This window comes from Triturus cristatus, chromosome 6, assembly GCF_964204655.1.
Source record: "Triturus cristatus chromosome 6, aTriCri1.1, whole genome shotgun sequence".
Classification (NCBI taxonomy): domain Eukaryota; kingdom Metazoa; phylum Chordata; class Amphibia; order Caudata; family Salamandridae; genus Triturus; species Triturus cristatus.
This window is the reverse complement of record NC_140589.1, coordinates 1,893,485,767-1,893,629,945: the sequence shown is the minus strand read 5'-3', so window position 1 is coordinate 1,893,629,945 and position 144,179 is coordinate 1,893,485,767. Positions and strand designations below refer to the sequence as shown.

At 46.6% G+C, this 144,179-nt stretch overlaps 1 protein-coding gene across 2 annotated transcripts; it reads right to left on the bottom strand.

The window, feature by feature from the left end:
* Window positions 1-26,161: 26,161 nt before the first annotated feature.
* Window positions 26,162-115,911, bottom strand: LOC146822328 (WAP four-disulfide core domain protein 12-like). Of its 2 annotated transcripts, XM_085609461.1 has the most exons (5): window positions 115,794-115,911; window positions 60,866-61,012; window positions 44,086-44,235; window positions 30,105-30,254; window positions 26,162-26,488 (listed from the first exon to the last, which is right to left on the bottom strand). In XM_085609461.1, exons 1-5 carry the CDS (start codon window positions 115,888-115,890, stop codon window positions 26,475-26,477), a joined length of 558 nt encoding a protein of 185 aa, XP_085465587.1. In that variant the 5' UTR covers window positions 115,891-115,911; the 3' UTR covers window positions 26,162-26,474. The 2 variants fall into 2 exon arrangements, with proteins under 2 accessions (XP_085465587.1, XP_085465588.1); XM_085609462.1 differs by lacking the exon at window positions 44,086-44,235 and having other exon boundaries at window positions 115,794-115,897.
* Between the last annotated feature and the right edge of the window lie 28,268 nt (window positions 115,912-144,179).

Below are 144,179 nucleotides of genomic sequence, written 5' to 3'. Positions count from 1 at the left end.
GACAGGTGTTCAGAGGCCAGGCCCCTTTTTACACCTCTCTGGAACGCAGCTCTGTGGCACTTACTGGAGGTACCTAGTGGGCTAGTTTGACCTTAGGGACCCTTAGGATTCAAGGGGACTTAATCTCTCAACTTAGAACGGCCACAGGGCGCGTTTACACAGTGGGGAAGGGAGGGGACGGGACCTGAGGTGACGTGTGCAAATACGCCCTGTGGTGCGTTTTAAGTTGGGGAAATAATTCCCCTTCAATCTTGAGGGACGAAGGGGACCAACTAGCCCACCAGGGGCTTACAGGAAGCGCCACTGCGCTGTGTTGTAGAGAGATGGTGCAGGCCGTGCCCCTTTTTACACCTCTTTGCAATGGTGCTTACTGGACGTACCTAGTGGGCTAATTTGCACCTAGGGACCCTCAGGATTCAACGGAGACTTAATCTCCCAAATTAAAAAGGCCACAGGGCGCGTTTACACAGTGGTGAAGGGAGGGGACGGGGCCCAAGGTGACGTGTGAAAACACGCCCTGTTGTGCGTTTTAAGTTGGGGAAATAATTCCCCTTCAATCCTGAGGGCACCTGGGGGCTAACTAGCCCACCAGGTGCTTCCAGTAAGCGCCAATGTGCTGTGTTTCTGATAGGTGGCCCAGGCCGTGCCCCTTTTTACACCTCTCTGCAACGCAGCTCTGTGGCGCTTACTGGATGTACCTAGTGGGCTACTAGGACCCTAGGGACACTCAGGATTCAAGGGGACTTAATCTCCCAAATTAAAACAGACACAGGGCTCTTTTACACAGTGTTGAAGGGAGGGTATGGTGTAGGAAAGTGGCTCTATATATAGTGGACCAAAGTAAAATCAGCTGAGCTACGAATTCCGATTTACTCACCTGTTATCAGGGGAGACTTTAGTGCTGCATCTTTGAGCCCAGTACTGATCCTGAAAAGTAATTTTAACCGTACTTACCAGTAACTTGAATTTCCTTCCATAGGCTAACATTGACTGGTTTCACTTGGAAATTCTTCTAAGTGTGTAGTTTTGGAACATACAAATATTCCTCTAACATCAGCCGAACTTCGAATTCCGATTTACTCACCTGTTATCAGAAGAGAACTCAGTGCTGCAACTTTGATCCCAGTACTGACCCTGAAAAGTAATTCTAACACTTATAAATTCACCCAGGCGCTCTCCTTGCAGTACTCTAATCATTCAGTCAGTATCCAAGTATTCATGCAGCAAGCCAGGCATTAGCACATGGACTGCCTCAAACGACTATCCACTATGCAAGCAGTCCTCTAACCAACTACACACTTCTCTTTTACACCTTCAATTCCCCAGTCAGTATCCATACACTTCCAGCAAACACCCTGTCACTCCCCTTGCACTCCTCTAGTGACCCATTCAGCACCATGTACTAATCCAGTCACTGCGCCAAAACCCAACCACTTATAAATTCACCCAGGCACTCTCCTCGCAGTACTCTAATCATTCAGTCAGCACCTAAGTACTCATGCATTGAGTCAGTCCTTAGCACATGGACTGCCTCCAACCCCTATCCACTATGCATGCAGTCCCCTAACTAACCAACACACTTATACTTCTGCACTTATACATTCAACAATAAAAACAATATTTCAGTTTCAATATTTTAAAAAACATTTTTATTTCCATTTATATTAAAAATATATAATGTCCCACACTAACCGGTGCCTTCTCCAACGCCCGATCTCAGCGATCCCAGCTGCTAGGAATTTGGAGACAGAGGCGACTCCACTCTGCCTCGCTCCGCTTATAGCTTGAGCCCGTAGAAGTTATCGCCGCCAGAGAACCGCATGTATTCAGCCGCCGCCAGCCGAGCAAAATGGAAAAAAACCGGCCGCTGTGGTCGAATCCAAAGGGCCGATTTAATCAGCAGAAACGCTTAGCGTCCACCGCCGCCGCCATCCGCATCAGCCGCCATCCGCCTCAGTAGAAGTTATCGCCGCCAGAGAACCGCATGTATTCAGCCGCCGCCAGCCGAGCAAAATGGAAAAAAACCGGCCGCCGTGGTCGAATCCAAAGGGCCGATTTAATCAGCAGAAACGCTTAGCGTCCACCGCCGCCGCCATCCGCATCAGCCGCCATCCGCCTCAGTAGAAGTTATCGCCGCCAGAGAACCGCATGTATTCAGCCGCCGCCAGCCGAGCAAAATGGAAAAAAACCGGCCGCCGTGGTCGAATCCAAAGGGCCGATTTAATCAGCAGAAACGCTTAGCGTCCACCGCCGCCGCCATCCGCATCAGCCGCCATCCGCCTCAGCATCGCAACCTTGAGGGGGAGGGGGAGGAGCCAGGAGCCAGAACCTCAGGTGTGTACGGAGGCGTGGAACTCCATACCACATGTGGGGCTCTGCTTTGGCTCCGCATTGGATTTCGGACGCCAGGGGCTGCTGCACATGGTGAACTGCATATGGTGAGTCTCGCCCTTTTTTTTGGATAAGGAGTGCTGCTGGCTGCTGTGGCTCACAGACCCCACGGCGTAGAGAGATTTGCTGATCAAAGTCGTCAATTGCTGGGACGCGTAGATCCAGAGGCATAGAGGCTTCGGGGAGGAAGGAGGAAAGGAGGAAAGGTCGAATTCTAGTTACTCCGGTATCACTTAATTCACGCTGTCTCTCTTTTACCAGAATGGGGAAGTTACTCAACACATGTAAGGCAAAAGCCCTCCGCATACAGGCTAGAGAAACAAAAAACGCTGCCAAATTATTAAATAAAAATGATAACTGCGATAAGGGCGATAAAGGCGACGTAAAGGAAAAAAGTGACAGCACTGGGAGCTCAGAGGAATTGGAGGAGTCCTTTGCGGAATCTCCGACTCCGACCCCGATTCCGGAATTAGAGAACTCTTACAGTGTAGAGGTAGTTCGCTCTCCCTTGACTCAGGATGCTATATCTAAGCAAGATAGATTTAAGGATGTGCTTAAAGGGGCTAAACCATTTCCTCTTTTTGGTAAAAAAAATGCAGCACTTTGTCAGGGCACCTCAGCTCAAATATATTCCTCTTCCTCAACTATTCAACCCCCAGACTTACTGCATAAGCCTAATATTTCGGCATCCTCAACAAGCTTGACATCTCTGCTCAAAGAAAATTCTCTGGCTTCCACTGTGAATAATACGGATGCAGCTAAGAAAGAGGTTCTGATCTCGGAAAACACGGATATGGTTATACCTTTGGCCGATATGCCATCAAATACTCTTGCTGACTTGGTCCCCAATGGTAATCCTCTTAGCCCTCTGTTAGATCTGGACACTGAGACTGTGGGGGGAATTCAGATGTCAGTCAAAGATATGTTGAATTTAATTCTTGATGAGGTCCGCGAATTAAAGAGATTTCAAAAATCCGAGTTGGCTTTAATCAATCAGCGATTGGAAAAAATGGAGGACCTTTTCTCTACATTTCCTGGACGTCTTCAAGAAGCCGAAACTCGTATTTCTAATTTGGAGGACCAAATGAATGAGGTTAAAAAAGAAGAGAGTAAGATTTCTTCTACAACACGCTCATTAGAAACCAAATTGGATGACTTGGAGAACTATAATCGTCGATCGAACCTTCGCATCGTGGGGGTTCCGGAAGGCATTGAAGGATCCAGCACGCTGCAATGGCCCACCTCCTTTCTAAAACAAAAAGTGATCCCCAATCATGAGGGCGACTTGACAATTACGCGTGCACATCGAGTTCCTGCCCAGCCTTTTCTGAATTCTTCTCTTCCTCGAACAATTTTATTAAATTTCTCAGACATACGGATAAAAGAGACTATTCTTTCTATGGCGATTCATCAAAGACAATTCTTTGTTAACGAAACTGTTAAATGTCGTATTTTCTCCGATATGTCTGCCTCTGCTGCATGGAGAAGAAAAGAGTTTGTCCAAATGTTACAGTTGTTTAAAGCCAAAGGGGCCCAAGCTACGATAAGCTCAAAGTCTTAGTGAAAGGCAAATTCTTTATGATATCTGATATAGCAGCAGCACATGATCTGCTTAAGGAGATTTCGGCTTCTCAAACCAGTTAGAATATGAGGGGTTTGTGATGGTCATTTATACAGCCACAGGATATTGTAGGTCATTACGTTGACAGGGGTTAATTAATTGGATGGCTGGGGGGGTGGGTAGAGCATGAGGAGTATGGGGACCCAGGGGGCCGAGGGGCGCTAACTGGTCACCCCAATGAAGTGGGGTAGGTTCCTGTGGTCCGCGTGGGAGGAGGGTGAGGAAGTAGGGCCACTGGAGGGTTAGGTTTGGGGGGATGAGGGTGGTGATGGGTGGGATAAAATAAATAATGAAGTTGATGGTGTCAGGTCATGTTTATTTACTTACGTTTTGATTCACAGTGCCAGAGTGTATACAATGGGTAAGGGGAGGTCTGACGATAACTGTCTTCAATTAGTCAAATTAAGATTTCAATGTCCAATAAGGAGAGTTTGAAATTGTTTTCTCTTAATGTTAATGGTTTAAATAATATTAAGAAAAGGCGAGCTGTACAAATGTGGATTAAGGCAGAAAATCCTTCCGTAATTATGTTACAGGAGACTCATATTCCCTCTCTTAAGTTAGATGAGTTCTCAATGTTCAAATCATGGGCTTCGTTTCAGTGTTTTCCATCATGCGATGAATCTAAGCGAGGGGTGGCGATATTTTTAAATAAGAATATACATGCTGAAATTATTCATTCAGAGGAGGGAGGCTCAGGGCGTTGGTGCTGGGTCTCATGTAGAGTCAAAAGCAGACAGAGACCCTTTATTTTTGTAAGTTGTTATGGACCACTAAATGATGATTCCAATATGTTTGAAGATATGTTCCAATCCTTATTAATGGTGTCAGGGGACATTGTGATCGGTGGCGATTTTAACGTTTTGATGGATCCCAAACTGGACTCAACGTCTCAATCAAAAAAACAACTCAAACCTAAAGTTTTCCAGACTATTTCGAACTATAAAAGATTATTGGATCTCTCTGATCATTGGCGTCTAGATAATCCCTCTAAAAGAGAATATACTTGCTGGTCGGGTAGATTTAAGTCTTCATCTCGCATTGACTTTTTTCTAGCTTCACGTAATCTTAGGCCAGGCTATTATAATACGGTGCACAATGTATTTTCCGACCACGCTATGCTCACTAGGGAATTTATTCTCGGGGATTCTAGAAGGTCTCCTAAAAGATGGGTTTTTAATAAATTATATCTCAATGATGAAAAATGGGTCTCCGAATTAAAAGTCGAGATTAGAGAATTCATAATTCGTAATACTGGCACCGCCCCTCTTAGTATTATCTGGGATGCCTTAAAGGCTTTTATTCGTGGAATCATTATTGGGAAAGATGCCGCCACATCGATCGCTGATAGGGCTATTAAAAACTCTTTTGAACATCGTATACAGGTTCTTAGTGCTCTAAGACAACAAAATCCTTCTAGAAATATTAAAGATCAATTAAATGTAGCCAAACGCAGATTCAGTACATACTTATTTGAGCAAGGAGAGGCGTTTTTTCGTAGTCAATACCAGAAAGTCTACGAAGAAAGCAATTTCACGGGTAGATTTTTGGCCTGGCAGGCTAAAGAACAAGCCCCCTCCAATTTAATTTGGAGTTTAATTTGCCCTGTTACTCATCAATACACAACTGACTCGGGTGGGATAGGTAAGATAATGCACTGTCATTATCAAAAAATATATAGCCATCAACATAAAATAGACCAACAAAAATTAAATGTTTTTTTGAGGAAAGCTGTGATTCCTTCCCTCTCCCAATCCGAGCAATTAAACATGGCAAGTGGATTTTCTCTGGAAGAGGTAGAGTCGGTAGTGAAAGAACTTCCATCAGGGAAAGCTTCCGGCCCAGATGGATTTCCCGCGGAATTTTTTAAAGTTTTTTTCCCTGCCTTTTCCAACATTTTTTTACAACTGCCTAATTCTATGTTGGCAGGAGCTTCTATTCCAGACTCGTTCCGCGAGGGTACCGTGGTCAGCTTTTTGAAGAAGGGGAAGGATGCTAGAGATCCTAACTCATATCGCCCAATCACCCTTTTAAACTCGGACTATAAGATCGTCACTAAACTACTGGCTATTCGATTTAATCGTATTGCCACGGATTTGATTCACGAAGATCAAAATGGGTTTATTGCCGGTAGACAATTGATGACCAATACCCATTATTTGTCGGAAGCCCTGGATTATTTTCAGACACAGGGGATTCCAGCATAAATTCTGTTATTTGATGCGGAAAAAGCTTTTGATTTGGTGTTCTGGGAGACACTTTTTATTATTTTGCAACACTTTCATATTCCGCCTATTATTATTAATCTTATTGGGAATCTTTACACGGGTGCAAAAGCAAATATTATTATTAACTCACTAACAGTAGGATCAGTCTTAGTTAATCGGGGAACACGTCAGGGCTGTCCCTTATCACCGATTCTTTTTGCCTTTTTTATCGAACCCCTTGCAATTGCAATTCGGAGGTGTGCAGAGATCTCGCCTCCAATTCCATTAATGTCAAAGATAAAACTTTACGCTGACGATATTATGCTACTTATTAAATCCGATTTGCAGTCTCAAGTTCGAGCATTTCAGCTTTTTGAGGAATTTGAGACTTTCGGGGGCTATCGTATTAACAAAAAGAAGACAGAAATATTGGTCTGTGGCAATCATAATCCTGAATTATATCCGGACTTAAGGGGGGCTGTATCAATAATAAACCTAAAAGATATCTCGCGTTTTTTTTTACAGCTTCAGTTAAAGTTCTCCATAGTCTCAATTTTGATCCCCTTCTTCGAAAAGTTGGCTCAATGCTCACTCGCTGGCATAAACTACCGTTATCAATTTTGGGCAGAGTTGCTTTGATAAAAATGTCTATTTTACCGTTGTTTAATTTTTTGTTCTCTACGATTCCTTGCTTTCTCTCGGGCACATTTTTTACTAAAATTGAATCTATATTTTCGCGTTTTTTGTGGGCACATAAAACGCCTCGTATTGCGCTGAACACTCTCTATGAGGATTTAGACAATGGAGGCCTCGCACTACCGAATATCAGAGAATATTATAGTGCTTACTTTGCTCAGTATTTGACACGATTTAAAGTCCCAATTCCAAATCCTAACGTATTTATTAGTTTTTTCTTTGATTTAATTTTTTCGGAAAGTCAAGTATCTTCCCCTCTTCAAGTTTCTAAATCTCCCAAACTGGTTAGGTATAAAATAATTGCATGGTTTTTTAGGAAGCGTACGGCCATGCTTAGAAGATATTCTCTTTCTCTGTTTAATTCTTCCTCTTTGTTGATTAATCTACTTTCATTTAGTGAGTGGGGGGCTGGCTCTGATTTAATGGGTTATTGGACTAAAGCTGGATTTAGCAAAGTGTGCGATTTTTTACATCATACAAGGTGGATAACCCCGCCGGAGATGCGATTATTAATTCCAGGAAATATTTTGTTAGCCGGGTCCTATAATAAAATCTATCAATCCCTGCAGCAGTATGCTCCCACATCGTTTACTCAGATTTCTTCATTAAACAATGATCTTTTTTTAATAATACTTTGATAAGGAAACCCAGAGAGTGGAAGTGTTGCTTAGCTCAGTCTAGACAAAGCGATCTAGGCTCTAAAGCTGTCAAAAAATGGCGGGAACAAGAAAATCATGTTTTATCATTGAATACGTGGCGAACTATTAATAAGTTTAATTTCTCCACATTAAGGGGAGCTAACTGGCGCAGAATGTTATTTTTGGGAAAATGGCTTTTGTATCGCACCCCGGCGGCAATAGCCAAAATGTACAGTAACTATATACCGAATTGTTTCCGATGCTTGAACTTCACTCCAGCTAATTGGACTCACTTAATAATTGATTGTTGTATGGTGAAAGCATTCTGGGAAGACATTTTTGCTTTCTTAAGTTCTAATTATCATATTCGGATATTTTCAAATGTAAAACTGATGCTTTATGGTTTCGATCCGCACCTCCATTTATCTGAATCATTTGCTAAATTGGTTTATATTTGCATGGCAGTTGCTAGATCGCTGCTACTTCAAAACTGGCGTACAAATCAGACTCCATCCATGCATGAATGGTTATTCAAAATGCGCAGAGTAAAGATAAGTGAGCGAAGTTATGCTTTGAGGATGGGGGGGAAGAAAATTTGAAAACATTTGGGGGAGATTTTTTGAATAATCTGCAATTTCTTTGTTTTTTGATTATGGAAAACTGTAAGTTAACTATTTGCTAATACCAGTCGTCGAAAGCGAGGTATGCTTTAGGAGATATTTCTGGGTTTCGTTATTCTATATTTTGTATTTCGAATTTTGAATATGTATGACATCAATCAATTTCAATAAAAAAAATAAAAAATAAAACATATATATATATAATGTAATTTAACAAATAAAATGTGTAAAAATAAACAGTTAAAAAACTGTAGAAAATTACAATGAAAAAAATACATATAACTATTATTACATTTAAAAATTATAATTTAAAAAACCTTAGAAATTCACTGAAAAAAACCATAGGTTTCAGACATGTTATAGTTAGGAATTAGCATTTTAAAAACCTTAGAAATTCACTGAAAAAAACATAGGTTTCAGGGCAGTTATAGTTAGCTGGATATTTCACTTGTACAAAACCATTGAAGTTCCTCCATTATAGTTAGTTCTGCTAACTATAACTCGCGTGCCCGCAATCCACTGCTGATGATTTCACATATTACATTATTCATGACATGGTCAGTGACATCACTGATGACATCACTGATGACATCTCAAATGACATCACAGATGACTTCACTGATGACATCATCCACATGACAATCAGATACACCTCATCATACAGTAGTATAACCTTTCATCACTCACTGTAAAATACAGAGTACCATATTTGAATCCATTGACACACCAATACAAGTTTCTAAAAACGCACTCAGTGATTCCTAGATCTACACACACATCTAATCACTTACCTATAGATTCACTCATACATGCTGTCAATGATCAATAGAACACTATCAAATATACTTATATACCTATATCGACATTACACAACAGCACACATCCTATTCACTTATGCAGTCATCCTACTCACTTATGCAAACAATTAATCATACTTACATTTACTCAGCTACACACTTATACAAACACCACTCCATTTATTCATATTGATAGTAACTCATACTAAGTGTGTTACAAAATCACTATTACAAGTATACAGTTATCCCTACAGTCACTCATACAATCACTGAGTCTTATGTATACTTATTTATATACAACAACTATCACATACACTGCTTTTTATTTTTCTAGTTTGTTGGACATGTACCATTGAGAGATATATTTGCTCATCACCACACCCATACAGATATTCACTCACCCAAACAACTGTTATAACAAGTTGTCTTAACCTCATATACCTACTGAATCAACTATTCACACATCTTTGGGCAGTCACACACCCCCACCGAACCACACATACATTCACTCTCCCATACAAATACTCAGTTAACTAATCAATAACTAATATAGACTTTCACCTAGCTAGTAACCAACTGGTGCAGCAGTTTACACAACAACTGACAAAGTGATACAGATATTCACACAGTTTAGTCACTATCCAATATATTTAGGGAGACACTATAAATTAGTCAAGTAAACAGTCAATCACACTGCTACTAAATCCTCCATCCAGATATTTATATATCCACTCATTCTTCAATGCAGATTGCTAAATATATAATACATATTTAAATAACGAACCAAACCACATTCACTGGATGATGTCATCAGTGATGTCATCAGTGATGTCATTTGGGATGTCATCAGTGATGTCACTGACCATGTCATGAATGATGTAATATGTGACATCATCAGCAGTGGATTGCGGGCGCGCAAGTTATAGTTAGCAGAACTAACTATAACGGAGGAATTTCAATGGTTTTGTACGAGTGTAATGTCCAGCTAACTATAACAGCCCTGAAACCTATGTTTTTTTCAGTGAATTCTAAGGTTTTTTAAATGCTAATTCCTAACTATAACATGTCTGAAACCTATGGTTTGTTCAGTGAATATATATATATATATATATATACAGATTAAATGGCAATATTTTTGTATTCAATATTAGTGTACAACAATATTATTTTTCAATATTTTTGCCATTTAAATTATACATTATGGAAAATAATATTCCAGAGTGAATAATGGCTTACAGATAACTTGTCATGGTGGCGGGAGGTCCTGCAAATGATTTGACTGGGATGGAAGACTGTAGAATGGAATACTTGAATGTAAACAAAGTGATTCAACTGACACAGTCTTGCAGACACTGGGATGAAATCGCGAAATACGCCGTGCACTCAGCTTTTCGCCTGCCCCTGTGCATCACAATGATTTCCGGCTTGTATTACAGAACTTGGGGGACACCTATTTGTGGATGCACCCCTTCCGATTAGCTGTTGTTTGTCTATTGTAATGTTTAGACAGTGAGAATTTTTCTAGACTGAGTTATGTGGTGACAAGTGGGACCTGAGATAGCAGTTCGTAAGCTTGTTGATTTCTTGCTTATAAGCAGTAGTGGGTGGCTTTGTTCCTTCATCTGACACTTTAGGGGCTGTTTCCAATAAAGTGCTTAATTTGAAATAGTGGTTTCTGGTGCTCAGCACTGGCACTCAATTGTCAACTCCGGCACTTGTGACAGTCTGCCATAAGGTGGCGCTGTCTGGCTGATTTAGAGATGACCACAACAATAGTTAATTATAAATTCAATATACATTAAAAATTACTATTACCTGCCGCTCAAGTAATTTTTATAGCTTTGAGGGCCTGAAATAGTCTCAATTGTCACACTTGCAGGAGTGTGATGGTTAGCAGTTGTGTTGTTACTATCAATGGCATGATGGCAGGGGCCATATGTGGTGCAAGCTTCAGTGGCCTCCTGACAAGAGCCCCGGCACTTACTTTTTATTCCAAATTGAGCACTGGTCCATTGTGATGACCCAGGTGTCTGAGTCCACAGTGTTAGACTCTCTGGACATGCATAATGCATTCAAGCTTTGCAAAATTATGCTTCAGAAATTGAAAGATTTTCAAAATGAAAGAATGATGGAATTGTCAACTAAGGGACACCTAAGGAGTTCGAGGGCCCTGAATGTTGGGTGGAGACTAGTGGTGGAGTTTGGCAGAATGTAGTTTTAGGAGGTTGGTGTTGGCTACATCACACAGTGAGTGCTGCTTCAAGGACAGAAGATCTAAATGTCCCCAGGATTTTGTGGATTCCTTTGATGGGAAGCGTTTGTGGTTGGAAGAGGAGGTTCACCAGTGGCAGTCCGAGGTGCTCTCAGATGCGGCTTGGACAAAATGGTTTTGGACTCTAAATAAGGTTGAATTGCCCGCAGTAAGATGTCCACCGGCATGGTGCTTGAAGTGACATGGTACTGACTTCTTGGAGTCGTTCCCAGTAGCTGAAGTGCTGACGTTGAGAGGTGATCTGTTGAGTAACAGCAGGGTTATTTTAGGGACTTAAAAACAAACTGGGGTGGCTGTGGTGGACAGATTGTGCGCAAAAGACAAGTGGGTGAGCAGATAGTTGAAACTGAAGATAGAGCACTGAATCTCCACAAACATAGATAGTACTCAGGACACTACAAGTTTTAGAGATTGAAAATGAAGTAGCTAATACACTCTATGAATGACATGGGTAAGCTAATGTGGACTCGCAGTTGAGGGAAGGAAGTGGCTGACAGGGATGCTGGAAGACCTGCCTCTGCTAAGAAACTCGCCCCTTAGGTCTGACTTAAGTAACACTACCCCTAGCTACAATCCCTAGCTACCGTTGGGGTTTTACAGACAGCAATGACAGCAATCTCCAGTGTAGAGTAGAAGGGATGGTTACACATGTTTTGTCATTAATTTTTAGAGGCCTCGGTCCTGATACAACAGTGGGAAAGGTGGCCAGAGTCTTCTAATGAGAAGATGTATTTATGCTGCAGATCAATGGCAGATGTGGTGTGCAGGAGAATGCTGGAGGGGTGTTCTAGTTACAAGGGTAGAAGGTGGAAGGTTGGGCAGTGGGAGACAGTAGGACACTGACCACTCATTTTAAGACAGTTACTTTGGGATTTGGAGATTACGGGCCTTATTTAGATCCAACGGACAGGTTACTCCAGCACAACGGTGACAGGTACCCCATCAGCAGAAAATATAAATCCCATAGGACATAATTGGACTTCTATTATGGCGGACAGGATGTCCATCACCACTGTGATGGAGTAACGTCTTCGCTGGGATCTAAATCAGGCTCTAAATGTTTTCTGAATGAGAAAGTAGGTTGTTTGAGGCTGTGTTCACAACAAGACATTTCCGAGCCTTGAGGATGCCTGAAGTGGATGGTACAAGGATGTGATAAGTCTGAGACACAGGTGCTTGTGTGGTTGGAGGCTTTGCCACTGTCACCCCAGAACACTATGGGGGCCATTATGATGTTGGGCGGATCGCCACGATCCGCCCGACATCTTGCCCCACCCGCACGCCATTTACCCCCTGCCCTATTACAATGGTGGGGGGCACAGCGGCGGACAGAAAGACCGTACGCCGCTTTTCCGCAGGCAGGCAATCGTTACGAGGTACCCCCCACCATATTATGATCTTTGCGGATTTTGGCCTTTCCATGAAAAGGCATGCGGTCTTTGGCTTTGGGGGTCCGTTGCGGGATCCCGTGGTGTTGGAGGTGCACTTGGGGGGTACCTATGGTACCCCCCTACATTGCCATGCAGAAGGTGCATGCCAATGCACAACATGAATATTTGACATTGTGGCGGGTGCTGCACAAAGCACCGCCCGCCACAATGTTAAATATTCGGGACGCGACCACCAGGGTGGCGGTTGCATCCTAATGGGCACACCGGGAACGCCGCACCCGTGGCGGTCGGTCCTGTTTACCGTAACAGACCCCTATGTGTTCGGGGCACAGCATTTTCACATAGAAAACAAATCTGCACCCAACACGGTTGCCTGACAGGAAATACGTGTCACCTGACCTATAAGGGTGGGGAGCTGTGCCGATCTGTAGGCAGTGTGGGGCACAGAGACAGAAGAGGGCTTGTAATAAGGAGGTATTATAAACCAGTCGCAGACGACATGGTTGGCGGGTGGCGGGACCAGGCAAGCATGGGTGTAATGGGCCATGGGGAAAAAAGTAAAAAAAGACAAAGAAAAGAAACACGTTGCCATGCCAGTCCTGCGTCTCTGCTCCTGCTCTCGACACACAGGAAGCATAGAAAAGTATCCCCTGTCCAAACACAATGCTGCAATGCACTGTTGTGATTGGTTAGCACCCAGGCTCCCCTGACCAATCACAACGCTGCAATGCAATATTGTGATTGGCTTTGAGTGTCCTGGTTCGATGATCAAACAGGGAATAGGGCCCTGGGCTTGTTCTCTAAGCAAGCTGTAATGCAGCCTGCATGGAGAACGGGGAAAGTGCGCATGACTGGTTTGGACGGGCCAACCAAAGAGTCATTGCACACTTAGGAGTGGGCAAACCACTCCCCCCGTCCTGCTCCAAGAGCAGAGCAGCCCCGTCCACTTCAAAGCAACAGGAAATATAAAATGATAAAAACTAAAAAGTTATTATCATTTTCTGTTTCCTTTGCAGTGCACTGCTTTAAATCAGTGAGGCGACGCTCCTCCACCATAACGGAGATGATGCCCCTGTTCTTGGCACAAAGATGGTGTTGCAAGGATTCTGTTCTGGAACAGAACTATGCTTGGACCATGGAATATCAGCATCCAGGGACTGAGTCATCATACCACCTCAGTATCCATGAGCACGAATCTGACTAGCTATAGTGCCTCACTTTCCCTCTTAACCTTACCAGAGGAAGAAGTGAATTGACACCCCAGGTGCACAGCGCTCTCGAACTTCTCAGGGATCGCAGTAACAGGATAGTCCCTTTCACTCTCTCCCTTGTACTTCTCCACAATAAGATGAAGATGAGACAAGAAGAAAGTTTAGAATAACAAGGGACATTGTTATTTGACCTTGTCAGTGGTGTACAGAATAAATCCCAGGAAAAGATCAGAATGTGAAGACATATGCAGGTTCCGTGTAAAAGTACAATGTGTTCAAAAGCACTTGTTCATATAGTACCGTTTGCAAAGGGAAATGATGCCTACAACATGCACAGTTAGGCTAACACAAGGGAAAACTACCATGGGAAGGGACTCAGTCCAGGTATGCGGTGGTCCCTTCTGTTACAGGCACTGTCTGTCAACTCTCCCATTATTTAGCTGTCATCAAAAAGATTAAACATGAACTGTCGACATAAAAGGGAGTGGCCTGAGGTAGAGGTCACGAGGGAGTGGCCTGAGGTGGAGGTCATGAGGGTGTGGCCTGAGGTGGAGGTCACGAGGGAGTGGCCTGAGGTAGAGGTCACGAGGGAGTGGCCTGAGGTAGAGGTCACGAGGGAGTGGCCTGAGGTGGGTTACCCACGTGGGGAGACCACCATCCGCACAGGTGGCACACTGGTAAGACTGGGTGTGAAGACTATTAAACTACTTTGCATGGGTCGCCCCAGGTTCCTACATTTAGGGGACCACCATTTTCAAGGTGGGAAAGGTTACGGTGGAGGCTAGCCCGCCGTTTATATACGCTACTCTCAAACGAACCATCACCGCCATTTTGAACCCCTTGTGAAACCTGACTATGAGCACTTACCCCTACGCCAGGACAGGCAACCTCCTGAGGAATCAGTAGACACGTTTTATGCTTGAATAAAAGAACTTGCTAGCACCTGCACGCTGCCTGACGCTGATGATGAGATTTGCTCCCTGTTCACACAGGGTTGCATATCTGTAAAGCTGGTAGAAAATATTCTACAGGTTGTAGAAATGTCTATGGCAGACATGGTCATGATGGGGCGGTCAAAGGAACTTTCTAAGGTGCGCCCTGCACACATGGAGGTGGCTCTCTAACCACAAATAAACACAGAGCCTATCAATACGGTGATGACCATGGGGGCAGAAAAAGAAAAAGACTGTTCCCAAGGTGTGTTATACGTGCGGGAGACACTACCCTCATCAGGGCAAGAGATGTTTCATCTGCAACAAACTAAATGCTTTTGCCAAAGTATGCCCATCCTCTGCCCCTCAAAAGGTACAAAATCCAAAGTCAGTGAATGTCGTGCAGACACCTGTGGTCCCAGATGATGAAAAGAACATGTATGATGATGATGTGGAATGGACGGTACATGTCATACACCTTATGCAGTCAGAAGAATACTCCTAACGACGCTTTCCGCAGTGCACCGTCCTTCTGTCCGGCCATCAAATCCTGGCCCTGATTGACGTGGGAGCTTCAATTAACATTCGTGTGAAGTCTGCATTGAAAACATTCCCGCTGCAGCTTGTCCTGCGCCCCACTGCCCCCAAGTGTTTGCCTATGTCTCCTTAAAGCTTCTCTCACTGGCACGTGTCTTTACAAGAGAGATTTCACATGAGTCCCTTTCAACACATGCCAAGGTGTACGTCATCAAGAGGGGCTCGGGAATGTTGCTGAGCTGCCGGACTTCGTCTTGTTTGCTATCTATGTGCAACTAGGTAGTGTGGGAAGTTGGCCTGATATATGCTGTCCACTAGTTCTAGTGGGCACCCGGTATCAGTCCAAACAACCCCTTATGGTGATAGGTTAAAGGCAACCTTTATTGAAAGCTATCCTAGTGCTAGCTATGGAGAGCAGCCTTCAGGCTAAGTCTTGAAGGAATGTAAAGCAGCTTGTTTTACCAGTCTATAATCTCTTGAATGATCAAATGAAAAGACAACCACATCAGGTACATATTCAAAATATATGTATTTAAGATAGAGCACACCCCTCTAGTCTCTTTATGAGACTGGAGTTCAAAGAACTTAGTTAACAAGTTAGCAATCAACAGTAATAGCACAAATACACGTTTGGGCCCTAGGGGCGTACCAAACCATATACCAAAAAAGTGGTATAAGAACCACGGCTGGGATAGACACAAGGCCTAGAGCCTGTAGAATCGCTGGGACCCCAAGGAACCACCCAAGGTAGTGACACAGGGGACCCATGGGGACTGTATGCAGTGTGTAAACACAGCCGCGGGTTCCTGTTAGCTTCTATGGGCAATGTCGCAGTTAGAAACTTAAGGATTAGGGACACTTAGAATCGAGTCAGGACCAAACCCTTTTGGACTTAAGAAGTTCTAGGGCTAGCACCCATGGGAGAACCGGAGTACTCGAGTTACCTCACCCAGGGAAGCCGGGTGCATAGGTGTCTATTGGTGTCGGGTCGCGTCGTCGATTTCAATGGAAGCCTGCAAAGAACTGCTGCTGCCGTGAAGAGGAGAAGTGTCTGAAGAGATCCAAGCCTGGATCTAGGATGGAAGGAACCTGAAAGCAGAGGGGACAGAGTCTGGGTCACTAGCCAGTGACCGAGGGCAGGATGGACCAATGCCCACAGATGTCGGGTGCTTCAGGTGAGTTGATGGGTGTCTTGACTCTTCAGCCACGATGTTCAGGAGGTGTCGACGAAGTCCACGAGTTGGATTTAAGCTGTCCCACGAAGTCTGTCGAGTGCTGCGGTGTCGGCGACCAGAATGGACCCAACAAGCCTTGGCAATGGCAAGTCACAGGAATTCCAAGAAAGGACTGCGGTGCAGACTAGCAAGGTCTGAGGGACTCACCCAGCAAGGGTAAGTCAGGGCACATCTGGAGCAACTAGGAAAGCCCAAGTAGAAGAGGAGTTGCCTTTAATGGGGACCTACTAGCCAATGGGCTAGCAATCGTGAAGGAGCCTCAAGCGGTCGCACTTGAAACTGGCCCACGGGTCACTCGTGGAGTGGAGGCCAGCAATCTTTGGTGCAGGAGGTGCTCAAGGCTGGAGCTACTAGGAGCCCAAAGCACACCTTCGAGGAGGACCAGGAAGATAGTGTTGCTGCAAAAGTTCACGGTGTCCAGGGGGTCATAGTTTCACATCACCCACTAGTCACGGGCCTCAGCTTTGCTGTGGACTCAGGGTAGCCTCGGGGAAGTCTAGAAATCCACCTCTGGTGATGCAAAGACTTCGGCGTCCGGCGGAAGCTTCAGCAATGCAGACCGGTCAGTTGCTTCTATGGTGCCTGCCAAGCAGGGGATTCACTCCTTGACCCATAGGGAGATTTCTTTAGTCTTCTAGTCAGGATAGAACGTCGAAGGTCCAGGATATATGTTGCAGAGTTTCGTCCAGGGTAATCTAAAGTCGCAAGGACCTGGTTCCCATACTTATACTAAGTTTGGGGATTGGACATACTCTAGGGACCCACCTATGGGAGGGTTTGGAAAGAGGGGTGGTTACACCCATTTCCTTTGTCCAGTTTCACGCCAGAGCAGGGGCAGGTAGCCCCTGCAACCGGTTTGAACTGGACTATGCACAGGGACACCAAGTGTGCCCCCAGTGCAGGACTTCAAAGCACCAGAGAGTGCTCCCGCCCAGCCCCAATACACATCTGCCTGTCTGGGGAGGTGGTTACACCTCCCTTCGACAGGAAACCTATTGTCCAGGCCTCCCCTGCCGGAGTTTTGGTCTGCAGCAGGAGGCCAGACCCGTATCTGTGGCAGAGGCATCCATTTTGTGATGCCAGGGCTAAGGAAAGTCCTACCGGGTTAGACCAGTGTGAACATGTCTCTCCCTCTAGAAGGGTGGAATGCTACCCCCACTGCCAGAACTGGCAGCGGGGTAGTATTCCAAAGCGTTTGACACCAAACACGACATGTTTTGATGCAGCCATCCCAAAGTTAGCATTTACCGCGAGGTTATAATGCACTTAAGAGTATATGGTATGGCTGTATCTCAGAACAGCCATAAGGAAGTATTTCCGAAAGCTGCAGAGGGGCTCAGCTCATGCTTGGGCACCCTCTCACGCAAAACCAAGCACTCTGCCTTCAGGATTGTCAAGGCCTGCCATAGGAGTGACTTATAGATTTATATGTGTCTGCATATATAGGTGGATATAGGTAGCCTATACCACTGTAAGGGGTGCAAGCACACCCTTACCCAGGCTGCAGTAGCAGACCTGTGGTGCCATTTTGGAGTGCTTCCCAGGGGTGCATAGTATACCATATACAAGGGGCTTATAAGGCCCTCCAGAATCCAATTAGATATGTACCTAATGTACGTGGAAACCATTTTAGAGAGGAAGCAGCTCGGCTGTGGTCCTGATTAGCAGGGCCACAGCCAGACTAAGGTCGAAAAACAGTGAAACACCAGCAAAAAGTGGGGGTACCCATGTGAAGCAGATCCTACTCTCCTACAGGTAGTATAGATGATCTGTTGACTGAATTCTCACAGCTATTCCAAGGCATTGGGTATCTAAATGACCGTCTCATACACCTCGACATAGAGGAGTCGATCAAGCTGGACGCACTGAGACATCGCCGGGTGACTTTCATCGGGGCCTGAAGGTGAAGGACGAACTGAGAAAACTGGAGCAGGTGGACATCATTGAGATGGTAAAAGCCCTAGTTTTCGCAATTGTGATAGCCCGCAAGCCTAAACAGCAGGGTGAAGTTAAGATTTGCGTCAACTTGAGCTTACCTAACATCTGTGGATGATATTGTGGTGAAAGAAAGTGGTTGGAGATGGTTCTCAAAGATGGATCTAAGAGCAGGATACCATCAACTGTTGTTGCCTCCGGAGTCAAGAGCCATCAGTACTTTTTCCTCTCATATGGTTCTAAGAAGGTACAAGCGCCTTAGTTTTGGGGTGTCAAGTGCAGCTTAAGTTTTTCAAGATACCTTCAAGGGTGTGTTGGCTGGTTTTGATGGGGTCATCAATGTCAGTGAAGAAATCCTTGTGCTTGCCCCAACCATCTTGACAGGCTGAGGTCAACGTTCAAATGATTGCAGGACAGCGGTCTCACCCTACACTGTGAGAAATATATGTTTTTCCGGAAGGAGATAGCTTTCTTTGGAGTCGGTTCTCTGAAATGCTAGATACCGCAAAAGTCCTGAGCATTCAATCAGCCCTGGCGCCAACCAGTGTTACAGGTGTCAGTAGTTTCTTGGGGATGGCCACATACTCTGTCCGATTTATTCAAAACTTCGCCACTCTCACAGCCCCAATTCGAGAACTGACCAAAGCAAATGTGATGTGTGGATGGCGGTCTGTTCAAGAGGAAGATTTTCAAGTGAAAAACAAGCTCTGTCAGCACACACAACGATGGCTTATTTTGACCCTTGCCCTGAGTCATAGCTGTCAATGCCAGCCCTACTGGCCTGGGGGAGGTACTCCCTCAAAAACAGGATGATGGTAAATGGGCTCCGGTGGCTTCTGCTAGTTGAACTCTGACCGATAGTGAGCAGTGATAGTCTCATACCATTGCAGTCCATTGGGGCTTTCGCCATTTTCACCTTTATCTTTATGACCAGCCATTCATAGTTCACACAGACCACAAACCACTGATAAACTACCAGTCCACATTGAGAAAGCTGCCGCTCGAGTACAAATCTACTCGAGCGGAAGAAAACCACCGCTTGCACTTTGCAAGATGCTGTTTGCAATGATTGCACAGTGCGGACAAGCATCTGGCACTGTGCAATCATCGCGAACAGCATTTCATACCGAACTACGCAGTTCGCGTAGTGCTACACGTAGCTCGCGTAGTGCAAAGTGCACTTCACATAGCTACGCGTAACGCTACTATGCGAACTACGCCCAGGGTTACTGATGATGCACGGTTGGCATTGTCATCATTACATCATGTCCCACATGAACTTGCTATTTCTCCTGAAGGGTGTCTACTAAGATGTCCTCTCCTAGTAAGTTCTACATCACTGAAAAACGGATGGTTGATGTGGCTCACTCGGTCCCAACAAGGAGTAGTGAAGACGAAATCCAGGCTCTGATGTAAGGTCTGGTTCCCTGGTTTGGATGACTGGGTGGAACACACTGTGAGCCAATGTTCAATGTGTCAAGCTGCTGCCCTGACCAAGCTGCCTGCACCCTCATTACTCAATCTATAATCCTGTTCAATGGTACAGAGTGCTGATTTTGGAAGTCTGCCAGATGGCTGACATATTTTGGCGGTAATAGATGATTTTTCAAAGTACCCAGAAGTTGGGATTCTGGAATCGATGACTGCTGGCCAGACTATACCTCGGTTGGAGAAGGTCATGGAAACTCCTGGGTTGTTGAGTAAACACAGTACCGACAATGGTCCTCCATTTTCAGGTCAGGAGTTTCCTGAATACCTTGACTCACAAGGCTTTTTCCAGCAGATGATAACTCCCCGCAGCTAATGGTGAAGCAGAACGCTTCATGCGACCACTAAGTAAAGTCCTGAGAATCGCTCTGGACAATAGTCAGAACATGGAGTGCTTGATGTATGATTTCCTTTGTGAGTACCGACTCACTCTGCATGCCACAATCGGGGTGTCCCCCAGCACTTTATGCATGAATGAGGTGGTGGGAGACACCATTGCTCATGTTGGGGAAACTTCTGCATTCAGAGATAAGGTAACAAAAGCTTAGCAGCACATGACTGTTTGGTCTGCCCTCTCATGGCCACTTCAGCCCAGGCCCCCAATACCTAGCTGAGTGCTGATCCACAGCGCTCAGACCATCACAACCCTGCATTGCAGCATTGTGATTGATTATTGGTAGAACCTGGGAGTCAGGTGCTTCCTGCTGCTTCCTGTATGCTGCTGCAGAGGAGAGGCTGCGGACGGCTGGCTGCCAAAGGTAAGTGTGTTTTTTCGCGACCCCAAACTCTGCCTCCACCCCGCCTCACCACCCGAGTCTGGTAGCTGCCGCTACTGCCGACAGCCAGTGTCTGTATCTGGAAGCACCCGTTGTGCATCTTAGTGCGTCTCCAAAGGATGACCTTGGAGGCGACAATGATGATGTGAGAAGTCCGCAAAGCAGTGTTGCTCTTCCCCTCTGACACAAGGGGGGACTTTATGGTTTTCACCGGCAGACAGATTCCTCGGAGTCCTGTAGGCGAGACACCATTGACGCAGATCTTACTGTGGGGGTCCCTCAACCTCAAGATGTGCTGGAGGAATGTGCGCCTCGTCCTAGTCTCAAGATATGGAGAGATTTGACCGATGTCTATGACCAGTGACCTCCCAGAAGTTGAAGGATTTTGTACTGGCCCAAGGACCGATGTGCATTGTCTACTAGGAACGCTGATGGAAAAGCTTTGCGACCGAATAGATAAACTAGGAGTTGTTCAAAGAACAGATCCATTTTGCCCATAGCTGTGGACTCTGAAAATACCAGCTATGCGGAGGTTGTTGTGGTGCAATATGGCTTTCAGGTCCTCGTTTTTCACATCCATCGTCTTGACCTTGCGTTTTCAGCTTTTCCAGGCACTTCGACATGGCGAGGCACCATCCTCCAGCATACAGACCCGCTCCTCAGCACCCTCCAGCCGCTCGTTCATCTCATTCAGCCAGCCCATGGCCCCGAAGTCCACATGTATCCCCACCATTGAAACCTCTACTATGGCAGCTCTGAGGGGCTCCCAGGCATCTCGGCCATCCTGGCTGCCGTGGTCATCTAGTCACACTCTCCAGAGATGTACAAAAGGCAGCTTGTGCTGTTTGAGGTCTGTTCAACCCATGTTGGGGAAGGAGCAGGTGGGGGTGCAGGAGTTGGGACCTCAGGCACTTCAGGATGTGGTCAGCCCCTATAATGACAGTTTGGAGGGGTCCAGAACGCACGCCCCAACTGAACATGCCACCCTGCACACAGGTTGCGTGTGAGCCGGCAGCGCCCCCATGCAGGAATCCTCTCAGGACAGACCCCATGGAGCAAAAAGACAGTACAGACTGTCAGCAGTAAGCCACGGTGCAGCTCACCAGTGTAGGCCGCGATCTCAGCGCAGGCCGCAGACGCCGTAGGCAGACTATCCTCTAAGGCAGCCCCCAGGGGGCAGGGATCAGCCAGCAGAAGCCGGCGGCTGGAGTTTGGGCTGCTTAAACAGTCAGTGGCTAGACTTGGGGCATATATAACATGCTGGAACAAGATCAGAAAAGCAGAACCCCTCACTCACACTGAACCACAGGCTATGGAAGGAGCTACAAGAACATGAGTCGTCTCCAGTAGGAGCTTATCTACAAGAATCATTCGAACTTACAGGGCTTACACACTCTGGGATACCCCCACGAGCCACCGGGCGTTTAAGCAGATGGCCTGGAATGCCCTACAAATCAGCCCGGTTATTGAAGACAAGGCTTTGCTATCAAATAGATCGTAGAGCTGGATGACGTTAAATAATTACAAAAACTTGGCCCCTCAAAAATATTTACCCACCGGATACCCAGCTACGTTCACGTTACAGTTTTTAAGCTAGGGGTTGGGCCTCGTACCCACAAGAGATCCCCTACGTGTGCAACGGGTTTGTTTTCCCTATACATGTTGCTTCCGCGGGTTTGGGAAGGAAGATCTCCTCATCTAGTTGGCACTTGCAAAACAGTCCAGGGTGAAAGGAGTCAGCTATGGAAAAAAGCCTCCAATCAGAGGTGAATACGCACAGGAAGGCGGGCGGTGCTGGCCTGCTTTGGCCGGGGGAACACCTAGCGGAACTGTCGTTTCGACAAATTCTTGTTAAAGGTGGAGGGTAGCCTGCATCGCGAAATCCCCCCCGCCGCTGCCTGCCGAGGTCAAATCACCCGGAGGATCAGAACTGGGCAACCCTCCTCAGAACCCCGAAGCCCAACAATCCAACACAACACCGGCACTTTCGTATTACTTGGGAAAATCCGATCTTCCTATGCTAGATCCCCGAAAGGGGGCACGCCCTCACCGACCCTAATGGGCCTAGAGGACGCACTCAGATCCTGTAGGGTAGAATCGTTCATTATGATAGCAGGGGACTTTAATTGCACCTATGAACCCCTAGCCGAGGATGACATATTAGGCACTCAAGAAGAAGATGCTAAGAGAGGCATTCCACCCCTGTTAATACCACCTATTAAGAGCTGGACCCAAAGTGTTATCCATTTAAATGCCCTAACCCTAGAATATGGTGTGAGGGCAGTAAATGGACGGTCAAAATCGGATTCCTGTGGGGCCCATACTTTTAATAGGGTAGGCCATTCACCCCGAATTGATTATATCTTGTTGAATTTTAAGCTTTGGGGGCATCTGTTGGATATGACAGTCCTCCCTTCGTCTGACAGCGACCATAATTCGCTGTCCTTATCACTGTCCCCAATGTGGACGGTTGGGGAGAAACTGCAAGCCCCTCAGGTGTGGAAGTCAACTAGCGACGTTCGTCCCTCGAATTGCGGGAGGCGCTTAAAATGGAAGAATGTAGCCTTTGATGAGGGTAAGATCGTGGATATAAGATCAATAATGGCCAATGCCTTGTCCAGATTAGATTCTTTTGTGTCAAATGTCCATGAGATTTCCACTCTGTTTAACCATACTACAAAAGCACTGGGTGACCTCTTCAGGTTATAGGGGCAACAAGATGGGGCGCCCTAAGGGTAACCCTGGTTGGTATTCTCTCCCCTGCAGAAGTGCGAAAAGGGATTTGATTAACGCAGTCAAACTCAAGGATACCGAATTGATTAGTACGGCCAGGAAGTTGTACAGGGGTGCTATTGGTAAGGCGAAGAAAGAGTGGGAGAATCAGTTTTGGTGCGATCTAAAACTGGGAAGTGCTGGGAGGGATTCGAAGGGTTTTTGGGATCTAATTAGAACCAGGGATAAGCCCATAGATTCCCTTATAACATGTAATATCCCTGAGGCATCATGGTTTGACCACTTTTCCAACCTTTATACTGTGACATCGGAGGCTGGGGTAGATTCAGCTGAAAGTTTTTCGGTTTACTTTTTTGGGCTGAGTGAGGATCTCCTGTTTACAGGGAAGGAAGTAGAGGATGCGATTTCGCGTCTCATCCCAAACAAAGCTGCGGGCCCGGATGGGCTACCTGGGGATTTGATCCGCATTAATACACTAGAATGGGGAAAGCTCATTGCATCACTACTTAATGCAAGTTTTTATGATGCTCCTCTTCCAGACTCCTGGATGGGCGCTGAGGTCGTCCCAATTTTTAAAAAAGGGAGTCAGGACGAACCAGCCAATTATCGCCCTATAAGCCTATTGGATTCTTCGCAAAAGGTGGCAGGAAAGGTCGTTTTAGGGAGGTTGCTCCAGTGGGTAGAGGAGAATAGGGTACTTTCTGATTTTCAGGCGGGCTTTAGGTCAGGTACTGGAACCATTGAGCAGTCATTTTGCCTGCTACTGTTATACTGGAAGGTGGTCGTGCTGGGCAAAGGCAGTCTGTATCTTGCTTTATAGATTTGCGGACTGCCTTTGACCTAGTGTCCCGCAGTTGTCTATGGAGGGTGTTGTCAGACCTAGGTATGCCACCGTACCTATTAACTTTGATAATTAAGTTTCATGCTGAAAACTTTGCACAGGTTCGGTGGGGTAATCAGGGCCAAAAGACCACCCGAATAACTGTAAATAGAGGTGTCCGCCAGGGCTGCGTCCTAGCCCCCACTCTGTTTTCATTATATGTCAATGGAGTGGTGGAGCATCTCTTACAAAATCCTTCAGATGCTCCATCCCTGGCGGGCAGGAAAATACCCACCCTATTATTTGCTGACGACACCCGCTTGATTTCCAAGACCCCAGTTGGGTTGCAGAGCCTCCTTGATAGGTTCCAAATTTTCTGTAATTTGAGGGGACTAGAAATTAACACGGGAAAGACCAAATATTTGGTCCTGAACCCCCCGAAGAAAATGGGTAGGCCCCCTTCACTGAACTCAGCGTCCCTAGAAAGGGTCAAGGAGTTTGATTATTTAGGGATCCGCCTCTCTGACACCATGAGGTGGAATTGCCATCTCCATGAAATGCTGCTAAGCCATAAAAGGGTGGTGGGGGCACTTCTTAAACAACAACGGTCCTCCACCCTCAAACCGATTGCCCCAGTATTTGAAATCTACAAGGCAAGAGGGGTGAGTGCGGCGCTTTATGGAGCAGAGCTTTGGGTGGCACAGAATGTGGAGCAGTTGACCCGTTCAGAAAATAAGTTCTTGAAGGATTTAATGTGTCTCCCTTACAGTACCCCCACTCTTCCCCTATTCCTTGACATGTGCTGCTGCCCGATTAAAGACCATGCAAGGTTGCGCCCTTTACTTCTTTGGGGTCGTATATGGAGAGTTCCGGAGATTGCAAGTTATGCCGAGGGGCAAACCGAGGTCTTATCAATGCCTGGCTGGCACAAAATAGGATGGCTGAGGGATGTCAAGCGGCTGCTGGGCGAGTTGGGTCTTGGAGAGGCCTGGCACTCCATGAGTGCACCGTCCAAGCCTGTCTTGAAAAAATTGTACTGGAGATGGGTAATGGATTCTAGAAACTATAATCCCAATATAGGTAGATGTACTGCTGAATTCCTATCAGTAAAGGAGGTGGCATCACTTGAGCCTTATCGATATCATTTCAAAATCTAGAGATAGGGCCTTATATTTTAAATTTAGGATAGGTGTGCTGCCCGTGCGTGAGTTGACTGCTGGATGGAAGATACCAGCGCAGACTACTCCTTTTTGCCCTTTCTGTGAGACCAGGATTGAGTCAGTTCCCCACTTTGTATTTGAATGTCCTGCATACAAAGCTCCTCGCCTCAGATGGCTGAAACCCCTATGCAAAGAGCTTGGCACAAGACAGAGTAGTGAGGCCCTCCGTATTTTAAAATCTGACACATGCCCCTTATTCGTCTGTAGTATGGCGAAGTTTTTAAACTGGGCTTGGCTAATCAGATCAAAAAGGCTTTTGTATGTTGTTTAATCATGGTTTTAAATATGGATTTTTATGTAATTTATTTATGCCACCCGTATTTTGCTCTTGTATAATTGTTTTCTATATGAACTGGCTTTTTATTTTTTTAAACAAATGAATTGTATTGCTTTTAAAGATATGTTTTATATCGAAATAAAGCCAATTTGACTGACTGACTGATCTTCCTTTGAGACGAATGAGACTGATGTGGTCCATGGAACCCGCTACAAGTTTTAAATAATTCTTTAATTGCCAATCTTAACTCACCCGTATTCAGCTTTTTCTACAATTTTACAAGAAGACTTTAAAAAAAATGTGTGATATGGAAGTCTTTAACACGTATATTGCCTTAGATTAATTTAAAAATGCAACACAAATGTAATGTGTAAACTGTCATTTATTGCAAGGGTTTTAAGTAATCTAGCAATTAATCAATAAACTAAACTAAACTCTCAATTGGCAATTTGCTCAGAATCCGGGAATGAGATGCACTTAAAAGGCAGACAAGGCCAGTGCCGCTGGCGAGACTATATTCGTCTTCAGTCATCATTTGTCGCCATCGTGTCGAGCGGCAGGCACTTCAATCCACAACTGTTGCAGCACTTTAGGGTCCCCTCACAGTCCCCATCAGACCTGCACGGGGGTGGTGCCGTCGTTGGACCGCTCACTGGACAGAACGGTGCTCGAGGGCATTAACCTGGCTTCTCTTAAGCAGGAAAGAAAATTGAAAATACATTGGTTCACAAAATGCAACAGTGTTCAACTGATAGAAGGAGAAACACACGCCGAGCAGCAACAGAGGGTAAAGCCAGTCAAAATCAGTGTTAAACCCATTCCACCATGCTCTGGTGACCTTTAGTCAGAGTGCGGCCGGGTCTTATGCAAGAGCCGCACACACAGGCGTGCTCTTCGAGGAGTGGTGATGTTGGTTAGTGAGGTAAGTTCACCCGGAGCTGTGTCGCACACAGAATCTATTACTGAATGATACTTGAACCTCACTAAACAAAGAGAGGAGCCCGACGTCTTCCTTGGGCAGAGGGACCGGAGATGCATGTTACACTCCAGCTTCCCTCACACGTAAACCATATATCTGGAGATACGCCATTAGCGGGCTTAAACTCCAGTTATCAGGAGACACACCTACAGCATGCACATAAGACATCTATACTGCAAATTACCCTCAGTGTGCACACAAGTCACACATCCCTGTAGATAGAATCTGAGGACCCGATTCACAAAGGTAAACTGACACGAAGTCTAACTTTACAACTTTTGGTATTCACAAGGGGCGCTTATGAGTAGGTAAGTTAGAATTTCGTCTCAGTTAAACAGTTATGTTTAACTGAGACCAAAAGTCTAAGGACTTTAGTGGTGTCCAGGAGAGTAAAAAAAGTGGCATTGTTTATAGGGTGAAAGAAGCCGAGATAGATTTAGAGACAGCTGGTGGATCACTGATCCGATCCGTGACCGATGGAGCTTTGAAAAGGGCACAGATATCCACGACGCTTCTAAACAGATAGTCGGCCAGACCATTATAGTTACTCTGTGAGAGACAAGGATGTATGAGTGACTTAGCAATCGAAAAGGACCTTGGAGGAGTTACAGACATAGGCAATTCTATCGACATAACAGGCAGTGTGCACTGTTTGCTATGCCCTAAATGCAGTTTATGATGCCACGCATGGCCCTCAGTGGCTTCATAATTCCAGAGTACTGCAGCGCAGTGCTAATCACTGTGATTCATCACTCTGCCCCGGGAAGCCATTCCATGGGCACTGCATGTGTGCTCCCCCAAGGATTCTGATGCATTCCCAGATTTGCCATTGCTGGTAGACGTGGGAATGTGCCATAAAGATACGCCTTCCCGGGTTAGGCGTAACAAGGAGAAATATCTTTATTTATCCTCTTTACTTCCTCTTTCTATGTGTCCTGCATTCTGCAGCGCACATAGAAAGAGGAAAATGCCTCAGGGGATTGTTTTGAGCAGGAAGGTCCCCCTAACTGCTCAAAACTGGACCAGCTAGCAGAGCATTGGCCTTTTAATTTTTAGGAGATATACCGCTGGGATTAGAAACAACCGCATGAGCCTGCTTGCGGGGCGGGCTTGTCGCACCTACAGACAGCAACAGATCCAGTAGAAATGATAGTGTCTATTGGAGCAGTCCAAACCTTTCTAGAGTTGGTTTTATTGTCTTTAAAATCTGTTTTTACATGTGATTATTGTACCTCGCACCTCAGGGAAGTTGGCGCCTACCAGAGTTGTAAGTTGTGCTTTTTGCTCTTTTTATTCAATGAGCATGATATGCATTACCTCCTCAATGTACTTTTTATATTGTGATGGTTTTTAATAACTTGATTGAAACAATAAAAAATCTATCTATCTATCTATCTATCTATCTATCTATCTATCTATCTATCTATCTATCTATCTATCTATCTATCTATCTACCTGTCACAAGCCTTCCTTACTTCTGGCAGGCTACAGGTACCCCACACATTTGGTTGTTTAAGAGCACACATGAGGTCAGGAGTGGAAGACACGTCTAACATGAAACAACCTTTCTCCATCCTGACGCTGACAAGGGCCCCGTGTGTGCCCGGGCCGTGCCCCTCTGGGTGCCGCTCAGCTGCAGCACAGGCATGAAAAGCAATGTGAAACAGGATCACAGCGGGAAGAGACACTCTTGCAAAATAGTATATTTATTATATTATTGCAAAGGACCTCGAAAAGCTAACTCCAAGTGTTTGTGCCTCAGTGCAGACGCAGCCTGTCGGCAAGCGTGGAGGGACCGCGCCCCCCACCTTTTATCAAACACGGAGTGTCTGTCAGGCTAAGCAGCCAGACAGACACACTTCATACTCGATTCAGGCAGCCAGATGCTGTACACGCGCTTAATACGAAGCTGCCTGAGCGGACTTTTCTGGGCTGAAGTCTTTACTACCCTTTAGGTGTGACCGCCTCATCCCGCAAAGCGCCTGGAGGTCCTCTCTCTCATGGCGAGGGAGCGCCTCACAGAAAGACTCGCACCAGGGAGCTTAAATTTAAAGCCCTGAAGTGCCCAGGACCGACTGCCCGTCAATGACGCGTCGTCACAGAGTGGGGCGGGGTCAGCGAGTTTCACTCACCTCATCCCACTCTATTATGAGTGACGGAAGGCCCTTCTCTAATCTGCTGAAACATGACTAGGTCAGCCAATGAGAGGAGGCAGCCGTCCCTACTCCAATCCTCCGGGAACCCCATCAGCTTCCCTCTCACCCCCCGATATTACTGCCACAGTCCAGTAAGTTTTATTTATATTGAATGTGTGTGTGTGCATGAATGTATGTGTATGTGTGCATGTGTGATATAAAGGGTGGGTGTATGTGCTTGCGAATGGTGGGTTTGTGTATCCACGCTTGTGAGTGGATGGGTGTGAGTGAAGGTTCATGTAGATGAGTGTGCCACACCCACCCCCCTGTTCAGCCAAATTTCATGCAGCCACTGCATCTGTGAATATGTGAGGAGAGACGTGAAATCAGCAGAGGAGAAAGATGTGAGAAGAAAAAAGAGCGTGAAAGACAGAGGGAGAGAAAGAGAGAGGGAAAGTAGAGTGATAGGATAATGGGAGGCAAAAGGAAGATATGAGGATGAGACTGCAGGGAGGGAGATCAGTAACACAGAGACAAAGCAAGCTGTGTGTGAGAGAGATAATAAAGAGACAGCAGAGAGACACAGAGGAGACCACAGAGAGAGCGACAACATGAGAGAGGGAGACTGAGACAGGTGAGAAATAGAAAGAGTAAAAGTGACAGAAAGAGAGGGTGAGAGAGATGTGAGAAGGAACTGATGAGAGCTGAGAAGCAGCGTGGACAGATCAGAAAGAGACCCTTCCTAGAGACAAAGCGGCGATCCGGTGCGAAACTGGAGTGAAAGACAACTCCGAGAAAGAATGGAAGACAGATGAAAGAGAGTGCATACAAAGAGACAAATAAGAAAAAAGGTGAGGCAGAGGAGAAATCAAAGATAAAGAATCAGGTAAAAAAGAGACAGCAACAGCTGAGAGACAGGGTTATAGGGGAGAAGTAAAGAGCTGGTCCAGACCCGGAGAGTGGTGAGAAAGAGATGGGTGGAGGAGTGGGAGAGTGGTGGGAGACAAGTGATAAGAGGCTCTCAAGAGATAGGTGGGAAAGGTCATATGATGTCACTTCATGTTATTGTACTGGGGACAATGGGCGTGTGATGTCACTTCCGCTTCCTCTGGACTTCAATGGCCCAGTACTTTCCCTCCTGCATGTCAGTTCCCCTTCTCATCATTGTCCTGCAGTGTCCAGGTGTGACTTACCTATCTGGGGGTCCACACACTTCAGTCCACACCGGTTGCAGCACTTCTGGGACAGGCTGCAGTCGCCATCATTCGCGCACTCAGGGGCTGGGGTTGTGCCGTTCATATTGGGGCAAAGGAAGATCTGTGGTGGGCATACTCCGGGGTGCACTGCAAGAGCGAGAGCGATTTATTAAAAGGCAGCTAGCTGCTTCCAAAAATCTGAAGAAAGAAACTAGTCTGAAAAAGTACAAACAGTAAAGAATGCGTCAGCTGAGGGGAGAACCAATCAAGTCAGCGGATCACTTCTTTCAATGATGAAAACACCAGCGAGCTTTGTTTTATTTTCGGTGGTGGTTTTATGGGCAGTCGGTGGGCACCTACAGTCACGAGTGGTGTGTAGAAGATGAATCTCAGGACACTTCTAGTTGGTTACATGTAGATTTATTGTAGGACACAGCTGAGTGTACACCTCGCCAGCTGACCAGACTATCAACTGACTAGAGTAGAACACTCCGGTACAAGTTAGAACACACATGGGTATTCTGATAGGCTAAGGAGGTAAGAACACAAAGGAAGGGCTAATGGCCACTGTCAGCCATGTTACATGAAGAACTGATTGACAACATGGTGCTGTGCCTGTACAGTGCTTCTATGACACCAGCGGGAGTACGAGTGACGGTGTCATTGGAGGAGGGGGTAACAAGCCACCCACCAGCAATTGCTAGACGCCCTGAATAAGTCCTCTTGAAGTCTCTCTTTTCTGGCTTAGGAATCCAGTGTGCTGAGGCAATGGCATTAGGATAACTGCCATAGATGGAGAGACAGGAGGTAACTCTGAGGGTGAGGCACAAGAGAGGGTGGGGGCAGTGGGAATCTCCCACCATAAGCGGGGCAGGTGAGGGAATCTGCCAGCACAAGAGGGGGGAGGGAATCTTCCAGCGCAAGAGGGGGCAGGGGAGGGAATCTCCCAGCACAAGGTGGGAGGGGGATAGAATCTCCCAGCACAAGGGGGGGAGGGGGATGGAATCCCCCTGCACAAGAGGGGGTAGGGGAGTGAATCTCCCATCCCTCCAGTCATTGAACCAGGAGCTTTTTGGAAATGTAAGGTCCAGATTTGTGAGGGTCAATTAAACTCGGTTTAAGATTCAAACTTAGCATCTGGAGGGTGCATAAAGCTCTCTGACAGGCGTCTTCTATGCATACCTGCTGCCATTTTATAAAGGAAAGTGGGAGATTTCAAAAAATCCTCAGTGGAATGTATTTCTCCCATTTATTAAGGCCTGAATAGGGTCTGCGGTCATGTATGGGGCTTGCAAGTGGGCTGCTGCAGGGTGGGATATCAGAAATGCAAATGTATGTTTTTAGGTCGGCTACAGCGCCCATGTGCTGCAGCAAGACCTGCTGTAATCAATAATCCGAATTTTTGCCCAGCTGCTACTTACTATTGGTTCACTCCAATGTTTCTCTTCTTTGGAACCTCCTGACTCGTTGGTTTCACTGATAAGCATCACTTCCTGTAGGCTGAGGCGCACCTGTAAAGCACAGTTTCCTTACCCTTTTTGCTGGTGTTTCACTGTTTTTCGACCTTAGTCTGGCTGTGGCCCTGCTAATCAGGACCACAGCCTAGCTGCTTCCTCTCTAAAATGGTTTCCATGTACATTAGTGTTATTAAGATATTTATCGGCTGGACAATGATGTGCCATGAGCTTTTATCACATTCTTATACCTATTTATCAGTGTTTTATACAGCGCTGAATACTGATTCCATTTGTGATTAAGACTGAAATTTACAGGCAACATTTTTGTATATTAGATATTACGGAACTTTGATCATGTATGTAGCATTGTCACTGAGACCCCATTACTGGGGCCCTGTTACATGGTCAAAGGGGCCGGGGAGACGGTGTTGTTGCAAATTGTTTCCCGGACCATAGTCAAAATGCAATACTTTCAGTAGAGCCTTGTTTTTTTTAATTTTTAGGAGATATACAGTTGGGATTAGAAACAACCGCATGAGCCTGCTTGCGGGGCGGGCTTGTCGCACCTAGAAACAGCAACAGATCCAGTAGAAATGATAGTGTCAATTCAATTATCAACTTTATTCGATATGTAAAAACAATATCACAAAAGTACACATATATTAAAAGAAATAAAATTGAGTAATATAATGCCACGGAGGCACATAAAAAACGTTAAAAACATATTCGAAAGAGTACAGTAAACATAATTACAATGATTCAACAGCCATCATGCAGTCATTTAAGTAAGAAATACACAGCATGCGTTGAGTCTTATGTCGTCTAAGGTTGCATTGAAGCCCTCACTCTCACGATCACTTTTAAGTAAGAGGAGACAACGGCAATGGCTAAGGGATTGTCCAATGTTTTTAATTTATAATAGGCCGCTCTACAAGATTGTAGTCCCCATGATTTAAGTAAGGGTTTCAAATAGGTTGCCCTCGGCAGTTGATAGAACCTACAAAACAAAATGCAGTGGATGTTAGATTGTGTTGACAGGCCATCACAAGGGCATTTCTCCAGGTTGCTGGACCAACAATTTTGATTAGGGAATGTTAATAGTCTGAAGAAAGTATCAGTACGAAAACGAGTTACGAGCATACGAATAAAAGGAGATGGTATTAAGAGTAAATACTGCTGGGTCCCTTGTGTTATGGTAGAATGTTGGTAGTCAACTACCGTGCTCTTATGTTTTTCAGATAACCAGCGTTGGCTAGTCAGATGGCTTAAGACTAGTCGTTTTAGTGTAACTCTAGGTATTTTATTCAGAGTTGAAGGATCAGAAAAAAATTCAGGATGCCCTAGGTCAGATGACAGATTTCTTACATATTTCAGCCACTTGATGTTGTCAGCCTCATTCAGACTAAGGCAATCTGTAATGATTTCCCTGTTTAAATTGGTCTCTTGGTTGGTCCAGACTTTATGCCATAGGATAATGGGGGAGGAATTTATGGTGTCCATAATATGTGTAAGGCCGAGTTCATTATGTACCACGTATGTAGATGTACCGCGTGGGACAGCCAGGAGATAGCGTAAAAAAGAGTTCTCAGAGCGTTGAATATGGTCAACGTGCTCAATTCCCCAGATCCCAGATCCGTAAGTGCCGGTCGAAATGCATTTGGCCTTGTAGATCTGTAATAAAGGGTTCATCGGACGTCCCCCTAGCTTTTTTGAGAAGTTAGTCAGCGCACCTATAGCTTTAGAGAACACAATACCCCTAGCTTGGGCAGCAGCCCGCCAGGAGCCCCTCTTATCGAAAATAATGCCCAGATATGGGAGCCTGTCAGTGCTTTCCAACTTTCCACCGTTAAAGAAAAAGGGGCGTTGTTTCTTTCCAATCCCTAAGCCGCAAGACATGGTGAAGGTTTTAGAGGCATTGACATTTAATCCTCTTTGTGACATAAAATCGGTAAATTCTCCTACTGCCCTTTGTAGCCACATGCGAGTCTGTGACATTATTGCTGCGTCGTCCACGTAGAGAAGTATCGGTATTGGTTTCCCGTTTATGGTGGGGTAGTCATGGTAAATTCTATTGAGATGGTGACCAACAGAGTTTATATAGAGTGTAAAAAGTAAGGGGGCTAATATACATCCCTGTCTACCACCTCTCCTAATATAAAACTTATCAGAACATTCTCCGCATCTACCATATCTAACGCGAGCTGATGCTCCCCTGTAAAGCTCTTTAATAAATGAGAGGATAGGGGGCTCTAGGCCAATCTCTACAAGAGATTCCCAGAGCAGCTCATGATCAATGCAGTCGAATGCGGAGCTGAGATCCTCAAAAGTCACAAAGAGATTTCCCTTTTTTGCCTGGGTGTATTTGGCAATTATAAGGGCCAGGTTCAAGCCTTGTTCAATAGTGCCTTTACCCTGTCTAAAGCCATATTGTAAGTTGGAAATTATATTTCGCTCGCTTATCCAATCCTGGATTCTGTTTAAAATGATTCTCCCTGCAACTTTCATCAGGGAGTCAAGCAGCAAAATTGGGCGGTAATTGGAGGGATTATTCCTGTCACCTTTTTTAAAAATCGGCACTACGACCGCCTCAGGCCAGGTAGGAATGAAGCCTGTGACATTCAGGGAATTTAGGACATTGGTGAGCAGGGGAGCCCACAGGTCTGGCTGTGATTTAAATACATCTATTGGTACGCAGTCGGGCCGGGGGACTTCCCAGAGAGGCTTTCCTTCAATGCCACAAGTACCTCTTCACATTCAAAAAAGATGTCCAGAGGAAAAAGACTAGGAGTATTTGACTCTGACTGGGAATTAAGGTGACTTTCCAATACACCCGCCGTTTTTTTGGGGTCTGATGTGTTATATAAGGTGCCAAAGTGTCTAACCCAGGTTTCAGCAGTTATGGCTAGATCAATCTTTGGGGGCTGGGTGCACTGCAGGAAAGGGGCATTTACTGCCTTCCAAAAGGCAGTATTGTCCCTTTTGCTGGAAGCTTCCTGTAAAGCTTGCCAGGCCTCTGATTTCAGCTGGTTTTTCCTAGCCAGTCGTACTGCACGATAGTTTTGTCTAGCTTGCCGTATTTCTAACTGGTTTCTTGGGTTAGATTGTAGAGCCGGTTTTAAGAGTTTCAAAGCTTTAGTACAGGTCCTATTAAACCAACCTTGGCTGCACGGTGAGGCTTTCCTTGGAGCTCGTGCAAGTAATCTTTTGATCTCCGTCGTAATTATAGAGAAAGAAAGACTAATTGCCTGGGGATTTTCTGTTGTTGACAGGCATGTCTGAATACGGTCATAGGTGTTTTTAACCAGTGATTGGAGGAAAACTATGGGGACTACTTTATCCCATTTTAAATGAAACCCATTTGTAGTTCCCAACTTATGTGGCGGGGTATGGGAAGGATTCTTCCTTACGTTAAAAATAAGATGTGGATTTAATTTTAAGGTCACCACAATAGGTAATGATCTCTGAGAGCAATATCGAGAGTCTCCCAGTTAGGTATAGTCCCTGAATACCTAGAGGATAATAAGGTGTAATCAATTATAGAGTGACAGCCTCTTCCGTTATAAGTTGGTTTAAAACACTTCGGTGGGTAACACAACTCGTTCGCATCTGATAAGTTGAAATGAGATATTAGACCATTTAATAAGTCTCCTAATTTAGTATGCGAAAAGTGGGTGAGTGAATCATCCCTGGCAGTGTCCAGACCACAAATGCCCTTGTTGCTGTGTGTGCACAGGGGGCAATTAAAGTCCCCCACCCAGATAAGCAGCATATCTGTTTTAAGCTGGTCCTCTATATTTATTAAATCGGCCTTTAAACTATTGAGGACCGATTCATGAAGGGGGCTTAGAATGTTATTGTAGAAATTAACCAAGATGATATTTTTAAGAGCTTCACCTGTTAGGGCAATAATCTGATAATTTTCAGTCGAAGTAAAATTTACTTGTGTTAACCCACATTCGACAGATATGTATGTCGAAAGCCCCCCCTTATTTCTGCCATGTAGGCTAGGAGAAACCAAAGGAAATGATGAACGGAGTGTTGAACATTGCAAGCACTCACCCCCAGTCAACTGATCTGGGTTTAATCCATCATTGTTCTTTAGCCCACTCTGCCACCCCAGTTCAGACATGGCCATATGCAAATCAGTCTGACCCTGTGCCTCATGGGAACAGTCCAGCACGAACTGCCAAGCCATGTCTTCCCTGGACCGGAAACAAGCTTCCTAGGACCGGTTTCTGGCATTTCAGCCGTCTTCAGCCAGGCTTGCTTGAATCCAGTGGCAAAGTGAGCAAGGGACTCACGTCTGAGCATACCCTGCCAACTTATGGCGAACAAAGCAAAAACCAAAGGAAATGATGAACGGAGTGTTGAACATTGCAAGCACTCACCCCCAGTCAACTGATCTGGGTTTAATCCATCATTGTTCTTTAGCCCACTCTGCCACCCCAGTTCAGACATGGCCATATGCAAATCAGTCTGACCCTGTGCCTCATGGGAACAGTCCAGCACGAACTGCCAAGCCATGTCTTCCCTGGACCGGAAACAAGCTTCCTAGGACCGGTTTCTGGCATTTCAGCCGTCTTCAGCCAGGCTTGCTTGAATCCAGTGGCAAAGTGAGCAAGGGACTCACGTCTGAGCATACCCTGCCAACTTATGGCGAACAAAGCAAAAACCAAAGGAAATGATGAACGGAGTGTTGAACATTGCAAGCACTCACCCCCAGTCAACTGATCTGGGTTTAATCCATCATTGTTCTTTAGCCCACTCTGCCACCCCAGTTCAGACATGGCCATATGCAAATCAGTCTGACCCTGTGCCTCATGGGAACAGTCCAGCACGAACTGCCAAGCAATGTCTTCCCTGGACCGGAAACAAGCTTCCTAGGACCGGTTTCTGGCATTTCAGCCGTCTTCAGCCAGGCTTGCTTGAATCCAGTGGCAAAGTGAGCAAGGGACTCACGTCTGAGCATACCCTGCCAACTTATGGCGAACAAAGCAAAAACCAAAGGAAATGATGAACGGAGTGTTGAACATTGCAAGCACTCACCCCCAGTCAACTGATCTGGGTTTAATCCATCATTGTTCTTTAGCCCACTCTGCCACCCCAGTTCAGACATGGCCATATGCAAATCAGTCTGACCCTGTGCCTCATGGGAACAGTCCAGCACGAACTGCCAAGCCATGTCTTCCCTGGACCGGAAACAAGCTTCCTAGGACCGGTTTCTGGCATTTCAGCCGTCTTCAGCCAGGCTTGCTTGAATCCAGTGGCAAAGTGAGCAAGGGACTCACGTCTGAGCATACCCTGCCAACTTATGGCGAACAAAGCAAAAACCAAAGGAAATGATGAACGGAGTGTTGAACATTGCAAGCACTCACCCCCAGTCAACTGATCTGGGTTTAATCCATCATTGTTCTTTAGCCCACTCTGCCACCCCAGTTCAGACATGGCCATATGCAAATCAGTCTGACCCTGTGCCTCATGGGAACAGTCCAGCACGAACTGCCAAGCCATGTCTTCCCTGGACCGGAAACAAGCTTCCTAGGACCGGTTTCTGGCATTTCAGCCGTCTTCAGCCAGGCTTGCTTGAATCCAGTGGCAAAGTGAGCAAGGGACTCACGTCTGAGCATACCCTGCCAACTTATGGCGAACAAAGCAAAAACCAAAGGAAATGATGAACGGAATGGCATGGTGAGCAAAAAAACGATGGATTTAGGCCCAGATCTCTGTACTGGGGTGAATGTATGACATTGTTCTGCATTCTGTCCATCATTGTTATTTTTGCATTTGTCACCCCGAGTGGGAAGGGTATGCTCAGACGTGAGTCCCTTGCTCTCCATGCCACTGGAATCAGGCTATCCTGGCTGATGAGGGCTGAAAGCCCGAAACCGGTCCTAGGATGCTTGTTTCCAGTCCAGGGAGGACCTGGCTTGGCAGTTCGGGCTGGACTGTTCCCATGGGGCACAGGGTCAAGACTGATTTGCATATGGCTGGGTTCAAACTGGAATGGCATGGTGAGCAAAAAAACGATGGATTTAGGCCCAGATCTCTGTACTGGGGTGAATGTATGACATTGTTCTGCATTCTGTCCATCATTGTTATTTTTGCATTTGTCACCCCGAGTGGGAAGGGTATGCTCAGACGTGAGTCCCTTGCTCTCCATGCCACTGGAATCAGGCTATCCTGGCTGATGAGGGCTGAAAGCCCGAAACCGGTCCTAGGATGCTTGTTTCCAGTCCAGGGAGGACCTGGCTTGGCAGTTCGGGCTGGACTGTTCCCATGGGGCACAGGGTCAAGACTGATTTGCATATGGCTGGGTTCAAACTGGAATGGCATGGTGAGCAAAAAAACGATGGATTTAGGCCCAGATCTCTGTACTGGGGTGAATGTATGACATTGTTCTGCATTCTGTCCATCATTGTTATTTTTGCATTTGTCACCCCGAGTGGGAAGGGTATGCTCAGACGTGAGTCCCTTGCTCTCCATGCCACTGGAATCAGGCTATCCTGGCTGATGAGGGCTGAAAGCCCGAAACCGGTCCTAGGATGCTTGTTTCCAGTCCAGGGAGGACCTGGCTTGGCAGTTCGGGCTGGACTGTTCCCATGGGGCACAGGGTCAAGACTGATTTGCATATGGCTGGGTTCAAACTGGAATGGCATGGTGAGCAAAAAAACGATGGATTTAGGCCCAGATCTCTGTACTGGGGTGAATGTATGACATTGTTCTGCATTCTGTCCATCATTGTTATTTTTGCATTTGTCACCCCGAGTGGGAAGGGTATGCTCAGACGTGAGTCCCTTGCTCTCCATGCCACTGGAATCAGGCTATCCTGGCTGATGAGGGCTGAAAGCCCGAAACCGGTCCTAGGATGCTTGTTTCCAGTCCAGGGATGACCTGGCTTGGCAGTTCGGGCTGGACTGTTCCCATGGGGCACAGGGTCAAGACTGATTTGCATATGGCTGGGTTCAAACTGGAATGGCATGGTGAGCAAAAAAACGATGGATTTAGGCCCAGATCTCTGTACTGGGGTGAATGTATGACATTGTTCTGCATTCTGTCCATCATTGTTATTTTTGCATTTGTCACCCCGAGTGGGAAGGGTATGCTCAGACGTGAGTCCCTTGCTCTCCATGCCACTGGAATCAGGCTATCCTGGCTGATGAGGGCTGAAAGCCCGAAACCGGTCCTAGGATGCTTGTTTCCAGTCCAGGGAGGACCTGGCTTGGCAGTTCGGGCTGGACTGTTCCCATGGGGCACAGGGTCAAGACTGATTTGCATATGGCTGGGTTCAAACTGGAATGGCATGGTGAGCAAAAAAACGATGGATTTAGGCCCAGATCTCTGTACTGGGGTGAATGTATGACATTGTTCTGCATTCTGTCCATCATTGTTATTTTTGCATTTGTCACCCCGAGTGGGAAGGGTATGCTCAGACGTGAGTCCCTTGCTCTCCATGCCACTGGAATCAGGCTATCCTGGCTGATGAGGGCTGAAAGCCCGAAACCGGTCCTAGGATGCTTGTTTCCAGTCCAGGGAGGACCTGGCTTGGCAGTTCAGGCTGGACTGTTCCCATGGGGCACAGGGTCAAGACTGATTTGCATATGGCTGGGTTCAAACTGGAATGGCATGGTGAGCAAAAAAACGATGGATTTAGGCCCAGATCTCTGTACTGGGGTGAATGTATGACATTGTTCTGCATTCTGTCCATCATTGTTATTTTTGCATTTGTCACCCCGAGTGGGAAGGGTATGCTCAGACGTGAGTCCCTTGCTCTCCATGCCACTGGAATCAGGCTATCCTGGCTGATGAGGGCTGAAAGCCCGAAACCGGTCCTAGGATGCTTGTTTCCAGTCCAGGGAGGACCTGGCTTGGCAGTTCGGGCTGGACTGTTCCCATGGGGCACAGGGTCAAGACTGATTTGCATATGGCTGGGTTCAAACTGGAATGGCATGGTGAGCAAAAAAACGATGGATTTAGGCCCAGATCTCTGTACTGGGGTGAATGTATGACATTGTTCTGCATTCTGTCCATCATTGTTATTTTTGCATTTGTCACCCCGAGTGGGAAGGGTATGCTCAGACGTGAGTCCCTTGCTCTCCATGCCACTGGAATCAGGCTATCCTGGCTGATGAGGGCTGAAAGCCCGAAACCGGTCCTAGGATGCTTGTTTCCAGTCCAGGGAGGACCTGGCTTGGCAGTTCGGGCTGGACTGTTCCCATGGGGCACAGGGTCAAGACTGATTTGCATATGGCTGGGTTCAAACTGGAATGGCATGGTGAGCAAAAAAACGATGGATTTAGGCCCAGATCTCTGTACTGGGGTGAATGTATGACATTGTTCTGCATTCTGTCCATCATTGTTATTTTTGCATTTGTCACCCCGAGTGGGAAGGGTATGCTCAGACGTGAGTCCCTTGCTCTCCATGCCACTGGAATCAGGCTATCCTGGCTGATGAGGGCTGAAAGCCCGAAACCGGTCCTAGGATGCTTGTTTCCAGTCCAGGGAGGACCTGGCTTGGCAGTTCGGGCTGGACTGTTCCAATGGGGCACAGGGTCAAGACTGATTTGCATATGGCTGGGTTCAAACTGGAATGGCATGGTGAGCAAAAAAACGATGGATTTAGGCCCAGATCTCTGTACTGGGGTGAATGTATGACATTGTTCTGCATTCTGTCCATCATTGTTATTTTTGCATGTAGGCTAGGAGAAGCTGGGGTATGTAAGGTCTTATACCCTAGGAGATGAAGTTCATTGATGGTCCAAGTTTCCTGCAGGCAGATGATACTATGGCGAGATACAGTTTGGACCCATAAGGGATTGGTCAATTTGTCAGAGAGACCTGCCACATTCCAGGACAATAAACTATCCCCCAGTGTAAGTTTTTTTTTACAGGTGTTACCATTCTTAATATCCTTCAGGGTCTCATTAATTTCCTGAAATGAAGGGGGGGTTAATGGAAGCGAAATGTCGCTAGATGGATGTTGGATCGGAGGAGTGTTGGCTATTAGACGACCAATTAATCTATCGATTTCAGGAGTTAGAGGGAGACAATCAGTGACATAGTTTAACTTCGTCTCTGGCTTGCTATGGTTCGTGGGGTTTATCTTTTGATTAACATAATCAGAGTCTAATATGGTTTGCAGAGGACTCATTTTAGGGGGGTTGCCAGCCTCATTCTCAGGGTTTGAAAGTCAGTCTAAATCATCCAGACCAGAAAGCGTGGCAAATCGGTTTGAAATAGGAAAATTAAGATGGTGGCCCTCCGTATTAACCGTGTATGGTAAATGGGGTTTTGGGGGATTTGACAAAAGGGAGCGGGGATAAAAATAACTTAGGTCGTGCGTCGAGATCCCCGCGCCCCTTCTCAAGGTATACCAATCCACTATGGGAGGTAATACCCTGCGATCCCTGAAGTTAATAATAATAACATCTCCCTGAATATCCTTTGGTCTGGATCCCAGCCATCCTAATCTTCTCACATGGAGTATTTCGCCATCAATATCGGGAGGAAGTGGCCTGTTTTGACTTAGCCAATATACTACCTTGTTTTTGAGTTCCTGATATCTTTCTATTTTACCAGGAGCAAGCTCCGGAACGCCTGTAAGAATCACTACGTAAGGAGCTGCTTCTGGGGGTAAGTCGATATGATGAATCGTTCCCTTCCTGTTATTCGAGGGTGGCTGCGTATTGGCATTATTGCAATGGGGCTCTGCGGACTTATGGGATTGGTTGCCTCTTCTGTCCCTTTCACCAGTAATTCTCTCCTCTGTTGTGAGCATGACAGCGTGTGTATTCTCCGTGCGGGCAGGTGGCATGGCCTGACTGGCTGTTTGGTTAAGTGAAGGTGGCCCTACATCAGTGAGAGGAGTAGACTTTTTCAGCAAGCAAGTATTCAATTCCATATTTGATGCAATGATTAAAGCAGTTGAGGCTTCTAAGGACGTTAACTGTGCTGCAATGTTTTTGACCCTCTCCAGCGAGGGTAAAAGTAGTGATTTTACTAAATACTCTATGTCGCCCAGTAAATTAGAGGGGAGCGATGTTGGTAACTGTATACAGTCTTTTAGGGACTTCGCAGATATTGGAGTCAGCGAAATTTGGGGAGTGACTTTAGAAGTCTCAGGATGGCTGTCTTTCCTCCCTTTTTTCTGGCGCGATCTTTTCTTTACTAAGGGCTTCAAGACAATGGTTTTATTTCTTACGACCTTTCTTTTATTGTTTTTAGCAGTTTTTATTGGAATCGAATCCTCTGAGGAGATGTCTAATGTTGATTGTGTGTTTAGGGTATGTGTGTTAATAGCCCTTGATGTATCAGATGTCTGTTAAATTGTGTAGTTGCGGAGGGGAGCCAATATCATGTACATGATCGGTACCCATGTTAGGCGTTGGGGGTGAAAGTACATGCTGTATGTGGCCTAGAGACGAGCGCTTGTGATACAAGGGGTCCAAAGACAAGCGGCGCTCTGTAATGGCTATCTCTTGCTCCAGCACTGTTGTGGCCCGAGTGATGAAATGGTCTAGTGTCCCCCTAACAGAACCCCCCACCAAGGATTTCCTGGCTTTGCTAAGGCGAATAGGCATGATGCAGCTATATAGTTGATGCACTATCGCCTCACACGCAGTACAAGAATGTGAGCAGCTGTTAAAAGGATGAAAAAAAAAAATAGAATTACCTGCAGTAGGTCCAACCAAATGTCCGCATAAATGGTCCAGATGAAACTCCCCCAGGTGAATCTTATAGGGACCTCAACAACCAAGCTAAGGGGGGAGGCCCAGCCCAGCCTCGGTCGGCCTTGGATGGCCGTAGACGGCCCGCCTTTTGCCCGGGCTTAGCCCGGCGCTACCCGCGCGCGTCCCGCGACACGGAGGGAGCCGTTCGTATTTGGCGCCTCCGGGCGCGTAAGTGGGAGTGTCAGGGGGCGGTGTCTCAGGCAGTAATTGTAGGAAGCGTAGTGCTTCCCTCCGCTCGGCGACCGCAGCGACCACCGGCAGCAGCGGCAGCAGGAGGGAAGGCTTCCAGGGGACAGAGGCGGTCAGCAGCAGTCCGGCGCTTCAAGGAAATGCCCCCAGGTAGGCACACACTGTAATTCTGGCTGCAACAAAGTCTCCCGCTCCACCGAGGGAGCCGTTCGTATTTGGCGCCTCCGGGCGCGTAAGTGGGAGTGTCAGGGGGCGGTGTCTCAGGCAGTAATTGTGGGAAGCGTAGTCCTTCCCTCCGCTCGGCGACCGCAGCGACCACCGGCAGCAGCGGCAGCGGGAGGGAAGGCTTCCAGGGGACAGAGGCAGTCAGCAGCAGTCCGGCGCTTCAAGGAAATGCCCCCAGGTAGGCATACACTGTAATTCTGGCTGCAACAAATGATAGTGTCTATTGGAGCAGTCCAAACCTTTTTAGAGTTGGTTTTATTCTCTTTAAAATCTTTTTTACATGTGATTATTGTACCTCGCACCTCAGCGAAGTTAGCGCCTACCAGAGTTGTAAGTTGTGCTTTTTGCTCTTTTTATTGAATGAACATGATATGCATTACCTCCTCACTGTACTTTTTATATTGTGATGGTTTTTAATAACTTGATTGAAACAATAAAAATTCTATCTATCTATCTATCTATCTATCTATCTATCTATCTATCTATCTATCTATCTATCTATCTATCTATCTATCTATCTATCAGCCAAATTTCATGCTGCCACTGCATCTGTGAATATGTGAGGAGAGACGTGAAAGCAGCAGAGGAGAAGGATGTGAGAAGAAAAAAGAGCGTGAAAGACAGAGGGAGAGAAAGAGAGAGGGAAAGTAGAGTGATAGGATAATGGGAGGCAAAAGGAAGATATGAGGATGAGACTGCAGGGAGTTAGATCAGTAACACAGAGACAAACCAAGCTGTGTGTGAGAGAGATAATAAAGAGACAGCAGAGAGACACAGAGGAGACCACAGAGAGAGCGACAACATGTGAGAGGGAGACTGAGACAGGTGAGAAATAGAAAGAGTAAAAGTGACAGAAAGAGAGGGTGAGAGAGATGTGATAAGGAACTGATGAGAGCTGAGAAGCAGCATGGACAGATCAGAAAGAGACCCTTCCTAGAGACAAAGCGGCGATCGGGTGTCAAACTGGAGTGAAAGACAACTCCGAGAGGGAGGAGAAGAGAGATGAAAGAGAGTGCATACAAAGAGACAAATAAGAAAAAAGGTGAGGCAGAGGAGAAATCAAAGATAAAGAATGAGGTAAAAAAGAGACAGCAACAGCTGAGAGACAGGGTTATAGGGGAGAAGTAAAGAGCTGGTCCAGACCCGGAGAGTGGTGAGAAAGAGATGGGTGGAGGAGTGGGAGAGTGGTGGGAGACAAGTGATAAGAGGCTCTCAAGAGATAGGTGGGAAAGGTCATATGATGTCACTTCATGTTATTGTACTGGGGACAATGGGCGTGTGATGTCACTTCCGCTTCCTCTGGACGTCGCCCAGTACTTTCCCTCCTGCATGTCAGTTCCCCTTCTCATCATTGTCCTGCAGTGTCCAGGTGTGACTTACCTATCTGGGGGTCCACACACTTCAGTCCACACCGGTTGCAACACTTCTGGGACAGGCTGCAGTCGCCATCGTGCGCGCACTCAGGGGCTGGGGTTGTGCCGTTCATATTGACGCAAAAGAACATCTGTGGTGGGCACTTTCCGGGGCGCACTGCAAGAGCGAGAGCGATTTATTAAAAGGCAGCTAGCTGCTTCCAAAAATCTGAAGAAAGAAACTAGTCTGAAAAAGTACAAACAGTAAAGAATGCGTCAGCTGAGGGGAGAACCAATCAAGTCAGCGGATCACTTCTTTCAATGATGAAAACACCAGCGAGCTTTGTTTTATTTTCGGTGGTGGTTTTATGGGCAGTCGGTGGGCACTTACAGTCACGAGTGGTGTGTTGAAGGTGAATCTCAGGACACTTCTAGTTGGTTACATGTAGATTTATTGTAGGACACAGCTGAGTGTACACCTCGCCAGCTGACCAGACTATCAACTGACAAGAGTAGAACACTCCGGTACAAGTTAGAACACACATGGGTATTCTGATAGGCTAAGGAGGTAAGAACACAAAGGAAGGGCTAATGGCCACTGTCAGCCATGTTACATGAAGAACTGATTGACAACATGGTGCTGTGCCTGTACAGTGCTTCTATGACACCAGCGGGAGTACGAGTGACGGTGTCATTGGAGGAGGGGGTAACAAGCCACCCACCAGCAATTGCTAGACGCCCTGAATAAGTCCTCTTGAAGTCTCTCTTTTCTGGCTTAGGAATCCAGTGTGCTGAGGCAATGGCATTAGGATAACTGCCATAGATGGAGAGACAGGAGGTAACTCTGAGGGTGAGGCACAAGAGAGGGTGGGGGCAGTGGGAATCTCCCACCATAAGCGGGGCAGGTGAGGGAATCTGCCAGCACAAGAGGGGGGAGGGAATCTTCCAGCGCAAGAGGGGGCAGGGGAGGGAATCTCCAAGCACAAGGTGGGAGGGGGATGGAATCTCCCAGCACAAGGGGGGGGAGGGGGATGGAATCCCCCTGCACAAGAGGGGGTAGGGGAGTGAATCTCCCATCCCTCCAGTCATTGAACCAGGAGCTTTTTGGAAATGTAAGGTCCAGATTTGTGAGGGTCAATTAAACTCGGTTTAAGATTCAAACTTAGCATCTGGAGGGTGCATAAAGCTCTCTGACAGGCGTCTTCTATGCATACCTGCTGCCATTTTATAAAGGAAAGTGGGAGATTTCAAAAAATCCTCAGCGGAATGTATTTCTCCCATTTATTAAGGCCTGAATAGGGTCTGCGGTCATGTATGGGGTTTGCAAGTGGGCTGCTGCAGGGTGGGATATCAGAAATGCAAATATATGTTTTTAGGTCGGCTACAGCGCACATGTGCTGCAGCAAGACCTGCTGTAATCAATAATCCGACTTTTTGCCCGGCTGCTACTTACTATTGGTTCACTCCAATGTTTCTCTTCTTTGGAACCTCCTGACTCGTTGGTTTCACTGATAAGCATCACTTCCTGTAGGCTGAGGCGCACCTGTAAAGCACAGTTTTCTTACCCATTTTGCTGGTGTTTCACTGTTTTTCGACCTTAGTCTGGCTGTGGCCCTGCTACTCAGGACCACAGCCTAGCCGCTTCCTCTCTATATTGGATTCCATGTACATTAGTGTTATTAAGATATTTATCGGCTGGACAATGAGGTGCCCTGAGCTTTTATCACATTCTTATACCTATTTATCAGTGTTTTATACAGCGCTGAATACTGATTCCATTTGTGATTAAGACTGAAATTTACAGGCAACATTTTTGTATATTAGATATTACGGAACTTTGATCATGTATGTAGCATTGTCACTGAGACCCCATTACTGGGGCCCTGCTACATGGTCAAAGGGGCCGGGGAGACGGTGTTGTTGCAAATTGTTTCCCGGACCATAGTCAAAATGCAATACTTTCAGTAGAGCCTTTTTTTTTTAATTTTTAGGAGATATACAGTTGGGATTAGAAACAGCCGCATGAGCCTGCTTGAGGGGCGGGCTTGTCGCACCTAGAAACAGCAACAGATCCAGTGGAAATGATAGTGTCTATTGGAGCAGTCCAAACCTTTTTCGAGTTGGTTTTATTGTCTTTAAAATCTGTTTTTACATTTGATTATTGTACCTCGCACCTCAGCGAAGTTAGCGCCTACCAGAGTTGTAAGTTGTGCTTTTTGCTGTTTTTATTGAATGAGCATGATATGTATTGCCTCCTTACTCTACTTTTTATATTGTGATGGTTTTTAAAAACTTGATTGAAACAATAAAAATTCTATCTATCTATCTATCTATCTATCTATCTATCTATCTATCTATCTATCTATCTATCTATCTATCTATCTATCTATCTATCTATCTATCTATCTATCTATCTATCTATCTATCTATCTATCTATCTATCTATCTATCTATCTATCTGCCACAAGCCTTCCTTACTTCTGGCAGGCTACAGGTTCCCCACACATTTGGTTGTTTAAGAGCTCACATGAGGTCAGGAGTGGAAGACACGGCTAACATGAAACAACCTTTCTCCATCCTGACGCTGACAAGGGCCCTGTAGTGTCCTGCGAGACACGTTCTAGTGTCCCGCAGGAAGCTGTACTTCCAGCCACTCCCCTGAGGGCTGGACACACTGCACCCCACACCCATCCATCACGGGTGTCACGAGTGACGTGGCCCCGGCGAATAAAAAGGCCCGGGCGCACGTGCTCGGGGCCAGTTACTCTAACATACAATCCGGTGTCGGTGTCACTTATTGCAATCATGGGGGCCTAGGGCCCGACACCACATTGGCGACGAGGCGGGTAGCCAACCCCGTGTGCCTGCCGCTCAACGCTCCCTCGTCCCTCCCTCGTAAGGGGGGGGAGATAGGTGCCACCGCCCGCGGCTACAGTGAGGCTCAAGCTCTACTCGTGACACAGCCCTCTGCCTGTGAGAAAGGAGGCACGGAGGCTGGCTGTCCCCCGACCACCTCCGGTCCGATGTACAACGGAGAGGGCAAGCACCGCCAACAACAGCAGCCGCCTGCGGAACTGTGAGTCTCCCAGCCCTGCAAAGGACATGGCCGCCACTGTTTGTCAAGCACTACTGTAATGTTACTGTGGGCACTCTCAATCAGCACAGGATGCAGGCGGTGTATAACAATGCTATTTATTCATAAACTAAGTTTACACATCAGAGCGCCGGGCCACACAACTTTCTCGCGCTGCAGCGGGCTCTCATCTGCGCGCCTCGCGGCTCGCGCATGCGCAGTACTGCTCCCCGCGTTCTCCTCTCGCGCGCAGCGTCATCACGCAGCGTGCAAGACTAGAACGCACACTACATATCTCCCTCCTTTTCCATGGCCCTGATAACACACTGTCCTTGCAGTCTCTAGGGTATGCTCCCCCTCTCCAGTTCATAGTCTTTGAAGCGGCTGGGCCTCACTATCACTCTGCCCGTACGAGTGCGCCTTACCGGGGTGCCATGATTACCAGACTCATTGCTAGCAGCCGGACTGTGGCCAAGTTGTTCGCTTCGCCCCACTCTGTCCGGGCTGTGGCCTTCCCCCGTCACTAGCTCTTCCATTTCCACCGGCCCCTAGTTTGCTCGTTCCTCGCTACTCTCTTCTTCCAGTCCGCTTCTCCCATCTGGGTGTTGGTTTCCTTCATTGTCTTTTGATAGTGTCCCTTGGCCTGACTGCTCCGTCTCTTCCTCTGGCCATTTCAGGATCTTGTTGCATTTGTCCATGCGGTCATGGGACCACACATTCCCATCAGTGAGTAAGGCGGCTCTCTCGTATGCCTCTTCTACCTGTAGAGGGTGGCTGTACTTGCTATCTCCCTTCTTCTTTCGTACCGCTAGCTTGACTCTCACCCACTCCCCTTTCTCCAGAGTGGCGTTCTTGACCGTCCGTCTCTTGTTGTAATGCTCCGAGTACAGCCTCTGGGCCTTCTCCAGGTTGTGTTGCACTACTGCTGGCGACCAGTTACTCGTTAATGTCTTTTCCCTCCAGATGACATTGTCTTTAGTGAAGGGGTGTCTCCCCCTTAAGATTTGGAAGGGGCTGTACCCCGTCCCTGTGGGGGTGATGCGGTAGGCCCACACTGTTTCCTAAACCTCCTTCTCCCAATCTTTCCCCACCATGATGGCTGCTTGGATGGATCCCATCAGTACTCTGTTAAAGCGCTCCACCTGCCCATTGCTTGCTGGGTGGTAAACCGCCGTGTGCAGCAATTTTATCCCATTGCGTTCTGCGTACTTGTTCCATTTGTCCGATCTAAATTGGGGTCCATTGTCGCTCAACAGCGTTCTGGGGATGCCTTCCATTAGAAAAACGGAAGTGAGGAATTTTATCACTGTTTCTGCTTCCATCTCTTCCTGTATGTGAATCTCCGGCCATTTGGAATACTTGTCGACCAGGACACAGAGGTATTGGGGCGTGCCGTGGATGTTTAGCACTGGTCCCAGGATGTCCACCGCCACGTCTTCCCATGGCCCACTTGGTAATGGGAATTTCCCTATCGCCGGCCGTAGTGGGACTAGCGTCTTGTCGGCTCCCTGGCACTGGCCGCACTCTCTCACTTGCCTCTCCACCTGGGCGTCCATTCCGGGCCACCAGTACATGTGTTTAGCCCTCGCCTTTGATTTTACGATTCCCAAGTGCCCTTCGTGTAGCATCTCGAGTAATCGGGGGACCACTGTTTCTGGAGGAACCACTTTGTCTCTCCTATACAGGAATATTCCCTCGTTTCCTACCGATAGCTCTTCTCGCACTTCGAAGTACTTCCGGAGAGCCTCTCCTAACCGTTTCTTCTCTGGCCATCCCTTTATTATGTGTTCCTTGACCTTGCGGATGTCCTCGTCTTCTTCATACGCTTGTATCCATTCTTGTTTGCTTATCACCCTCTCGGGGTCATCCATTACTGTCACCATCTTGTCTTCTTCGGGCATCATGTCTGGGGCGCCTTCCATCGCTGCTGCTCGGCTGAGATAGTCTGCCACTTTGTTCCTCGTCCCCGGGATGTACTCCACATCATACCGGTACTCCAGTAGTTTGAGTGTCATTTTCGCTATGCGAGGTGTGGCTCCTGCATGCCCGCTTGATGTGAGCACCTTTACCAGTGGCTTGTGGTCAGTTTTCAGCAAGAATCTTGTGCCCCATAGGAATTGGCGATATTTCCCCATCGCCCACACCACTGCTAGCATCTCTTTCTCAATCACACTATATTTCTGCTCCGTGGGTGAGAGGGTTATGGGCGCGAAGCTGAGCGTTTCCACCTGTCCATCGCTCCTTTCTTGCATGAGCACCGCTCCTAGGCCTTTCTCGCTGGCATCTGTCGTCAGAATCAACCGACCCTGAGGGTCATACCCTTGCAAAGGTACTGCTTGACTGATGTCCTTTTTCAGTGCCTCGAATTCCTTCTGTGTGTCTTCTGTCCATTGGTAGGTGGTTTTGTCCCTTGTTAGTTGTCGAAGGTGATGGGTCTTGGTGGCGAAGTGTGGCACAAATTTGCTGTAGTACTCGGCCATCCCTAAGAAGGACCTCACCTCCTCCTTGTTGTTGGGTGCGGTCGCCTTGCATATCGCTTCCACGTTCGCCCTTTTGGGTGTGATGCCATGGCCTCCTATTTCGTGCCCCAGGTAGGTGACAGATGTCATTCCCAGCCTGCACTTTTCCCATTCCGCCGTTAGGCCTTTGTCCTCTAGCACTCTGAGTACTTTCTCTAACTTCTCGTCGTGGTCTCTTCTGTCTGTTCCCATCACGAGTATGTCGTCCTGAAAGTACTGGACGCCTTCAATGTCCTGAAACAGCCGATGCATCAGCTTTTGGAACACCGCTGCCGCGGAGGCTAGTCCAAATGGCATTCTCCGAAACTGGTAGCACCCGAAGGGCGTGATAAACGATGTCAACTTCCTGCTAGATGGGTGCAGGTCTATTTGGTGATATGCAGATGTTAGGTCGATGGTGGAGAACCATTTTATTCCTTTGGTCTTGGCTAGCATTTCCTCGATGCGAGGTAGCGGGAATTTCTCTACTATGAGGCATTTGTTTAGTTCCCTAAGATCCACACAGAGACGGACTTTCCCGTTGGGTTTCATCGCCACTACCAGGGGGGCAAGCCATTCCGCACTGTCGATCGGCTCTATTACTTCCTCTTTTTCCAACCTGTGTAGCTCCTTCTGCACCGCCTCTCACCGCCAAGGGTATGTTCCTGACTTTGTGGGACACCGGGCTGGAGTTTTCCTTAAGCACTATCCTGTGTGTAAATTTCTCCAGTTTCCCCACCTTTTCTCCGAACACCTTCGGGAATTTGTGCTTCATTGCTTCTAGTACCGGCCAGCTCCCTGGCGCTGTCAAGAGGACTTGTGTGTCGCCTCCCGGATCTAGTTTGATCCCCAGATCCCCTTGGTCCATCCATCCCAGTACAGAGGGGCCTTTCTCCGCTACGTACAGCTTGCACTCAGCTTGTCTTCCTCGGAATTCAAAGGTCAGTTTCCGGTACCCTACCATGGGTATTGGATCTCCTGTGTACGTTACCGGCCGGATGTCTGGGGGTTCCAGCTTCGGTCCCAGTGTAGGTTCGAACTGCTCCTTCCATACTGCTCTCTGGATGATGGTGTATGGAGACCCCGAGTCTATCACTATTTGGATGTTTACCCCTCCGATCGTCATGTCGCATTGGGGTTTGCGGGTTCTTTTCCCGTCTATCACGAGCACCTGATCCTCTATGCACAGGATCTCCACGTCTTCCTCTTGCTCCTCTTCCTCACCTGGTATCTCTTGCTCCACGTACTTCACCACGGGTCTCTTCGACTTCCTCCGGCAAACTTTCTCGTAGTGACCCATTATGCCGCAGAACATACATTTCGCCCGGAACGCTGGGCATCTCTTGTCCTGGGCTGTGTGTGCGGGACTGCCGCATCTGTAACAGGCTCCGTTGTTGTCTTTTGCCTGCTTCCCCGTTTGGCCCGTCTTCCCTTTCCACTTCGGGGGTCCTCTGCTCTCCTGCACCGGTTGCCTGCTTCTTCCTTGCGTGTCAGCTTCATCCACTCTGTTCACCATGACTTTGGGGACACTTCCCGTTTTGCTGCCTCCGCACACCGTTTGGTCAACTCCGCTTTCTTCACCATCGCTATTACGTCTTTCAGAGGCGCCTCGCTATTCGCCCACAGTTTATCTTGCACACTTTTATTCGTGGTGTGCATGACGATTTGGTCTTTGATGAACTCATCGTGCAGGGCTCCGTATTTGCAAGTCACTGCCAGTTTCTTCAAGGCTGCTACGTATTCATCGATGGTTTCTCCCGGCTCCTGTTTCCTCTGTTGGAAGTTGTACCTGTCTATAGAGACACTCACCGCCGGGCGGTAGTGGGCATCCAGGTCCTCCATGGCGTGCTTGAATACGTCATCGTCCGCGTTTTGCCTAAGTGGTGGTACTAGATTCTGGTAGACTCTTATGCCTTCCGGGCCTAAATTATGCAGGAGTATTCTTTTCTTCCTTGCGCTGGGGAACTCTTCACCGTTCTCATCTTCGAGGGCCGCCAGGTAATTCTTAAAATATTCCCGCCAGTCTTCCCACTTCATTTGGGGTTCTCCCGGTCTTGGCAGAAATGGTATGAGCGCCGTTAGCGAAGACCCTTGGGTGCTCATCTCTTCTCTCCTACTTGGCGCAACGCCTGGGCCTCTGGGACTTCCCGGTGTGTCTCCCCGCTCTGGTCTTCCCTGCTCCTGCTGTCGCTTCTCTTTTGGCCCCCCTTCGCTGCTTGCCGCCGCTTCCGCCAGGGTCTCTGCGACTGGGCTTCCCGTGTACTTCTCGCAGTTGCGCCCCTGTCTGCAGGTCTCTGCACTTGGTCTGTACCTTGTGTTCACTGCCTCTGCCGCGCTCTTCGTGTGTGTTCCTTGGGGACTGCTCCTCTTCTTATCCTCCCCTTGTGCTTTTTACTGTTCCTCGGCCTGTGCTCCCTGTCCGTGTTTCAGGGTCCTCCAGCTGGCTAAGATTGCACCAATCCCATCCTCGTCGCCACTGTAATGTTACTGTGGGCACTCTCAATCAGCACAGGATGCAGGCGGTGTATAACAATGCTATTTATTCATAAACTAAGTTTACACATCAGAGCGCCGGGCCACACAACTTTCTCGCGCTGCAGCGGGCTCTCATCTGCGCGCCTCGCGGCTCGCGCATGCGCAGTACTGCTCCCCGCGTTCTCCTCTCGCGCGCCGCGTCATCACGCAGCGTGCGAGACTAGAACGCACACTACAACTACCACCGCAACTAGGAGGCGCAGCGACTCCCACCACACAGCACCGGTGAGTGGCCCCATTACTCCGGAGCTAGACAGAGCTCCGCCTGTGGCGACGCTCCATTCTGCTGGGCCCCAAAAGCAAAACGGGAGGGGACCACTCCAAGCAATTGCCCGAGTTCCGGGAGAGCGCCGACACCCCCACACTGTTTTGTCAATGCGTTTGCAGCCGCGCCCAAAAGCAGCTCCTTGCAACCCCAACGGGCAGCGGTACAGAGTCATTCAAGTGCCCGCCCGCTCCCGCTTACCGCACAGCAGAGGCGCCAGAGGACCCCTGCGCACTGTCGGCTGCTCAGCGGAAGGTGCCACCGAAAGAAGGAGCATCGATGCGGCGAAAGGCCCTGCGCTGAAAGTACAACGGAGCCACGATAGCGAACAACGGACAATAAAACCGGCGGACAGCGCCACCTAGCGGACGCCTGCCTGCGCCTGCAGCACGCAAAAGGCCCCGTCTCACCTCCCTGGCTGACTCGTGTGCATTGGCCTGACCAAATTTGTCTTCTCTCCCATGGCCCAATCCTCACTGCACGGCCTGCTGCCATCCGTCAACGAGGAGAGCTCAGCACGGGCATCAGCGGGCAGGAACACCTGCATCTCAAGTGCACCCGGAGGCTCATGACATGAGCGGAGTTGTGGCGGCCTCCTGCAATGCCCGACTAAAACAAGCGAGGCCCTCAACAGTCGGGAAGAGCTGACGGGCCTCTCTGTGAATGCCTGCAGAGCCACCAAGTGGCCTGTCAGAGGTACTGCACCCGCCGAAGATAAAAAGGAGTTCAGTGCAACACACCAGAGCCGTAAAGGGATGGAAAACAAGGGGGCCCCCAGCGGAAACTGACGCTTTTAAAATTCAGGCCGGCTCTGCCCCAAGCACCAAGAAATAGCCTGCAGTGCCCCCGCATACACTTATCCAGGCGGTACAACGGCCCAGCAAGAAGCGCGCTACAGTGCACTCTGGTTTTCATAGAAGACTGCCTGCTGCAGCCGAAATCAGCAGGTGAGAGAGGCAGGGCAGAAAGGAGTGAGTGCAATGCCACCTACTGGCCAACTGCGGAATTAAAGCAGACCATGATGGAAATCAGCAAGTAAAAAGCCCCAACAAGGCAGAAACGCATGCCATGCATGACCTGTTAGTGCATGGAACAAACCTCACACCAGCACAACCAGTGCCCAGTGCTCCCAAGCAGCAACGGCAAGTACCCTGGCCGAGAGGAATTGTGCACCACAGCAAAGGACTCTTGCTAGATAGCAAGCCACAAAGAATACTGTGCACACGCAGTCCCCTAGCAGCCATCTACTGCCACGGCAAGCAAACCTGAACTGAGACCACACTCTACGTTCCCGCATGGAATCACAAAAGGGAAAGTGGTGGCGCGAAAGGTTTCTGCAAGAAGTGGAGAGGAAGGCAGTGAGAGACACAGCCAGGACTGACGCTGATTACACCACATGTCCTCAGTGGCGGTAAATCACCAAAGCAACAGCAAGGTCTAAGAAGGCAGCCAGCCCTCCTGAAGCACCAAAAGGAGTGGGCCCAGAGTATGCAACCATTAGTGGCTGGCCACCACCAGCAAAGAAACTGCGTCACACGCCCCGAGTGGCGAACTGCCACCACTGCAAGGAAGCGGGACAGACACAGCGGCCAGGTCCAAGCCAAGTGAAACCGTACCCCCAAGCAGGGCATCGGTTCATTCGCCACAAGCGGAACTCGGAAACCCCTGAACACTGGCAAGATGCGCCAGTCAGTCTGCAAGGCCCCAAAAGCAACAAGTTGAACAGAAAGCAATGTCACAAGCTACGTACCCACACCAACCTTCCAAGAAAGACTGACACAGAGCTCCCCACCAGTGGCTGTCCAACGCCACCGCCAGAGAAGAGATCGCATCACCCACTCCTCTGGATATACCGACACATGAAGTGCCAGAGAAAGCATCCAACAAGGAGACGGAGAGCACTAAGTCAGAGGCGCACAGGGGGCAGCGCCATTGAATCAGACAGCATGAGCAGGCGCCCGGGAGATAGAGACATCTCTACACAGAAACACAGCTGAACGCAGCACAGAGAGCGACCACGTCCCCACTGCACCAGCGAAGCCCCGCAGTGGGCTGAAAGCAACACAAGGTCCTCCTCAACACTGCCTCAAGATGGAGTCGGCGGTGACCCACAACAGGCAAGAGAGGAGTCGCACCCGCAGCGGCCCGAAAGCGTCAGTGTCCGTGACACAGTGTCCTCCTCAACACAGCCTCAAGATGGAGTCGGCGGTGACCCACGACAGGCAAGGAAGGAGTCGCACACTCCACGTGGCGGCCGCCACAGCAACAGGCGCTCCAACGCCAGCGACACGCGACTGGATGTCACGTCGCCCAGCTAGCAAGGATCGCGCCGGAGCGAAAGCAGAAGCCGGTGCCATGACAGCGCCACCTCGAGGTCCAAGCGCAACGCCCTCGAAGAAAGAAGAGTGACAGCCTGTCACCCTGAAAACCGGAAGACGCAGGTGGGCTGGACAGACCAGAAAAGGGAGAAGACCGAGGACTCACAGCAAGCCAAGAGCTCACCCTGACACATCCGACAGCCACCAAGGCGGACCGACGTCCCTGGACACAGCCTCACGGGAGAACCGAATGTAAGCCGCAGCAGTCGCGAACCGAGTCTGTCCACAATGCTTCCCCAGGTGAACGGCCACTCCCCATGTGTCAGCAGTCCAAGTCAAGTGGCATCCCTGCTCGTGTCCGCAGATGCCACGGGTGAAGATCAGCTCTGAGTGTCCGTCCTCAAACCGCCTCAAGATGGAGTCGGCAGTGGCCCCAAGTCAGGCAAGAGAGGATCAACACACTCTACGTGTTAAACCGCCATGGACACTCAACATCAGCAAGGCGGATGCGCGTGGCTGCCCAGGTCCATTCTGACACCCGAACTCTCTCAGCAAGCCACCACCACCTGTCATTCCGACTCACCACATGGCTGGCAACCATCACCACGCCAGCCATCAACACCTGCGTCAAACACCACTCCCCGAGTACCCATGGACTGGGGTCCGAAACCGTTGCCACACAATCCGACTAAACGAAATCAGAAGCCACCTGTGAACCTGGCCTACACCGGAACCGCGGCAGCGAGTGCCAGTCTTGACCAAGATCCATCCACCCGTGAGGGTTGGGCGTGCGACCAAGCAACGGCTCCAAGGCGGTCCTGCAGCTGCCACCCGGGCCGTGCCCCTCTGGGTGCCGCTCAGCTGCAGCACAGGCATGAAAAGCAATGTGAAACAAGGATCACGGCAGGAAGGAACACTTGCAAAATAGTGTATTTATTTTATTAGTGCAAAGGACCTGAGAAAAAAAGCTAACTCCAAGTGTTTGTGCCTCAGTGCAGATGCGGCCTGTCGGCAAGCGTGGAGGGACCGCGTCCCCCACCTTTTATCAAACACGAGGTGTGTCTGTCAGGCTAAGCAGCCAGACAGACACACTTCATACTCGAATCAGGCAGCCAGATGCTGTACATGCGCTTAATGCGAAGCTGCCTGAGTGAACTTTTCTGGGCTGAAGTCTTTACAACCCTTTAGGTGTGACTGCCTCATCCCACAAAGCGCCTGGAGGTCCTCTCTCTCATGGCGAGGGAGCGCCTCACAGGAAGACTCGCACCTGGTAGCTTCAGTTTCAAGCCCTGAAGTGCCCAGGACCAACTGCCCATCAATGACGCGTCGTCACAGAGTGGGGCGGGGTCAGCAAGTTTCACTCACCTCACCCCACTCTATTATGAGTGACAGAAGGCCCATCTCTAATCTGCTGAAACATGACTAGGTCAGCCAATGAGAGGAGGCAGCCGTCCCTACTCCAATCCTCCGGGAACCCCATCGGCTTCCCTCCCGCCCCCGATATTACTGACACAGTCCAGTAAGTTTTATTTATATTGAATGTGTGTGTGTGCATGTATGAATGTATGTGTATGTGTGCATGTGTGATATAAAGGGGGGGGTGTATGTGCTTGCGAATGGTGGGTTTATGTATCCACGCTTGTGAGTGGATGGGTGTGAGTGAAGGTTCATGTAGATGAGTGTGAGAATGTGAGTGCGTGTCTGCCACACCCACCCCCCTGTTCAGACAAATTACATCTGTGAGTCTGTGAGGAGAGAAGTAAAATCAGCAGAGGAGAAAGATGTGAGAACATAGAAGAGCGTGAGGGAAAGAGAAAGAGAAAGAGAGAGGGAAAATAGAGTGATAGGACAATGGGAAGCAAAAGGAAGATATGCGGATGAGACTGCAGGGAGGGAGATCAGTAACACAGAGACAAAGCAAGCTGTGTGTGAGAGAGATAATAAAGAGACAGCAGAGAGACACAGAGAAGACCACAGTGAGAGCGACAACATGTGAGAGGGAGACTGAAACAGGTGAGAAAAAGAAAGTAAAAGTGACAGAAAGAGAGGGTGAGAGAGAAGTGATAAGGAACTGATGGGAGCTGAGAGGTAGCGTGGACAGATCAGAAAGAGACCATTCCTAGAGACAAAGCGGCGTTCCTGTGTGAAACTGGAGTGAAAGACAACTCCGAGAAAGAGGGGAAGAGAGATGAAAGAGAGTGCATATAAAGAGACAAATAGGAAAAAAGGTGAGGCAGAGGAGAAAGCAGAGATAAAGAGACAGGTAAAAAAGAGACAGCAACAGCTGAGAGACAGGGTTATAGGGGAGAAGCAGAGAGGTGACATAGACTCGAAGAGTGGTGAGAAAGAGATGGGTGGAGGCGTGGGACAGTTATGTTAATTAATTTGTAAAGCTCAGCGGTTACCCTGGGGTGTCCTGGCGCTAGTTACCTATCTTTCCGGCCATCGCTAAAAGAATTCTAATTATTAAATAGCAATAAGGGGTTCTAATTATTAAACAGCCGAGTCTTCAGAGCCCTTCTGAAGGACAACAGACCAGGTGCGTTTCTGAGCTGGGCCAGAAGATCATTCCACGCCTTGGCAGCTCCGAAGACAAATCTTCGTCCTCCCCAGGAGACCTTTTTTATTTTCGGGACGGTCACCATTTTAGCACCTGATGAACGTAGATTTCTTATGGGTGTGTACCAGTTAAATTGTTTCTGCAGATATTCTGGACCAGCACCATGAAGTGCTTTATAAACGGTGCTCAGAGATTTGAAGAGCACCCGCTTCTTAACCGCGAGCCAAAGTAACTTTTTAATTTCATTGCAAATGGCTGCAAATTTAGGCACCCCAGTGAGTAATCTGGCGGCTGCGTTTTGAAGCCTTTGCAGTTTATTCAAGAAGCGTTCCTGAATGTTTAAATAGAGGCCGTTACAGTAGTCAAGCCTTGACAACACATGGGCAGTGACCACTGTTTTCTGGCTCCCTGCTGGCAAGAAAGGCATAATCTTTTTCACTGTTTTTAAAACAAAGGCCGTAGATGAAGAAACTGAGTTGATTTGGTCGCCCAGATTCAGTTTATCATCGACGATTACTCCCAAGTTTTTTACTTTCTTTACCGGGGCAGGGAGTGTCCCCATAGTGGCAGGCCACCAATTTGAACTCCAGAAATTGGGAGCATTCCCGAAAATTATCACCTCTGTTTTATTAGAGTTAAGCTTCAAGCAGTTTTTTGCCATTCAGCCACTCACTGCCACCATGCATTTATGAAAGCGGTTGTCCATGCCCCCCTCCAATCCTGGCCGAAGAGATACCACAATTTGGGTGTCATCGGCATAGGATGTGAGATCGAAACCCAAGGTCTTAATAATAGGGGCCAGGGATGAGACATAGACATTGAACAGAGTCGGGCTCAATGAAGACCCCCGTGGAACCCCGCAGGGTACCACAAATGGCCTTGAATGGTATTCACCCATGGAGACCACTTGAGATCTATCAGTGAGGAAAGATTTTATAAGATTCAAGGCCTTGCCCCGAAGTCCGCATGACTTTAACCGGTCCACCAAAAGCTCATGGTGGACCATGTCAAAGGCTGCGGACAGATCTAGTAGTATCAACAACCTTCCTGATCTCATCAGTAGTTTTCATGAGGGCTGACTCCGTGCTGTGGCCACTTCTGAAGCCATATTGGGTTGGATCCAAGGCCTGGATTCTATGCAGGAAAGCCCCCAACTGTGTATTCAGTGCCTTTTCTATCATTTTCGCTGGAAGGGGGAGCATAGATATTGGGCGAAAATTAGTGGGGTCGGCCGGGTCTAAACTGGGCTTTTTTAGAAGGGGTAGAATTGAAGCCCTCTTCCAGAGCCTAGTAAAGAATCCGGTATCAATTATGGCATTGAAAACTGGTGTAAGTGCCATGCTAAAGGGTTCTACTGCTAGTTTGGTGATGGCCACTGGGCAGGGGTCATATCATGACCCAGATCTGGCAGTTTCAAGATGACAACGTATTTGGTCTAAGGGCAAGTTCTCGAATTTCTCGAGGACCATAATAGGGGCGTTGCTGCGCCCCAGATCGTCCTTATCCCAGTCGCTTCCTATTGCCGTAGATCGGTTAAGTGCCGAAAAGATCACTTCAACTTTATCCAGAAAAAAATTGGCAATCTGTTCGCAGAGTTCCTGACTGGGCTGTAGTGAGACCGGATGTGGGGAGGAGAGATCTAGGACAGATTTGAATAGTACTTTATCTGAATCTTTTGCCAACTCAATTTTATTGACAAAGAATTTTTGCTTAGTGGCAAACAAAAGTTACTTGTAGTTCGCTAAGCCCTTTCTATAGGCTAGCTTATCTACTTCCTTGTATTCTTCCTCTGAAAACCAGGGGGCAGACGGAGTCAATCTCTTAGGTACAATACTCCTGACTGGGGCTAGCTTGTTACAGGCATTCTCTACCCATTTGGTATACGCGATCGCCCCCTCCTCTGCTCCTAAGTTTAAATGAGTAGATGTCGAACTAAGGAGTTCCTGGAAAGCTCCTTTGTCCATTTTGTTCCAGGGTCGGATGTCAATCCGTTTCTTAACCCTTGCCCCCGCTGGATGCTGTGCTTTAAAGGTTAGTTCAAACAGAACGGCCGAATGATCTGTCCAGGTCATGGGTAGGACTCCTGTAACCTGGAGGCCTGGATAGTTTGAAAGAATGCCGTCTAAGGTGTGCCCAGCCATATGCGTTGGACCAGTGACCTGCTGTATAAGGTCAACACTGTTCATTGTATCTATAAGAGTGGCTGTGTCTGGATTGAGAAGCGCCTCCAGGTGGTAGTTAAAATCCCCCAAGATAGTATAGGACTCCTGACAGATGCTATCTTCCGGCAGGTTTCCAATGGAGGTAATGAAGGGATGTTTATTACTCTGAGGTCTATATATTAAAATGCCTTTAAAGGTATGGTGGAAGGACAGGTTGAAATTGAAGGGCAAAGCCTCACAACCTACATTAGGTATTGGGTGGAAGGCTGCTTTGAATGAGCTTGGGTATATCAGTCCTAGCCCTCCCCCTTTTTTTCCGTCTTCCCTGTTCAAGGTCTGGCAGACAAATCCTGGTGGAGTTGCTTTCAACAAATCGGGCCCTGAAAATTCATCAGTCCATGACTCCGTGATAAATGTTAATTGTATGTCCTTTTCCTCAATTAGTTGTGCACACTCAGTGCAATTGAAGTCCATGTTAAATGTGAAGGACGTCTAACATGGACTTCAATTGGAATTTCATAGAGCATATTAGCAAGCCCATTATCGCCGTTTTAGCGGCAGTTTTCTGCCGCTCAAGCGGCGATAATTTTATCGCCTGGCTTGATAATATGCCCCGGTGTTTGCTGTCGCTTCGGAGCTGTTAGAGATAGATGATGTTCAGTTCCACTGGTTGTGCTGTTTTTATGACATCACTGAAACACAGCTGTGTTCACAAGTACAGAAAGACAAACCCTCATACTACTTCCAAACACACAGGAAATTATAGTAAGCCTTATAAGCAAGGATACATTAAACCAATTCTACCACTGAGTCAGCAGTCCGGGCTGTTGATGTATGCGCTCTACTCTGCTTCACATTAGACAGGAACAAGCATTTGCAATGCAAGAGGTCTTGCATTTGCAAGAGTTTAAGTTATTGGTATTGTAGAAGAGGTGCAGTTACTGCCAGCCTTGCTTCTCGTAAGCAACGACTGTAAGTACAAAATGCTTGTTTACGGACCGATTGCAGGTATTTTAAACACATATATAAATGACACTGTCATTTACAATGCCAATAGCTCAAAGTCTCGCAAATGCGAGACCTATTGCATTGCAAATGCTTGTTTCCTTACTTGTCAGGAGCATGGAGAAAGCGCTACAGCAGGGAGAGAGAGCATGGCAAACATGTTGTGTACGGGCCTGCAGGAGCAGGGTACTGGCAGTGCATACTCCGAGTCACACAAGACCTGTCCCTGTCAGCTGAAGCCCGCTGAAGAATCGGGTTTTTGCATGCAGGAATCAAGAGGCGGAAGACTAGTCTCGAAATCGTAGTCTCCCGCCTACATCGGGAGGGTTGGCATGGATGGGCTAAACAGACAAAATCATATAGTGCCCACCCTTCTGAGAGCACGACTGTACCTGGGAAGACAGGAACTGCGCAGCCAATGCCGCAAGACAGTTTGCAGCACTTCTGGACTCCAGGGCACTGTGCATCGCAGCTGCAGGCGGGGTAAAGAGGCACCATATCGCAGTGAATGCCTATTAAAGGGCAGCTTCCGGGTCGAGCTGTGAATTAAAAGTGAGCAGGTTAAAGAGTCTGTCAGAGCTACAGTATGTCTAGAATCATCTTGATTACAACGAGTAGCAAGTGAATTTACTGTGATATTATTTCATTACCTCCTCCTCCTCTTCCTCGTCACATCCCTTCCTTATTGAGTGACTGTGCCCATTCACTCACACCGCTTACCACTCACTAAAGCTGCTTCCGCTTTCTATCCCTAGCACAGGCATATACCCACAAATCTCCTCTGAGGACGGCCTGTTGTTTGTGCCTGTATATCTATCAATGACGTAAGTCTTGATTGTAGTTTTGTTTAGTTCGTCCTTTATTGTGAATCACTTATCCTCTTTTTATTAAAATCACCATACAATTGCTGTGCCAACGCGTTTCATCCCTCTTGGGACTTCTTCAGGGCTTATCGACGTGCTGTCTGTGTTGTTAATAACAAGTATGGCTCCAGGCCAATCTTAACAGCAAAGCAGGTAAAGAACTGTATATCTTTTCATTTCATTGTGATCGTTCAACAAAGATGGCCAAGATAATCTTAAATGTCCAAAATAACGGAAAAATGGTAAAATGAAACGTGGTTCGTTTAAGAGTATCTCCATGCGGCCAGTGAATATTCTAAGTATGGGCTTCGCTCTATGTCCAAAGGTTTCAGTTTTCTATCTAATGTCAATAATGCAATGTTGCTTGTTTCATACACGTGCGGCACAGTCGTCTATCTGCAATATGTTACCTTGTTACATTTCTTCTGTAATATGTTGCACTATGCTAGTTACAGAATTACATTTCTCGGGTGCAGGGCTAGTTTGTAGTTTGTAAACGGTGGTTCTTAACCACTAAATTGGGATGTATGTGGGTCGCATCCCAGACTTGCTGCACCGAGGTTCAACATTAATACAATAGGCAGACTTGTTAGTGACGTCTGGTGCTAGTCCTTTCAAAAGCTCTGACCCTGTTCGTTGGTTAATACTGTTGTTTGTGCCTAGGCACTTCCTGAGGGCTGCAGGGAGTCTACAGGGGCAACACCCCCAGTCGCTGCCTGCATGACCCGCGGGTGTGAAGTGATGGGGTCAAGCAGAGAGGGGTTCGTGCTGAGAGTGGGTAATGACATATTTTTTTTTTTTTACTTACCTTCGCCTCAGGTCCCGCGTTGAGTCTTCCTTCTCTCTCTGTTCCTCGCAGGAAGCAGGTTGCGTCCCTCGCCTCCCCTAAACCAATCACACGGCTGCAATGACAGCATTGTGATTGGGACGCCGACCCCACAGGCGTCTATGGGGAGGCCGTTTTCTCCATACAGGCTGCATGCAGCCTACATGGAGAAAACGGGAGAGTGCGTATGACTGGTTTGGTCGGCCCTAGGGCCGAACAAACAGTCAGCGCCCACAATAGTGGGCAAGTCACTCATCGCCTGCCTGGAGCAGGACCGCCCACCCGCCTGCCCCCAAGGAAACCCTTCTGCTTTGTTGCAGTGCGAGAAGCAGAAACATAAAATGGTATTCACTATACCATTTTATGTTTCTGCTTCTCGTACTGCGAGAAAGCAGTGGGGGACGCTCCTCCGCCCACGTGGGCTTTGGGCCGTTCAGCACTTGTACTCTTGTCACCTGAGACAGACTGCCTGCTTACTATGAAATCAGACCCCTCTTCTCTTTCCAGAGAGACATACCTGGAGCAGGGGAGAGCGCTCTAGGTCCCCGTGGTTATGGGAGGATTCGGAGGCGGTGCTGAGATCCTTGTCGGAGGCATAATCACCATTGCAGTAAGAGTCTGTCCTATCAGGGCCCTCCTCTATCCTCAGATGGGTCCTACGTCATCCACAACCTCCTGCTCCCCTTGGTCTTCTCCGGATTATGATGAGGAGGAGACAGGGTTTCATGATGATTCTGCTGCTCCTAGAGGAAGACCTGAAGCCCCTGGTCTCATACCTGTCTTCTAATCTTCAGCTCACTGTGAAATAGGATCAGCCCACCACAAGTGAGCAATAAATTAGTAATTTCCAAAGAATGGAAGAAACTAGATGGGGCCCCAGTCTGAGATTAATTGAGATATGTAATCTCTCAGCTGAAGGAGAGACCAAACTGCCTCAGTAGTTAGTGGTGGATCCCTTTCTTGCTAATCTAGCGGACAAGACGTCTCTCCTTTCTGAGGATTTTGTCCTTTCAGACCCTGTGGACAAGAAGGTTGAGGGTGCCCTAAAGGGAACACATGCAAGACTTGGGGCCTTATTTAGATCTTGGCGTGCACTGAATGCCCACAATATTGCACATTTTTACTACCATTAGTGATATTGTTACTGCACAAGCTCCATTTTTCAGGAGAACAACATTTCAGCTGTTGCACAAGTATTTTGCTGTAGCTTATGCAGTGTTATGAAAAGCAACAACCGAACAAACAAAGGAAGATGTCCCTCCAGCATAAGCATACAGCTCACAGAATGAGAAGCCACTCTCTGCAGCTTCAAGCGCTACTATATAAAGACACAAAATGAGCTATGTGTGTGCCATGATATCATGATATCATGTGTAGTTGTTTGGAAACAATCTGACTTTGCCCAGCACCCGAGCCTAGTTAGGTGGGCGAGCCCATACTGCGGAGAGGCTGCACTCTATGTGCAGCTCTCTATGGAGAGCTCCCTCCACTTAGTGAGGCTTCCTTACATATCCAAAGGGCCTACTATGTACTGTTTGGTATGTTAGTAATATTGTGCAGTACGTTAAAAACACTGGAAATTCAGTGAAAAAGTCTTGTTATAGTAAGGGGTGGTTAAATGTGTTGCTGTATGTTTAAACCAATCCTAGAATGTGTGGTTGTTTGACCTCACTATGAATAAACTCAGAAACCTCCCTTCGGTTAGTCAGGCTTGTGTGAAAAACATTAGCTCAACGCAGGGCAGCTGCGCCTTCGAGCAGTCAGGCTTTGACGAAGGAACAAGTGCGAGGCATTTAGACCTGCGAAAGCCATTGAATAGGACTGAACACAACACAAAGGACATCCAACACCAACTTATAAAAAAAGAGCTTATTTTTATGAATTTTTAGACATCAAAGGCGTGCCGAAGACAGGCCCACCTATGCTCGTCCTCCACCTGACCGCAGCCAGCACCAGCTTTGTTTTGTGGAGCATGGTAGCCTGACCTAGAGGTGTGGCTACCTGAGGGCTACACACCCTTTGAAACAAGCATTTGCAATGCAATAGGTCTCGCAGTTATGAGAGATTCAGCTATGGGCATTGTAAATAACAATGCCTTTTATTTATGTTTTTAAAACAAAAATAAAACAAAAGGTTTTATTATTTGCAATGTCAATAGCTCAAACTCGTGTAAATGCAAGACCTATTGCATTGCAAATGCTTGTATTAGCATGAAACTGTGTAAATTGAAGATTGTTTGTAATGGTTTTAATTAACTGCACAATTTGTACTTACTTACTATGGAAGGATGCTCAGTAGTGCGCTTTATTGCAGTGGAAGCAATTATCAATTGCCTTCATGAGCTGAGTCAGACCTTCCTTTCCAAGTCCCGCGACGCCTGCTTAAGCTGACGAAAAGGAAGCTGGGTTGGCCTCATTGTTCCCCTGATGCCCAACACTCAGTGCTCTACCGATACACAACACACAGCGCTCAAATGAGCTACATCCCCCAAGGCTTTTGTTAGGTGTGCATCACCATGTGCTGCCCTGGCACACAGCACCATGTGTGTCCTCTGCGTCCACCCCTGCAAACCCTCATCTTTGCACTCCACCGTGTGCCCCCATACATATTCTTTTTTTGCGCTGGAGAGTGTAATTTTTACAACTTCTGGTCTGTGCACATTGCTTAGGGCTACAAGAGTTTAAAAACTGGAACATTACATAAACACAGAAGCAGCACTGCAGCTTTGAATAGAACCAAGGTGCACAGAATAATGTAACTGGTGGTGAACATGAACATAGAGAGGGGCCGGTGGGGGTGGGAGCGCACTGGGGGGGGGCGCAGCGCAGGTCATCGTGCCATTGAGTGGATGGGGGGTTCCTCCGGAAGTTGTGGACATTTGTGCAGTGACTTTGGCGACTCCACGTGGGACATTTTAGATGGGTCCACAGGAGCGTGGAGGAGTAGTGTGGGCTTTTTGGTGCTCCACTGTAGAGGTGGGGGATATTTGCGAGGGAGGGGAGTTTTGCATAGTTGGAGTGGTGGGTGGGGAGGAGGGGGGAAAGCGAGGGGGTCCTTGGCTGGGGGCTGCCGATTTTGGAGCAGGGAATGGGTTTGATATTGGCGTTGCTCAACATCCTGTGATCTTGGGCTGATTGACTTTGGAGCGAGGTATGGCCTGGGGGTGACGCGGGCACGTTAGTGGGGCCTTCTGGCAGGTTAACAGTGGGGCCATGACGTGGCACGCATACTCCCAGGGGCACACATGGCTTGCAGAGCTCGCTGAGGGCCTGCATTGCGAGTTGCACACAGCCCGGACGTTCACGGAATGTGTGCGCGGTTGGCGAGTCATGTTTATCATAACCAGATGACGGGAGTTGTGCAGCAGAAATATGGATGACATTTGAATATATCCCCTGCCCTGAAGCTGTAAGCTTGGACAGCCCCCTTCATCTGATGCCAGTGGTTGCTGCTTCGGTAGCATGGTGGTCCTGATGTGTTCCATGACGGGGCTCTGCTGCGCTGCTGCCACGCCCGTGTTGTTGCGGTGATTGCCGTGAGCTGAGATCGACAGAGAGGAGACGAGAGATGCCATGAGCGTGCACGTCTACTGTCCGCAGGTGATCTCAGCTTGCACCCGAAGAGACGCCGTGAATGTGCACATCGCTGCGCATTGTGGTAACACAGCAAGCCTTACGCTTGCACGTCGGCTGTCTGGCCTGACGCGCAAACAGACACCGTGAGCGTGCACTTCGCCTGTCCGGAGGAAAGTGCACATCTCCTGTCCCCCTTCCAAACGAAAGTCGACAACAATAGATCTTGCTAGCGACAGCTCTTTGCGCTGCGTCACTAGGCGAGAACTAAAAATGGTTTGGGAACTGTTTTATTCCCTCTGTCCCTAAAGTCAACCTATCCACCAGGACAGAAGAGCAGCCCCTCTTGTGTGTGTCTACAATTGGCCCTTCGAAGGTGACTACCCCTTTGAAGCTTCCCTTTCGGGCTCACGCCCTGTGTGGCTTCCTTCCTGGGATAGGCAAAACCCCTTCCAATGGTAGGCCTCAATTTTTCCCTTCCTGGGATTCGTTCACACATCTTCCATGGAGGGCAGAAGGTTGTCTTGTGGTCAGCATCTGCAAATAGCCACTCGAAACATGGGCAACAGAGTGGCAAAGTTCTAAAGTTGACATTTTCTCAATAGTTGGCATTAAATGTGACTTGGGTCTCAATTCGGGTTTAATGCAAAATTATTTTGATACCTTGAAGTTTCAACTTCAGTAGTTCCATTCAGAAGTTAGCACAGCTGAGTTGTCCGCATATAACCCTGCACTCACCAGTGGGGCTATTAGCCTTTCCACAGTAAAAATAACAATTTGTGTTTTTTATCGCCAGGACACAGAAAAACACATGTCCTATTATTTAAAATACAGAAGGACCGGTAGACCTAACGTAGGGGTGACATACATATTAAAAAGTAAGGTTTGGGCTTTCCTATTTACATGCCAAAGTTGAACTGGCAGTTGAAAGCTGCCCTTCCGGTCTGCAGTTGCAGACTGGGAGACATGCTTTTACTGTGTCATGACCACGGTGGCACAATAAGTGTTACAGCCCAAGAGGGACATTTTCAGAATGGTCGTAAGGATACATTTTGCTCTCAGCAAATAGCACACAGCATCGCAAGCAGCCACTTTAGCTCGCTAAGGGCCTCATGTAGGTAGCGAAATACCGGTCGGTAACGGCCGAATTTCGGTAAATATGCCGTTACCGACCGGTATACAGACAAGTGAGATGTAGGAGTCCAAAAACCACTTTTCGGTAAATATGAGGCGGTAAATACCTATTCATAGTTACCGAATACATAATTAACGAATCGGTAAACATGAAGTGGTAAATATGAAGTGGAAATAAATAAAATGACATGTAGGAGCACTCGGTAAATAAGAAATCCAGGAAAATCGGTAAATAAGAGTCGGTAATTAACACGGATTGAAAGCAGGTGGTAACCAACAGCAGTGCAGCTCAGCAATCCCAAAATGCAACAGCGTGGACAGCCTGGCAGCCATGCACGTCATTGCAATGCGCCTACGTCTACAGGCAGCAGGACTGAGGGTTTGGCGACGGAAGGAACGCATCCACAGACAGCGCATCTCACCATTCCAGCTGACTGATGCAGAGATACATGAGAGGAACAGGCTACACCCCGAAACCATCATGGACTTAAGCAGGGACCTACACCCACTCCTGGACCAGCCAATAAGAAGGGCGCACGCCATACCCCCACATGTGCAGGTGCTCTGCAGCCCACATCTGCTGGCATCCGGCATTTCGCAGGTGGTGACAGCTGCGGTGGGTGGTGTAACCCAGAGTTGCCTGTCCCGTTCCTTCAGGAATTCATTCCCCCATTACATTGGCTGCATTGATGGGACACACATCCCACTCTGTCCACCAGCTGACACAGAGCACATCTACAGGATCAGGAAGTCCACCCACTCCATCAATGTGCATACCGAATGGAATGTTATTGTGAAAGGTCCCGTGGGTGGCAGAACCAAAAGGTGCGCGTATGCTATTTACAACGAGGTCTGCAAGTTGTCGCACAGTGAGGCGGCTTCCAGACTGAGAGCCATTGACCAAGCGAACATGGAGAAGGCCTAAGCCGTTATAGATATTAGCACTAGCACTCTCACTCCTAGGATTCATGCATGAGACAATGGGCACATGCAAGTACACGGCGCATGCAATGTACAAGCCCCGATTTCGGCGTGCGTCCTACGAGGTATCCCAGTGCCTGTGATTACACCTTCTGTCACTGTGCTTGCAAACAGTATTCATTTAAATATGATGAATGATGTTTGCTGCGGGATGTGAGTGGTAATCCCGTACATAACTGTCTCGCATGAAGTTGTCTGCTGCAATACTGTTCTTATTCCACCCCCGCATGGGCGGCGGGATGTTTCCATCTGACCTTCGATTCCAACCTTGAAAGCAGAGTCCAACTAGTTGAGCAGAATAGAGCGCCATTGTCCCACAAACAGGTGCCTTTGACTTCCCTCGTGAAATATTTGTCCTTCACGTTGCTACTACGCGCACTGAGGAACAGGCGCTTCTGAATACTGACCTCCCCCTGCATTTCGGCTCTTTGATCCAATGTATTATCAATGCCTCGTCCACGACCGGCCTGCCTCAATTTGTGTGAACATGTGGGGCTCGGGTCTCGTGACCTCCTTCCACACTATAATTTGTGTAATTTCGGCATTTTACATTCACTGTTCCCGAGCATCTTTGGAGGTGTTCCGCTGCATCTGGCGCTGGTGGAAGGTGTGCTGCTTTTACTTTTCATACTACGGAATGGCTGCTCCTTCTGTGCCACACGAGCGCCTGTCCCGTCTGCATCTTCTTCGTGATAGGATGCTTGACTTCTATGGTACTTTGCCATTGGCGACTTTGAGCCTGGCTTATGGATTATCCTTCAGGTATTCCTACTTCACCTGCGTACAACCTGTATTGCACTGCCTGGATTGTCCCTTTGAATGGCCTCTGGATTTGTGCTTGACCAACATGCTGTCTCCGGTGCCGGATTTCGATCGACTGATGCGGCCCTTAGTGTCTCACGAGTTGTCCTGTTATGGTGTCCGGATCATGGAGTGTGGAGCGGCGCTTGGTATCCTGGGTAATTGGGACATCTCAGCGGCAGCCTACGACTTCTTGTCCATGAGCTATTTGGAGGAACATTCCGGGTGCCCTCAGATCGTGCTAGAGGCTCCGTTGGTTGGAGCACACGTATGTTCCTTTTCTTTACTCTATTGGATGGCTGAGACTTTTAGTGGCCCTGAAAACGATTGGCTGTTGGAAGCCGTGGCCACATATGCTGCCTATACATTCATGGATTGACTGGATAGTCGTCCATTGCGCCTGTGCTACTGGACAGCACCCTGGCGCGACATTCATTTCTTTCATTTCTCGTTTTTCTCTTCCTGATGGTCTGCTTGAGTTGTTTACTATATATGCATTGTGTTTTTTACAATTGTATGCTGCAATTAATTGGACTGTAGGACTTTGGCGCTGCATTGGTTATGCCCTGTCCTGCTCTGACCAAACTGAACTCTGCTTTCTCTCTTTTCTTGCCTATTACATATTGCTTCGCTCAAGGGGGCGTGTAGTGAGTTCTCCCTGCATACGAACATGCATTGTTCAGTTGGCATGACCGCGTTGAATGTTATGTAGCCATATTTGTGTCTTTGCACACGACACTGCGTTTACATGTTCTTTCTTGAATAAACTGATGACTCGAAAATTCCTTCAGACGAGTGCATTATGTTGTTCCCATCCCAAGCACTGCGCAGCGACCTTGGTCTGTACATGCTGTGACACACAGTCTGGAATTTTACACAATGCATGTTTTCCACTCTGGGTTGTTCGACCCACGATTTAGCCATGGCACACGCGCAGCTGCACATACCTGAAAGTTGGTGCTTTTAATATCACAGACATCATGTTTATTGTTCAGACCGAAGGCGAGCCTTCCTGCGAGGAGACTCCTGATGCTCCTGTGATGTGATTTCACTGAGCTGATCTTTGAGGTATGGGGTCCCCTATTCAAGCCTGAGAGACCTTCTATGATGGCATGATTGTGATATTGGCTACTTGGTTGAGGGTAGGTGGTAGTATCCTCGGTATTTTCCGAATCGCTAAATTCCACCTCGGTATTTACCGATTCGGTGGATTCCGCCTCGGTATTTACCGAATCGGTGGATTCCACCTCGGTATTTCCCGATTCGGTGTATTCCGATTCGTAATTACCGAATGTTACCGAATCGGTAACTGTTACCGAATTTTTACCTACATATAACTTACCGATTCTAATTTACCGATTCGGTACGGCTCGGTATTTACGAACCGGTAAAATTTATTTACCTACATGAGGCCCTAAATGTGCTCTTGCGGTAGTTTTTTTTCCATCAAAGTACTCTTAGTTAAGCTAGAAGGTGCAATTGCATCATTTTTGGTAATTCTGCGTCAAAGATTAAGGCAGAATTACTAAAATGAGTCTGATTACTCTGGCATAATTCAAATTATTCCCAGGCCTACCAATGACATCCAAAAGAAGATCATTGATGATATCACCAATAACATCACAAATCACATCATACACCATACTGATTTTGAATGTACTCTACAAACCAGTAAGGCCTTTGATATATGTAAATAAGTATTAAAGGATGCAGAATCATGTAAAGCATAAATTATATAAACACATGTCCTTCCAGCACACAATTAGAGTGTATTCCACTCTCACAAGACACACAGTCCCCATTGGGTGTCCAAGCCCCTCTTTTCCACAATTTGCATATATTTGCACTGAGAGTCTACAACCTCCTGACACCCAAGCTCCATTACATGCCCAAGCCCGTAGGACACACAGTTTCCACCCTGTGCAAAGTCGTTCATGGAGAACATCCACCCGAACTCCATTGGATGCCCAAGCCCCTAGTACACACAGCTTTTGCCTTGTGCAAAGCCATTCATGGGGAACAGCCACCTAAGACTCATTAGGTACCCAAGGCCCTAGTACACACAGCTTTAACTCTGTGCAAAGCTGTTCATGTAGAACAGCCACCCAAGCTCCATTGGGTGCCTAAGACTGTAGTGCATACCGTTTCCATCCTGTGTAAAGTCCTTCATGTAGCACAGCCACCCAAGCTCCATTGGGTGCCCAAGGCCCTATTACACACAGCTTTCACCCTTTGTAAAGCCATTCGTGAATAACAGCCACCCAAGACCCATTAGGTGCCCACGCTCTATTACACACAGCTTTCACCCTGTGCAAAACCATTCAAAGAGAACCACCAACCTAGACCCGTTAGGTGCCCAAGCCCCTATTACACACAGCTTTCACCCTGTGCAAAACCATTCATGGAGAACAACCACCCAAGACCCATTAGGTGCCCAAGCCCCTAGTACACACAGCTTTCACCCTGTGCAAAGCCATTCATGCAGAACAACCACCCAAGACCCATTTGGTGTCCAAGCCCTAGTACACACAGCTTTCTCCCTGTGCAAAGCCATTCATGCAGAACAGCCACCCAAGACACATTAGGTGCCCAAGTCCCTAGTACACACAGCTTTCACCCTGTGCAAAGCCATTCATGGAGAACAGCCATCCAAGCTCCATTGGGTGCCCAAGCCTGTAGTACACCCAGTTTCCATCCTGTGCAAATCTGTTCATGTAGAACAGCCACCCAAGCTCCATTGGGTGTACAAGCCTCTATTACACACAGCTTTCACCCTTTGCAAAGCCATGTGTGGATAACTGCCAATCAAGACCCATTAGGTGCCCAAGCCCCTATTACACACAGCTTTCATGCTGTGCAAAACCAGTCAATGAGAACAACCACCTTAGACCCATTAGGTGCCCAAGCCCCTATTACACACAACTTTCACCCTGTGCAAAGCCATTCATGGAGAACAGCTATCCAAGACCCATAAGGTGCCCAAGTCCCTAGTACACACAGTTTTCCCCCTGTGCAAAGATATTCGTGGAAAACAGCTACCCAAGACCCATTTCATTTATTTATTTATTTATTTATTTAATTATTAAGCCAGTAACAAACAATAAAGCGATTTCATAACCACACAAACAAGAGGATAAAGCATGCAACAGGGCCAAACATAAATAACTTCCATAATGTCATAATAACTCAAGGTCACACAATTCCTCACCTTTAAGACAAGGTAAATAAGACAACACTTATATCCTAAGTAACAGAGACACAAAGAGATAAGAACATACATGATACTAGCTAACAGAAATGTTCATCTGTAAGTCATTGTAGGTGCTAAGTGATCAACTAGTGCCCCCCAGATCCTAACGCCCAATCACCGTTTCTGTGACCCTTTAGTAGCATATAGGATAAATTCAAGCTTACATATAGCATATAGCCTACCTCACCTCATTTCCAAAGTGGGGGATCTTTCTGTCTCCACAGTGATGCTATACATAATCTTGCCACGGCCACAGCTATAAAGATTAGATATCTAAATACATATATTTCCTGGGCAACCATGGCATCTTCCATGATTCCCAGAAGCATTACTTTTGGTGTAATCATAATCTGTGCCCCCGTAACCTCCTTCAAAAAAAGCTGTATCCTATTTATCCAATGTTTTGGCTCTGGGCAAGCAAAAAACATATGCACACTGTCAGCCTGATCCATCCCACATCGAGTACATTTGCCCTCATTTAAACCCCCCCATTGTGCAATTATTTTTGGAGTATAATACAAGTTGAACATAGTTTTATATTGTTGTGTTTTCAGACTGGAGGAGATCACAAGTTTATCAGCCAAACAAATAGATTCTTGTAAAATATTCCCTGGTTGAGACAATCTTGCATTCCATTTAGAATTCTGAACTTCCAAATCGTCATTCTGTATTGCAATGAGAGTTTGATACAAGACCCCAATCTTTCCTCGCCCCTAAGTAGTTCTAGCAGATTACTTTTCTGAGCCAAATGGCCAACATCCCCTCTTTTTACCAAGTAATCTCATTAAAAAAAGCACTTTTTGTGAGTTCAAATTCTGACATCAGAGAAGAATAGGCTTTAACTCCACAACTATGCACCAAGTCCCCCAGAATCTGAATGCCTTTCCGTCTCCATCTGACCATAATGACATCAGAAAAAATAGAGGGGAGCAATTCTGAAGAAGAGGTAGGCGTATAAAAATTTAGCCTATCAATCTCTAGGTGTCTCCTTATCTGAAGCCATACCATATGTGCAGCTTGAACCACCTTAAAGCGTTTTTTTTAAAATAATAACTAGGCTCAAGAGTTTGAAAAAACTTCCTTTCAAATTTGGGGCCTAGAAGAGTTTGAAAAATATGCAGAGATTCATCTAACATAACTTCCCCTTCACCTACCAGTAAAGCTCCATTGGGTGCCCAAGCCTGTAGTACACACAGTTTCCATCCTGTGCAAAGCTATTCATGGAGAACAGCCACCCAAGCTCCATTGGGTGCCCAAGGCCCCATTACACACAGCTTTCACCCTTTGCAAAGCCATTCGTGGATAAAAGCCACCCAAGACCCATTAGGTGCTAAGCCCCTAGTACACACAGCTTTCACCCTGCCCAAAGCCATTCGTGGAGAACAGCCACCCAAGACCCATTAGGTGCCCAAGTCCCTAGTATACACAACTTTTACCCTGTGCAAAACTATTCATGGAGAACAGCCACCCAAGCCACATTATGTGCCCACGCCCCTATTACACACAGCTTTCACTCTGTGCAAGCCATTCAAGGAGAACAACCACCCAAGACCCATTAGGTGCCCGAACCTCTAGTACACACAGTTTCCACCCTGTGCAAAGCCATTCATAGAGAACAGCCACCCACGACCCGTTAGATTGTCAAGCCCCTAGTACACACAGCTTTCACCCTGTGCACAGCCATTTATGGAGAACAGCCAGCCAAGACCTGTTAGATGGCCAAATCCCTAGTACACACAGCTTTCACCCTGTGCAAAGCTGTTTAGGGAGAACAGCCACCCAAGACCCATTAGGTGCCCAAGTCCCTATTACACACAGCTCTTGCCCTGTGCAAAGCCATTCAGGGAGAACAGCCACCCAAGACCCATTTGGTGCCCAAGCCCCTAGTACACATAGCGTTCACCCCATGCAAAGCCATTCCGGCAGAACTGCCACCCAAGACCCATTACGTGCCCAAGCCCCTAGTACACACTGCTTTTACCCCGTGCAAAGCCGTTCATGGAGATCAGCCACCCAAGACCCATTAGGTGCCCAAGCCCCTAGTACACACAGCTTTCACCTGGTGCAAAGCCATTCGGGGAGAACTGCCACTCTAGACCCATTACGTGCCCAAGCCCCTAGTACACAGCTTTTACCCCATGCAAAGCCATTCATGGAGATCAGCCACCCTAGACCCATTACGTGCCCAATCCCCTACTATGCACAGCGTTTGTCGTGTGGACAACTCTTTATGGAGAGCCCACTCCCTCCACACATGCAAACCGCCATAGGAGGCCAAGCATTGTGCAAATGTTTACACTCATTTGCCTTATAAAAGCTATTAAAAAAATGTGTTCTCAGGACAAAGGCTGAGCACAGTAGGGTCTTGGGCACCTAATGGAGCTAGCATACCTGGTGAGAGTAAGCTCTGAGTGAAGAGCTGTACACAGGGTTAATTCTGTGCGTAGTAGGGGCTTGGCTACATAACGAACCTTAGGTGTTTTCAGTGAGTGGGATCTCTGAGAAAATGTGAATAGTAGGAGTTTGGCCATCTAATGGGGATTGGGTGTGAGGAGAGAGTGGGTTCTTTGTGAAAGTTGTGCACATGGCAAAGGATGAGAGTGGTGGGAATTGGGCATCTAATGGGGCTTGGGTGTCGGGAGGGAGTGGGCTCTGTGTGAAAGTTGTGCACAGGGCACAGGATGAGAGTAGTAGGAATTGGGCATCTAATGGGGCTTGGGTGTCGGGAGGGAGTGGGCTCTGTGTGAAAGTTGTGCACAGGGCAAAGGATGAGAGTGGTGGGAATTGGGCATCTAATGGGGCTTGGGTGTTGGGAGGGAGTGGGCTCTGTGTGAAAGTTGTGCACAGGGCAAAGGATGAGAGTAGTAGGAATTGGGCATCTAATGGGGCTTGGGTGTCAGGAGAGAGTGGGCTTTCTGTGAAAGTTGTGCACAGGGCAAAGGCTGAGAGTAGGAGGGATTGGGCATCTAATGGGGCTTGGGTGTCGGGAGAGAGTGGGCTTTCTGTGGAAGCTGTGCACGGGGCAAAGGCTGAGAGTAGTAGGAATTGGGCATCTAATGGGGCTTGGGTGTCGGGAGGGAGTGGGCTCTGTGTGAAAGTTGTGCACAGGGCAAATATTGAGAGTAGTAGGAATTGGGCATCTAATGGGGCTTGGGTGTGAGTAGGGAGTGGGCTCTGTGTGAAAGTTGTGCACAGGGCAAAGGATGAGAGTAGTAGGAATTGGGCATCTAATGGGGCTTGGGTGTCGGGAGGGAGTGGGCTCTGTGTGAAAGTTGTGCACAGGGTGAATACTTAGTGTAGCAGGGACTGGGCATCTAATGGGGCTTGGCTGTCGGGAGAGAGTGGGCTTTCTGTGGAAGTTGTGCACAGGGCAAAGGCTGAGAGTAGTAGGGATTGGGCATCTAATGGGGCTTGGATGTCGGGAGAGAGTGGGCTTTTTGTGGAAGCTATGCACAGGGCAAAGGCTGAGAGTAGTAGGGATTGGGCATCTAATGGGGCTTGGGTTTCGGGAGTGAGTGGGCTCTATGTGATAGTTGTGCACAGGGCAAAGGCTGAGAGTAGTAGGAATTGGGTATCTAATGGGGCTTGGGTGTCAGGAGGGAGTGGGCTCTATGTGATTGTTGTGCGCAGGGCAAAGGCTGAGAGTAGTAGGAATTGGGTATCTAATGGGGCTTGGGTGTCGGAAGTGAGTGGGCTCTATGTGAAAGTTGTGCACAGGGCAAAGGCTGAGAGTAGTAGGGATTGGGCTTCTAATGGGGCTTGGGTGTCATGAGGGAGTGGGCTCTATGTGAAAGTTGTGCACAGGGCAAAGACTGAGAGTAGTAGGGATTGAGCATCTAATGAGGGCTTGGGTATCGGAGGGAGTGGGCTCTGTGTGAAAGTTGTGCACAGGGTGAATGCTGAGAGTAACAGGGATTGGGCATCTAATGGGGCTTGGGTGTCGGGAGTGAGTGGGCTCTTTGTGAAAGTTGTGCACAGGGCAAAGGCTGAGAGTAGTAGGGATTGGGCTTCTAATGGGACTTGGGTGACGGGAGGGAGTGGTCTCTGTGTGAAAGTTGTGCACAGGGTGAATGCTGAGAGTAGCAGGGATTGGGCATCTAATGGGGCTTGGGTGTCGGGAGTGAGTGGGCTCTTTGTGAAAGTTGTGCACAGGGCAAAGGCTGAGAGTAGTAGGGATTGGGCTTCTAATGGGACTTGGGTGACGGGAGGGAGTGGTCTCTGTGTTAAAGTTGTGCACAGGGTGAATGCTGAGAGTAGCAGGGATTGGGCATCTAATGGGGCTTGGGTGTCGGGAGTGAGTGGGCTCTTTGTGAAAGTTGTGCACAGGGCAAAGGATGAGAGTAGTAGGGATTGGGCTTCTAATGGGGCTTGCGTGTCAGGAGTGAGTGGGCTCTGTGTGAAAGTTGTGCACATTCAAAGGCTGAGAGTAGTAGTGATTTGGCATCTAATGGGGCTTGGGTGTCGGAAGGGAGTGAGCTTTCTGTGATAGTTGTGCACAAGGAGAAGGCTGAGAGTAGTAGGAATTGTTTTTAATGGGGCTTGCGTGTCGGGAGTGAGTGGGCTCTATGTAAAAGTTGTGCACAGGGCAAAGGCTGAGAGTAGTAGGGATTGGGCATCTAATGGGGCTTGTGTGTCGTATATATTGCAATTGCTGTACTGGTTTGTACAGCAATATATGTATCAGTGATGGGATCAATGATGTCATTTGAGATGCCACCAGTGATGTCATCAATGATGTCATTGAACATGTGAGTTATGTATTATGTGAGGACATAGGAGTGCATGGTTGGGGCGCAAGTTAAAGTTAGCTCAATGAACTATAATATGGGAATCTAAGTGGTTTATCAAGGTTCATATGTCACAAAATGAAAGACATTGTCACCTTTTCATAACGCCCCTTTAACCTTTGTTTTTTTCAGTGAATTTCTGAGTTTGTTTTTTACTGTAGAGTAAGACATTTAAACCATACCTAACTTTAACATCACTCAAACCTTTGTTTTTCTTCAGTGAATTTCTAGGGTTTTTAAACCTAATTTTCAAAGTTAGTCATGATGATAATTTTGCCTTTACATTTTTGTGAGTTTTCAATAGAATGCTTTAATATTTAAAACTGAAGTGTGTTATGAATTGCATTTCTCTTCCTGGTCTGGGTCCCGCAGGAGTTCAGTTGGAGCCACAAGTGGCGTCTCTAACTCGGTCAGTTAATGAGGATCCTTTGAGTCTGGTTCTGAGTTCGGCTTGTTTTTGCATCTCAGGGTCTCATGGGAGTACTGCGGATGTACCAGTGGACCTTAAACACACACTGTAAGTTATCTGATTGGCTGAAATCACTTCTTTGCTGTATTTACAGAGAGTTCCCACCATTTTGTCATAGTTTGGGATTAGCACTTTGGTGTACTAACAACTTTTTCGGAAATGTGTTTGTGTTTGAAGGATGGCTTCAGGATCTGTGAGAGAGGAAAACATTGTAGAGCCAGAAGTGGAGAGACCTAAAGACGCCAAGGAGTCTTTGGTGTGACAAATTTGGAATATGCCGCCAGGGGAGAAGAAACTGACCTTAAAAAATGTCCTTTGCAAGATCTTCAAGATGCCGGTCTTCCCTGGGCCTGCCAGAAAATATTCATGGAACTTCCAGCATGTAGGATCACATGCAATCCATCCATGCCACTCTGTTGATGAGAGCTGAGCACCAAAGAGATGCGCAGGAGGTGTCCACCTCAACATCGAGACCCTTCATTGGCCCTGGTGACCTGAAGGTCTGCAGGGGCAAACAGAGCAAGTCCTGCTTACCAGGAGATGGTTACTTACTGCAGCAGGTGCAATGGATTGTCTATGCAGCAGAGCAGGGCAGAGCTGTGAGGTATAAGTTGGTGTTGGAACACCAGAGTCCCAAGGACAAGTCATTGTTTTTTCCAAGACCTGGCGATTTATGTTAGAGGAGCAGGAGCAAAAGGATCACACCAGCCCGATACTCAACATAGAGTTAGATCGCGAGGAAAAGCAGTGTTCGAGCACTAGTTGGGGTCATAGGCCAATCACGCATGTGCCAGGCATATGGAATGATTCAACCAGACTTAAGTTAGAGAAGACCTGATCTAGTGTGTGACCAGCTTGGTGAGTAGGACCATGTAACTGTTGCTCAAGCTCAAGTGGTGACATAGTGTCTAAGAGTAGGAAGACTTCAGAGTCTGAGGATTTGTCCATCTGGAGGTTGGAGGCCCCTAGGGCTAAGAATCAGCGTACCTAAGAGCCCAGGAGGCTAGCTTCTACCCAATGATCTCAAAAATGGACCAGCATTGCCAGGGAGTCTACAGATGAGAACACCTGCCATGGACTGCTGTGGGATAAGGTCAGGCGAAGCACAATGCTCCACACATTCTAACTCACTTTTGTGAATTATTGCTACCTCACCACCTCTACACTTCTCACAGTCTTTCCTGAGAATTTTAAAACCAGAATGAATAGCGGTAGCAGAGTCAGATTGGCCCACTCTGAAAGCTATGTTTCATCATTTAAAAAGTAAAAACATGCATTTTGTGTTTCGTAGATCTGACTGCTGTGTATCAGTAATATCTGCTCCTTTAGTTAACAAATTGAATGTCCACGCACAATGGCAACAAAGTCTACCATTAAAGTTTTCAGGGCCCTTATTTATGACGCTGCGGCAACGTAAACAATGCGCCACACTGTGCCCCATTTACAAAGTGACGCGTCTAGGCAGATGCATCACTTTGTTAAGCCCTACATTACATTATACCTGCGTCTGGTATAATGTATGCAGGGTGAGGTTTCCCATACAAAAAAGCCTCGTAGAAGGGGCTGCACCACCCCTATGACTTGTCACAATGCCTTATGCCTGCTTCAGCAGCTGTAAGGAGGCACTCAGGGCCTTTTACATGGGACTCGCCCTGTGTGTAATGACACATTGCTTGCAGTTGACTGACACACTCCAGCAATGCGTCATTACTGCACCACCAGATACATCAGGATTCCTGACGTATCTGTGCAAGTGTAAAAACGGCACATCCATGGTGCCGCAAGGATGGTACAACGAAATGTGCTGCATCGCTGTTTTTCCCCAGTGATGTAACACTTTTCATGAATGAGGCCCTGAGTGTACAATCAGGTGCACAAAGTGAGTTAGGGGCTAGACTCTGAAGAATTGAGCCTTCATTTGAAATAGTGGGCCTACCGTCGGGTGAAAAACAGACATAGAGGCTGGCGCTGGACGCTGATGTGTGCAGAGGGGATTGCCTTAGGCACGTCCAGGCATTGCCTCCATTTAACTGCATGTGGGCGAAAAATGCTAGAGTGCGCATGAACCAAAATGGCACCTCTAAATTGTCCCAGCCGGGGAAAAGACAATAAAGATTAAAAATAGCTGCAAAAGAATTGTGTCGACATTTGACAGATCCTCCTCATTAATATTTATTGTGCAACGAGCAAATTGTAAACAGTATTTCACAAGCGAAAACATAAGAGGTGCCAGAGCCTTACAGTGTCTTTGCAGCACCTTCATTTAATTACATGTGGGCAAATAAGGCTAGAGTGTGCACTATCACAGGGTTTCGAAACACCCTGGCATTCAACAGCCGGCCAACAAACTGTGGAGTCTTCTGAGGGCCATTGAGACGACCCAGGGGCCATCTTCATCATCTCTAATGTACTTGAGGTCACCCTTGACCCAGGCAAGTGAGACAGCTCATCGCCTTGGCAGTGAGAGAGTGTGCAAGATGTGACAGCTGTGTGGGAACATGAAATAGCAATAGAGATCAAATCTTTGGAATTTGATTAGTGTTGGCTTCTGACCCAGAAACTCAGCAATGTTGAGTTTCTCCACTTCTGGATCCTCCCACCTTCCATCGCCGTTTGGGAATCACTATCTCGTACAGTAGTTGGTCAGGGCATTTGAACTCTTCTTTGGATATCTTTCTTGTCAACATGGTTACTGTGAGGCTGTGTGCTATGGTGAGAGCTCTCTCTATGTCTGTATTCACTCGCTTTCTCACGGTGTTTAGACAGAATATCAAAAACAAAAATATTGTGGGACAAAATATTGTGTCAAGAATATTGAGGATAAAAATATTGTGAAGGTACGTTTCTACAGGGAAGCTAAGTTTTACTAGATATAACTCCACCAATATGTACCTTGATAATATATACATCTTCAAGGTACGTAGATGCGGAGTTAAGAACAGTAAATCTATGCATACCTGTTCACGCTCACCTTTTCGATATTATGGTCCACAATATTTTTGACACGATATTCTGTCCACATGATATGTTTCTTTCCGATATCTGTCAGCGATCCCTTGCTCCCTCTCCAGAGCTCTGATGTTTGCCAGGTCCACGGGTAAATTGCTCATCCAGTAAAGTTTTCTTATTGGCACTTTGTATTTCTCTTTATGTCTCAAAATCAAGACCACAATTACCAGAATGCCAAGAAAAAAAACTAAGACTGTGCGAACTGCTCACAAAAGGATCTAGGACATGTGGTTGCTCTGCCTTTCCTTCCACATTCTGTTGGTAATATTAAGTGGACCTCAAATAGGGAAGGCAGTGTAGAATCATGCTCATCAATCACAAAAACAGCCTGTAGCTGACATTATTCTTTTTGGTAAGTCTGTCCTGGCTGATTTAAATTTTTTTTTTTTTTACGGAGTTTTACATAGCGCGAACTTGACCTGAATCGGTTATCAGAGCGCTTTACATAGAACCAATTGCGTTACATGAGGACACATTCTTTTTCTGTTAGGCACGGGGAGATTACGTGATTTGCCCAGAATCACAGGATGTTCAGCGTCGTTGCCGAGACTCAAACCCAGTTCCCCAGATTCGAGAATGACCGCCCTAGCCGTTTGATGATTATAGCATCACTGGTGTCACTTTACTGATGGGCTGCTTTGAAATGTCAGTGTGTGGGACTTTTTTTGGGTTGTTTTTGGGTCTGTTTTATGGTCTGCTGGGGTGGTTTTTAGGTCTCGCCTGAGCCAGCGCTTTAGCGCTGCTCTGGCGAGAGCTTTAGTAAGCGGGGATTTGTAAGTGCAGACTAGTGCTTTTCAGGCCTCCAAATACAGTGCATGTGCGCCGGGCGCGCGCACCATTTGTCAGCCTGCCTGATCACTTTCGCGGCCGCTTTGATGTTCTCAGTGAGCCGCGCGGCCACTGAGAACATCAAAGCGGCCGCGAAAGAGCTCAGCATTTGCCACCCCCTCCCTTATCCCACTTCCTGCTTGTTATTTTATTCTTGCCTCGTTCCTCCGTTGTCCCTTTGTAGCCCTTTTCGTTTGTTTTATTTCTTTCTGCAGTCTGGCTCTCTTATCTTTTAGAAGGCCAGTAACTTCACCGAAGGGTAATGTAAAGTTCACTTAAAACTTAACCCAAACACGTTCACAAATTTCTTCACTGTAAATGCATTTTCCAAGGAACATGTTATGGTTTTTAAAGTTCTGCTAATAATTTCGTCCTCTTTGTGCAGCTGGTCAGTCTCAAGCACCTCCGTTGCTCCCTCACCCCGCCGACTAACCATTGTTCCCCCCACCGTCTCCTTTGTTGCTCTCCAACACCTAGTGGCACTGCTTTTCCCCTTTCCTCCACGTGCTACTGCTCCCCTTCCTCCTGGCACTGCTGCTAGCCCTCCTCATCGCACTGCCCCCACTTCTCTTCTCCCTCGTCAACACAGTACTGACCCTCTCTTGTTTATTCACATTTTATTTCTTTTCAAAAACTTCTCCAACCTCCCATAACTACCTTCGTCAGCTTTCCTTCTTCCTATACCTGATTGTTCTTTTTTCTGCACCGTCGTAAGACCCCGCCCCCTCCCCCCTCCCTGACATTCAGCGCCCCTCCTATTTTCTTTTCTTTTTTTTTTGCAGAGTTTTATATAGATTGAACTTGACCCGAATCCAATCAGGTATCAGAGCGCTTTACATAGCACCAGTTACATTCATGATTTTGACTTCTCGACTCGCTGAAAAGCGTTCTACTCCAGGAGACATTACTGTGATGTTCCCTTCCACCACCATTTATTGTACTGTTTGTGTTTGACCTCACAGCACTCACTATTCAAACTTGTGATCCAATAACTACTTTGGCACTTTATTAAAAAGTTTAAAAAATAAGTACCAGCAGCCTGAAGGCACCGCGGCTCCATCTGAGGGTGCTAAATGAACATAGCATGACAATATATTCACTCATCACATAGGAATATTACCCATCAATCCCACACACCTCTCTTTAGCTTAATACATAGGACAGTGAGGTAGGCTATCGCTACTGGGATATACTTGCATTACGTGAGTCTATACAAGGAGTACAACCGCGTTGGGGAATAATAACACTTGCTATGCAATCAGATAGGTATAGTTTTTTTATGTAGCAGGACTTTTGGGATCGCCATGCTATAAACAAGTGGTTGGCGCTGTGAAACTAGAGACATTTAGTGCCTTGGTTGGTACAGAGTGTGTTGGTGTTAAGAGCCTATTAAAGTTTGAGCTATTGGTGTTGCATTATTTAGCAATGCCAGTAGCTCAAACTTTAATAATGCGAGACCTATTGCATTGCAAATGCTTGTTACTGTTGACTTCCCTGATAGTAAGAAAAACGGTGCCAGCAGCAAGCTCAATTCCATGCAGTCTTCCATACCTTGCAAAACACAATTACAACATGTCTTTTCAAGTTCAAAATTGCAACGATTTGCAAACATAGGCAACTTTTATTTCACTAATGGGGGGCCCTTTTGTGTTGGTGACCATGCCGATTTTATATCCCGTCCGATCCGGCAAAGTGGATTTGTTTGATTGGCCGAGTCTGTGCTGCAGTTAGCCACTCTGTCTCAGAATACGCAAGATTCAGACGCAGGTAGGGGAAGGGGAAGTAAAGTTTCATGGCGCGCTGAAGCCAGACCCCTATGTGTTCCGGCACTCTGCTTCTCGGAGGGGAACTTCCGGTAGAGATTTCACCTGTCGTGTCGTCCTCTACCAACGTCTGTGGAGAAGGACCAAGAGAAACCCACACGGAATTGGGTTGTTTGGTTTGCCTCAGTGCACCGTGTATGGCCAATAAAAGGCCCAGGGCGTGGCTGCTCGGCAGTTACAGCCAGAGGCAGACAGAGAACACAGGTTCTGTGTGGTTGTTTCTTCTGCGCGCGCAGCTCATGCCTAGGCCACACTGATTACGTTGGTGGGCAGCAACCTCGACCGCTGACTTCACATTACCGATGAGGCTGGTGCATGCCCTGCACCCAACATTATCACTCTGGCAAGCATCTGCCTCACAGTCTCCCTTGCGGCGGCTGCCCGGCGTACAGCTGAAGCTACGCCAGCAGTGCTTGTGCCGAGCACAGAAAGGCGAGTACGCTGGGCCCAAACTCAGTCATCCAGGCCTGAATTTGCCCGTTGCTGGCCTCTGGGAGATTCCCTCTTCATCTTAACACCACCTGCATGGCCCTATGCATCGGCCCAGCCCTGATCCACAACAAGCCCGGCAGGTGACTCGCCCCCCAGTGGCATTCTACATTTGAGGCCCGACTCAGGTGGGTGATACCTCCACAGGGAACTGCGGTCTCACACTGCATCCCAGAGACTTATTGCCTGAACTGTGACCCTTGACCAGGCGGCTGCTTCGCAACCTCAGTGCAGGCAGTGCCTGTGCCGTGAGGTGTGTCCCAGAACTTGAGTTCCCTGGTGGAATAACTGCGCAACTGTAAGCTACCCGTTCAGACAAGGCTATAATGTCAACTGTCCGTGCCTTTGAACCATTCCTAGTTGATGGTGCGCCATTCCCCCAAGCACCGAAGTGGAGAGACTGGGTAGAGCATCGTCAGTTCTACTTTGAAGGGGCAGACATAGCAGCGGAACGTCTGCATGCTCTTCTGCTGCACTTAGGGGGCAAGAATATCCACTAAGTATATAAAACCCTCACAGAAGCGATGCTCAAAACATACGCCACGCCTGTCACAGCCCTGAATGTACTCTTTCAACCAATGGCAGTCAGGGACTATAAGCGTTTTATCTTTAGACAGGCCCACCAAGAACCAGAAGAACCACTAGATGGGTTCTACGGCAGACTTAAGGAACTTGCAGGCCCTGCTGCTTCAAATGAGGAACATCAAGTGATCAGAGGTCAAATCATTCAAGGCTGTGCATCAAACTAAGGGAAGCCATACTGCATAAATCCGGAAAATCATTAAGGGACATCCTTACACTTGGGAAGTGAAAAGAACTCTCGAAGGCTTGTGCGTCACATATGGGAGCCACCATCCACCGAACAATCAAAACAGAACTAGTCAATGCAGTCCATCTGTGATGCAGTGTGGAGCCACTGAGGAAACCGCTGGATGCCAAAAGGACATGTGAATACTGCGGACAGCAATCCCACAGACTGATCAACTACCCGGCCAAGGCAGAAAATGAACAGTATGTGGCAAGTGGATCCAATTCACCAGCCTGCAGGTCCTCAAAACATAAAACCTCAAGAGACTGGACATGCTATTCCAGAAGCTAAAAGTGAACCAGAAGACATGGATGATGGCGATGCTACCCAGTGCACAGTACATACTGTCTTCGCCAATGATCATGCCGGCACCATCCGCAGACCACTTCCCCAATGTCAGCTCCACGTGGGCCAACACATCGTCACTGCGAACATTGACAATAAAGCGTACATAGCCCCTATGTCAGCAAGCAGGTATCAGGCACTTCCAAAACCTCCTACACTAGCAAAAGCCAAAGTCAGAGTCTTTGCTTATTGGCAAACCCAGCCGGTGCCCATGCTCAGCAGTTTCAGGTCATCAGTCTGCCATGGAGTTGTGAGTGTTGATACCACCATCTATGTAGCACACAGAGGTCAAGTGTAGGAAGCTGGTCCTCTATATAGTGCACTGAAACAAGGTGCACTGTCTAGAGAGTCCAGGGAGACCCAGATTGGTATACAGAGGCAAAAGTAGATAATACTAACACTCTGTTTGTGGTAGTGTGGACGAGCACTTAGGCTTATCAGAGGGGAGTGCTAACCATTTGTTTTACTCACAGAGGCAATAAATGAGACACGCACTCAAAAATAAATCCGAGATCTGAGATGCGATACACTGATTTTTATGTAATTTTTCAGACCAAGAACTTTGTTCTACATTAAGTACTTTTTAAGATAGCAATTTTCTGAGTTTGCAAAATGAATTACTTTTGTGTGCAATTACGCACCTTTGAAATCAAAGGGAAGAAATGAGAAATTGATTATAAAATCACACAGTATGATCGCAAGGTTCATCTTTGGGATTTAGGTAAGTAGCAAGGCCAGGCCCAATGTTTCACCAGCGGATTCTCTGGAGCATCCCGGATTTGGCTGAGAGGTGGGTGTTGAGGTCATTGGTATCTGGTGTGCTATGAAGATTGGGGCCACTTGAGAACAGACTGCACAGAGAGATTTAAAGGCAAGTCCCAGGGGTCCCACTCAAGGGAGCAGGTCACAAGTGCCTCAGGACCACAGGAGCACAGCTGAATTGTTGTTACCAAGGCTGGTTTGGACGGGTGCAGAGCAGGTAGGTAAGCCAGGAGGTGCTTGTGAAGATATCATTGCGGTCAGGAGCAGGCAGGGTGTAGAGGCGATTCCAGGACAGCTGGGCCACTCACAAAGTGGGTCTCAGGGGTCTCAATGTCCCTCAACCTGTGCTTGCTTCTTGGGCAGTTGGAGTCCAGATTGGACTCTTCATCTCAGTGTATGCTGCAGAGCATCTGGTACCCTGGGTATTAGTGCGGCACGGCTCTGGTAGATCCTGGTGTCTCCACACTTCGAGGGGAGACACATTTGATCCTCCAGAGCTGATGTACCACTTTTGGTTTGAGGACTGCATCGGAGTCGCCCAGAAGCAGCAAGTCTGTAAAACCGGATTCTGCGGTTCAGTGCCTGCTGCTGCAGGGGAGGGATACCTCAACTCCAAGAGAATTCTTTGGTGACTTGTAGAAGGCTGGAGGAGCTATGGGATTCTTGGAGGTCTCACAGTTGCAGGACGTGAAGGCTGGAGGAGCTACGGGATTCTTGGAGGTCTCACAGTTGCAGGACATGAAGGCTGGAGGAGCTATGGGATTCTTGGAGGTCTCACAGTTGATGGACGTGAAGGCTGGAGGAGCTATGGGATTCTTGGAGGTCTCACAGTTGCAGGACGTGAAGGCTGGAGGAGCTATGGGATTCTTGGAGGTCTCACAGTTGTAGGACGTGAAGGCTGGAGGAGCTATGGGATCCTCGGAGGTCTCACAGTTGCAGGACGTAAAGGCTGGAGGAGCTACGGGATTCTTGGAGGTCTCACAGTTGCAGAACGTGAAGGCTGGAGGAGCTATGGGATCCTTGGAGGTCTCACAGTTGCAGGACGTGAAGGCTGGAAGAGCTATGGGATCCTTGGAGGTCTCACAGTTGCAGGACGTGAAGGCTGGAGGAGCTATGGGATCATTGGAGGTCTCACAGTTGCAGGACATGAAGGCTGGAGGAGCTATGGGATTCTTGGAGGTCTCACAGTTGCAGGACGTGAAGGCTGGAGGAGCTTTGGGATGCTTGGAGGTCTCACAGTTGCAGGACGTGAAGGCTGGAGGAGCTACGGGATTCTTGGAGGTCTCACAGTTGCAGAACGTGAAGGCTGGAGGAGCTACGGGATTCTTGGAGGTCTCACAGTTGCAGAACGTGAAGGCTGGAGGAGCTATGGGATTCTTGGAGGTCTCACAGTCGCAGGACGTGAAGGCTGGAGGAGCTATGGGATTCTTGGAGGTCTCACAGTTGCAGGACGTGAAGGCTGGAGGAGCTATGGGATCCTTGGAGGTCTCACAGTTGCACAACGTGAAGGCTGGAGGAGCTATGGAATTCTTGGAGGTCTCACAGTTGCAGAACATGAAGGCTGGAGGAGCTATGGAATTCTTGGCGGTCTCACAGTTGCAGGACGTGAAGGCTGGAGGAGCTATGGGATCCTTGGAGGTCTCACAGTTGCAGGACGTGAAGGCTGGAGGAGCTATGGGATCCTTGGAGGTCTCACAGTTGCAGGACGTGAAGGCTGGAGGGGCTATGGGATTCTTGGAGGTCTCACAGTTGCAGGACGTGAAGGCTGGAGGGGCAATGGGATTCTTGGAGGTCTCACAATTGCAGGACGTGAAGGCTGGAGGAGCTATGGGATTCTTGGAGGTCTCACAGTTGCAGGACGAGACAGCACACCACTATTGTTGAGTCTTTATGCAGCAGGCAGGGTTTCGCACCAATTTTCTGAAGCGGTGCTTCGGTCCTCGAACCAGCAGCTCTTCTTTGTCCTTATCTCCTTGGTGCCTGTCAAATTTAAGTTAAGGGTCCATGGATGCCACCTAAATACTACATTTAGGGGCATTAAAGGGGGTGACAGGTAGTAGCCAAGGGCTACCTACCTTTAGGGTGTCTACACCCTCTACGTGACAACTTCCTTTGTCAAGTGGGCACAACCCTGACCCTAATTGGCCAACTCCCTCTCACACAAGATGGAGGAAACTGAGGTGTGGTGCTGGCTGACTGGGGTCCCACCTTGTATTCTAATGAATTTTCCCGCCTGTACTCCCACCAAAAGTGGAGCAGGACAGAGAGGGTTGGCATCCTTCACTATCTGGAGCTGCCTGGGTTGCATTTCAAAGGGGGCATTTGAAGCTTCGTGCCTTGGAATGCCATTCCTGTCTGGAGGAGGAGTGAAGCACCCCCAATCAGAGCAGGCATTGTTCCTGGCCTCAGAGAGCACCGGCTCTCATCCATGAGGTCAGTATTTGAAATATTTCTGATGGGGGCAGGCTGGCTAAGACTAGTCAGAGAGCACACCAGTGTTTGGTAGGCTTTAAGGGGACCCTCTAAAGGGTCCTCTGTGTACATTCATTATTAAATCCAACACTGGCATCAGTGAGGATTTATTAAGGCAATATGTTTGGTACTAAACATCTTAGGGTATAGTGAAGCCATCATGGAGCTGGGGAACTTGTAATGATGAGTGTCTAGTCCATGTACTCTCTATGGCTTGCCTGTGCACTTACAATATCCAATAATGGACTTGGATATTGAAGGTTCATATCTGCTCATGCAGATATGTCCATGTATGGGACATTGTGCACCCTGCCTTGTGGCTATAAGGCCTGCAGTAGAGGTGACTTACTTATACCTCATGCAGTGTATGGGGGCATGGCACACAGGGATATGTGCCATGTCATCTCTTCAGGTTTCTCTGCACCAAGACATGCAGCCTGCAATGGCAGTTTGCATGGTTTTGGTGAGGGGTCCCTAGGGTGGCACACTTTGTGCTGCAGCCGTAGGGGACCCTCTTAAGTCCCAATGCCCTAGGTACCAGGGGTACCATTTTCATAAGACCAGCCACGGTTAGAAACAGACTAGTATTAGACCGCCCCTAGCCACGGTTAGAAACAGAGTAGGATTAGACCCCCGGCCACGGCTAGATACAGAGTAGGATTAGACCTAATGTTACACACTGGTGCTAAACACCCTCTTCTTACTTTACGAGCATCCATTACGGTTTCAAATTTGATTTTCAAAAGCGGCTTCCCTGGTCTACGTCTCAGCCAAGTGCTTGTAACGTTTCAACGGTATATGTGATTATTTAGTTGAAATGTGGTACTGAAATGTTTACTGGCCTTATGACAGCTGCAGATCCATACCAGTCGCAGGCTCTCAGCCAAAAGCATGTTTGTGTGTGGGCTTAGTGTTTCAATTGTTGCTCGAATATGAATTTACCTTAATAAAATGCAAAGACAGAAGGTGTTTGGCAAAACAGGAACAAGTTAAATGCAGCAGCCAGGAGAGTATCGACAGAGGCGCGTCTGGAGACAATCTTAGAGTTTAGAAGTTTTATCCACACATATATATATTTTATGGATACAGTAAAACACTTTGACTTTCTCTGATAAGTATCATACTCATAAATAACAAGTCCAACCATCTGATAAGGGGACACAGATGGCTCTCAACCTCCGGGAGAGCTGATGTGGGCCAGTGTGTGTGTGTCCAGATGTACGGTGTGGTGAGCGTGTGATCATCCTGTGCAGTGTACTTGTCATGTCCTGATTGGCTGAGTGTTCCTAACTACATGTGGCATATAACTTTGTGGTATTTTGGAAACGCGCCTTTGGCCAAACATGTTTTATTGGGGTCAATGTCATCGGTCAAGTTTTGTGGTGTGACTACCTATCTGTGGGATCGATCAGAGTTTTTCTTGTGTGCGTGTTTGTCTTTGGGCTAAGTGTAACCCCACCTGTGAACTGTCAATCGGTAGACTTGTGTTTATTTAGCAGGGCCTCTCTGACCGTGTATCTCTGACTTGGAGTTGATGGGGAGGTCACCTCAGATGAATCCGACAGCAATGATACGAGTTTGTGAGTGCACGTGTAACATGGTGGCTATTGATATCACATTTACCAATATTCTCATTGTTATACGTACAGTTATTACATCGTATTGCATTCCCTGATATTGATGTCATTATGCGGGTATAAGTTGCGGTGTACATTGACATTGGATCTACTAGTATTGACATCACTCTGGTTGCCCAGGTTACAGTGAATATCGGTATTGCATTTTACTGATATTGACATAATTGTGCATGCATATTTTACAACGTACATCGATATTGCATTTACTAGTACTGCCATTCTTATGCGTGCATACATCAGGGTGTAATTTGCTATTGTATTTATTGATCTCAACACAATTATCTATTAAAATCATGGCCCTACAAATTCCAGATTGCAATATGCTTCATTCCAGGAATGCCTTGCAGAATGAAGGTGCCGTTTTTAATATCATTCAGTTCCAGTTGGCATCTTTGCTCATAACTGTGGGTCTGCACATTTAACTTCTCCCCAGCGCTTTGCCTCAACAAGGTACTGAAACATATTAAACCTATTTACAGAGTTGGGTTTATAGTTACAGCAAGCTGCAAACATACCAGACCTATTTTTATGGAGCTGTGGTTACACTTACAGCAAGCTGCAAACATTAGGGACCTCTTTACAGAGCTTGGGCTACACTTACAGCAAGCCGCTGACATACCAGAGCTCTTTACAGAGCTGGGGTTAAACATACAGTAAGGCCTAATGTTCTAACAATGAATGAATTAAATAATTTTATAGAAAGCGCATTACCCGAGGGTGTATTAGCACTTAGCAGATCATGAGCCGGAAAAGGTGCAGTAGGCTGAGGGTATAACCTGGGTGACTCAGTTATTTAAAGTGGAAATAGCCAGGTCTTCAACTGCTTTCTAAAAAGCTGCAGGGTAGGTTGTGAGGGGAGTGCAGGAGGAAGGGAGTTCCATAACTCCGCCCCCAGGTAAGCAAGCATTCTACCGCCCCAATTTACTCTTTTTATTCTTGGGACCACGACCATATACGCAGAGCTAGATCTAAGGTTTCCTCATAGGCATGTACCAAAAAAAACATTATTGGAAATAAGACGGGTCGGTACTACGCAGAGCCTTATGCATTAAGCACAGAGCTTTGAAGGAGATCCTCTTCTGCATCTGCAAACAGTGAAGGCCCTACAATAAGTGAGAGACTGGTTTGAACTTGGGAATCTGCTGAAGTGTTCTGCTACAGCATTCTGTAAGGACTGCCATTTTTTTATCACTTATTTAGAGGTGCCTAGATAAAGGACATTACAGTAGTCCATTTTGGAAGCGATGAGGGCCAACATTACCGTCTTCTGTAAGTCAAACGGAATGAACGGGAGAATATTTTTGAGAACCCGCAGCATGAAAAAGCCATTTGAGGTCACAGCATTAATTTGAGCAGAGAAACATAGTTTGGTGTCGAATATGACTCCCAAGTTTCTTGCCTTCTGCACTGGCTTGGGAAGAGTGCCCAGCTCCGAAGGCCACCAAGATGCATTCCAAAAGGAGGTCTCTTTCCCAAAAAGCAGCACCTCTGTTTTATCCGAGTTTAGCTTGAGACAATTACTCTGCATCCAACTCGCAACTGCCACCATATATCTGCAGAATTTGTTTGCATCTTTCTCAACCTGTGATGAGATGGATACCACTATCTGTGTGTCGTCCACGTAGGACAGTACGGTCAGACCAAACCTATGGATAAGCTTTACCAGGGGGGTGACATACAAGTTGAAAAGAGTAGGACTAAGCGCAGAGCCCTTCGACACCCCACAGGGGAGATAGGAAGGGCTGGACTCCCATCTCTACCCACTGTTCTCTGTCTTCCAGAAATGAGCTCAGCAGAGTTAGTGCCCTGTTCCTAAAGCCTAAGACGTGCAGACATTTGATAAGTAGTGCATGGTGGACCTTATCAAAGGCGGCGGTCTGAAAATCAGCATACAGGGGTGTTCTCACCTTGTATGTAATGGCAATTCGGCGGAAGCTGCCGGACACGCTGCAGCAAAAGCTGAGGGGTGAATTGTTCACTGACGAAACACGTGTTGGCTGGCAGAGGAATCTAATCCAATTAAAGAAAGGATTGGAGAATATATGGATGACTCTCATTTTTGTTTTTATACATTATTGTGTTTGCTTAGAGGCTTGTGTCAATTGTCTTTCTGTTGTTGTAAGGGATGTAGGGATGACATCCCACCTCTTTTGAGCACTGCCTCAACTAAAATTTCTGCTGTAATATTTGCGTAGTGTGTTCTGAGCGCCGAAATCCCTTATTCTCCCCTTAGCTTGTAATTCATAGTAATGGCTGTCCTCGATGATCAGGAACTGGGCTGACAATCTCCCTAGAATGGAGCTTCGGTGGAGATTAGTTAGAAGGAACTCCAATTAAAGAGATTTCAGTTGCTTTTTCGAAGAAGGATTTCAAGATCTCGGATCAGACCAAACATTTCCCAGACCCAACCGTAGCAACCAAGATGGACAAGTCTAAACCACGAAAAAGTGATGTTCTTATCTATCACTAACATTTCCTCTACTGCATTCTATAACGTAAGCTCCTCTGTAGTCCAAATCCTCACCCAAAATAAGAGAGGCCTTAGCAGAGCAATATGTTCCACCCTTTTGAGTGCTAGATCAAGGAGCATGGGCGCTTGAGGAGTGCTCTTGGGGATATGGAGAAGTAAGCAAACAACTTGTTCCCGCTTAAAGTGAGTAATTCAGTGTTTGCATGGCCCCATATTTCAGCACCATATTAAGCCACAGCTTCGATCAGTCAATCAGGGAATTGTAAGCGCACTACTCACCCGAGAGGGTCCCAAGGCGCTGGGGGAGGGGGATGACCAACGTCCTGCATTCCTTCCTGGAAGTGGAGTCTGGTGGTGATGGGGTCCTCTGTAAGGGAGAGGTTGAGTTAGGTGTCGTCAGCGTGGGATACTTTGCTTAGGCCATGTTGTCTGACGATGGCGGCGAGAGGGGCCATGTAGATGTTAAAGAGGGTGGGGCTGAGTGATGACCCCTGGGGTACTCCGCAGTTGATTTCCGTGGGTTCGGGGAGGAAGGGGGGTCTGGTCCTTTGGCCTCTGCCGGTGAGGAACAAGCGGATCCAGTCAAGGGCGGTTCCATGCATGCTGGCGTCGTGAAGCCTGATGGCGAGTGTGCGGTGGGAGACGGTGTTGAATGCTGCTGACAGGTCAGGTAGAATCAGGGCTGCAGTGTGGCCTTGATCGAGGAGGGTGTGGATGTCGTTTATGGCGGTGAGTAGGACGGTCTCAGTGCTGTGGTTGCTGCGGAAACCAGATTGGGAGTGGTTGATGATGGAGTTGTCTTCGATGAACCTTGTTAGTAGAGTGTTGACGGACTTCTCAGTGACCTTTGCTGCGAAGGGGAGGAGCGAGATGGGCTGGTAGTTTTTGAGGTTTGTGGGGTTTGCTGAGGGCTTCTTGAGCAGGGGTCTGACTTTTGTGCGTTTCCTGTCATCGGGGAAGGTGCCGGTCTGGAAGGTGACGTTGCTGGTGCATCGTAACTCTGGCAAAATGGTGGTGGCAGCTGTGTGGTAGATGTGGGTTGGGCAGGGGTCTTTGGGGGCCTAGTGTGGGTGCCTTTCATGGTCGAGGCGGTCTCTTCTGTTGTGACCGGTGTCTAGGAGGAGATGGTGGGTTGGCTGGTGTTGCCGCGGTCCGGATGGTCGTGGGGTCAGGTGTTTGGTTGTTGAAGTTGTCGTAGAGGTTTTTGATGTTCAGGTGGAAGCAGGAGCTGAGATTGTCGCAGAGGTCGTGGGAGGGGGTGATCACCATGGCTTCTCTGGGGGCTTGGTGAATTCCTGTATGATGCTGAAGAGTTCCTTGGAGTTGCTGGAGTTGGCAAGGATTTTGTTGTGGGTGAAGGTTCTTTTGGTGGTTCTGATGTGTTGGTGGTATTTCGTCAAGGCGTTCTTGTAGGTGGTGTGGTTTTCAGGCATCTTGCTGTTTCTCCAGTTCTTCTCGAGGTGTCTGCAGGTGCGTCTGGCTTCCTGGAGGTCGGTGGTGAACCAGGTGGCTTTCCTGGGGCGCTGTCTGTCGGAGTTGTGTAGCGGGGTTGGCTTGTCTGCGCAGTTAGAGATCCATGTGTGGAATTTCCTGGCTGTGAGGTTGGTATTGGTTGCGTTGGTGGGGGTGTTGCAGTTGAGTGTGGAGTTGAGCTGCTCCTCTGTGACTCTGCTTTAGTTCCTTCATGGAGGGTGCAGGGCAGGTTTCGGTGGCTTGGGTTTGTTGACGAGGAAGTGTACGCAGTGGTGGTCCATCCATGGAGGCTGCGTGGTGTGGCTGAAGTGGATGCTGTTTTCTCCTGCGAAGATGGGGTCGAGGGTGTGTCCTGTCTTGTGGGTTGGCATGGTGACGAGTTGTTATAGTCTGATGTTGGCGAGGTTGTCCAGGAGGGTAGCGGACTTGGGGTCACAGGGGTTGTCAAGGTGGAAGTTCAGGTCTTCAATGAGAATGTAGTCCATGGAGGCGATGGCGTGGGTGCGATGAGGTCAGTGATGGTGTTGGCGAAGGGGGCCCAGGCGGTCTGTAGGCGATTGTGCCATTGAGGGTGAAGTTGGGGCGGGTCTGGACCTGGAAATGCAGGTGTTCAGCGGCATGGAAGGTGTCACTCGAGGTGGAGAGGCGGAGGGAGTTTTTGTGCGTGATGGCGAGTCCTCCTCATGGGTGGTTGGGGCGGTCCTTCCTCTGGATCTGGTAACTGTCCAGGATGGCAATGGCAATGTCCGGGGCAGAGGAGGCGCTGGTCCAGGCTTCTGTAAAGAAGGCGACGTTGGGTGAGAGGGTATCCAGGAGGTTCCAGATCTCTACAGCGTGTCGGTGCATGGAGCGCACATTGAGGAGGATGCACCTTAGGGCACCAGTGTGGCTGCGGGGCCGGTGGTGAAGGTCCAGCGGCAGTGGCGGCCGGAGAATTGGCCGTGGGTCATGTTCGGCGTAGACAGTTGGCAGTTGTCTCTTCTGGGGTTCAGTACGAGGAGGGTGGCTGAGTCGTAGCGGTGGATGGTCGGAGATCCAGGGTCACTGGTGCTGGTCACATTTGGGCTGCAGACGGGCACAGACGGGCTTTACTTTGGCCCACCTTTGGCACGCCCGCTGAGCGGCCTCACATCGGCCACCATTAAATAGGGGAGGGGCCGGGAAGCGGAGATGGGAGGAGGGGCCGGGGGAGCAGTGGCGGGAAAATGGGACAAGCAGAAAACACAGGGCAACCCCAGGAGAAGGGGCAACCAGGCAGGATATTCAGAGCAGCAGGGAGCAAAAGAATACAACAGCACAATTAAGGAGAACACAAAATAAACACGAAATTAGTGGACTTACAGACTGATGAGAATGCCCAGGAATGCGCGGGCAGAGGTAAGGGGCACAGCGCGAACTGAGACGGAGACAGCGGGCCTCGAACACCAACAGCGAGGTGTAGGCAGCAGTGGCAGAACAGCGGAACTGCAGCGGTGGAGAGCAAGGGCCTTGGCCAGGAGGTCAGAGGTCCTGCTCCTTTGAGCCTTTAACATGTAGAAATCCACAGCGGAGAGTAGGGCTCTTGTCGATGTTGCTGCTGTGTTTTATAAATAGCCTAAGCTTGGTGCTACAGACTGTCGTTTTCTTTTGAGTGTGCGGACACAACGAAGCCCTGCTATCCAATATGATGCGCAAGTACTCAAATCTTAAAACACATTCCAATTTCCCCTTTTCCAAGGATAATAAACATTTATAAAGGATTTATGGGGCCTAATTACCATAAATTCTGTCTTTGTAACATTTATCTCCAGAACCTTGGATACATAAAAAGCGTTGCAATTATTCTGTAGTTGCTGCAGAGCCATGGGTGTCTGAGAGGTTAGAAGAGTGTCATCTGCAAATACTAGTGCAGGCACCCTAACCCCTTCTAATTTGTCAATTGTCAACAGTAGTTGATAGTCTTTCGACCGATACTTCTGGAGGTTTCTTGATGATTTATACAGAAATGGTTGCAATTAGATTTATGGTTTTGCAGAATCGACATGCGCTTGATATACTATTGGCCAAAGAGGGCGGAGTCTGTTAAAATGTTGAAAGTGCAACATTGTTGCACTTACATACCAGATAAAAGCACAGAAATTAAAGGATACATAAAGAATATTACAAAAAATGTATGGGAAAGACTAACAAAAAGAATTTCTTCAGTAGGAACTTGGTTTTCTTATGTAGGGAAAAGTTCCTCAGGACAAGTAGTTTTCCCTTTATTTGGTATAGCCATAATAGTTTTGTTAATAGTAATAAGGTGTAAGTGTTGCACTAATAAATTGAGAAGATATGAATTAAATGGAAAGGGAACTAAAAGAAAATATGAAGAGATACAGTTAGAAGATCGGAAGGGAAAGCTATATGAAAGAATTAAAGAATTAAAGAATAAAGATGAGAGCAAGACCAAAGAAGGGAAACAAAGTGACAAATGCTAAAGTTGGCATCTGATTAGGGATGGGTAATTTTGTGATGGCTCAAATATGCCATCAGAGAGGGGATTGATGTGGCTTGGAGGGAATCTCTTGCGCTTGCGCAGATGCTATTAAAATGGCTGCTTTGAAACTCACATGATTGGCATCTGCTCTGCTAAAACTCAATCAAACTATTTTACTAATGCTAATGCGGGGAAAGCATTAATAAGTAAATGGGGTTAGAGTAGAGATAGGTTGTATACAGTGAAACCATTTATTTTTTACTTTAACATTTGTCTTTTTGACTCTTTCAATAGTGCGTATAAATGAGCCTTTTTACGTGAACCATAGTCTGTTCCCTCCCAACTGCTGCATATGCGTAGTGCGAATGAGCCGGAAGAAGTGATGTGACTCTTTAACACTGTCCAAGGACGAAAAGGATACATACCCTGGGAAACCGAACTGACGTCCACTGACACGGATGGGAACATATGAAAATTATACTTTTGTGTCTATTAAGATGTGAATGCCGGTGGGAATAAAGACTGATGAATACAAATTAAGGGGTGGGAAATTTGAACAAAGACCTGAAAGACAAAATTGAAAAAAAAGCATGGTGTGATGATCACCTCCCCTTGCCTGTCCAATCAGAGTTAGTATTTTTGTGAGCTGGAAACATTAATGGGTGATACATGAATAACGAAGAGTATAATTGAGGTAGCTTTTAGTTAGTTAGAGAGAGACTGAAATCAGAATGCTGACGAGAGATGCTGATGAAGAATCGAATGCAGAACCATCAACTTTAACTTAATTTAGAAGAAGATCACGGAAGAATCTCGAGGAGGAAGAGAGTGTCAGAGAGGGGTGCTACGCAAGCGTCGGTGGTAGAGAGGTCCTCTATCCTGTCCTGATTCCTGCCCTGAAGCCTTTGGTCGCCAGATCTTTCCTTGGGGACCCTTCCCAGCTCCATGGCCAGGTGGTTGGTTTTCACACCATTCTTGGTAACTGTAATTATGTATCTGTATATGTGCTGATGTTCTTTTCTCTCTATCCTCTCCTTTCTGAGCATAAGTCATTGCGCAGTATAAAAGAATATGTTTAATGATTGAACTCCTCCCAATCTCTAAATCAGCTAAAATACCATATGGATTCAAAATATCCACCGCTCCCTGCCCAGCCTTTCATGGTCAGATTGATATCTCCATCTTCAAAACAGGTAACATCCTCATACAAGCCACGGTATCCCATCTTTCCGTCTTCGAACACCACTTCAGCATTATGTCTCTTCTCCTTGACCACTCTGTGCCTAACACTCCTTCTCCCCAACTGAATAATGCCCCTCCAACCTCTCCATCCCCCTTCCCCCTCGCTCCACCTCCACTCTCAACCATTCAGCTAACACCATCCTCAAACAATTGACTTCACCGTCACCCTCCCTGGACCTGTCTACAGCAAATGACATCACCCAACCACCGTTACCTATTTCTCATCCCCCTCTAATTTCCCTCTCTCCCCATAACTTCCGGAACTCACACTCCTCGGACCCCTCCACAAAACATGGTAGCCCCCAATCCTTGCCATCTACTTATCATTCCCCTCCCATGACCCCCCTCTTCCTGAATAATGCCCCCCAACCTCTCTCCCCCTTCCCAAACACTCATATACTCCACCGCCCTTTCCCTTCACTCCACCGTCCTTTCCCTTCAATCCCCTAACACAACTCCTAACCCCCTCCTCTTACCCATCTCAAACACCCTCTTCTCCTCCCCATCCCCCTATCCTGCCCCTTCAGGCCCTCCTAACTCCGCCTCCCAATCCTTTATCCCAACCCCCGATAAATACACAACCCCTCCACCCCTATATATCCGCTCTCCACTCGCTCTATGCCCTTTTATCCTCTCTGACCACATCTCCTGAAGTTCTTAACCTCCTGTCTAACCTAGCCCAACCCCTCACACCTAACTGCCCTGTCACCCCTCACTCCACACCCTCTACCCTATCTCCCCCTCACACATCAGTCGACCGTCCACAACTAACCCAGACCATTCCCTACTCCCAGACCATTCCTTACCCCCGCCCATGCCCCTTCAGTACCTCCCTTCACCCCAATTGCCACGAGCCTACACAAAACTGAACTTGACCTATCCAATTTGATTACCTAACCCCTCACACCTAACTGCCCTGTCACCTCTCACTCCACACCCACTACCCTATCTCCCCCCTCACACATCAGTCGACCCTCCACAACTAACCTAGACCACGCCCCCTCAGTACCTCCCTTCACCATAATTGCCCAGAGCCTACACAACATTGAACTTGACCTATCTAATTTGATTACTGAACTTTCCCAATTCAGGAAAGATGTTATCTTCCTCAGCTCCAGAACCCTCCCTCAGCATAAAATCAATCCCCACCCCCCCAAAATTCCCTAACATCAAACACAATCATTGGAGATCGTCTCCTTTCCACTGCCGTATACATAGACCTCGCTGCATCTCGAACCATCTCTCCCCGTCCGACCTCTCCGACCTATGCAACTCTTACCTTCCTAGTTTACCAACCACCAATCCTCCACTCCCCTACTCCCACATCCCTGTTATCCTAGGGACTAATAGAATCCCCTCCTCCCCCGCTTCCCCCAGACCACCGCCCCAACTCACGTCGATCCACTCTTGCTCACCCACCATACGCATTCCCACACCACTTACATGTATGCTTGTCAACTTCGCTCCACAGTCCAGCATGCCAGCTAAATTTCGGAAACTACCCTGAGTGAATCCATTGACATTGCAGTCCTCACAGAAACCTGGCTCAATGACCACTCAACGAGCATACTTGACCTACTCTACCCCCCCCCAGGATACTCTATTCTAGATGAAGAGGTGTGGCGCTGCGGCCAGGACGACTGACTCCGGAATCTGGGGATCACAGTTCGATCCCCGGTGCCGGCAGCAGATTAGCACAGCACCATGTGACTCTAGGCAAAAGCTTGCTTAATCTTCCCGACTGCGCCTAGAGACCTTTACGGGTGATTGTTCGCGCTTTACAAATGTGGATTATTATTATTCTTAGAAAAGATAGGCCTGACAGAGTTGGGGTGGTCTAGCCATTATCTTTAAAAATTAACTTGAGCTATCCCTTGTCAATAACTCTGGCTACTCCTCCTGCGAATACCTGGAAGCTGAACTGACAACTCAAAATTCCCACCCAATGCGCCTACACAACATCTACCGCCCACCTGGAGCCCCCCAGCTCTTCATCGAGGACTTATCTGAGCTCCTGACACAATCCTCATTATATTACTCAAAAAATCTCTTTCTTGGGGATCTTAACCTCCATTGGAACGATACAGATGATCCCACTATCTCCCTCCTCACTAATCTACTTGAGATCAATGAACTCAAACAACTATGCCTGTCCCCGACACACACCAAAGGAGCCATCCTTGACGCCATTCTTTCCAATGAAGATCTGGCCTCCGTGACCAAGATTGTCCCCATTGACTGGTCTGACCATCACCTTATACTGTTCACCATTGCTACCACTGCAAATCTCCCCACCTCCAAAATTAACAGACCTAAGATATTGACCAGAAATCTAAAACGTATCCCCCGGGTGTTCTTGAATCTATACTCCAAGCTCAACTTCTTCTCATACCCCGCTCACAAAATGCTAATGAGCTCACTGAACACTTTAACAATACTGTCAAAGGTATCCTTGACCAATTGGCCCGCCTAAACTGAAAAACCAAAGAAACACCCCCTCCAACTCTTGGTTTAATACCAAGATTAATAACGAAAGACAGTCACTCAGACTGTCAGAAAGAAACTGGAGACACCATCCCTCTCCCTCCCATCTTGCACTCCTCAGACGTGCTAGATCCAGGTACAAAAAACACATCTTCAAGGAAAAGGCATTCTTCTTCCGCATTCAACTTGATTGTGCCAAAAACAGACCTAGTAAACTCTTCAAAATCATTTGAAACCAAACTTCCCCCGCACCTCCAAATTTGATCACCTCCTCTGCCAGATGTGAAGAAATTTCCCACTTCTTCTCGGAAAAAACAGCCAAAATTGATCAATCCTTCCTTTACACACAGCTCCCCTCCAACTCCCAATGCAAACCTGTCTTCACCTCTAATTCCTACTCCACATCCCCTCCACCAGTTGACCCCTTCTCTCTTCCACCCACTACTCTACCTCTCCCCAGCGACTCTCCTCACCTACCTACTTCCTCACCCCCTAACCACTCCTCACACCTAGCCCTTACCACATCTCCAGAAACCAACTCCCCTAACTCACAATTAAAGAAGAATGCCTCCTTGCTCAACTTCCTCCCCGTGACTGAGCTAGAAGTCCTTAAAATAATTGGTAATCTTAAATCGTCCTTCCACACAAAAGACCCCTTACCCTCTAACCTTGTCCCTGCCCTTAAACACATCATTACCGCATGCTGTACCACAATCATCAACACCTCTCTCTCCACTGGCTGTGTCCCCACCTCCCTTCAACTTGGACAAATCTCTCCCATAATCAAGAACCCAATTGCTGACCCCAATGACCTAAACAATCTCTGTCCCATCACTAACCTCCTCCTTCTCTCAAAGGTCCTTGAAAAATGTGTCCTACTACAACTAGACAAACACATCGAAAACTTCAACCTACTCGACCTCTTTCAATCAGGCTTCAGGAAAGGCTGCAGCACGGAAACGGAAATGCTCAATGTCGTCGATGACATCCACCACTCACTTGATAATGGGGAGATTTGCCTTCATATCCTCCTTGATCTCTCCACAGCGTTTGATACAATCAACCATTCAGCCCTACTTAAAGTGCTTAGGACCCGTTTCGGCCTTAATGGTACTGCCTACAAATGGTTTGTCTCCTACCTACAACACCGAACTCAGCAAATCAAAATTCAAAACTGTCTTTCTAACCCGACTCCTGTCTTCCTTGGATCCCCCAAGGATCTATTCTCTCTCCCTCCCTCTTTAACCTCTTTATGGAACCCCTCACCCTCATTCTTAAACAAGCAGGCATCAACTACCACCTCTACGCCGATGACACCCAAATCTATTACAAGATTAAAACTCATGCTGACATCTTACACCTGAACAACACCCTCACCAAGATCCAAATCTGGTTCCATTCCAATCATCTCAAACTTAACCCTAATAAATCCGAAATCATTCTCTTCTCCCCTAAAAATAACCCTCTCCCCATTCAATCCTGGATCTCTGACCTTAACGCACTCAACTGCTCACTCACCCTGTCCAACTCCGCCAAATCCCTTGGTATTTCTATAGACAACACGCTAACCCTTAACGTCCACATCAAAAACTCTGCTAAAGGAGCCCTCTTCACTCTCCGTCACCTCAAGTAAATCAAACCCTTTGTACCTACCGATGACTTTAAACTTGTAGTTCAGTCACTTGTTCTTTCACGTATTGATTATGGTAATGCCATCCTCAACAGAATCCCCAAGGTCCACCTTGCTCCAAACAAAGCTGTGTTCAACCTTGCGGCCAGGCTCATCACAGACTGCAAATGCTTCGATAATATATCCCCGGCTCTCAAATCTCTTAAATGGCTCCCTACAAAACTGCCTGCATTAATCATAAAGTCCTCCACCAAAACACTCCGCAGTACCTCTACAAGAAACTCCTCATTGCGGTGACCACACTACCTCTGAGAAGCACCAACACCCTCCTCCTAATCCCACCACTTCATAAAAAGAAATCCACACAATCACGCTTCTTCTCTGGTAATCCCCCTATCATCTGGAATGCCCTCCCAAAAAACCTGTGCTGTAACCCCTCCTATTTCAACTTCAAAAAAGACCTCAAAATCCACCTCCTCAATTATTATTTGGGATCCTAACCTGTGACCTACACTTGATCTCCAATCACCATGTTATATTTGTCCAGCAATATTTGTCCTTTTCCCGAACATCATCTACCTAATTACTTGAAGTGTATAGCTCTTGCACCTGTTTATCTATTTTGATTTGTATTTTTCACATGTTGTTTCATTATCTTTTATCTACTTGTATGCCATGTTTGCTTTAATTTACCTTACTCATGTAAAGCGTTCTGATACCTCTGGGTCTAGCCAGCGCTATATAAAACTTTTAAAATAAATAAATAAAATAAATTGAATCTTCCTTCCTATTAGAGACGGAGACTGTTCTTTACTTTGTAAGTGGTTCACATGAAATTAATCTTAGATAAAGATTTAAAATATTTCCGACTCTGTGATCATTTCATAAGTGTAAGTGGATTGTTTATGACATTTCACCATCAACTAGTTCAGCTAATGGTCCATTGACCAGAGGAAAGAACTTTTTGATCAGTGAAAGATTAGTTGAGGATAAGAGGTGACTAATCTTGAAATGGTAAGAACTCATAAAAACATGACTCCAGGGGTTAATGCCAGGTTGTTGTGAGTGTGTATATGGGCCCAGGTGATTATGTGGTATTGGATTACCTGTTGCTGGTGAGCCGCTGGATCATCTCCACCTAGTAAACAGTGCTGCAGATGGTAGTAGTGAATTTACAGATTATCGTACGTAGCTACCAGATGGCCACATGTATGGTTTGACACCACCAGCCAGTCCATCCTTTTCAGCCACCATCATGATGCATTCTGAAATTTGTAGGTTTTCTTTCAATATTGTAAAAGAAAGCTTGAAAACCTGACATAAAACGTGCAGTTGACTGAAAAGCCAAGAAGGCCACACAGGGTCATCTAGTGCTCTCTCCAACGTAGCAGAATCTGCAATAGCTGTCAAGTTTGAGATTGCCCAGCTTTCCCGTGATGCTGCATCACTCTCACCTCCTTTTGCCTCATATTTCGCTGCACTACTATCAATTTCATCTCTCTCACTCTCTCTCACACACACTTTCTCTCTTTCTCACACACTCTCACACACCACACTTTCCCAGAGACATATATATCAACTATTTCTAAAGTTGTCTATCACACACATTTTCTCTCAAACGTACGCACCCAATTTATACTCTCACACACACATTTCTGCACTTAATTTATACTCACACACATTTCTCTCGCACATGCTTTCAGACACCCCTCCCTTCTGTCACACACAGTTTCACCTTTGCAAACACACACTCTTGCTCAAACTCGCTCACGCACAATCGCAGCTTGCCCTATCTGATACATTCCAACACTGGTGACCCTCGACATTTTTACCATATGACAAAAAGAATACCTTAAATGTGTTGCTTTATTTAAACCCCAACCTTGTAAAGAATTCCATGCGCAAACAATACATGTTGTAGCACCCAGTATAATATGTTGCATAAATAAATACGTATAAGGTCCCAAAGGCGAGACCGATTGCATTGCAAATGCTTGTTAAGATACTGGCCAGTTTGATGCAAATATTGACTATTAGGATCTCAGAAGGCAAGTGATGGCTAAAAGAGGACAGAGCGGTTGCAAATTCATTATAAATCTCAGCTAAGCACTCCCCAAGATCGATGGCCGTTTGACGGACCTACAATCATTTCGCAGTATTGGCGCTACAGTTGGCGTTACGGGGCACGACAATTCTTGAGGATTCTTGAGAGCTTGAGATGTAAAGGGCAGTGATCACTGTCTTCCCTATCATCCAATTTGGAATCTTCCATTTTATCCCACATGGAGACCTTGATCAGCAAATAATCCATTTTAGATGTAACTGAGGCTCTCCTGAAAGTGGGCAAACAATGTTTATCTTAACTAGACCAACCATTGCATGCCCTCAAGCCAGTTCACATTACAAGACGAGTAACCTGCGTGGTCGCCACTGAGCCCGGAACGTAGGATTTGCTGCTAAGAGATGGTATACCCCGACACCCATATTCCTCTTCTGTGGCCAAGCAAAGGCTATATATGGGTTCGAACATAATATTCCAGTCTAAAACATTAGAGCGGTGCAAGGAAGTCCCTCTGGCAAATACATTTTTATCCCTCGGATGTCAGGGGAATCAATGCTCAAAGGTTCTATACAGAGGTTTAACTCAATTTTGGCCCAGTTAAAAAGACCCCCTGAAGCCCTACCGACATAAAAGGTAGTATAGCCAGATCGGAATAGTGGCTGGGTTAGCCACATTTCTTGGACAAACAGTAATCAGATTGCTCTATATACTCTAACAAAGTTAGGAGCCAACACGTTGGTCTGAAGTCCAGCAACACTCCATGAAACTGTCTAGAGGGACCCAGAGATGTTATTCCACATTTGCCAGGTAAATGGGAGTTCAGGGTCCTAGTCAGGCTGTCTTTGACACAAGTTCACAGCTGTGGTCAAATCTGTGAAGGATCTGTGCTGGAACCGGGTTATAAAAGGTCTGCCAGGGCACGGTAAGATTAGATTTGCCCTGTTAGTCTCCAACCTTCGGTAGCTTTCCAGGAGCACTGGTTGCAACATTCAGACACCGTCAATCTTGACCGTCTAAATGTAACAACGCTTCAAAACAATTATTGGTGGGAATGTTACAGGACATTTGACCAAGATTGGCAGGTTTGCCACCTGCCAGGGTCACAACCCTAGAGAGACTTGAGGAAGAAGTGGCCTATAGAAGTGCCCTAAGGGAAGCGCCCTAATGCAGCTCAATGGTGGGGCCCTCTTGGTTAGTCGCCATAGTAGCAACTCAGCGATCAAAATGCCCTTGAAGCTGATTAATACGCAATTGCCGGGGGAGTCTTTTGAATGAATATCTAACCATGTCGTCCTTTTTACCGACAAGATTCCTTGTGCTAGGTCCTGTGACCATCCAGAATTAGTTTTAAGCCAATACATAGTTTAATTTTTCAGGGCCAAAAAGTCATGACCGGATTTAGGGGATAATGCAGGCACATCTTGTGGAATGATTAAATAGGACGTATATTCTGGGGGTTCCATGTTTAAATATCGATGTCAAAAATATTGATGAAAAAAATATCGACTCCCTATACTTAAACAAGTAAGTACAGTAGTATCGACACAAAAATATCGATGTAACAAATATAGAAATCAAAAATATAAACTTTAAAAAATTAAATATCTTAAATAAAATTAATTAAATAATTTTAATATTATTGACAAAATTAATTTAATTTAATACATATTTCAACTAATTATAACTAATAAACTTAATTTAATAAATAGAAACACAAAAAAATGTGTACATATACATATATTTACTTAAATACATTTTATTAACTATTATCTTTATTTAATTTATAAACTTTTTAAATTATATAAAAATAAAATATACACATATATATATAATTTAATATAAAATAAAATATTCTATATTTAATTAACACATTAAACTATTAAAAAAAGAATAACACATACATTTAATAACAAATTAAACACATTAGTAGGGAAAGTGCTGGATATGAGAGGGGTAAATATTACTATTCCCACTCTAGTGAGTGCAACAGTAGGGAAAGCGCTGGATCCCACAACAATAAAAAACAAAAACATCACATTTTTATAAAATTTATTTTTCAATACTAACACAATCATAATATAAATTTAAATATATTATTATTAACAAAGATAATATAATATCCACAACACACACCTTAAATTAATTAGACAATTACAATAAATAATTACAAATTAATTAATGGAAATTAATTTAAAAATATGTAATAATTAATCAATAAACAATTAATTACCACACTTCCCACCATTTACACATAAAACACCACAACACACACCTACAATTAATTAAACAACGAACATAATTATTTCTTAATTGATAAATTGAAATTCATTAACAACTAAGGTGTCGATTCCGATCCGTTAAAAAAAATCCCAGTACGACTAGTATCCGTATTTTTTTTACGTACAAATCGTACAAGTCCCGTACAAACGGCGAAGTACGATTCGTACGTGAAAAATACATCCGATTGACCTCGGGAAAAGTCTATGACACGTCCCCGGACAGTTTTACGTACGATTCGTAAAACTGAAGTCCGAGCGCACAAGTACGATCCGTACCGGTGTTCCGAATACACAATCGTATGTAAAACGTCCCGTACGGAGCGAACTGTGTACCACCCCTACCCTGGGTACATCTGGGCGAAGGGTATGAGTCGTACGGCACCCCCCAGCCTCCCACCCCTCCTGCGTACGTCCGCACCGTACCCCCAGCCCCCCGCATGTACGCACCATACGCGCTATGGTATGGTGCGTACATGTAGGGCTGGGGGTACGGTGCGTACATGTAGGGCTGGGGATATGGTGCATACATGTAGGGCTGGGGGTACGGTGCGTACGTGTAGGGCTGGAGGTACGGTGCACACATGCGGGGGGCTGGGGGTACGGTGCGGACGTGTAGGGATAGGGGTACTGTGCATACATGCGGGGGGCTGGGGTATGGTGCGGACGAGTAGGGATGGGGGTACGGTGAGTACCGGGCCCCCTTTTCCTCATGCATCACGGCGTACTTAGCTTTTCCGGCACTTTTTGGCTCCCGTAAAAATATTGCCGTGCGGATTGCTGTGGGTACGAATCGTACTTGCTGGTCCGTAAAACGCTGCCTGACTCCATGCGAATGTCACGTACGCGCTGTCCCGGATCGGACTTGTATGTATTTTTGAGTCGCACGGTGTTTTTTATGATTCGTACGGAAATGGTATTTCGGTACGAATCGTACTTGCTGGTTTGTACGGTGGAGTTCCCGGGTACGAGTCGTACGGAGAAAACGCTCCGTACGACGATTCGTACCCGGTTTTTCCCGGATCAGAATCGACACCTAATTATCAAACAATTAATAATTAATCAATTAACACATTTAACTCTATAAATTTACAATTATACATATTAATTATCCAATACATTTTATATAATTAAATTACTTCCCACCCTATTCCCCTATAAACCCACAACCTGCTACGGAACTAAAAATGCAAAATTCAGTTTAAAAAAAAGTATTAACTACTATAAATAATTAATTAAATCTATATAATTAAATTACTTCCCACCCTATTCCCCTATAAACCCACAACCTGCTACAATACTAAAAATGCAAAATTATACTGAAAATATATTAATAACTAATACAATTTTCAAACATATAATAAAATGACAAACAGTTCTCATTAAAAACACTGAAATACATAACATTATTTATAATTCGATATTTTTGTCAACTATATTTTTGTAAACGATATTTAAAACGTCTATATTTTTGTACTCGATATTACTTACCTGTCAGTCGATATTCTTGTCAACTATATTTTTATTGTCGATGTTTCTTCCCCACGATATTTCTGCAGCAATATTTATGTCCCTCGATATTTCTCCGTCGATATTCCTGCTCTGCACCTTCTGGTGGAAGTTGAGGGTATCTCGCGTGGGGTCTACTAGGTGGGAGGTTGGTTTAAATCTATCACTGTCTTCTTTCAATTGTGCGCCCATATGGCTTGAGGCTTGCCCCTCCAAATGACCCCCATTGCTCCGGCTGTGTGCAATCTCAGGCGCACAGCACATTTGGGGTGGAAACGAAGGACTGTCCCTAGCTCGCATCTGCAACACAGTCGGCAGAGGGGGCGCTATAGTCAACAAGACATCATCTCCTAAAATGAAAGGCAAGGAGTTTTTTAAGGCCTCCAATTTCAATTCCATCAAGTCAAGGCAACCAGCTAGAGGAGCAAGCTCTACTTTTAATACAGGATTAAGTTTCTCTAGGGGACTCTCCATGTAAATATTCATGAATTGTGGGCTCGGAACTGGGAAACCCCCATCCCCCGCAGGAGGAAGAGGAGGGATAGGTAAGTCATTGCACTGGGAAGACTTCTCAAGTAATTATTTAGATTGCTTGGGGTATGTAGGAACGGGAGACTTCGCTCATTTGACAGTTAGTTGAGACATGGGCCGGGGAGGCGAAGCCGGGCCCGATAGGGGCCCGTGCCATATCCCTCCTAGAGGCGGGAACCCCCCCCGCAAGCCTGCAAAAAGGGGGTAACCAGATTGGTCACCCCCAAGCTAGCCGCCCAATCCGGCCGAGAGGGGGCAATCGGCTGGGGGTTTCAAAATGGGCACAGGTTCACCCTTTGGGTCACTGAACCCTCCCAATCCAGACTGAATCCTACCCACCCATGCCAAAGGAAGCGGGCGTCGCAGCCGGGAGGGCAAAGGGAAAGGGTGAAGCGGAAGAGACCCAGAAAAAGATCAAAAAGAGAAATTACTAAAGGTAGATGAGCTCCTCACACAGTGTCCTTGGGATGCCTCATGGAAGGGACAATGAGGAGCAGGCGAGTGCCCAGCAAGGTTCCAGGGCAAGCAGAACGGCACTTGCAGCCTGGGCAAGGGAAGCCTGGAACCATTCAACACGGAGACCTTGCTTAAAGGGGCACCTCGAGCTAAGATAATGCTGTCATAAAGGATTAACGCCAAACTGGGAGAACAATGCATGATGTAAAATTACATGGATGTTTATGAATGACCAACCAAAAGTTGCGAGATCTATTAACCATGTTTTAATAAACTGTGGCCTTTCTATGCACCATATCATGTCGTCACTGGATTGATTGATGGGAAAGGGACACAGTTGGGCAGGGCGATAAGAAGGGGGGGCGACTCGCCCCTGGGAGGGGTTTGATGCGGGTTACCATCTTAGACTTTATGTTGGAGATTAAGGGAGTGCTGGGGCCTGAACTGCTTTTATCACATACTACAGTGAGCTCCCTTGGATGGGCGTCTAGTGACCCATTTGGAGAGGAGCTAGACGGGAGAGTAGGCGTCTGGAGAAAGGCTGGGATCTCTGTTAGAGGCTAAGGTTCCACTGACACAGACGGAGAGGCCTGAGTGGAAGAGCCTAGATTCCGTGATAACCTTCTCTGAAAGGGCGATATTTGCGCTCACTACCCCAGGCACCCTTTCCAACATACGATCTATTGTTGTGAACTTCACAGACTGTGTTTGTGTAGTGTCTCCCCTTGGCAGCTTCTTTTTACCTATCCTAGGCAGACGGACGTTGCACCCCTTGAGATCAATTACTTGTTACTAGTCAAATACTGTTGACGAGCCCACTAATGAATTAAAACCTCTATAGCCAAGGAGGGGTGGCCCAGCCCGGCCTCTCCGGTCTATGATGGGCTTTCTTGGCCTGGTCTTCACCCGGGCTCGTCTTGGCCTGGTCTTCGCCCAGGCTCGCTTTGCCTGCTCTTCACCCGGGCTTGTCTTGGCCTGGTCTTAACCCGGGCTCGTCTTGGCCTGGTCTTCGCCCGGGCTCGTCATGGCCTGGTCTTCGCCCGGGCCCATCTGTGGCCGGTCTTAGCTCCGGCGCATGCCCGGCGTGTCCTGCGCTGCCGGCTGCTGCTGGCGCTTTTGAGTGATGTTAATGTGTCCCGCCCCCTACTGGGCACAAGGTAAGCTGAGGAATGAAGTCCTACCCCCGCCAGGTGCAGCACAGTCAAAGCAGTGCATGCGGGCAAATTAAACCGCCTCTGAAGTCACCCCATATGACAATGGAACTTTCAGCTTGTTTTCAATGATTTTTGTAGAAACCTCTGCTATAATATGCACCATTTGAACTTCCTTTTTTCAAACCTTTGCAGCAATTTTTCTTGAAATATGTGCTGTAAAATGTGCCATGCGAACATATTTACTAAAAATCTTCTTGCCACCCCTCCACATTCCTCTTTCGGTTTGACTTGCTTGCTATGCTTGTTTGCGCCTTAGCCTTGGCGGAGGAGCATTGCCCCACTGCTTTCAGAGCAGGAGAAAGGACAAATAAATGGCAATAACCTCTCTATTATCATTTTATATTTCCCTACGGGGCTGGGCTAGGGCGGGCTGGGCTGGTGGCACAGGGGGAGGAGGGGTTTGCACACTCCGAGAGCGCATGACTGCTTTGCCAGCCGTCTTGGGCCGGCTAAACAGTCACGCTCACATTGCATGTTCCCCACCAGGCTCTAATGCACAGTCTGGTGAGGAACATGCACAGGCTTCCTGCCCCGTCAGAGCGAACCACGGCGCTCAGACCAATCACAATGCTGCATTGTAGTGTTGTGATTGGCTTAGGGGAAGGAGCCTGGGAGCTTGCTATTTCCGTAACTGAAGTTGAGGAGAGACAGTGGCGTCTGAAGGGACCGAAGCTGAGGAGAGACGCCGGCCGGCAAAAAGTATGTTTTCTTTATTTTTGTCCCCCCCGCCACCCCTGCTCACTGCCAGTCGCCACTGTCAACTTGGAGGTCAACTTTCACGCCACCACTTTGATAATCCACCAGCCGCCACTGAATGGCACCATAAACAGAAATGAGCATATGGTGAAAGAGGAATATACCCCGGACTGATCTATGATGTGACTGACAATGTCTCAAGCCAATGACTAAAAGAGACTGATCCAGATAAGCTGAGGGTTGAAGGAGCATGACCGCTACATGTATGTTGTAAACAGCAGGTTTCGGCATCAGCTGCAGCGTCGCCAGACCTAAACACTATGACTCGCTGTCTGTCTGGAAGGGCTTTGAGGTGTTTCAGTTTGCAGTGTGGTGCTTCATAGATTTATTGATAACCTCTCCTGTACTCTGTCCTCATGGCTCCCTCCTGCTGGTGCAGCCCTCCACCCATCTATGGAACCTACCACTGTATCTCAGTCCTCTTATACACCCTCCCTCTTCCAATCGGTGGCTCAGTCCTGAGATAGGTCAGTGCACGGCTGTTGGGGACTCTACCACTTAAGCCCGGCTTCGGCCAGACTCCTTCACCTACAGATACTCCTTCCTCCATGTGCCTCTAACATGAATCTAAGATTTGTCCCTGTCTTTAGTGTTTTCCAACAATTTGGGACCAGGCGTCATGCAATGGATGGAGATTCCAGAGAGTGCAAACTTCCCACCACAGGGACCAGGGAGTATGTTGTATGGAGATGCATTCACATATTCATTCATTTCTGTTTTCACAGCTCTTTTCTGCAACTGTTGGACAAACTAAGTACACACATTACCTTGTGAAACAATCACGCATTTGTTTTGGGGAATGTTTGAGTGGAGTAAGTTGTGGCTTAGAAGAAAGCTTTTGAGTGGGACTCACCCTTCAAGGGGTGGTGAAACGTGTGTGTCAAAGGCAGAGGCGTGTAGTGTCCATAATAGTGGGGTGACTGGTGAAACATAAAGGGGCGCAGCCTAGGGACTCGCCAAATACAGTGTAATGGAAGTGAGTTGGCTTGGAGGTCGTTTAGGGGTCACCAGGGGTCACGATTTCAACCGCCGTCTTCACTCAGCAGCTCCTGGCACTGTGTTTGTGACCCCTGCCGTCAGAGGTGGTAAGAGCAGTGTCCTAGACAGAAGTTACGGCTGTAGTCAACCTTGTGCACTCTCTGTGCCCCTCAGCTAGATCATGTGCAGACCGCAGTAAACATGAGACCCCTGGCACTGTGTTTGCGACCCCTGCCATCAGAGGTGGTAAGGGCAGTGTCCTAAACATAAGTTAAGGCTATAACAGCCTTGTTTACTCTCTGAGCTCATCAGCTAGATCTTGTGCAGCCCACAGTAAATATGAGACCCCTGGCACTGTGTTTGCGACCCCTGCCGTCAGAGGTGGTAAGGGCAGTGTCCTAGACAGAAGTTACGACTGTAGACAACCTTGTGTACTCTCTGTGCCCCTCAGCTAGATCATGTACAGCCCACAGTAAACATGAGACCCCTGGCACTGTGTTTGCGACCCCTGCCGTCAGAGGTGGGAATGGCAGTGTCCTAGACAGAAGTTACGGCTGTAGTCAACCTTGTGTACTCTCTGTGCCCCTCAGCTAGATCATGTGCAGACTGCAGTAAACATGAGACCCCTGGCACTGTGTTTGTCACCCCTGCCGTCAGAGGTGGTAAGGGCAGTGTCCTAGACAGAAGTTACGGCTGTAGTCAACCTTGTGTACTCTCTGTGCCCCTCAGCTAGATCATGTGCAGACCGCAGTAAACATGAGACCCCTGGCACTGTGTTTGTGACCCCTGTTGTCAGAGGTGGTAAGGGCAGTGTCCTAAACATAAGTTACGGCTGTAGTCAACCTTGTGTACTCTCTGTGCCCCTCAGCTAGATCTTGTGCAGACTGCAGTAACCATTAGACCCCTGGCACTGTGTTTGCGACCCCTGCCGTCAGAGGTGGTAAGGGCAGTATCCTAAACAGAAGTTAAGGCTGTAGTCAACCTTGTGTACTCAGTGCCGCTCAGCTAGATCATGTGCAGACCACAGTAAACATGAGACCGCTGGCACTGTGTTTGCGACCCTTGTTGTCAGAGGTGGTATGGGCAGTGTCCTAAACAGAAGTTAAGGCTGTATTCAGCATAGTTTACTCTCTGAGCCCCTCAGGTAGATCATGTGCAGACCACAGTAAACATGAAACCCCTGGAACTGTGTTTGCGACCCCTGCCGTCAGAGGTGGTAAGGGCAGTGTCCTAAACAGACGTTAAGGCTGTAGTCAGCATAGTTTACTCTCTGAGCCCCTCAGGTAGATCATGTGCAGACCACAGTAAACATGAAACCCCTGGAACTGTGTTTGCGACCCCTGCCGTCAGAGGTGGTAAGGGCAGTGTCCTAAACAGACGTTAAGGCTGTAGTCAGCATAGTTTACTCTCTGAGCCCCTCAGGTAGATCATGTGCAGACCACAGTAAACATGAAACCCCTGGAACTGTGTTTGCGACCCCTGCCGTCAGAGGTGGTAAGGGCAGTGTCCTAAACAGACGTTAAGGCTGTAGTCAGCATAGTTTACTCTCTGAGCCCCTCAGGTAGATCATGTGCAGACCACAGTAAACATGAAACCCCTGGAACTGTGTTTGCGACCCCTGCCGTCAGAGGTGGTAAGGGCAGTGTCCTAAACAGAAGTTAAGGCTGTAGTCAACCTTGTGCACTCTGTGCCCCTCGCCTATTCGGTGTGCAGGACACAGTAAGCATCTGCCACTGAACATGTGAAGGGAGCAAAAGAGAACAGACATATACAGGGTAAGACCATGGGGGAAATGATGTAAAAATAACATAAATAGCAGGGAGAGGACACAAAGGAGAGAGAGGTGAGAGACAGAGACAAAAACAGGAACCTGTATTCGAGAGAGAAAGAGAGGGATTAAAGAGACATCACAAAGAGACAGGTAAGAGAGAGAGCCAAAGTCAGGGACGTCTATGCGAGAGAGACAGAGAGGGATTAACGAGACATCACAAAGAGACAGAGACAGGAACATGTATGTGAAAGAGACAGAGAGGGGTTAAAGAGACATCACAGAAAGACAGGTAAGAGACAGAGACAAAGACAAGGATATGTATGCAAGAGAGAGAGAGATGGACTAAAGAGACATCAGAAAGTGTTGACAGGTGTGAAAAAGAGTGCCACAGGTGTGAGCAATAGGCAATCGATACGTAGACGGGTAACAAAGAGACAGCCAAGAGTGCAACAGAGGGTGTCACCAGTAATATGGGATGTAGGCAGAGACTTGCGATACAGACAGGAGATATGAGAGCGAGACAGGCAAGGTGTGAGGGGAGAAGCTGGTGACACACAACCGAGAGGCAGAGGGAGACGGCACAGGTGTGAGGCGAGAAGCTGGTGACACCCAACCGAGAGGCAGGTTGAGACGGCACAGGTGTGAGAGAAGCTGGTGACATACAACAGAGGCAGAGGAAGGCATGACAGGTGTGAGAGAAGCTGGTGACACACAACCGAGAGGCAGAGTGAAGCAGGACAGGTGTGAGAGAAGCAGGTGACACACAACCGAGAGGCAGAGGGAGGCTGGACAGGCGTGAGAGAAGCTGGTGACACACAACTGGGAGGCAGAGGGAGACGGCACAGGTGTGAGGCGAGAAGCTGGTGACACCCAACCGAGAGTCAGGGTGAGACGGCACAGGTGTGAGAGAAGCTGGTGACACACAACCGAGAGGCAGAGGGAGGCTGGACAGGCGTGAGAGAAGCTGGTGACACACAACCGAGAGGCAGAGTGAGTTAGGACAGGTGTGAGAGAAGCTGGTGACACACAACCGAGAGGCAGAGTGAGGCAGGACAGGCGTGAGAGAAGCTGGTGACACACAACCGAGAGGCAGAGCGAGGCAGGACAGGCGTGAGAGAAGCTGGTGACACACAACCGAGAGCCAGAGTGAGTTAGGACAGGTGTGAGAGAAGCTGGTGACACACAACCGAGAGGCAGAGGGAGGCAGGACAGGTGTGAGAGAAGCTGGTGACACACAACCGAGAGGCAGAGTGAGGCAGGACAGGCGTGAGAGAAGCTGGTGACACACAACAGAGGCAGAGGGAGGCAGGACAGGCGTGAGAGAAGCTGGTGACACACAACAGAGGCAGAGGGAGGCAGGACAGGTGTGAGAGAAGCTGGTGACACACAACAGAGGCAGAGGGAGGCAGGACAGGTGTGAGAGAAGCTGGTGACACACAACAGAGGCAGAGGGAGGCAGGACAGGCGTGAGAGAAGCTGGTGACACACAACCGAGAGGCAGAGTGAGGCAGGACAGGCGTGAGAGAAGCTGGTGACACACAACCGAGAGGCAGAGAGAGGCAGGACAGGCGTGAGAGAAGCTGGTGACACACAACCGAGAGGCAGAGGGAGGCAGGACAGGCGTGAGAGAAGCTGGTGACAACAGAGGCAGAGGGAGGCAGGACAGGCGTGAGAGAAGCTGGTGACAACAGAGGCAGAGGGAGGCAGGACAGGCGTGAGAGAAGCTGGTGACACACAACAGAGGCAGAGGGAGGCAGGACAGGCGTGAGAGAAGCTGGTGACAACAGAGGCAGAGGGAGGCAGGACAGGTGTGAGAGAAGCTGGTGACACACAACAGAGGCAGAGGGAGGCAGGACAGGCGTGAGAGAAGCTGGTGACACACAACAGAGGCAGAGGGAGGCAGGACAGGCGTGAGAGAAGCTGGTGACAACAGAGGCAGAGGGAGGCAGGACAGGTGTGAGAGAAGCTGGTGACACACAACAGAGGCAGAGGGAGGCAGGACAGGTGTGAGAGAAGCTGGTGACACACAACCGAGAGGCAGAGAGAGGCAGGACAGGCGTGAGAGAAGCTGGTGACACACAACCGAGAGCCAGAGTGAGTTAGGACAGGTGTGAGAGAAGCTGGTGACACACAACCGAGAGGCAGAGGGAGGCAGGACAGGTGTGAGAGAAGCTGGTGACACACAACCGAGAGGCAGAGTGAGGCAGGACAGGCGTGAGAGAAGCTGGTGACACACAACAGAGGCAGAGGGAGGCAGGTGAGACTTTTAGAAAGACTCAGCTCACCGAGGGACAGGTAAGAGAACTAATCAAGAGGCATCTGAAACAGTGGAGAGTGAGTCTGATCGGAAAGAATGGGGAGTTGAGTGAAGTGCTGGAGACTATAAGAGAGACAGCTCAGAGAAAAGAGAAAGCAGGTGTATTTGAGAGAGAGAGAGGGACGCAATACATTGACAGGTTAAAAATATAGATGTGAGAGGTGGGCAGGCAGACAGATAAGAAAATGACAGCTGAAAGAAGAGAGACAGCTGAGAGAGGGATGACGATGAGACAGATGGGTGGGAGGCAGTGCTGTTATACAAGTTCAAGGACAACAGAGAAAGTGGCAATAAGAAGACAGAAGCGGGGGAGTGATGGGAGAAGAAAAGGTATGAGACAAAGAGGCGATATTGAGATAGACAGACGAGAAACACAAAAGGGGATAAGAGAGGTGAGATACAAGTGAAAGAGGTAAAAAGAGACAGAACAGGTGAGAATTCAAGTGAGAGATGGGATGTTCTGAGACATAATAAGATCAGTGAGAAAGACAGTTGGGATAAAAGGGGAGACAAGAGGGTCGAGAGTCAACAACTGGTGAGAAAGAAAGATGAGAGCGAGAGATAAAAAAGACTGACAGACGAGAGACAGTCGTGATGTCACCTCCTGTGCTGTCATTGAAGTAAAGAGACATGTGATATCACTTCCGCGCCCCCTAGCGTTTTGGTGAATCGACGTCCATGTGAGTGGAGTGTGTGGGGGCAGAGATCAGAGGGCGCCGGAGCGTGGGTAGATTTACAGACAAGTAGAAGGTAAAGACCAAGTATGGGGGGCCAGAGGAAGCTGTGGGGGTGCAGTGAAGGAAGCTGAAGGGATGGGAGACCAAAAGCGTTCGGTACCTGCAGTCTCTCCGGCTGGGCAGACTTCTATGCCCGAGATGGCCGGGCTCAGGGCGAGGAGTACCAGTGTAAGAGAGATGCCAGCCAGGCTCGCCATCTTGCATCAGGGACTGTGTCTGGACGCCGGGCGGGTGCAGCTCAGATTTATAGGCTGGCACCTTTAGGAGGATGAATTAGGCTGATAGGGTGCCAGCCCGCAGGTGCCTGGACTCCCGCCAGCCACGTGCCTTCACCGGGCCATTGCATAACACATTTCCCAGTGGAACATTTAACAAAATAATGTCAGAACTTAATGAGATTTCTCAGAGCCAACCTTTGTGTCTCCACATACTGTATGCTTCCATTGCCATGCGAAACAACGGCCCGATGCACAAAGACACACTTACACTTTTATGTAAGTTTACTACTTTTCGGTATTCACCGAGGTAAACTCAGACCAAAATTATAGCCTTCCTAGTAGTAACTTACCTTTGTGAATACTGAAAAGTAGTAAAATTAGACTTTTAGTCTAAGTTTACCTCTGAGAATACTAACAAGCATTGGCATAGCCAATAGGTCTCGCTTTTGGGACCTTATAAGTATTTAGTTATGCAGCACAATATACTTGGTGCAACAACATCAACTGTTGCGTGGCTAAACACTTATAAGGTCCCAAAGGCGAGACCTATTGGCTATGCCAATGCTTGTTATTTTTTGTTCTTGGGGGAAACCGGGCTAGTGCCAGGAGGGTCAAGGGTGAGTGCCAGGGAGGTGAGGAGTGAATGCCAGGAGGGACAAGGATGACCGTCAGGCCAGGGGGGTGAAGGGTGAGTGCCAGAGAGGTGAGGAGTGAGTGCCAGGGAGATGAGACGTAAGAGTCAGGAGGGTCAAGGGTGAGTGCCAGGGAGGGGAAGGGTGAGTGCCAAGAAGGGAAAGTATGAGTGCCAGGGGTGAGGGGTAGCTGCCAGGCCAGGGCTAGTGCCATGGAGGTCAGGGTTGAGTGCCAGTTCAGGGGGATGAAGCGTGAGTGCCAGGGAGATGAAGGTTGAGTGCCATGGGGGTGAGACGTAAGAGTCAGGAGGGTCAAGGGTGAGTGCCAGGGAGGGGAAGGGTGAGAGCAAGGGGCGAAGGGTAGTTGCCAGGCCAGGGGGTGAATGGCTAGTGCCATGGAAGTGAAGGGTGAGTGCCAAGGGGGCGAGTAGTGAAGAATGCCAGGAGGGACATGGGTGAGTGGCTGTAAGGGGGAGGGGCCCTCTCAAGTGTGAAACACATGAGCGCATCGAAAAGCAGGGAGGTGACTGCTGAAGGGAGACGTAAATGGGCACAGAGAGGCAGAGCGAGGCGCGCGCACTTGGGAGAGCGAGAGGAAAGCCAGATGGCGCCTCCGCTCATGCCAGTGCGCGTAACCGGGGCGGAGAGAGGGAGGGAGTTAGAGAGGGAGGGGGGAGGGAGAGCAGGAGAGACAGAGAGAGGCAGGGAGGGGGAGAGGAAGGGATGGAGTGAGGGAGGGATTGAGTGAGGGAGGGTGAGACGGAGACAGGAAAGAGGTAGGTTCTATTCGCATGCTAGCTTTTTCGTTTCCTGACGTTATGCTGACGGAGAGGATGGTGACGCTGCAGGACCGCTGTTTTTCTGAATCTCTGACGGACTGAATTGCTGCCCAATTTCCTGATGAACTGAACTTTCTAAACTAAATGGGCATAGATTGACAGGTACGCGCTTATGGTCTCAACCCAATCTATGAGACTTTAACGTGCTGCAGGACCACTGGATTTGACTTAGAGGACGACAATTAGCCAGAATAAGTAAATATGATGATTGGCGGTTTGAATAACAAATGATTTAACTTGCATTAATTAGATAAAGCTTCATTTTGATTGATTAACAAATGAGTTGGGTTGTTTATTCATAGAGAATGCATTAATTCAAAGTAAATAGAGAATTAGAAATTCACCCTACCAGCAACTAGCAGATTCATCGACTACAAATCAAAGGAATACCAAATGTGGAATTTAGGGCGAATGAGCTGAATGAGGTTATGTAGATTTATTGCTCTTTAGGTTAAGGTATTTCCTTTCATGTCAGCGTATGGAAGAACAATCATCTCCCAGGAAAGACAGACCGATGATGAGTGAATGTTGGTGTTCTGGGCCCCACCAGTGAATGTATTGATTGAATGTGTTAGTGAAATCTTTGGTCTGTGACGGAGGGAGGGATTTTGGATTCCACGCTGCAACAGTAACACATGGCGCTGCTCGCTCCCGCAATGAAATCGCCAAACGTGCACGCGTTGCCTTTGAAGGCAATGCAACCCGTGCACGTTTTTAAGCGAAAAACCAAACCGATTTCAAGAGGTCTCTTCCCTATGCAGCACATGCGTGCTACGTAGGCGAGACCTAAAAAGTAGTAATGTTAGACTTTTGGTCCAGTTTACCTTTGTGAATCGGGCCCAACGTGTTCGGTCCGTGTCTGTCATGCTCTGATGCTCCTGTAGGTGGCGCCCAGAGACCAGGAGACACCAGCCCAGACTGACAGAAAAGAGAAATACTTGTCCACACTGACTGGCCACGGGACACTATCACCTGCAAATATATAGACAATGTCCAGCACCTCCTTTACAGCCGATACAAGCTTTAATTCAGACACAGCGCAGGGGGAGAAACAGTCAGTGCAACAGAAGACACATCGTAGGGGGAGACACAGCGCAGGGGAGACAGCACAGGGGAGACAGCGCAGGGGAAGAAACAGCACAGCAGAAGACGCAACGTAGGGGGGAGACACAGCACAGGGGGCGACACAGAGCAGGGGGAGAAACAGCGCAGCAAAAGACACAGCGTAGGGGGAGACACAGCTCAGGGGCAGACAGCACAGGGGAGATAGTGCAGTGGGAGACACAGTGCAGTGGGAGACACAGCGCAGGGGAAGACACAGCGCAGGGGGAGACACTACGCATGGGAAGATAGCGCAGGGGGAGACAGTACAGGGGGAGACACAGTGCAGCAAAAGACAGCGCAGGGGAAGATGCAGAGTAGGGGGAGACATAGCACAGGGGGAGACAGTGTAGGGGGAGACAGTGTAGAGGGAGACACAGCGCAGGGACAGACACAGTGCAGGGGGAAACAGGGCAGGAGGAGATACAGTGCAGCAGAAGACACAGCTCAGGGGAAGACACAGCATAAGGGGAGACAGCGCAGGTGGAGAAACAGCGCAGGGGGAAACACAGTGCAGGGGGTGACACAGCTCAGGGGAAGACAGCGTAGGGGGAGACACAGCGCAGGGGGAGACGCAGTGAAGGGGGGCCACATCGCAGGGGAAGACAGTCCAGGTGAAAACACAGCGCAGGGGGAGATACAGCGCAGAGGAAGATACAGCGCAGGGGAAGACACAGCGCAGAGGAAGACACAGCGCAGGGGAAGACACAGCACAGAGTTAGACACAGCGCAGGGGTAGACAGTGCAGGGGAGACACAGCGCATGGGAGACACAGAGGAAGGGGGACACATTGCAGGGGAAGACAGTGCAGGGGAAGAAACAGCACAGGGGGAGACACAGCGCAGGGAAGACACAGCACAGGGGAAGACACAGCGCAGGGGAAGACACAGCGCAAAAGGAGACAACATGCAGGGGAGACACAGCGGAGTGGGAGACACAGTGGAGGGGGAGACACGGTGCAGGGGAAGACAGCGCAGGGGAAGAGACAGCGCAGTGCTGTATCTATTAAGACTGGGGAAGCATAATGGGTTGCCATGCCCTGGATACGAGCTGTGCATATCAGCACACGTGCAATGCCAGCGTTGTTTGAAGAAATGAATACACTTCTCCTTGTTAAAGCCGGCCTCAAGGAGCCATTGGATTTTGGTGCAAAGCCCCTGCTGGCTATTTCAGTAGATCAGGCTTTGTGTCAAAAAACAAAGTCTCAGGTTTATCAATTATTTGGATCCCAAATGTATACAAAGTCATGCAAAGCAGCCAAAGTATTAGCAAAACATTGGTTTTCCAGGACAAGTCTTTTTCCGTGCTTGAAAGTTGCCTTTAAACTAGTGCAAATAGGGCGGTATGTGCTTTGAGTCATGCTGGCATCCCCAGGGCGCTACCAAGGAACTCCAAAGCCTCCACCCAGTGTTGTGGACACAGAGATTATATGTTAATGCAGAACACGGTGTCCCACTTTGTATGACTTTGCATCACTTTGAGATGGCACAATGTATGAGTACATCTGGGCTTTTGTTTCTCTCTGGAGCTGCAAATGGGTAGATAGAAGCTCCCCTGGGGTCCAGGGTTGTGTTGGTCAGGGATGAACCTTGAACTCTGACCTCACAAAAGCCTCTTGGGTCCTATTCTATTGCATTATATTTGCAAAGTGCAGCTATGCCATGTGCCTAGCTTCTAGGCGCTGAACAGACAATACAAATTATCTGTAGCATAAACAGGGCCAGCTAATTGAGCAATGATGGCCAGCTAGGCAAGGGTCGTGTGGCCCCTGAGGGGCTCACATCCTCATGACGACCTGCAGACAGGCAGGCAGCTGCGCCCTGCCATCTGTCCTCTTTGTTATGGGTCGGCTTCTCTCTTCACACTGGCCCGCCCAGCTTCTACTTCCAAGGCAGGTCTAAAAAAGAATATTATGCTAAACATTGAATGTTCTTTGGGTCTTGCCAGTCTCTCAGAGCACTGAAAGTTTCATAACAATAAAATAAGAGAAGCTTTATCCATTTTGCTTAACATTCTATTTTGTATGCATTGTGCATCAATGTTATATGCTCTATATGTGTGACTTTATGCTATATGCTCTGTGTATGTGACTCTGAAGTCTGCTCTGTGTTTGTGGGTCTGCATTGTATGCTCAGTTTTTACCGTGTTCAGTTTGAGGCAGTTGGTTGTCATCCATGTAGCTCCGCGCTCATGTATGTTGAAAGTTGATTTTTTATAGTGGGGGGTCTTGTCTGACAGTGAAAGTATCAGTTGGGTATCGTCTCTGTAGGGCAGAGCATGTTGATGTTATGGGATCTGATGAGGTCCGCATGTGGTGTCATGTAGATGTTGAATAACAACGGACAGAGGGGCAATCCTTTTGGGACTCCACATGAGGTTCTTTGCCTTTGATGTGATGGTGGCAGGTTGACTCTTTGAGTCCTTCCTGTGTGGAAGGAACAAATCCAATCGAGGGCTGACTGACTGACTGAATTATTTACTAAGCTCACTTTTGCCGAGGCGTCTTGGGGCTGTATGAGGGTGGAGATTAGCTACAGCCAGTCTAGGATTTAGTGAATAGCCAGGTTTTTAGGGCCTTTCTAAACAGAGTCCTATTTGTTCCTAGTCGTAGCTCTGTAGGTAAGGAATTCCATAAAAATATGAAATTAAAAAGCCTTGCCACCCCATCGGGCCCTCTTGATCTTAGGTAGGCGAACCAAACCTAGACTGCCAGATCTTAATGTACATGTCGGTACATAACGAGGAAAAAGAGATTTCATATCATCTACACCTCCTCCATTTACAGCTTTATGTACTGGGCTTAGAGCCTTGAACTGCACCCTTTGACGTACAGGGAGCCAGTGAAGAAGCCTTTTGCCAGTTGATGTCGGATGGTGTTTCGGAAGGGGGGTGGGTTGCTGGTCTCGGACCAGGGGTGGGAGGTTGTGGTGGAGGGGGGTGGGGTGTAATACAGCAACAATAGCTGATCTGGGCTTTATTAGACAGATTAGATATACTGATATAAGTTATAAGAGTCACAAGAATATCAAGAATCAATTAAAAATGCATTGTTTACTGTGTTCTTTACAATTCTAAAATGGGGAGAAAAATCTAAATTTGTTCATTAAATATCAATGGTTTGAATGACTTAAAAAAATTAGGGATTTTGCGGCAATTGATTCAATCTTTGCAATTTGATATTTTGTGTCTACAGGAGACACATGTTCCATGGTCTAAGAGGAGTTTGCTGAAAAATCTGGGTTTTGAGCTTTTAACCTGTTCTAAACAAATGGGAACCACAAGAGGAGTTGCTACTCTTATAAAACAAAGGATTGGTAAATGTGTTAAAACGTCAGGTGATAAATGGGGGAGGTGGGGAATTGCAGAGATTATTATTGAAGGGATTAAATTTACTGTCTGTTCTATATATGGTCCAAACTTAGATGATAAGGAAGTATTTAATCTAATCAATTCCGAATTAGCTGATTGGAACTATCCTTTAATTCTCTGTGGAGATTTTAACATTAATATTGATGCTAATTGCAATATTAGGGATACCTGGAATTATAAAGGTCGTAAAATCCAAACTTTTAGAGCTCTTAGGGAATTAATCTTAGGGAACGGATTGATAGATGTGTGGAGTAAGATCAGACCTATGGAACCAGGCTTTACTTACTTTTCAGCTCCACATCAAAAATTTGCTCGTTTAGATTATTTTTTTATTTCTGCAAAGTTTACTGAAAATATAAGCATAGATGTTCTACCACAAATCATTTCCGATCAAAACCCTATCGTGTTAGAATTATTATTTTTCCCTCAGGAACATCCTCAAAAAAGGCCATGGTCATTTCAAAGAAATTTACTGTTAGGCCAGGACTATTTAGCTCACATGGCTATGATTATAAAGGAATTCTTTTCGAATTATAATAATACGGCTTCGATTCAGATAGTATGGGACACTTTCAAAGAAACTATCAGAGGAGAGACCTTGAGCTTTTCGAAATACCGTTTAAAAAAAAAACAACTGAATTTAAGGCCGCCCTTCATCAAATAATTCAGGGAGAACTAAAACTAGCCTCTTGCATCAGACTGGGTTTTGGTGTACAGGAAGCTCAAAAAGTTCTGGCTTCTGAGCGGTCAGCCGTCTATTCTTTTTTAGCTGAGCAGGTGGCAGCGAAGTACAAATTATTTTAAAAAGAATGCTATGAACTAAGTGAGCAAACGGGTAGAATACTAGCGCAGAGATTGAGGCAGAAAGCAGCCATCATTGAAATAATTAAAATTACTGATCAAGATGGTCTAAGTCAAGAATCTAGGTCTGGTGTATTAAAGGCATTCCGGGATTTCTATCAATCATTGTATAATCAATCAAACGATGGTACGAGTTTAAGGAGCGATACGCTTAGCTATCTTTTGAATTTAGATCGTTCTCTTTCCCTCACTGAAGATCAACGAGTAATATTATCTGCCCCAATTACTTGGGAGGAGATAGAAGGGGCTATTCTTGGTTTAGCTCCAGGCAAAGCAGTCAGTCCGGATAATATCCCCCTGGAATTTTATAGAATGTTTCGCAATATTCTGAAATTAGAGTTATTGAAAATCTTTCAGGAAGCTTTCCTAGGCCGGCCCCCTTCCTCATGGTCACTAGCTACCATAGTTGTATTTAAAAAAAAAAAGGGAAAGATTCTATAGATCTTGGGTCATATAGACCAATTTCCCTAATAACTTCCGACAGTAAGATCTTCTCTAAGATTTTAGCAAACAGGTTAAACGACATGATGCCTAATTTAGTAGCTAAAATTCAACATGGCTTTATAAAAAAGAGAGATACAACTGATCATGTAAGAAGAGTTATTGCTCTTTTGGATTGGGCGCAGGCCTCGGGATCCCCAGTCGGAGTGGCCCTACTGGACGCCGAGAAGGCGTTTGATAGGGTCGACTGGGGGTTCCTTTGGCATGTTTTGGCCTGGAAATGTTTTCCTGTGGAATTTATAACGGCTATTAATGCTCTATATAATGAACCCAAAGCCGTAATTCGAATAGCCTCTGATACTTCTACTACACTATCAATAACAAGGGGGACTAGGCAAGGGTGCCCCTGTTCCCCCTTGTTATTTGCGCTTTACATAGAACCAAATCTTTGCTTACGCTGACGATGTCGCGATTGTTACTTCAAATTTCAATTTAGCATTACCTAAGATCATAGAACTAGCTCGTGAATTTGGCCTGTATTCTGGCTACAAACTAAATATAGCAAAAACACAGATAATTCATTCTGCTGTCAGTTCACCAACCGATTTGACACTTTCAACTACGGCCTTTTACTTAGGTGTGAATTTGTCTGCTAAGGTGGAAGATGTTATAGGGCTCAATCTCGATCCTTTACTTTTTTCTACAAATAGGTCTCTTGAAAGGTTAAACAATTTACATCTTTCTCTTTATGGTCGTACTAATGTTGTCAAGATGCTTTTTTTTCCTAAATTTCTTTATTTTTTTCGGACTATACCTTTATTGTTCCCCTCTAGTTTTTTTAGCAAATTAGAAAGAATACTTTCAAAATTTTTATGGGGATACAAAAGAGCTAGGAGGTCTCTCAATTGGTGTACCCTACCTACGCTTAGAGGAGGGTGGGGAATGCCGAATTTTCGTTTATATTACTTCGCTGTATCGCTTAGGCTTATGAGCGGTTTAATTTTTCGAGAAATAATAACAGATGATTCCACATATCCATCAATTTATGTAATGATTCTTGGTACTCAAGCATGACGATGTCTAGTACGTTTTTCTGAACCAAGTTATTATAAAAAAACAAGATTTCAAGTCATATTAACGGCTTACCAGATATGGAAGCAATTTAAGAAAAGATTTTGTTTGAATATTAATTTTAGTTACTATACACCACTATTTGATAATCCAATGCTGCCAACAATATTCACAGATCATATTATACAACGCTGGCAAAGCCTAAACATATCTTGTTTAGGGGATCTCTATCAAGAAGATCAATTTGTAACGTTTATGTATTTACAGCAACAATATAATTTACCCAAAACCGATTTTATTAAATATTTGCAAATACGTAGATTTCTAAAAACAAAAAGTTTATTGAATACTAATAAAATTCAGAAAATCGATATATTGGAATGCTGCCGGAGACAAAATAGAATCGGGGTGATCTATCAGACGATGATAAACCGATTAGAAGACAATCTTGAACTATTTAATATTAAATGGCAAAGGGACTTGGGGATAAATAGTGTTAATGTCTCTGATGCATTGGTACTGTCCGATCTAGTTTTATGTAATGGATCTTTAAAAAGCCAATTCTTTATGAGTATATTTGATTTATATTATACCCCTGCTAAACTGTTGAAGTGGAAAGCTAATAGAGGTGATAAATGTAGCCGATGTGGATTTCTTGGTGCAAATTCTATTCATATGTTTTTTCTCTGTCCCAACTTAACCCAATTTATTGCTGAAATTCAAAAGTTCTTAAACAATATCATGAATTCACCAGTAACACTTTCTGCTGAACTCGTAATACTTGGCATCCAATCAAATCCTGATAGGCTCCAGACAAGAGCTGAAGAAGGTTTCTTATTCATGTCTATGTCTATTTTTAGATATTGTATAACTTCTCATTGGCTTGATGTTGATCCTCCTTCATTTTTTCAGTGGCAATCTAAACTGTTAAATATTTATCAATTAGAGAAAGCTGTGTATTGTCTAAAGGGGAAGAAAAAGAAAGCTTTTGGTTTAAAAATGTGGGCCCCTATTTATAATTGGATTCAATCCTAAAAATCTATTCTGTCTTCTCATGTTATCGTTGTTAAAGTGATGTCTAGCTCTGTTTAATTACTTATCTCAACTATTTGCTTGATTTGTAACGCTCGGTCAACTAATTTATTTGCTGTCATAAAAGTCAATAAAAAATATGAAATGAAAAAGCCTTGCCACCCCATCGGGCCCTCTTGATCTTAGGTAGGCGAACCAAACCTAGACTGCCAGATCTTAATGTACGTGTCGGTACATAACGAGGAAAAAGAGATTTCATATCATCTGCACCTCCTCCATTTACAGCTTTATGTACTGGGCATAGAGCCTTGAACTGCACCCTTCGACGTACAGGGAGCCAGTGAAGAAGCCTTATGCCAGTTGATGTCGGATGGTGTTTCGGAAGATCTAGCAGTACTCTGACTGGAGTTAGGAGAGCTGTCTTTCTCCAATTCCGGCGTACAATGCGTTGCAATAATCGATACGAGATAAAACTAAGGCTACTACTACTGTTTTCCTTAAAGAAAAAGGAATGAAAGTCAATATTTTCTGAAGAACCTTGATCGTAAAGAAACAAGCCGAGGTGACCTGATTGACTTGAGAAGTGAGTGTTAAATCTTTGTCAATCAGGAAGCCTAGATTCTTTACTTTTTGTGCTGGAACTGGACAGATGCCTGCTTCTGGAGGCCACCATGTGTGATTCCAGATAGAAGATTTTTGGCCAAATTCAATCACCTCAGTTTTCTCTGTGTTGAGCTTTAAAAAAATTGTGTTCATCCAGCTCATAACACTAGAGAGGCAATTTCGAAATCGCTCCGCTGTAAGTTCAACACTCTGTGTAAGAGACACCACCAGCTGGGTGTCGTCAGCATACGACACCAGTTTTAAACCCTGATCTTTAGTTAGTTTTGCCAGTGGCGTCACATACAAATTAAACAATGTAGGGGATAACGCAGATCCCTGAGGGACTCCACATGGGAGGAAAAACTCTTCAGATTGAAGTCCTTCCCAATGAATTTGTTGTACTCTGGAGTCCAAAAAGGACCGGAGTAGTGCTAATGCGGAGTTTCTAATTCCCACTGATTTAAGCCTTTTCAATAATACCCTGTGGTTTACGGTGTCAAAAGCGGCTGTTAAATCGAGTAAGATTAAGACAGCTCTACCGCCATCGTCCATTGCCATGCGAATTTCCTCCGTCGCCATTATTAACGCGGATTCAGTAGAGTGTCGTGATCTAAAACCATGCTGTGTGGAATCCAGGAAACTATTTAGGTCTACCAATTCCATTAACTCTTGGTTCATGGCTCTTTCCAGTATTTTTGATGGCAGAGGGAGACAGGACATAGGACGGTAATGTTTGATATCCTGAGGGTCCAATGAGTTTTTCTTAAGAATAGGTCTTATACAGGCCTTTTTCCATCTCACAGGGAAGACTCCAGATCTTATTACTTCATTTAAGAGAGGAGCCAGGGAAGCAGTTATCTCTTTAGGAGCCAAATGGAATATATGGGGGGGGGGGCAAGGGTCAAGAGGTGAACCTGACTTGATTTGAATTAATAGGTCACTGACCTGTTTTTCACTTAGGGGAGAAAATTGGGACAGACAATTCAGAGTTGCAGAGACCTCAGTTAGCTCTCTGGTATCTTTTTCCAGATTTACCTGTAAATTTTGAACCTTTTGTTGAAAGAAAAGAGCCAGTTTGTCTATAAAGTTTTGATCTGGAAGAAAGATTGTGTCATAAGGAATCTTAGTTAGGGTAGATACTATTTTAAATAGTTCCTTAGAGGAATTTTTAGCCTCTTGAATTTTTTTTGTAAAATACACCGCCTTGGCCTGTTTAATTATGGATTTATACTCCTCCAAGGTTCTGCTATATTCCTTCCTGTGCTCAACACTATAGTCAGATCTCCAGATACGTTCCTGGGGTCTACATTTAATTTTAAAAAGCTTTATCTCTGCCGTATACCATGGCGAGGTAACTAATCGTCTCCTAGGTTGTGTTGTTTTCTCTGGGGCCAGCTTATCTACTGCCTGATTGATCCATAGATCAAAGTTGGTAGCCCCTCCGTTGCTGTCCTCCATAAAGGGGGAGCTACTTGTCAAAGTTTTAGCAAACTCGCCGCTTTGTATACATTTCCAAGGGCGGGCTTTTGCTAACAAGGGGCGATCTCTCCGGCCGTTCACAGGTAGGTTTAGATTAACTTTCAAATAGATTACCGCGTGGTCCGACCAAGGAACACGCTGTACATCTTTTACTTCAATGTGGTCATTACTAGTAAAACCCCATCCAGTGTATGTTCGGCTAGTTGTGTAGGTTTGGATACGATTTGCCTCATCCGATAAACTGCCAGATTATCAATTAAGATTGAGGAATCTGTGTTGTTGTTTTCCTCTAAATAGACGTTAAAATCACCTAAAACAGTGAAGGTGGAAGTATCAAAGCAGGATTCCAGAAAAGTTTGAAATGATTTAGTAAAAGGAGCTCTTACTCCTGGCGGTCTATATATCAATAGACCAGATAGGAGTTCTAGATTATTACATTTAACATTGAATGACATGGCTTCAGCCTCCAGTGTAGGTTCTTGTCTAAAATTAACTTTAAGGTGGAAACGATAAATTAGCGCGATTCCCCCTCCAACTGTTCCTTTCCTCTCTACTTGCACCAGTAAATATCCAGGAGGAACTGAAGTATTCCAATCTGGATGCCCATGTTTCAGTGAGAAATACCAAATCTGGGCTAGTGTCTGATATTAAGTGCTCCAATTCATATTTATGCTTTGGCATAGATCTAGTGTTTAGTAAAATACAATTCATTACATTGGATATTTTGCTAATACTATTTGCATTCTTTCCAATGCTACAGCGTTTGGTTTGTTTATCGGATATAATTCCGGGATTGATCGTGGGGCAAATATTACTTTTATTCAAATGACCACTAGTAGCTTCAAGCGGCACAAAGACAGTCTTTAAACCACAAGCTGAACAACAATTAGGACCTCCTGTCACAGATCTCTAGATCAGGAGATGCTGGCGAGATATCGCTTTTAATATGAACATTTATAATTCTATTTTTAGTATTTAATTGTGTGAGCCTCAAGGTACTTTTTGTATTTGAAGGCAAATATATTACATTTTGATTTGTTATGATTTATTGTGGTTTTGTTGAGCTCTTTAAAATATATTAACCCTGTTAGTTGCTGTAATCCTTTTTTGCTCTTTATTTTGTTTGAACTACACTGAGAATATTCAACTCCAGATAAAACAAAGTGTCGGTAACTCTGACGTTTCCCTTAAACTTTGCGAATGTCTTGCGTCAGTCGCATGTTTGATGACCAGTGACCTCAGGAGTGTGGATGCTGATACAACACAGCTGCAGCTTCTGGAGTCATCCTTAGACCAGGGCCTTCGTTTGGTTGTCATTAGCTCTTGGTCGCCACCCCAACCCATGCTCCTCTGACCAAAGATGCTGGTGTTAATATCAGTCTTGGTTATTCCTTTCACACCCTTGTCAATCCGCTTGTAGGATTTACCCCCTTTTGAAAAACTTAAGTAAAATTCTTCCTTGTCTCTGAGTTAAAGAGAGAAGGCTGGTGATCCAGGCAGCGCTCTCATCCTCTCCGAATTTAAGGGGTGCAGTGTTGCTTGACTTACCTAATTAGTATGTCTGTCACCTTCAGATTAGGCAATATGAAGCTGCAATGTCTGTCACTTAATTTACTTCACATCTATTAAATTCCAGCTGGACTTCCTCCACAGGTTGCCAGTGAGTAGGCATCTCTTGTTTAAGGCACTGCATGGTGCCCTATGCACTTACTGGCGTTTGCTCTGAGTGTCTCAGCTCTCTACTTCGCTGTTACTCGCTTCTTACTTCTTCTAATCCACTCTTTGTTGGGCCCATGCTCCATCACACAAGCCAACAGATGCTCTTTCTTGGTTCTCACTTCTGTTCCCAGTACACTAGAGGGAAAGGGCTAAGCCCATGTGAGTGCAGAGAGAGCAGTTTGTCTGTGAGACGACAGGGTGTAGCACATTTCAAATAGATTTATTGGCATTGTCAATGCTTGTTACACGTTTACACTAGCTGGGCATACTCTACACCTCATTAGTATCAGTTTAACACATACATCAAGCATTCAGCAACCGAAAGATGACCAGCTGACATTTGGAAACGGTCTTCCATTGACCAGAATCATGTGTAGCAGCATTTTTAGCAAAATGTGATCCCTTTGAAAACAAACAAAATCTGTGAGTTATGCTACAGGTAGATCATTAATTAAGTGTGACAAATCCTTAATCATGGAAAACCTACAGCCACTGATGCTGACAAGCAAGGTCCCTTTGGAATCTGATTAGATTCAAAGGAGCATATTTAGTAAGTTGTCATGCTGTGCAGTTCTGTGTTGTGTGAAAGGGAGAGAGCGAATCAGTGCAGTGTCTACTAAGATATGGTGCTGTTTCTCTCTCCCCTAGAGCTGGCGCACTCTAGCCTGCCTCGCCCCAATAAACATACCCTTGCACCATAGTGCAGAGGAGTGTGGGATCTCAAGCATCCTTGTTGTACTGGAAGGATAGAATTCCAATACCAAATACTATGCTTAGACATAGTTTAACACTGTTCCAACTTCGTATATGTGTTGTACGGTTCATCGCACATGCACAGTTGGGAAGGTTTGGAGAAAAGAAAACTTTTTCAACTCTTATGCCTGCCTTGGGGAGGCATTCGTTTTTGACACAAAGTCCTGTCTACCGTTCTTTGGAATACAGGGCTTTGTGTCAAATACTTGGGTGGGCTGCATGTGAATGCCCACTTTGATGTGAAGTAGCGCAAGTTTCACACTGCACTACTTTGCACTACTTTAATGCCACATTCTACCGCAAATCAGGATTTGTGCTGGAAAGTAAATTCCACAATGCAAACCTGGTAGAAAGGGTTTGTGAATCTGCCCGAAGAGACTTTATTCTATTGCATGTATGTGAGCTCTGGGCCATTGGTGTTGCTCCTGTGTTACAAACACTGGAGCCACTATTATAACATAACATAACACAAAAAATTATATTGGATAGAAACAACATTATTTTGTATTCTTGGTTTGTCGGGATCTGCACAGTTCAGAAGAAAAGAAATAGAACCAGAATTTGATATGCGTTTCTAGAGAATGTATTACGAGTGTTCCTCTGTAAAGTGGATTTGATTTAAGAACATTCAGGGGTAGGATTGAACATCCCTTCATTACTTTAACATTTTAGATTATCCCTTTTCTTTAGTATTATTGAGCCTGGCCAACACATGATTGTAGTAGAAGCCACAGAAAAGTTAAAAGTTGGGAAGAGTTTGAAAGATGTTAGATGATTTGCAATCACTACTTTCAGTAGGATAGCACCTGTTACCATTCATCTCCAGGGCCATATTTCGTCAAATTCTCTTCCTAACCTCCGGTCAACATGCCCTGGGGCTTTCTCTGAATTTCACAATTCTTCTTTCTTTGGTTTAGTTGCTGCTGTTGAAATGTTACCATACCTTGGGAATTTCTCAGATTTTTGCAATACTTCTTTCTTTAGTTTAGTTGCTGTTGATGATACGGTACCATGCCTTGGGACTTTCTCCGATTTTTGCAATACTTCTTTCTTTAGTTTAGTTGCTGTTGATGATCTGTTACCATGCCGTGGGACCTCTGATTTTTGCAATACTTCTTTCTTTAGTTTAGTTGCTGTTGATGATACGGTACCATGCCGTGGGACCTCTGATTTTTGCAATACTTCTTTCTTTAGTTTAGTTGCTGTTGATGATACGGTACCATGCCGTGGGACCTCTGATTTTTGCAATACTTCTTTCTTTAGTTTAGTTGCTGTTGATGATATGGTACCATGCCTTGGGACTTTCTCCGATTTTTGCAATACTTCTTTCTTTAGTTTAGTTGCTGTTGATGATATGGTACCATGCCTTGGGACTTTCTCCGATTTTTGCAATACTTCTTTCTTTAGTTTAGTTGCTGTTGATGATATGTTACCCTGCCGTGGGACCTCTGATTTTTGCAATACTTCTTTCTTTAGTTTAGTTGCTGTTGATGATACGGTACCATGCCGTGGGACCTCTGATTTTTGCAATACTTCTTTCTTTAGTTTAGTTGCTGTTGATGATACGGTACCATGCCGTGGGACCTCTGATTCTTGCAATACTTCTTTCTTTAGTTTAGTTGCTGTTGATGATACGGTACCATGCCGTGGGACCTCTGATTCTTGCAATACTTCTTTCTTTAGTTTAGTTGCTGTTGATGATACGGTACCATGCCGTGGGACCTCTGATTTTTGCAATACTTCTTTCTTTAGTTTAGTTGCTGTTGATGATACGGTACCATGCCTTGGGACTTTCTCCGATTTTTGCAATACTTCTTTCTTTAGTTTAGTTGCTGTTGATGATCTGTTACCCTGCCGTGGGACCTCTGATTTTTGCAATACTTCTTTCTTTAGTTTAGTTGCTGTTGATGATACGGTACCATGCCGTGGGACCTCTGATTTTTGCAATACTTCTTTCTTTAGTTTAGTTGCTGTTGATGATACGGTACCATGCCGTGGGACCTCTGATTTTTGCAATACTTCTTTCTTTAGTTTAGTTGCTGTTGATGATACGGTACCATGCCGTGGGACCTCTGATTTTTGCAATACTTCTTTCTTTAGTTTAGTTGCTGTTGATGATATGGTACCATGCCGTGGGACCTCTGATTTTTGCAATACTTCTTTCTTTAGTTTAGTTGCTGTTGATGATACGGTACCATGCCGTGGGACCTCTGATTTTTGCAATACTTCTTTCTTTAGTTTAGTTGCTGTTGATGATACGGTACCATGCCTTGGGACTTTCTCCGATTTTTGCAATACTTCTTTCTTTAGTTTAGTTGCTGTTGATGATATGTTACCCTGCCGTGGGACCTCTGATTTTTGCAATACTTCTTTCTTTAGTTTAGTTGCTGTTGATGATACGGTACCATGCCGTGGGACCTCTGATTTTTGCAATACTTCTTTCTTTAGTTTAGTTGCTGTTGATGATACGGTACCATGCCGTGGGACCTCTGATTTTTGCAATACTTCTTTCTTTAGTTTAGTTGCTGTTGATGATACGGTACCATGCCTTGGGACTTTCTCCGATTTTTGCAATACTTCTTTCTTTAGTTTAGTTGCTGTTGATGATACGGTACCATGCCGTGGGACCTCTGATTTTTGCAATACTTCTTTCTTTAGTTTAGTTGCTGTTGATGATACGGTACCATGCCGTGGGACCTCTGATTCTTGCAATACTTCTTTCTTTAGTTTAGTTGCTGTTGATGATACGGTACCATGCCGTGGGACCTCTGATTCTTGCAATACTTCTTTCTTTAGTTTAGTTGCTGTTGATGATACGGTACCATGCCGTGGGACCTTTGATTTTTGAAATACTTCTTTACTTTACTTGCTGTTGCTGATCGTCCTACACCAGGGCTTACACCAGTACACTCTAGTATATCATAATGTTGTGCCATCCTGTGCTAGGCTGGCTCCAAAGACACTGGTCAGGCCACCTACTGAATGAATGAATGCATGAATGAATGAATGAGAGAATTTGATATAGCACACAGCTACTCAAACTAGAGTGTCCTGGTGCTGAGGGTAGACACGTGGCAGATCATTGAAGCATAAACTAATTCTTGAAAAGCTAGGTTTTGAGATGTTTTCTGAACGTTGGCAGGTCCACAGTGGCTCTCAGAATAGCAGGCAGACTGCTCCATGCTTGGGCACCTAAGAACCTGAAGGATCTGCCCCCCATGTGGGCTAAGTGTATTTTGGGGGTGCGGGCAAGATCAGAAGTAGAGGATCTTAAGGTCCTTATTGGAGTGTAGCAGTTAACACGCTTATTGAGGTGATTGGCGCCTATGCCATGGAGTGCTTTGAAAAATATCACCATGGCTTTGAACTTGATCCTTTCCTTTACTCGCAGCCAGTTTAAGGACATAAGGACGGGAGTCATATGAGACCTGGGCTTCGGTCTAAGGATTGCCCTAGCCGCAGCGTTTTGCATCACTTGCAGGTGCTGGATAAGGTAATCAGGCAGGCCTAGGTACAAGCTGTTAGCACAGTCAAGTTCTGACTTCACCAAGGCTTGAACCACAATCTTCCTACTATCTGATGACAGCAATGGCAGGACTTCTTTTAGAATACAAAGTGTAAAGAAACAGGAGCCAAATGGGAGGAGACAACTCCTCCGGCCTCCGTGTACTCCAGTTGCACAGTGCAGGTTTTGCCGAAAAAGGCAATCTCTGATTGAACTGGATTGCATTTCAACTGATTTATTTTGAGACAGTTGAACACCTTTGTGAGACAAGATCTGATATTGTCTCAGAGGGTAAATGCAAGAGACTCTTGCACGCCATGTCTGGGTGTCCAGAAGTGAGACTGTGTGGCTTTGCACTTGCTGTGACATAGAGAATGATCTACAGCTAATCATTCATGTTCGAAAGAAGGATGGAGACAGAGCCTGTCTGTTCTTGGACGCTGGTAACTGTGGAGTGGTGCTGAAGTTTAGAGGAGAGATGAAAACATTGCAAAATGGCTGACCACTGATAATTATTAATATCAAATGAGGACAGAAGGAGGGCAGAAGAAGGACAGTGCTTAGAAGCGACCAGTGAAGAAATAAAACCTTTTAAGCGAGTTGACAAAGATAGAGTCTCAAGCAGGAACTCTCATGCATGTGGTCCATGTGTCTGAGACATGAAAGTACAAAATGGAGTTGGTTTGTTTAATGTGAACTGAATCAGTGAGCTGGAGAATTTGCGGCCTCTGTGGACCCATGGAGAGAGCGCTGCACCTGGGCTTTTCACAGTAATAATCCCTAGTTCTTTTCTTTTCTTCTAAAGGGCCTTGTTAGCCGCTGCCTCACAATGCAGAGTAAGCCTTTTTCTTTTGCAGCCTCGATAAATTGTTCTTTTTGGATTTTGAAACCTTTTTCTGAAAGATCAATAGAGCGAATTTGAACATGGTAACAAGTAACCTTCCGAGTTAGGGACAGCTCTATGTTGTGCGAGTAAGAGCAGGATTAGTAGTTGTGTGATTTCTATCTCACAGGCGACAACCTTAGGGGCATCAGGGCCCAACATCACAAAGAAGTAATTTTGCACTTGATCACTTGAAAAATGTAAAACATACACTCATCGTCTCATTGGGTCAGTTAGCCTTGGCTGAATAGCAATATTTCCCCCCGGGACAAATACAACGCACTCTGGACACTGGTGTTTGCCCCACAGTGATTGCCCTTTTTTTCATGGTGGGGAGCCCCGCACCCATGCCAACTTCCATACTCTGCCCACAGGTATTTCGCCTTCTACAACTGCAGTGCTGTTTGATTAACTCTGGAGAAATGTTCTTTGACATAAATAACACAGGGCAAAGTCCGCATACCTCCTGCACTGCCCCTAAAATCTTCTAATCCAGGACTTACCCATTATGGAGCATGCTACCATCACCTTCTCAGCGTCTCTTTGAGTTTCAAACTCCAACCAGGACCTGAGCCTCTTCAAGGCGGAAAAAGCCAATTAAGTCTTCATGTGCCTGAAGACCATAATATTCTATTTTACAATGGGTCCAAAAACAATGATGAAAAAACGACTGAGAAGTATTTGTCATTATAAATAGGGCACACATTGGACACAAATGAGTCCTTGGCTCAGCTCTGCAAGGTTTGTTTTCACACCCACAGATGACACGAGGGAACTTAGTTCAATGCACCAGCACTGAATTTGAAAGACAGGTTATTGTAGCTCTGCAGAACCCCACCCAATATGAGGTCATGTCAATACTTTGACTTAATAATGGGGCAGCGGTAATCCAAACAATCGTTCAATAATGACTTACAAACTCAGGATCACTAGAAATGGATTTCAATATATTTATTTAAAAATATTTATTAAAAAAAAATGCTAGTATCAAGTGCATATATTGGAAACATGGCAGAAGATGATAAGAAGCAGCTAAGCTTTTCAATAACAGTAAAAACAAGGAAAACCGTAACATCACAATTTGTAGCTCCGATACCCTCAGTGTGATATCTATAAGCGCTATGCTAGTTCTAGCAGATGAATAAATTATAAGCCTGAGTTTTGGAGGTGGTGCGCATACCTGCACAGCAGGGTGTGTTGCCTGGAACAGCCTGTCAGCTGTTTCAAGGACAAGACCAAGAGCTCTGAGATTGTGTCTACGAGAGAACACAATCCTGGCACCAGTTCTGGAAGGCCGAATGGAATACTTTGCAGCCTCGGGGGTCTTGCTTGAGGATTCTTTGGGTGAAGCTCCTCTCCTAACTAAGTGGTCAAGTGACAGTCCTTATATACTGAATCTTATCAGAGAGTGAGATGACATCAATTCAGACTACACTAGTTTGTCTACGGACCTTATTTGACCTTGAAAAGGCACCTGTCCCACACTGATGCCACACTGGGGGTTTGGCTGATGTCTATATTTGATTGACTTGACACTTTCACAGCCCTTGGAAAGATAGGCACAAACGGCATCAGCGTCAAAGCAGAAATGTTGATAATGCTGCATAATTTGAGGAAAAAGTGTCAGCCTCCATTGTCAAAGATGGCAGCCTCCATTGCCTAGGATGGATTCAGAGCCAAAAGTAATCAAGTCAGACAGTCCAACTAAAATGCAGACTATAGCTAAAATGAAACCTGTCTTGTATACGTTTAAGATCCTAAAATTAAAAGAAAGGAGTTTAAAAGCAAATGATTAAAATAGATAAAATGATAAATTATAGAGGGAAACAGTAATAAGACTTATGCCTTTCCAGCAATAATTTCTAGCTGAATAATGAATACATTATAACTGAACGTGTTTTCGTAGATCTTTCTTATCCGACATACTCTTTATAAATTTACAGAATAAAAGCACATGCCAGAAACATGCATTTGATGAATAAACTGAAATGAAAAAGGGGTCTTTGCACTTGAAGACATGATCCTTAAAACACCCATCAATTTGATAAGAAGAAAGATGCATACAAAAAATTTACTATAATGTACAACATCATATGCGAGAACTTTAAACAAGGGTTGAACGCGCAATGAAAGAAAAGGGAACTAGGCAACTGTTTTTGGCATTTTCTAACTTTTGCAGATGGGTGCAGAAAGAAAACATAGAAAGAAAGCACCAAAGTGTAGCCAGTCTCATTTGAAATTTTGTTTAAAAATAAAAAAAACAGGTATACTTACTTTTGTGCATAGGGATACAATCTCGTCAACTTTGTTTCTTCCCATTAAGGTCGTGGACATGAGCTCTCCACAGAATTCGGAGGTTAAACATTGTTTAGTCGTTGGTGACGGTTACACAGCACAGCAAATAGAACAACATCTGTTGGGCTAGATAACACAGCTCTCAACTTGAACAGAGCAGAGAAAGCACATCATTTTCCGATCTTTCTGGATCAGACGAAGCACATACTTGGTGTTGAGGGAATCCAATCAAGAAGAGATGTCTTGTGGCCTTACGCTGGCAAGCAAAAGACAGACAGATGATGGATGGAAAGTAGAGCCAATCAAACATTCATCCCCAGTCAAGAGTTCTGGGTTAAATCCATCACTCTTTTGCTCACCACGCCAACCCAGTTTGGACCCAGCCATATGAAAATCAGTCTCAACCCTGTGCCTTATGGGAAAAGTCCAGACAGAGCTGCAAAGCCAGGTCAACTCTGGAACGGAAACAAGCATCCTGGGACCAGTTTCACGGTAACACCCCTCATCACCCAGGCTAGCTTGAATCCAGTGGTGCAGTGAGCAACAGACCCACATCTGGGCATGCCCAGCCACTTAGTGACTGTTTGATTTGCTCTGCATTCCAGCCATCATCTGTGTGTCTTTTGCTTTCTCTCCCTAAGTGGGAGGACCTGGCTTGGCAGTTTAGGCTGGACTGTTCCCCTGAGGCACAGAGTCAAAACTGATTTCATATGGCTGGGTCTAAACTGGGGTGGTGTGGTGAGCAAAAGAACGAAGGATTTAACCCAGATTTCTTGACTGAGGGGTGAATGTTTGATTTGCTCTGCATTCCGTCCATCATCTGTGTGTCTTTTGCTTTCTCTCCCTAAGTGGGAGGACCTGGCTTGGCAGTTCAGGCTGGACTGTTCCCATGAGGCACAGGGTCAAAACTGATTTCATATGGCTGGGTCTAAACTGGGGTGGTGTGGTGAGCAAAAGAACGATGGATTTAACCCAGATTTCTTGACTGAGGGGTGAATGTTTGATTTGCTCTGCATTCTGTCCATCATCTGTGTGTCTTTTGCTTACTCTGGCAGGAGCAGGTTTTGGCACTACTGGTTTATTAGTATTTGATTATTTTGATTACCCATCAACATCTGCAGCTTCAGGATCAGTCTCTGCAATGCAATGCAACAGGTTAATGCAACCTATTGGTTTCAAACAGTTCCTTTGCTTGTAGATTGACAAACTTCGAGTGCTCACAGATAGTTGCTCCGAAACTAGAATGACACTTTTATGGCACTGCTGTAGATAACTGTATTGCACGTTGCTTGTTTAAAAAATAGACCTTGTTGAGCAACAGGCACCCAAGTCAGTAGGAAATCCAGCCTTTGAAAGTCTTTCTCTTTTCGGTGAACAATAACCTCTTTGCAGGAAAAAAAAACAATGTTCTTGACACTTGATGTTAAACTTACTTTTTTTAAATTTAGGGCATTTGTCAATGATCATTTGCCAAGTCACACTTTCACATCAATGTTTTTGACAAGGAATAATAAAATAATATCCCAATGTTTTCTTTTGTTTTTGCACAGTTAACATGTAGGCATTATGAAGCATTAATCATTGTATATAAACATATGCATGTATATTTAAGCCATAAGGCTTTACATTCATATCACATACAGTCAAATGGAAAACACCATTCTGAATACAGTTAAATTGAAAATACCATTCTGCATCGTTTCGGTTAAATTGCTATCAGTAATGTTTTATTTCCAATGCTCGTAGCCTTGGACAGTAAGAGTTTGTTAGAAATTTGGTTGTTGGATGATTGGGGCGTAAGCTCTGGTCAAGCAGCAATCCAAATCATTGTCAGGATAAGGTACAAGCAAACCCCAAATTAACCTCTGTTCACCCTCTGATCGCTTGGCACACAGCAGTCAGGCTTAACGTGGAGACAGTGTGTAAAATATTTGTGCAACACTTCAAATAGTAAAACAGTGAAAACGCCACACAAAATGATTCCACACTAGGCATGGGCATAAAACTCTTCTCCGCTCACAGTGTTTGCGGAATTCAGCAACTCCCCACTCCACAGAGAATGCGGAGTTACTGATAAACTCCATACTGCGCAATAGAGCAGAGTTTATTCCGTTGGCGCACTCGTAATGTCGTTTTGCTCAAGTGGGGAGCCCAATGAGAGGCTTGTTGGGTGCTCAAGAGTGCCCACAAGATTTTCTAGCCACACACGAGCACCAGTGAGATTTTACACCCGCTAGAGCGGCCTTAGGTCACGCCAGTGACTTCCAGCAGTTCTTTTGTGTCGTAGGCGAGTGCGATTGAGCGCGATGGACTGCAGCTGCAATCTGGAGAAGCATCTCCTCAAAAAGACAATTTGGAGTTAAAAACCTTTTCAAATTGGACTGTTCATGTTGGTTTTTTGTGCGAGGAGCCCATTTTTTTATTTTACTTTTTTTTCAGCAAGGAGGAAGTACCCCAGGGACTCTAACTTTTTGTTCCTGTCCTACAAGCTCCTCCAAGTGCTTTGTCCACCTCCTGGTCACTTCTAATTCAGGTGTGGAGCTGGAAGGATCACTCTGTTTGTCTTCTGCATATATCCTATTGCATTTTGGGGACTTTGTTTTTGTGATATCACAAGTAAGTTCAAAAACTGTCTTGGAAAGGTGTTGTTTGTTTGATAAAGGGCATGCACCAGGATTTATTTGTACTTTTATTCAATTTGGTGGGTGGCCTGCAGTTTCAGTAGGGGCCTAGTTATTTTTTTGCATGTAATTTTTCTGCTTTTTATAAAGGAAAAATGTTGCAAACTTCAGTACATTTTGTCCATGTTTTTATAATTACATTGCAACATGTGGCCTAGTCTGCCAGTGGGCCTTCCAGCCAGTAGGCCCAGTACTATTCATGGGTAGATAAAGCAACTGTTTCTTGGTGTCCATGGATGGCATTGGATTAAATTACACATTGTGTTTTTGGGGGGGTATTTCATGTTTTTTTCTCTGCAAGCAATGTATAGATAGGTTAATATATTTAATGCCTTTGGAGGATGTGTGTTGTTACAAACATTTTTTACCCAGTTAATTTTCATTTTTGGCATTGCTTAATTAATGCCGCTTTCTCCTATGTTACCACATTTCCTTTGTCTGGCAAATGTGTGAGTGTGTTTGCAATAGGCCACCATTCGTCTTTGTTTCCTATGCCATGTGGCCAGTGGTCATTTTTTGGTATAGTCAGTGTCAATAGGCCTGTATTTGTTCCTTGTTTTCCATGTCTCCTGCTTGTTGTTTAACCATGTGGCTGGCGGACATTTTGTGTAGCCAGCCTGCATCCTTTTGTCATAGCCCAGCATGTGTTATTTGCTGTGGTCATGACTCCTTGCTAGCTGTTGATGTTGTTTGACCATGTGGTTGGTGGACATTTTGTGTAGTCAGCCAGTGCACTTTTGCCATAGGCCTGCATGTGTTCTTTGTTGTGGCCATGCCACTTGCTTGTTGTTTGACCATGTGACTTGTGGCCATTTTGTGTAGCCAGCCAGTGTGCTTTTGCCATAGGCCTGCATGTGTTCTTTGTTGTAGCTATGCCTCCTGCTTGTTGTTTGACCATGCAGCTGGCGCCTGGCAGCCATTTTGTGTATCCAGCCAGTGTGCTTTTGCCATAGTCCTCCATGTGTGCTTTGTAGTGGCCATGCCTCCTTGCTGGTTGTTGTTGTTGTTGGACCATGTGGCTGGTGGCCATTTTGTGTAACCAGCCAGCGTGATTTTGCTATAGGCCTGCATGTGTTATTTGTTGTGGCCATGCCTCCTGCTTGTTATTTGACCATGTGGCTGGTGCCCATTTTGTGTAGCCAGCCAGTGTGTTTTTGCCATAGGCCTGCATGTGTTCTTTGATTTGGCTATGCCTCCTTGCTGGCTGTTGTTTGATCATGTGGTTGGTGGCCATTTTGTATAGCCAGCCAGTGTGCTTTTGCCATAGGCCTGCATGTGTTCTTTGCTGTGACCATGCCTCCTTGCTGGCTGTTGTTGTTGTTTGATAATGTGGCTGGTGGTCATTTTGTGAAACCAGCCACAGTGCTTTTGCCACAGGCCTGCATGTGTGTTCTTTGTTTGGCCATGCCTCCTGCTTGTGGTTTGACTATGTGGCTGTTGGCCATTTTGTGTAGTCAGACAGTGTGCTTTTGCCATAGTCCTGCATGTGTTTTTTGTTGTGGCCATGCCTCCTTGCTGGTTATTGTTGGACCATTTGGCTGCCATTTTGTGTAGCCAGCCAGTGTGCTTTTGCCATAGGCCTGCATGTGTTCTTTGCTGTGACCATGCCTCCTTGCTGGCTGTTGTTGTTGTTTGATAATGTGGCTGGTGGTCATTTTGTGAAACCAGCCACAGTGCTTTTGCCACAGGCCTGCATGTGTGTTCTTTGTTTGGCCATGCCTCCTGCTTGTGGTTTGACTATGTGGCTGTTGGCCATTTTGTGTAGTCAGACAGTGTGCTTTTGCCATAGTCCTGCATGTGTGCTTTGTTGTGGCCATGCCTCCTTGCTGGTTGTTGTTGTTGGACCATGTGGCAGGCGGCCATTTTGGGTAACCGGCCATTGTGATTTTGCTATAGGCCTGCATGTGTTCTTTGTTGTGGCCATACCTCCTGCTTATTGTTTGACCATGTGGCTGGCAGACATGTTGTGTAGCCAGCCAGTGTGATTTCGCCATAGGCCTGCATGTGTTCTTTGTTGTGGCCATACCTCTTTGCTGGATGTTGTGGTTGTTTGACCATGTCACAGGTGGCCATTTTGTATGGCCAGCCAGTGTGCTTTTGCCATAGGACTGCAGGTGTGTTCAGTTGTGGCCATGCCTCCTGCTTGTTGTTTGAGCATGTGGCTGGTGGCCATTTTGTGTACCCAGCCAGAGTGCTTTTTCCATAGAGCTGAATGTGATCTTTATTGTGGCCATGCCTGCTGCTTGTTGTTTGACCATGTGGCTGGTGCCTGGTGGCCACTTTGTGCAGCAAGCCAGTATGCCTTTGCCATAGATTTTTTGCATGATTTCTTTGTTGTGGCCATGTCTCCTTGCAGGTTGTTGTCTGACCATTTGGCTGGCTGCCATTTTGTGTAGCCAGCTAGTGTGATTTTGCTAAAGGCCTGCATGTGTTATTTGCATTCCATGCCTCCTGCTTATTGTTTGACCACGTGGCTGGCGACCATTTTGTGTGGCCATTAAGTGTGCTTTTGCCTTAGGCCTGCATGTGTTGTTTTCCATGCCTCCTGTTTTCTGTATGCTGATATGGCTGGCAGACATTTTGTGTTTTATGCTTGAGGCCTAATAGCTCAATACGCATACTAAAAGTACTGTATGAACAGTGTTTTATATTATTAAATAATTGTTTTGCATTTCGCACCTGCATCCCTCCTTGTTTCCCAATCCCAGTTGGTTTCTCAGGGTTGTTCCCTTCTCCTAGTACATCACCAATTATATTTTTGTAATTAACATTTTTGTGATACTTTTGTAATTCACTTTTTAATTGTTTTTTAATTTTAATTTTATTTTTTATATTTTTAAAAAATGGGTTTATATTTTTTTTATTTATTTATGTTTTATTATTTTATTTTTCCCATTTTCCTAACATCCATCAGCCCCATGTCTGCCATTGGTTGTACAGCCGCACAACAGCATTAATTTTCTAATGATTATTCCATTGTCACCTGCATCTCCCTGAGTGCCATATCCCAACTTGATGCACATAAAGCAAACAGTTATATCTGAGTGTACCTGAAAGTTTATATTGGTGTGGTTTTACAAATGGATACACTGTGTTATTGTTAATTATTTATGACTCAAGCAACCACTAAATGATATTGTTTGTACTACTAATTCACCTGCAACAGTGTTCTTCTTGCTTGTTTGCTTTTAGGTGCACACGAGAAGAGGCATAACCCATACTACTACCAGACAGAATGCCTGTGCACGACATGATGGGTGACAACACAACAAGGACATTTCTTCAGCTTGTGAAGCTAAGTGCCACTGCCAAGTGACAGCTTCAGGATGGCCCCAAAAAAGGCTGCTACCAAGAAAGTGGCCACTGATAAGAAGGAGCTTACCACCGCTGATATGTTGCCCAGAACGTTTTCGGGGGAAAACATGTGCTTGCAGCATCGGCCTTTGGGGAGCAACCTGGAAGCAGCACTCCCAAATCAATGGCCCACCCCACCCCACCCCAACCTAGGCCCAAGCCCATGCCTGGCAAAGAGGCAGCCACTCTCATCATGGAAACACCAACAAGCAGTGAGGTTGAATTGGAGTTATCTCTTTCTGAAAGTAGTACCAAATCATTGCTGAAAACTCAGCTAAGTGGACAACAACAGACGCATCCAGCAATAGTAGTTCCTCCCGAAGTAGGAGCACCTCAGGAGATTGAGCTTCATGCTGAGGAAGTAGAAGAAGCCCCTCTTCCAGAAGATCCATTGTATTCCAGATCTCCAGCAAAAAAAGCAGTGGTACTCCACCATCTTCTTCTCCAAGCCCTGAAGGACTGGGTTTTTCTAAGACCCAGCGGTGCCAGGGAACAACACCTGAAACCTTCGCGGGTTACCTGTTCTGGCGTACCAAACACAGAGACACGGGACACTTCCAGCGACGTCAGAGATCAGCGTTTATTTACTGCAGGGATACAGAGGTCACAAGAAGTACACAGCGTGTAGGTTCTCAGAGACTGCTTCAATTTGCAAAAGTGGATCGCTCCTTTTATACACGTTTTTCCCATAGAACAGTATAGTGAACAAAGATTACAACTCAGTTCCCATAATAAACTTCAAAAGGGTCGCGTTCATGTTTCAGGAGGCCGGAACATAATTACAACAGTATTGCCAGTTCCCAACTGTAAAAACATATCCTCTCTGCAATAAAGCACATTCCATCCTGATCGTAAACACATTAGGAGAAGGGGCAAGAACAGATGCAAAGAAAGGACAAGGATGCACAACAGATTAGAGAAGAGTGTTAGGAGTAATAAAGGGAACTTGATAACGGGATCAGAGACACCGTGTCTAATGTATGCATGGCTGAAACAATAGACCGGCACGGCAAGATGAGCCTTGAGCGGGGCCATCTGCCTTCGTCGTGTCATTTCCCTCGTCATAAAAGTCATACTCCAAAGAACACGTGTCCCTCGTGTAAGCTTGGGAGTCCCAGGGTCACGAAGCGGACGAAGTCCGTTCGCTGGCTACTTGAGGGCAAGAAACAAAATGGATGCCGTATCTAAAATGGAACCCGAGGGGTCAGATGAACAAACCCAAAAATCAGACGAACCATACGTGGTTGCGTAGCGAAACTGCGTACACCCACTATACTCGTCATTTGCGGTTCGTAGATACCCAACTCACCCATATTCGTCACCACCCAAAAGTGTCGTTCCGTCCCACACGGAACCTCAGACGCTCCTTTTGCCCTCATGTAGGCAAGCACTAGTCAAGATCGGAATCTATCTCAATATTCATCAGATCGTTCAGTTGCTGCTGGAACATCATTCTATTCATCAACGTCTCCTTGGTAACAGATGGTCGTCTTATACACGTTGTAGCACATAGGCCACATAAGGCAGGACCACACTGTACACAAAGACAACACGTGAACAGAAACGTTACAACAACTCCTACGATCATCAGAATCTTCCAACCCCAAGTTGACATCAGGCCCCAAAACCATCCTAGAAGCGTCCAATTAC

What these genes read in the sequence shown, in the direction of transcription:
- LOC146822328 (XM_085609461.1), bottom strand. Translation starts at nt 115,890, where the DNA reads ATGGCGAGCCTGGCTGGCATCTCTCTTACACTGGTACTCCTCGCCCTG. An exon ending in CCCAGCCGGAGAGACTGCAG is followed by an intron (nt 61,013 to 115,793) that starts GTACCGAACGCT and finishes TTTAATTCACAG; the next exon opens with CTCGACCCGGAAGCTGCCCT. An exon ending in GTGTGTGGACCCCCAGATAG is followed by an intron (nt 30,255 to 44,085) that starts GTAAGTCACACC and finishes TCGCTCTTGCAG; the next exon opens with TGCACCCCGGAGTATGCCCA.